Genomic DNA, 144,179 nt, shown 5'->3' with positions numbered 1-144,179 from the left:
CAAACGAGCAATCATCTCTATAACAATAAACCAAAACTCATTCTTGCTTGGCCTTTTATTCGACAAGTTGCATCCTTTTACTATATCTGTCCCTTCAAGCCAAAAAACTTTTATTAATCTAGTTTTTTTCCTTGAACATCAAAAAAACCTTACAGCTCTTACCCATCTTCGTGTTTTCCTTTTTTATACAACTTACAACTTTTTAAGTCTTCAGTTATATGTTTCCTAGTATTTTAACTTATTCTCAATTTTAAAGTAACTCATAACTTGATAGTGGTTGCTTGCAATCTTGTTGGAAATAAATTAGAGTTTAAAAATATATAAATGTATACCAGTATTTAATAAATAGTAAATGTAAGCATAAAATTATAATATATTAAGTATTATAAATTTTTTTTATAGCCCCGGCTATCAACCCCTGCTAAATCTCATAATTTTGCCAATGCCAGGCTTGCAAAATCTCTCATTTTTAGTCGGGGCCAAGGCCCCGGTCATTTACTAGTTGTTATTGGACTTCAGCAAAAAAATTTATCAGTCAATAATTGCAAAAATATTTTCCCAAAAAAAGAAGGTATTTTTCACTGTCACACTTGACAAAGTGGACTTCTTATCGTAACCAGCGTTTATAAATGTGAATGTACATGGATCAAGAGGTCATGTTTGGGATTTGGGGCTGTCTGGTATTAATGGCCGATTTTCAGCTGAGAGTTGTGTAAAGTTGTTGGAAAAGAAGCTCGAAACTTGCCAATTAAAAATTCATAATGGTATTTTGTGCATTGTGACTCACAGCGCCTCAACGATGCAAAAAGTGAGTAGATTGCTATCAACTTGTGAACAAATTTTATGTTTTTCCCATGCAATTCAAATTGCTATAGTGAATATATTATATAAAAAATTTTATGTTTTGCCCATGCAATTCAAATTGCTATAGTGAATATATTATATAAAAAATTTTATGTTTTGCCCATGCAATTCAAATTGCTATAGTGAATTTATTATATAAAGAATTTTATGTTTTGCCCATGCAATTCAAATTGCTATAGTGAATATATTATATAGTGAATATATTATATAAAAAGCAAACTGAAGTAGAGGAAGAGGAATATAATAGTTGACCTGTGATAATAAGTGACCTAAATCTTGAATCCAATGAAGAAAATCTTACTGATGAAGAAGATGATAAAAATGGAATGCGGGTAAACATGGGAAATGAAACTGTTGTTATAAAAACCAACAAAAATTTCCATTGATCAAAGTGTGAAAAGTTGTCAAAGTATTTTTTCATTTGTCTTTGAAAAATGAAGTGCTTCAAAAGATTGTAAAAAAAAAAACAAACCTTGTGTTAGATTCACAAAGTAGATAGAGCAGCATGTTGTTCATGATAGCTCTTTTAAATATTTAAAAATCTTCATTAAAGAAAGCATTAATTGATATCAATGCAGACATTCATCGAAAAATTTGTGCAGACACTACATTTATGTTTATGTTACAAAATTTAGGTGAGGATAACAAAATTGCTTTAAAAAAAGCGCTAGAAATCCAAACTAACCAAAGAACTATTTTATCTTTAGAACTATATTATGTTTTACAATATCATAATGCATAATGGAGATAAAGGAAAAAAAAAATTTTAAGAGTATTTCTGCTCATCCTAAAATGGAAATAAATAACTTTATTCTAACCCTAGCCCTAAGTTTTAATAATGAAACTTCTCTGGAAGTCAATTCAACAAATTTTTAAGCCTGATCCTGATATAGAATCTGAACTTGAATCTAATGAAAGTAAAACTGAACCCTCCTTGTTAAAATTGCTTCAATTGTTGAAACAGCAAAAACAGCAGTCACTTTTACACCAGAGAACAACAACTTTAAAAAAACCATCAATTCAATCAGCAATACAAGAATAAATTTTGTATTGCTGATTTTATAAATTAAAATTTATAATCTTTTCTACTGAAACATTATTTTAAAAAACATTGCAAACAAAATGTCATAAAAAATGACCTTTTCAATTTTTAGTTAAAAATTGTTGTTTTTTGTATATAAAATTTAAGCAATTAATTTTTACCATTATTATTTCTGAAATCTCTATTAAATTCTGGTTCTTTTGAGACCCAGGTTGATATACTTTTGAAGAAAAAGAAATTCACTGATATATGGGAGCCAGTGTGTAAACAAGGGTCATGGTGGGTATAAAACCAATGACTTTTCACTTACTTTCAAACCAAAGCTCATCTGTTTTTTATATTGGAAACTGAAGGTACCAAAAAGTCACATCCCTATTCAAGATTGTTCTCTTGCAGTCAGACACATTTTAGTTTCAACAATTGCTTATGAAGTGGTGGATGAATTTATGGTAGTTTTACTCAAAGTTGTACATTACTCTTGGGAATAGTCACCATGATCACCATTGAAAAAGAATTCCATAAGAAAAACTTCTAGTGACATACTCTTTGACTTCTTTCTCAAAAAGAAAATGATGAAGCTCTTTGATTTTTCTACAGTTTTCTACATTGCTGTTGAAACAGTTCAAAATTTTGTTTTGCACCTTTAAATGAGGAACTTCTTAACTTTAACAATGATTGACTAGAAAGTTGTGTTTGTTGGATAGAAGCAGACAAAATGTATTTTTTTTATTCTATTTAAATCAATCATCTAAAAGAAACAGTTTCAAATTTAGAATTCAATGAAAAAAAAAAGATTAAAATATCAAACTGTTAAATTCTGAAGGTCATGAAAATGCAGATAAAAATTCTTTTCAAATAAGATATGTACATGACGCAGATTTCAATCTCTCCAATTGCACAAAGTTTAATGTTCACAAAGGAAGTAATATTACTTTAAAACATTATCTATGACCCTCAGACAGTAAAACATTATCTATGACCCTCCGGCCAGGCTCCACTATTCTGGTTACATGTTTTTAATGGTAAAAATTCAGAATAATGTAGTTTTATCTTGGTTTGTCTTCAACCACTACACCACTACCAGATATTTTACTTCATGGAATAAAATTACTATGAAATATTAGATGCATTTGTGGTTTTCTTTATTCTGCTTGCAGACATCGTTTTCAAGAGATTATCATAAGGGAATTATGCAAGTTGTTGCTTGTAAAAAATTAATCTCATCAAGCGTCTACAAACTAATGTGGTCAAAATTGACAAGACAAGAAAAGCTTATGCGCCACTACTTGGTTGATATAGAACAAGAATGAGGTCTGAAAATTTTTATTTCTTTTGATGAAAAGTACAGCTTTAAATGAGTTTTGTTCCATTAATAAGAAGCATGGAATACATGAAACTTCAGAGGTAAGTGAGATGTTAGGGTTGTGATAAAAGTATTTTACACATGTTATCATAGAAATCAAATTTACCAGACAAGTTGCATGTCCTATATGTTGCAACAGTATAAAATAAATATAAATATTAAAGAGTATATATACGCTTTAACTTTTTTTGAGTAACTCTAATATGCTGTGTAGTCTATATATAGGGTTAAATGAGGGTTAACTTGTTTTTATAAATTATGTGTTAATTCATTGTCAAAGTTTTTTTTGTTTTTTTTGTTTAAAGGTGCTGTGTTAGTGCAAAAACTTGGTTTTCCTATTCTTATTGTGGCAGCGTCCAATGACAAAAATCCTAATCTTCATAATTTTTTGTCTGGTCAAAGTATGTCAAAAACTAGTTCAGTCAAACAATCTTTTACTGTAGCAATGGACATTCAAGTAAAAATTTAAATTTCATATGTAATCTAATTTTTATTGCGAATGTTTTTAAATATTTATTGCTTTTTTTAGTTTCCTTGTAACTTGGATAGGCTTTTATATTTTTGGAGTGATGGCTGCACAGATACTGTCAAAAAAATAATGGATAGCTTTTATAGTGGTATACCAACAAAGGCTGATCAAAAACTACTTGAGAAGGTAATTTTTAATGTTTTAAACTTATAGTATCATGTTTTTTTCAGCCCCAAGTGTTTTCTTTATTTATCGATCATTTTTTTTCTTCTATACATTTTTAAAGTTTATTTAATGTTATGTTTGTTACATACAAGCTTTTGGAGCCGTTATTTTTTTCTTGGCTTGGTTTGGCTTGGCTTGGCTTGGCTTTAGCTTCTAAAAAATGTTTGGCTCTAGTATGGCTCAGCTCTTAGTTGCTGTGTCATATGGTTCCTTTTGGTGTGGCGTAAGAAGTTTAAATACAGTAGTTAGCATTAAACGAGCTCAAATGCTAAATTGATAAACCAAGTTCAATGCTGTCAAGCCTTGAGCTTCCTGATTAAATGCTCTTTTGTGGTGCTCAGTGATAAGACTGTTAAGTATTCTAGGAGCACCTTAATAACCAAAAAAATACAAAAAAAATCATTGGAAATGTTGCCTTGATTTTGCATGCTGCTTGGATGATAAAGGACAGAAAGTTTTGTTTCCTCTAAAGCATTTTTTAACAATGATGCTTTCCGCAGACTTCAAACTGTATTTTTGAAATCTTTTTGTTCTTTTCCTTTATTTAGGATAAACTCTTGAATATATTGCTAGGTTTTTTTTGCTCGTTCCATTCTTTTAAGAATTTTCATTTTTGAGGCTTTGACTTCTTTATACGTACTGTCGGAGAGAAAATTCCTACTTTAGTCTACTGTACGCTTTTGCACCAACCAGAGAGTATCTTCATCAACTTACTGAAATTGAAATAAAGAATAAAACATTTTTCGCCAAATTTGAAAATTTTCAAAATTATCTTCCTAATCCTAGTTCCTTTTAATTTTTAAATAAGTAAGGCAAAATTATTAATTTAATAGTTTTCATATTTTTTTAAAAGTTGAAAAATGTTTATCTAAATAATTAATAAAAAATAATATCTGTTGTTCTTCGTAAAGAAAGTATTCAAATGCTTGAATGTCATTATGTTAGTATAAGTCTGCTCAAATGTCATTATGTCAGTACAAGTCTGCTCAAATGTCAGTATGTCAGTACAAGACCATTGCACATAAAAATATATTACTCATCAAGGTGTCTCCTGTTTCCATATATTCTTTAATAGCTTTAGCAAAGGTAGATTTCTAAAAATCACCTTTGCCTAATTGTTTCTTCAACAACAGACAGACGTAGACAGAGTGGTGTGAGATCTTTAAAACTGAAAGTCTTGAGTTGATTATTATTAAAATTTTAAATTCAAATTAATAATAAAAAATTTAACGCTTTTTTTAAGTTTATAAACAGATATGATGATGTTATTTCTTAAATGTTACATAAGTTGTGTTGCAGTTTGTAATGTTTTAAAAGTAAAATTAAAAAAAATAATAGTGATTAAAATATTTTTGAGCCTGAGATTTGGAAGAGAGAGCGACAAGATTTGGTAGTATGTTGTTATATTAAAAACTTTTAATAAAAAATAAAGTATTCAAAATATTATTTTGAGAAATAAAAAAGCAAACTAAAGTTTAATAAATTTCAATATAAAGTAATTAGTTAAATTTGAAATTGTTTATAATTATAATAATAGAAATAATTAATAATTTAATTTTGATATAAACTGACTAAAACATAGATACAAGAAAGTGTGACCCCTATGTCTGTTAATGATGATGACGTTATTGCAACAATAAAGAGATGCTATGAAGAGACACAGTATATTCTGGACCCACATACTGCTCTTGGATTTTCACTCCACTATCAGTAAGTAAATAAAATATTTTTTGCTTTTATCAAGACTAATGGTAATGAATTAAGAATTATTATGCTGCGGCTTGGTAAGGGGTTGGGGTGAATTACAAGAAAAAAGGCCTCAAGATGTATTTTTAGGGACAGCAAGAAACAAGTTCAACGTCACTGCTAATTTAAAATTTGGGTTGGGAATCGATTTCAAAATCCCAGGATTAAGCACTTAATCCCATGATTTGACTATTGAAGTCAAAACTAAAAGTAGCTTACAGCTCCCTTATATATTTTTTATAAAATCGTATATGCTTGAACATTTTTTAATTTAAATTTCTTTTGTTGATTTGGCTATTTTCATATTTTAAATTTCTAAATTATTTTTTTTCATTCAATTGTAATCAACTTCAAACTTTACAAATTTGAAATTCTAGCAATTGTTTTTGTGAAAGTTGTAATTTGCATTTACATTGTTAAAATTTGTTGGTGCATAGTCCCATTTATTCAAGTTTCTTACAATTTTTGTCTAAAATAGATGTTATTTGTTTGTGACTATTTTAAATTAATAATTTTAATTAAATTGGAAGTAATTTAAACAGTAATTTTTCTTAAATTAAAATTGGTTCTTATATGGAATATGGCAAAAAAAGCAATTCTGCTGTTTGAAAAAAGGTAGACAGCAATGTATAAGTATACTGACTGCAAAAGATTTTAAGGTGATATTTTTGTTTTTTCTGCGGCTGGTTTTTTTGCAACAAAAATAATATGCAGAGGTTATAAGTTGTAAATCAAAGGTGTACAAATATAATTGGGATCCTTCAGTATTTGCACAATGGTAGAATTGACGTTCAAATCTCAAATAGAGCTAGTAAAAGTTCCATCTTCAATGCCACATATTAATAGTCAAGGCCGTAGACAACTTTTTTGATGTTTGAGCTAAGCAACTTTGAAAATGAGGAAAACTCCATAAATAAGTATGTTCATATATATGAGGAATGAGGATGCTATACAAAAAATTTCGGTGATTGGAGATTTGGAACAACAAAAAACCCAAAACATTAGCGCCCCCCCCCCCCCCCGGCCCCAAATAGGAGGGCAATGAGTCAAATTTGTTACTTTTTTTCCATCTTAAACTTAATTTATATTCATCAATGAATTTTAAATTTGATTCAATTATCTCTTGTTGTTTGGTTTTTGTGGCCTTAACACCCCCCTCAAATTGAGGAGGCTTTAAAACTTTTCAAAATCAACAAAAAAAAGGTTTTAAAAAAAAAATGTCTTTACTGCTAAAGAAATTAAACATAGGAGTAGATAAATAAAGAATGTATATAACTATGTAAGTTTTAATTACTATTAAAAAAAACATAAATCATGCAAAAATTTTTATTTTAAATTTGTCAACTAACTGTTAAAGGTTTTGGACTTGTGTCTTTTTCGAGATGACAGGTTTAATTATAATTTCAAAATTTTTAATTATAATTTTAATTATGATTTTAAAACTTTAAATTTTTCAAATGAAAGAATAGCAAAATGTGCAACTTTTGATATGAGAAAATCAATTACAGAAAAGTTTGGAATTGTTAGGAAAAACATAGTCGTCATAGGAAACATCAACCTAAGGGGCCATCCATAAAGTATGCACGCAGGTGGGAGGGTGTAGAAGACAGCAAGTACATACATGGTTCAACTATCTCTCCTAAACTTGGTTTTTTTTATTTATTAATAAAAACATTGAATTTCATGCGTGTAAAAAATCAATATTATGTTTTTTTTTTTCTGACTTCGATCACAACTGTTTTTTATATTTTTTTATAATTAAATAATGTTTTTTATATTTTGCAATGTAATTTGATTGTAGGGAGATGAGAAGGAAAAAAAAAAAACGGTAATAAAAGCAAACTTTTTCAGAAATTTTTTTAAAGTTACACAACCTGGTTTTTACCATTTCTCTTAAATTGTTACAACAAGTTAATATTTTATTTTTAAATAATAATAAAATAAAAAAAAGGTAATACTATTATTTTTTATCATTAATTTAAGTTAAAATTAATATACTTTAAGATGGTTAGGGACAGGCGAAGCGAAATGAACATACACATGACAATACATATGACAATCATTGTAATAATTGTAAAAAATAGTTACTTTATTGCTGATGGAAACCAATACTTTTTATTATGCAATGTAACAGCAATCAATTTGAGTTAACAAATTGTAACTGAATAAACCAAAAAAACTTTTATCATTCTATTCAAAAACTCAATACACCACATTGTGAAAAAACTTATCATTTATTATTACCAAGATGCAGCCTGTGTTTGTAGAGAACAAGAAAAAATATCTTCAATTCCTTGAGTTGTATAAAAAAGTGTAAAAACAAAAAAGCAAAAGAAAAACAAAAACAGTATCAGCACGCACAAGAGTTGCAGAAAATAGTAAAAAATGATCAATCCATGTATTAAAAAAAATAATAAGTGAGTTAAAAGTGAAAGCATCTAAGTCAAAAGGATCACTTATGTCATTCTGGGGAAATACCTTTTCACCACCTAGCAAAAACAAAAAAGATATCCATCCAGCGCCATCTTCGTCAAATGAAACACAAAGTTCTCTAAATGCAACTACGACAGAACCTGCAAGGATTGAACTTGATAAGCTAATTTCTGTAATATTTTACAAACTTTTTCTCTCTTGTGATTTTCTATACATTGAGTTCAACCGAGTTGTAAGTCAAACTACATCATACAACCTTAGAGCAGTCACTGAAATTTATTTATCATTAACCACTAGACCTATTTTACTATATCTAAAATATTAGTATCAACTGTCAAAAATTTATGAAAGCTCATTTTTAGGTATTTCCTAATTTAGATTTAACATACAACAAGAAGGAAAGTGAAAATCCGGCACAATTTAGGAGTTGAAAGAAAATCTCAGATCTTGAATCACAACGTTTATCCTTGATAATCATACGCAATTCTGGTCTGTCTACCGTAACAAAGGAACAAATTAACACTGTGAAAGAAACCATAAAAGAAAAAACAAATTTGGACAGGTAAGATAATTTAATTATATAATTTCTTTATTAGATATTTCGTTTAAGAATGTCTAACTGTCAGGTTTCTAGTAAATATCGAGAGATATATTAAACAGAGTTTATTTGTGCGTATAGAAAAACATCTTGGCCATAAAAATCAAATATTTTCAAAAGCAGAAATTTTTATTATGTTAATGTCAAGAATAATTTCTAACTTGAAATGAGAGTTTGCTTACTTTTTCTTTTGTAACATTATCTAAAAGTCGCGAATCCTTAAGTATAGAAGTTTTTATAACGAAATCAAAGATTTTCTGTTTCCTTTTCAGATTGATTCGTGAATCAATTTGTCAAAGAAAACAAAGACAAACGCTTTAAGAGAGCATCAAAACTGTATCAGAACATCCCTGAAGCATCAAGTGCTTTGAAACAGTTTAGTAGAAACCATCCTGAACAACTCTCAAAGCTGATCAACTAGAGTTTTTATCAACAATTATAAAAATTGTGCAAAATTCACCAGCAGCTGATGAATGTTGAAGAACAGAATGTCTCCGTAGCATCTCCACTTTGGGTGACTTTCAGGAAGAGTCGACAAAAATAGGCTTTACCTTGAGTAGGAGTGGTTTGTATCTTCGTCTTTTACGGTGACCTGGAAACATTTTTGAAGGAAAAAAACATGTCAACACAGTTCCAGTAAAGCTATTATGTCCAGAAAACTCAATGTAAAAAAAAAAAGACGATAGAATGTTTGCCAAATCATTCATTGATGACATGTTTGAAGTTTGCAAATTGTTTGGACCAAAAGCTGTGCTTTTTATTTCCAACAATGATAAAGCCAGGGTCCCATTGGATCTTGCTGCACAAGCCTTCAAGCGCCGTTGCTGATGCATATGGAATACAAGGTCAAACTCATGGATCACGATTTTGTTGTTGGCCCATTGCACTAATTGATCCCATCAGTTTATGAAATATCTAAAGTTAACAAAACTGGATATGTATCTTAAAGTGGGATACTTTCATACGTATAAGAAGTGCAAAACAGGATACATCAAATGCTTTTACACGTGTTTTTGATGTTAGAGAGCTTTTTAAAAAAGGTTGGTTAAACGTAGACCAATATTTTGATGGAACTTTAGAAACTGCTGTTGACCTCTTCCGCCTGCTTAATTTAGATGCCTTTCTTCATGGTGTGAATGCAGCTGGCGTTTCAGCCTTTAACCCCGTTGAAAGAAGAATAGCACCTCTTTCTTGTGATTTGTGCTTCATTTATGGAGGTAGATAAGATCCAAGTATACCGCAAATATGGAGCAAAAACAAAATGGGTGACCTACCCATGCAGTTAACGGTTTAATATGTTAAGTGATTATTCTATATTTCTAGACAACTGGAATCCACTTTGATGCTGTGATTATCATTTGAAAATCTAGTGGATTTACTTTTGTATTTATTTCACAAATTTTAAATATTGTTGTTTAATTTAAATTATTGTGCTTTTTTTGCTCCATATTTATTATGTATAAGGGAGAGAGGTGTACCTCGGAGGTATTTTCAAACTTTTACAAATATTAAAAAAATACAATATGTTCTGTAATAATATATTTTCATTAATTTTATGATATTAGTTACTCTAGGTTTTTTTCCAGCTGTCGTGTTGAACCTCCTGTAAAAGAGGGATGTGGCAACTAAAAGACCATGTCTGATTTGTCCAACTCATACACAGTTTTATAATCTCTTTGATAATTCAAGAAAATTATCAAAGAGAAAGTAACAATTTGAAAAAAATAATTACAATTTAACAAAGAAATACACACATCGTATTATACTAAAGAAATTCTTAATAAACAAGAAAAATATCATAATAAACTATAACAATATATTACATTAAAAAAATACTTTCATAACAAATATTACTTATAATAGTAATATTTACAAAATCATGCAAGTTTGTACCTTGATGGTACCACCAAGATACACAACATTAGCTATCTCCAAGGTACACCGCTACCACAGATTTTACAAAACAGCTACCATATTTTTATAGGTTAGGAATTAAGCAGTTTCGTGCATAAATGCAGCTGAAAATATGTTTTACAATTTTTGATAATAAGTTTTAAAACAAAGTTTATACCTACAGTTGTAGAAAAAAAAGAATGCGCTCTAAAAAAATTACTTTATGGTACTGGAAACATACTTTTATTTTTATTGCAACAACAAATGTGTTAAGCCGTGGTAAAACAACTTATTATGAGCCTTTATACATGCAACTAAAATTTCAGTTTGATATCATCACTCACGATGGCAGCACAATTGACGTGCCTCCAAGGTACACTCGCCTTCAAGGTACACCACTCTCCCCTATATATATATATATATATATATATATATATATATATATATATATATATATATATATATATATATATATACATATATATATATATATATATATATATATATATATATATATATATATATATATATAAATATATATATATATATGTATCGAACAATGCTAAAAAGTGTTCCTAATTTTACATGTCTTAAAAACGAAACGAACTATACTACCACAGCAAACAGTTCAGGAGTCTGGAGTCATAGCATGTCATGACACGAGCAATCAGCTGACAGGTGACAGCACACAGGCAGAATTTCGTTGACAAGTGCCATTTTGCAGCGGACAAAACAAGTGCAACTTTTTTGGTTTGTTTCATTTTCTTAAGTCTGATCCGTGTCAACGTCACGGAAGTATTTTAATAATTAAAGGAAGTATCCAGAAGTTTCCAGAAGCATGCAGAAGCTTCCAGAAGTTTCCAGAAGAAGCATCCAGTTGCATCCAGAAATATCCAGAAACATTCAGAAGCATCCAGAAGCATCGAAAAGAAGCATCTAGAATCTTCCAGAACAGGTTCACACAGGTTCATTTTACTATATAAAAGACATGTAAATCGAATTACTATATAAAAGACATGTAATTCAGTCAGTATATGAAAGTCAATCAGTCAGTATTATCAAGACAGTTTATCGAAGTGAGTTTTATCAAAGTGTTTTATCGAAGAACATCAATACAAGAAGTGAAATACAACAAGTGTTTCATTACATCAATACAGTCCACATCCAACCAAGACGTTGTGTTCCACAGAGCATTATTGTATCATCACAAGTTAAATGTAACACGGTAAGCCTTGAGAAGCGTGATTATTTATTTTTATTATTTTTATGACTTCAAGTGCAAAAATGGCTCCCGACAGTCTTGGATTGGAACTAAGAAAGAAAATTATTGGCGATTATGTAAGTGGAATGTCACAAAAAAGTATTTGCGATAAATATCGCGTGAAAAAATGGACCGTATCAAGACTATGTTCCAAATATCGTTCTACGGGGCAGTTGGCAGCAGATAACAAAGGTGGAAGACCGCGTTCCACCACTTCTAGAGAGGATTCTATGATCGTCAGATCCGTCAAGAAGGATCCCTGGATATAATCAGTCGAGATACAAAAGCAATTAGAGCTGCCAATATTGGACCGAACAATCAGACGACGTGCTGTTGAAGCCGAATTGTTTTCTCGACGCCCTGCAAAGAAACCGCTGATTTCACTAAAAAACCAGCAGAAAAGACTCCTGTTTGCTACATCTCATATTGACTGGAATGTGCAGAAATGGCGAACTGTCCTGTTCAGTGATGAATCAAAGTTCAACATCATAGGGAGCGATGACATTTGCTGTGTACGTCGACCGGCCGGAAATCGCCTCGATTTACGTTACTGTCATAAGACCGTGAAGCATGGTGGAGGCAATGTAATGGTCTGGGGGTGTTTTTCTGCTAACGGTCTAGGTCCAATACATCGAAACGATGGAATAATGGATCGTTTTATGTATAAAAATATCCTGAAAGATGTTATGTTACCTCATGCTGAATGGAATATGCCAATAAAATGGGTTTTTCAGCAAGACAATGATCCGAAACACACTGCAAGTAGTCAAGCAGTAGTTTCAAGACAACCACCTATCGGTGATGGATTGGCCGCCTCAATCTCTGGATCTCAACCCTATCGAGAACCTGTGGGAGATCGTCCACCGCAGAATTAATCGTGAAGGTGTTCGTAATAAGGATCAACTGTTTGAACAAATTCAAAAGGCCTGGGCAGCGATTCCACAAAGTTTCATTGATCACCTGATCGAATCTATGCCTCGAAGATGCAAGGCTGTGATCGACAACAAAGGATTCGCCACGAAATATTGATAGCGAAATACAGCTTGGTCAACATTTTGTCAAGTTGCACTTGTTTTGTCCAGAAGGAAATCAACTTTTTTTAATACTTTTGATTAATTTATTAACTTTCGTGTACAAATAATGAACTTTGTGATGAATAAAACTTGAAGAACTTTGTCTCTAAACAGCTACATAGTTATTTCTCTAAATTGAAAAAATGCAGCTCTTTTATATAAAGAAACTTACCTAGCATTATTTGGTTATACTTGTTTTGTTCGATACTGTATATATATATATATATATATATATATATATATATATATATATATATATATATATATATATACATATATATATATATACATATATATATATATATATATATATATATATATATATATATATATATATATATATATATATATATATATATATATATATATATATATACATATATATATATATATATACATATATATATATATATATATATATATATATATATATATATATATATATATATATATATATATATATATATATATATATATATATATATATATATATTGATATCTGCCCCCCATAAATGAAGCACATCCTGTTATATCCTCGTCAGGTCCCTATGTCGCATCTTCAAGCAATTTATTATCACAATCTATCATGCATCCTAATAAATAAATCTATGCAATTTTTAAATACCTAATAATTTTCTCGTGTATCTCGTTGCGCATACGGTTACAAAATTTTAGCAAAACTGACTTGTGTTCATCTACATTGTCAGTTTGATAAAATAGGTTGGTCTGAAGAAGCAGTTTATATAGTTTTTATATGTTTATATATATTCGTTCAATGGAGTTTCAAACAAAGAGTTAGGTTAAAGCGTCTAACGACGACATTTTGTTTATTAATAATGCTTAAGATTTTGTCAATAGATTTAATCACTACAAAAATTTTAAATAATGTTTATATTAAACGGAATCTCTTCTTTACTGCTTTTCAAAAAGCCACAATCTTTAAAACCTTAAAAAATATTGTTAAAACACAACAAAGTCGTAAAATACATTTTGCCGCAAAATATTTTATGGGAGTAAAAATCTCATAATCGAAGTAAAAATTTAATATGAAATTTTTACTGGGGAGTAAAAACTTAGTTTGCAATTTTTACTGGGAAGTAAAAATTTAATATGAAATTTTTACTCGGGAGTTCAAAAAACGCATACAACACCTGGATTAGGTAAATGTAATACCGAAATCCCGGGATTATAAACCCTACTTTCTAAAACATCTAAAATTTCTAGTTTAATTGCAACTTGATATGCCTCCTTAAAAACATAAATTCAACATGCGTTTTTAAAAAAAACTTTAGTTAAAAACATGGAACACTGGAAAATACATTTTTTGTCTTGACGTTAATCTTGGTGGTAAGTCTCGGCTCACGCATAACAAGACCAAAAACTTTACAAAAAACGTAAAACGTTCAAAATTTCTTGGAAAATTTAATTTCCAAACATCTTTCTATTATAAATTTTAAATTTATATATATAAATTTTTGATTTGTTCTAAAATTTTAAAATTACGAATATTTTTAAACGTTAGAAGATGCCATTATAAATATTTTTTAAAAAACAATAAAGAAACCTTTTTTTTTATTTAAATGGGTTGTGTTGTTTTTTTTCTCTCCAAAACAACTATAGACTTTTGGCGATTGATACCAAAGTTCTTAGTGCTTGCAAAACCTCACAAATATTGTCATCGCTTTTTGTTTCACTTATTAAAGTTTTATCATTTTACATTTCTACTTGACAAAACTTTGTGTTTTATTTTCTATTTTTTTAATCTCTGTGCTCTGAATTTTTCTTGTTTTTCAAATACGTAATGTATAGAATTTTCAAGTTTTTTGTTTTGTGTTGTTTTTGTCTTTTCCTTTAATCAACTTAATCAGCTGTTGTTTTCAGCTTTGTTAAAAATGTTTAATAAGTGCTTATAAATGCTTTTTAAATACATGATCGATAATCACATGTATTTTCAAAATATTTTCATACAATTTTTTAAACGTTATAAATTTGTTGTTCTTTGAGTGAAAATGTGTCGATGAAAATAAAAGTAATTTTATAAAAAAAAAACATGCAACTTTTTATTAAATATTTTAATTATATTTATAATCAAATAAATTATATTTATATATTGCACAATTTTTTTTAGAAACAAAGTAGATAATTATCCAACGGTTTACTGTGGTTGCGCCTCTCCAATTAAGTTTGTTGACACGCTTTACAAAGCTGAAATTCCTGTTCCAAAGTATTTCACTGAATATGTTTATAATAAAGAGTTAAATGTTGAATACTGCCATGCTTGTCCACCTAAAAAAGAAGATTGGTGTAACTACCTTTTAGATTACATTTCAGACAAAATATCAGAAAGTTTTAAATAGCTGGTGTGTGTTTGGCGATTATGGTTAGTTTGTACTTGATTTGTACTGGTGTTACATATATGGTGTTTTATGAACATCCTATTTGCGGTTTATATTTGTAAACATTTATAACAATGACTTTGATAATAATTATAAATATTTATTTCAATGAATTGCTTTTCTCTCCGGACGAGAGATTTAATTCTTAAAATGTTGTTTTGTTCACACCCTGTAAAAGTGACAACCATTCTCATCTGAAAGGATCAAAAGTCTTTTAGAGTTGCATCATAGAGATCTTGTGAGTCAGAGATTTGTGTTCAAATTTTTTTTGCAATTTATACCCCCAACTGATAAAAGTGTTTTATGTTTCTAAATCAAGGGGATCTAAAATTTACGTGGTTGCTACTTCAAAAAAGTTTGAATTCCATCGGTAAATTTTAGCATAAAAGATGCAGAAAGATTTTCTTCACATAGCGTTTACAAGGATTGTAAAAAATTTTAGGGTCCCAAGTCCTAATTACAAGTGTTTTTCACAACATCTTTGGACACTATTTTAAAAAAACTTAAGAACGAAGCTTGCCACATTCCTAAAAAAATTTTTCTTGAACACGCGCGCAAAAAGAAAAAAAGAATAGCTTCCTCTACTTTAGTAGTTTAAAAAAATTTCTACCTTTTGATAGAATAAATGATATAGCCTTAGTAAGGCAAAGTTAATTGAAAATCATATCTTTAAGGAAGAAAGTTGTATGAAAAATGATTATTTGTAATATAATTTTCTACCTTATCAAAAACCGATTAAGTTAAAAATAGCATTACCTTAAGTAGACATTACAATTAATGATTACTAGTTTCGTCGAATTAATTTAAACGGTAGAAAAAGCATTTTTTTTTAAACCTAGACATGTCAAATTTTATATGTTCATTTATCGAATCTCGGACCTCGTGATTCTGAAGCTAGCACTCTAACCTCACTCAATATACATCCGTATACATCCCCGAAGTTCAAGGGGATGTATGTTGTATATAAAGGGATTGTGTGATTAAATAAGGTTTCGCTTAGTCAAAATTAAAATATCTAAGTAGACATACATTGCCCAGGCCTTTTTAGAAATTTATATATAAATATTATATATACAGTATCGGACAAAACGAGTGCAACCAAATAATGCTAATTTAGTTTCTTTATATAAAAGTGCTGCATTTTTTCAATTTAGAGAAATAACTATGTAACTGTTTAGAGACAAAGTTCTTCAAGTTTTATTCATCACAAAGTTCATTATTTGTACACGAAAGTTAATAAATTAATCAAAAGTATTAAAAAAAGTTGATTTCCTTCTGGACAAAACAAGTGCAACTTGACAAAATGTTGACCAAGCTGTATTTCGCTATCAATATTTCGTGGCGAATCCTTTGTTGTCGATCACAGCCTTGCATCTTCGAGGCATAGATTCGATCAGGTGATCAATGAAACTTTGTGGAATCGCTGCCCAGGCCTTTTGAATTTGTTCAAACAGTTGATCCTTATTACGAACACCTTCACGATTAATTCTGCGGTTGACGATCTCCCACAGGTTCTCGATAGGGTTGAAATCCGGAGATTGAGGCGGCCAATCCATCACCGATAGGTGGTTGTCTTGAAACTACTGCTTGACTACTTTTGCAGTGTGTTTCGGGTCATTGTCTTGCTGAAAAACCCATTTTATTGGCATATTCCATTCAGCATGAGGTAACATAACATCTTTCAGGATATTTTTATACATAAAACGGTCCATTATTCCATCGTTTCGATGTATTGGACCTAGACCGTTAGCAGAAAAACACCCCCAGACCATTACATTGCCTCCACCATGCTTCACGGTCTTATGACAGTAACGTAAATCGAGGCGATTTCCGGCCGGTCGACGTACACAGCAAATGTCATCGCTCCCTATGATGTTGAACTTTGATTCATCACTGAACAGGACAGTTCGCCATTTCTGCACATTCCAGTCAATATGAGATGTAGCAAACAGGAGTCTTTTCTGCTGGTTTTTTAGTGAAATCAGCGGTTTCTTTGCAGGGCGTCGAGAAAACAATTCGGCTTCAACAGCACGTCGTCTGATTGTTCGGTCCAATATTGGCAGCTCTAATTGCTTTTGTATCTCGACTGATTATATCCAGGGATCCTTCTTGACGGATCTGACGATCATAGAATCCTCTCTAGAAGTGGTGGAACGCGGTCTTCCACCTTTGTTATCTGCTGCCAACTGCCCCGTAGAACGATATTTGGAACATAGTCTTGATACGGTCCATTTTTTCACGCGATATTTATCGCAAATACTTTTTTGTGACATTCCACTTACGTAATCGCCAATAATTTTCTTTCTTAGTTCCAATCCAAGACTGTCGGGAGCCATTTTTGCACTTGAAGTCATAAAAATAATAAAAATAAATAATCACGCTTCTCAAGGCTTACCGTGTTACATTTAACTTGTGATGATACAATAATGCTCTGTGGAACACAACGTCTTGGTTGGATGTGGACTGTATTGATGTAATGAAACACTTGTTGTATTTCACTTCTTGTATTGATGTTCTTCGATAAAACACTTTGATAAAACTCACTTCGATAAACTGTTTTGATAATACTGACTGATTGACTTCCATATACTGACTAAATTACATGTCGATTTACATGTCTCTTATATCGTAAAATGAACCTGTGTGAACCTGTTCTGGAAGATTCTAGATGCTTCTTTTCGATGCTTCTGGAAGCTTCTGGATGCGTCTGGATGCTTCTGAATGTTTCTGGATACTTCTGGATGCTTCCAGATGCTTCTTCTGGAAACTTCTGGAAGCTTCTGCATGCTTCTGGAATCTTCTGGAAACTTCTGGATACTTCCTTTAATTATTAAAAAACTCCCGTGACGTTGACACGGACCAGACTTAAGAAAATGAAACAAACCAAAAAAGTTGCACTTGTTTTGTCCGCTGCAAAATGGCACTTGTCAACGAAATTCTGCCTGTGTGCTGTCACCTGTCAGCTGATTGCTCATGTCATGGCATGCTATGACTCCAGACTCCTGAACTGTTTGCTGTGGTAGTATAGTTCGTTTCGTTTTAAAGACATGTAAAATTAGGAACACTTTTTAGGATTGTTCGATGTTGGTTGCAAATGTTTTGTCCAATACTGTATATATATATATATATATATATATATATATATATATATATATATATATATATATATATATATATATATATATATTTATATATATATATATATATATATATATATATATATATATATATATATATATATATATATATTTATATAAATATATATATATATATATATATATACATATATATATATATTTATATATATATAAATTTATATATAAATATTATAATAAAAATCGATTTTTTTTTAATTTTTAAAGTATTTTTTTTCAATTTATATTTATTTATATAATGTAAAAAATTATCTATGAAACAAAAAAAAAAATTTATCTTTAAAAAAATAATTAGAAAGCGTTAAGACCAGATTAGCCAATAACGTTTCTTATTTCATAAGAAAATTAGCTAAATCTTATTGGAAAATGGAAAAGATCAATTATAACAATTGGTCCTGACCCATTATAAAACGAAGATAGTCCTTAATTATAGCCAGCTTTATAGATTCAAACAGGCAATGTTAGAAAAACTCTAACTTTGGAAAAATACTAAACGCAGTCCTTTTGCATAAGCTTTAATAAGAAGCTCAAAAGGCTTTTCGCTGGCTAGAAAAGTTCTTCTTACGAAAAAAAAACCAAAACATCAGAAAGTTTTCTTAAATTTCGTCTGCTGGGTAGAGATTTGCAAGATTTTTAGCTTTTATTAAACATAGTTCTGTTAGAGATTTACCTTTATTAGGTCTTAAAAGACTAGAGGAAGAAAGACTTGTTGCATTCTCCTTTGATTGGTTTAAAAAAAAATTTTGTATTTATTTAAAAAAACCGAGACAAGGCAAAGATATCAAGAGGTGCAAAAAGTGTAGCCGAGTTTGGAAAGAAGCATTGCCAACTCAAAACAAAATGTGGTACCAATGTGAAGCCTGTTGCAAGTCTTGGGTTTGTGGATCGTGTGTACTCAAAAAATACGGAATTGGTGAAAAATTTTTTAATATGAAAAAATGCCGCGAACCAGCTTCTGACGATGAAACAACTCAAATTTATTTAATTGATAAATATTTTCTTTCGTATATTTGACTAAAATATTTTTTTTGTAAACTTAACTTCTAATAAGATTAGTTTTTATTTTGTTTTTAATTAATTTTGCTTGATTTTCCTAATATTATAATTTAGTTTTGATTTTCTTAATCAAAGTTTTTTTTCTTCATAAAAATCGATTTTTTTTTAATTTTCAAAATATTTTTTTTCAATTTTTATTTATTTACATAATGTAAAAAATTATCTATAAAACAAAAAAAATATTTTTCTTTAAAAAAATAATTGAAGCTAAAACATTTACTCATACCCCAGTTTACTCTGCTTATCGTTAAAATTAACTTAGTTAATTATGAGATTTTTTAGTTTTTTCTTCAGGTCACTAAGATTATCCAATTTAGTAAGTTCTATATTTTGTGGTATTATTTTGTTGTATAAATAGGGGCCACGGTAAGCAATTGAAAATCTCGAGAACTTTTTTTTTTAATTTTTATGGGCAATGTGAAGTTTCCTGTTCCTCGTGTAATATATCTATTAGCGTTGGTTTGAAAAAAGTTATTAACAAAAAGAGTTGGGACAAGTCCGAGCTTATATTTGAGCATAAATTTGGAATTAAACAAGATGTATTTTGTTTTTTCTGTATTTAAAGATAATTTATTTACTTTAAACTAAATGTTTAGATTCTCAAGGTCATTGTTTGCAGATTCAAAAAGATTTTTAATTGATGCTGATGAATAAAACAAATTTGTGTCATCATCAAACATTATTGCATCGAGTTTTTTTAGGAATTGTGGAAGATTGTTAATATAAATTAAAAACAAAAAAGGGCCAAAAATAGAAGCTTGGGGAACTGCGCATTTATTTTTAGTAAATTTGAATATTTATTTTCATTCCAAATAAAACATTGTTGTCTGTTGCACAGATAATATTTAAACCAATCTAGGGTAGTATTTTTATTCCGTATTTTTCCATTTTTTTAAGTAAGGTATCACGATTAATAGTGTCAAATGCTTTGGATAGGTCTATAAAAATTCCTAATACAAAGTGCTTTTTATTTGAAGAATCATTTATGCTATCAACTAAATCTAAAATCGTATGTTCTGTTGAGTGCTGTGATTGAAAGCCGAATTGTTTTATATTTAAGAACTTGTTTTGAAATAGGTATTCTTATAATCTATTGTAGATTATTCGTTCAAGTATTTTAGAAAAGTTTGCAAGTATTGAGATTGGTCTGTAATCGTTTATTAGAAAATCTTTCTATTTCTAATCACCTGGTTTAAAAATAGGTACTATTTTAGCTACTTTTAATTTATCTGGTACAGTTCCAGTTTTAATTGATGATTTGAATATTTCGAAAATAGGTTTCGGTATTTCTGAAAAGGCATTAACAACAATATTACTTCAAATACCATCTATACCTGGAGACTTAATTCTTTTAAAAGAGTTTATTGCGTTTTCGAGTTTATCAATTTTTTGCTCTTTAAATATTAATTCGTTGTTGACACAAGTTAGATAAGTTTCAAATGATTTAATAGAAGAATGAACTTTTGAAGCCAGATTTGGGCCTATGTAAAAAAAAACTTTAAAATTTTTCTGAAATTGCATTATTATTGTCATACTCTTTATTATCAATATGAGTAGGTAAACTATTTATTTTGCAGTTTTTAATCCCAATTGTTTCTTTCATGATATCCCAAGTTTTCTTAATTTCACCATTTGAGTTTTTTATTTTATTTGAGTAATTGTTTTTCTGGGTATTTTTTTTGATTTTTTCAAACAAGTTTTTATACTGTTTGTAAACATTTAGATCTGCCTTATTTCTATTTTTTAAGTATTTGATATAATTTTTTTTTTTGAGAACTTTTTAATACCTTTGGTGATCCAAAGACATTTTATATATTTTTCTTTAATTGGGAAATGCATATTATTGTTTTTTTAGGAAAATATTTTTAAAGTTATTATAAACAGAGTTGATGTGCCCAAGGTTGCATTCGTGGTGTACCTTTTTACACTTTTTTGCCGACAGTGAGTCTTTAAATTTTTGAAAAGCAAGTTTGTTGATTTTCTTTTTATAAATTTTAATTTTAGAACTATTAATAGAATTTATATCTTGTGTCAAGGAGAAGAAAATAGTAAAATGACCAGATATATCTTTATTGTTCCTGCCTTCAGAGAAATATCAAAGATTGAATTAGTTAATATATTGTCTATTGCAGTGACTGAAGTTAGAGTTACTCAGGTTGATTTGTCAATAATTGGGAAGATGTAATGTTGAAACATGTCGTCAAAAAAAAAGTTTAGTATTGACATGTTTATTATATTGTAAGCAATCTATATATAATCCAATACACAATATTTTTTTTGCTCATTGTTTTTTTTTTATAAAAATTTGTTTCAAATGATTGGAAAATTTTAATAAATAACCTTCATTAAATTCACCATGTGGTCGGTAACATGTGAAAACCAGTATGTTTTTTGATTTGTTGCTAGTTATTTCAATGGTAAAAACTTCACTATCGGCATCTGAGATTGAAAGGTCATCTCTTAATATTGGTAACTTGATCATTCCTAATATAAGTTATAATTCCACTTTTTGTTATAATTTCACCTTTTTAGTTTTTCTTTCAGATGATAACAATTTGTAATTAGGAATTTCTAAACTTGAATTTATTCTGCATGATACCTTTAAGTTTATTTACTGAGCTTAATATTTTATTTTTACCTTGATAATTCAAAAGCTTTAACGCGATTAATCTTGGTGTTTTATTATTTTTAACTGCACCGACTCGGTACGCTCGTTCCACAACTACTTCACTTAATATATTTATTTTATACTTGTTATTGTATATTTCACCAACCATTTTGTCTATTCTTGCTGTTATTATTTTGTCTTTTCTTGCTGTTATTATTTTATCTTTTCTTGCTGTTATTATTTTGAAGTTCGAACTTATTATTTAATTAAATTTTTTTTCATAATCACCATTTCTTCCATCCATTTCCATCCAGGCAATATGAGCTATAAAACCTAAAATAATAAACATTATGTTCTAAAAATTTTGCAATCTTTATGAAAAAAGTTTAACAACTCATAAAAAAAGTATATCAAAGTGCGAGATTTCGTCGCATCCCAGTGGGCACGCATCGTCTGGGGAACGCCCGTCAGACGTCTCACAGACGTCCGATGCTACCCACTGGGGTGGGGACCTCTGGACCACCTAACATGGAATGATCCTATAATTTTTATTGAAGTAGCCGAATAATAAGTACAGAACCTAAAACTATTCAATACTTAACTGTTTTTTTTTATAAGATCAAAGTAAATTTATGAATTATAAGATCAAAGTAAAGAAGATATATTAGTAAAAAATAATTTTTTTTTATCTAACTTCTTAAACTACGCAAATTAGACAAAATATCATCTAATATATATAAAAAACTATTACGCTAAATTCAAGTTTAGAAATTCCTAATTACAAATTGTTATCATCTGAAAGAAAAACTAAAAAGGTGAAATTATAACAAAAGGTGGAATTATAACTTATATTAGGAGTGTTGTAACTTTAACTTAAGAACTTACTAGCACAAATTCCCGTAGCACTAATCAACATTGATTATGAAAAATATTTTCAAATAATGAATAAAATTAAAAAAAATATATATTTAAGGTAAAAGTTTATCCCACTAAATATGAAGTGTCTGAATTGACTGCATGTCTCTTATATTTATTAAAGCAAATAAATTTTCAAAGGTTGGACTGAAACAATTAACTTAAACATATATATATATATATATATATATATATATATATATATATATATATATATATATATATATATATATATATGCTGACAAATGTGGACACTTTCTGAGATTTTAAATCCTTGGCAAATCCTATGCTCAAGTGACAGGTGATTTGACCCTAATAACAAGCATTTTTTATGCAATTTGTAAAACTTGTTATGTAGGACTTCTCCTCAATGTAATTGGAGAAAAAGAAAAAAATAACCATAGCAAACAAACTAAACCATAACACATTAACTATAACGTTTTATCTTTAATTAATTCTCTTTTCTTTCACCCCTATTTGCTTACTAATTTTAGACAAATAACGTAACATTTCAATTAAATATTTTTAATAGCGCCTTTGTATTTATAAAACGGTTTTTTGTCAGTAATATTATTACTTAAAAACGATTTTGGATTTCAAAGGTTGAAAAAATTGCAAATTATTTAAAAATTCAAATTCATCCGCCCCTCATGTTGTTCATGAAAACTCTCCAGATTCGATTTTAGTTATTTTGAATTTTGCTTAAATAAATTTTAGTTTTGAACTATTATGCGCTGATATAAATGATTTAGAGGAGACTAAGGGATCTTCCCTTCCGTTGAAGCTATCCTCAGGGCTAAGCAATTAGACTATGACTAAGTTTGTCTTCTTCTAGCCAAGCTCATGTAAAATTTTCTTTATGAACTACAATTTTAAAATTTTTTTTATTGACGAATAAATACATATATTTGATAATTTTCAATATTATTTACATATAACTTCTATTTAATAATACTTATATATATATAAAACTTATTTTTAATACCGTGTTGATGTAATTTTATTGTATAAAAAATTCACTAATTAACTAATTTGGTTGCTTGCTAATAATGAAGTAATTTGTAAAATTTAAAAACGAGTTTAAAACTGACTTAATAACTTTGATAACTTTAAAAAAATACAGAAATATTTTATAAATTATAAAAACAAAACAAAAAATAAGAATTCAAGTTACAACACTCCTTTCCATGATAAAACGTAAAAACTAATTAAAATATTTATACATTTAGATGACACTTTTTAAATTTTAAGACACTAGTTATTGACCTCATTTATAACTGTAAGGTAACATTTGATGAATAATTCTTGTTAGAAGGTATTAAACCTCGTTTTTAGAGAGCTTTAAGGTTAATAATTTTTAACTTTTATCGGATAATACGTTTGTATTTACATATGATGGAGTAAGCGCATTAAGTATTTGACGGTATAGGCATATTAGGTACGTGTGTAATACTTTGCATGGCTGTAGTTGGAATTCCATTAGTAATCTCTTTTGGCTTATATATTTGTTCTTGGTATCTTTTTAGTTTAAGATGTTTATATCTAAATATAAATTACAGGAATAAGACAGACTTTTTTCCCCAGACTTTCTTAAAAAGAAAAACTAACAAACACAAAAAAAAAAAAAAAAAAAAAAAGAAAAATTAACAACGAACAACAAAAAAGTAGTATAAAGTCTAACCGACCCTTTTTTATTGAATTTAGGAATGAATCTTTTGAGCAATCTAAAACCGCCACAATTGCAACACAAACATATTACAACCAGTGCTATTGCTGCAAAAATTGCATACTGAACCAGATTTCCGAATAAAGAGCCAAATATTCCACTAAAAAAGTTACCTATAATAGAGGGAAAGGACTTTATACTACTCCACAGCTTGTCAAAAAAACCTGTGGATTGTGGTACAAAGAGGTTTGGATTATCTATAAACTTTCCTTCAGCTTGCACACATTTTACGCCACCACCTTCGGAGCACTAAATAATTAAATAAACACTCTAAGTAATAAAGTAAAAACACTAAACAAAGTGAAAAAACGTTGCACGACATATAAATAAATAAAGATTTATTAGAAGTTTAAAAAAAAAAAAAAATACATGTTCTAAAGGACATACAGGTCCAATAAATAGACACTGACAATATGCCCTTAAATAAGAAAACAAAGTACATAGGAACAAATATAGTTTGTAATAGAAACATTCAAGATTTCATTCATTTACTTTATAGACACAATGTTTATCGAAACTGCACGATTTTATTTTTAAAAATACAAATGTTATCAGCATTTACAGCTTCTGAAGTCAGATTATTCCAGATATTTACGACTCGTTGAGAAAAACAATATTTGCGAATGTCGAGTTGACATCGTTGCTTTCGAATCCTAAAAGTATGACCGCGGGTATAATTATTATTGTTAATTTCAAAAAACAAGTTTTTATCTATGCAAACCAAATTATGCATAATTTTGAAACATATGACTAAATCATGTTTTAAACGTCTGAGTTCCAGAGAATCCAAACCAAGCAACTGTAAACGGCTAGAATAGCTTAAACAACTAATATTAGCAATTTTTTTGTGAATCGTTTTTGAATATTTTCAATAGATTTAATTAACATAGTTTGGTGTGGCGACCAAACTGGAGAGCAATATTCAAGAATTGGTCTTATATAAGTGGTAAATGCACGTACTAATATAATAGGATTGCGAGTTTTAAAGCATTTTATGATTAGGTACGCTCTAGTATTTGCTACATGAATGACTCTGGCAATGTGTTTTTTGTAGTTTTGGCGGGAGTCCATAATTACTCCAAGATCTTTTGGGTTAGATGACCAATCTAGAATACAATCACCTAACTTATAATTAAAACTAATACTATGCAATGGAGAAAGTGCTATTCTGTGTGCAAAACATTTCATATATATGTACTGAGGTGTCCCAAAAAAAAAACAACCTATAAAGCTTATCCCATTCCAAAAAAAAAACAACAACCTTTTAAAATGCAAAACAAATATTTTTTTTGTTTCTGTTGATGAAATATCTGTAAAACTTCATTAAAAAAAATTGTATTTTATTAGAACTGTATTGAAAATATATACTTTTAGTTTGAAAAATTAAACATTGTTTTAAACATCGAAATGTCATTAAACATCGAAATGTCAGGTTGAATTTATCTGGTCCATTTTTAGCTTCTTTCTGTTGTCTCTGGCAACCACCATCCTTTTTCATATCGTTCAACTTGTAGCCTCTATAAAAGTTCTGAATTAGCCTGATATTTTTTTCAGTGCAGTCATTGACAGATTCATAAAATTTAAAAAAGCTTTTAAATGTATCAAATGCTAGACTGGTATCTCCTTTGATCTCCACTTCTCAAACAAGATCCAGCTCTGGAATTCTACCAGCTCAAAAAGTTTCCTTGATCTGCTAAAATTTGATAGCTTCCCCATACGAAACTACTCAGGATTATCACACTTGACCAGCTTTTCCAACATCTTCTAATCCTTATTGTTAACATCAGCTAAGGCCAGCATAGCTAACTGGTCTTGTTAAATACAAAGCATGTCACTGCATGCTGATAAGAAGAGCATATCAGATTTTTGACTAGTGGTCCTTTATTTCAAATGATGACTTAAATGCAATAACTTGAAGTTAACTTGTCTACCATGTAGAATCTTAAAAACAAGGGCCCATTTTAGACAAATTTTTCAAATTCTTTGTCTACCTCTAAAGAAATACATTTTCCTAGTCTCTTTCTAGTCTAGAAAAATCTCAGAGGTCTAAAAATGTCCTCTGCTTTGACCTCCTGGGAACAAAACCAATCTTCTCCTTAAACTTCCCCATAAAAGTTTAAAAGAATTTGCTGCTCTCCTGAATGAAATCTTTCTGTATCTTAATACCAATGCTGGAATACCAGAATTGATCTCTTAGATGGATCAGTTTACAAACCTTAGTTTAGAGCTACAATCATATTTCTTAATATTATTAATAATAATAAAAATAAATTATTTGAAATTTATTTATTACCAAACTATTGTTTATTTTGTATTTATGTTGGCATTTAGATATTTGTTTGTTTGTTGATTTAATTATTTATTTACATAAAAAATTAACTTTATTTGTTACCTGACAGCAACTCCAGAAAATAGAGTTCTTCAAATCAGGCTTGTTCTACATATCCATTACAAAAGAAGTAACACAACTATGGTTAGGGTCTTTACATGATCCATTCTTGAAGATTTTTTTTCTGGAAATAATCAAGGACAAGCAACAACAGGCTTAGTAAATTTTAACTTCAAAGACCTCTGAGACTTGATAAATTGTATATATCTGGGTGGTGTGTGTAAATAGGCATTTACAACTTGTGCAATCTACAGTATTTTCATCTTGATGCAATTGAAAAAATTATTTAACATTTAATAATATTCAGCAATTTTAGAGGACCAAATATCTTCAAGATATTGCTAACACATGAACTAAATACTAAGGTCATTCATTTTGGGATAAGGACTTATCTTAATGTGTTCTAAGAAGAGATTCGGGCAAGTGTAAAGGCAACAGTTTAGAGATTGATAAAATAAACATGATTTGTGATTCCACAAAATGTAGTTATTTCGCATATACCTTCCTTTATATGAAATAAAAAGGCAATTTCAAGCAGTTTTTAAAGTTTTGAAATTGATAAACATCAGCAAATTTATTTTTGATGAGATAGGTAAGCAAGATATTTAAAAAAATTAACTACATTTTTTAATATCTTGCTTTCTTTGTCACATTAAAAAGTATAGAAAAAATTTGTGATTACACAAGGCACTATCACTTTTAGTAGTAATTACTTTAAGATAGTAGAAAAGTTCTAAAATACTGACAGCCTTTAAAAAAAGGGAATAACTAAATTACTTGAATGTTTGTTTTGACAAAAGTTTGTAAGACTATATTTAAAAGGATTTATAATACCTCTTACAAAAAAAACAAGAACAACAACCTTACTCAAAGTTGCATAGTTAATATTAGTGTCACCTATATCAACAAATTGGATAAGATCACCATAATACTTATTCTAAACCAAATTTTTATGAACTTTCATTTAATCAAATAAAATTGTAACAAACTGTTCATGATCAGAAAAATTTTTAACCTTTATATTTAATTCATTGACAATTTTATGGTTAAAAACCTCTTTGTGGTCAGATTTTGTAGTTTCATAAACACCTTTGACATAATAAAATGACAAATTCAGAACTGTTTTTTTTTAATTGAAACAAATTTCCTCTTAGACCTTGAGTAAAACTACCAATTCCTGAACACTTAATTTTAAACTGCGTCATATATTACTGCGAATGGCTTAAGTTCATGAAAAAATATTTCTAAACTCTTAAAAACTTCTTTAGATATAATTTTGACAAGTTTAACAATTTTTGACAACTTTTAGCGCAAATACAGCAAGGTCTAAAAAACACCAAATCATGGTCGGAGAACCAAAACATGGCCATTGCAAACTTATTCCTGGCCATTACCTTTTACAAAAGAAATTAAAAAGTTCTGATTGACTTTTTAACAAAGCGACAATACTTTAATATTTAAACAAAAAACAGAACAAATTTATTGTTGCGAGTTTAAAAAATATGTTCTGCATAAATTTTTACTTTTGTAAATTTAATTCTTTTTTTAACAGCTAAACAAACAATAGATTTTGAAATGCTTCACAACGCTTTAATGTTTTCAAGTTAGCAAATATCTTAAACAAATAAAAACATAAATTTGCTATATTTAACATTCAATTGCTATGATATAATAGCATATATATAATATTTTAGCATGAAAATAAAAAAATTGAATAAACAATATAGATAATAAAAATTTGATTCAACTTTATAATTAAAACTTAAATTTTTATTCTAATCAAATTTATATTATAACTAGACCTTATTCATGGCCAAGAATATGTTGACATGTGACCATGATTAGGCCATTATTTATGGGTAACAAAAACAACAACAGTGACAACATAAACACTACCAAACAAAGTAATTTTTATTTCAAATCAAAGTAAAATATTTTTATTACTAAAATAAACTATTGCAATTGACTTTTATAATTGCATTTTATAATTGACTTTTATAATTGCTATTAAAAAATTAAATCAGCAAAACGTTTTTTTACAATTTTTGTTTTCGAGGTCAGAATATTTGCCATAGTATATACAAATTTAGTATATATTTCAAACTTAGATAAAATAACGTTGCATTAATCTCATGCAACAAACTGAGGTTCCAAAGATAAAAGTTGGGTTATATTTTCATTTTTAAAAATTTGGAAAGCCACAAACTAAATATTAAAGGCAATAAACTTCTTTGAAAAGTGACCAGGATTTGGTGGTGGTCATATATAGGTGGTTTTACCCTAACTTTTAAATTTAGCTGGATTAAGTAATTTATCACTATTTTTAGAAAATATATATTTTAACTTCAAATGAAAAAGCTTGGACACGTTCAGTTTGTTTTAATGGTAAAGAAAAACTAATAATATATTCAAATTGTTTAAGTAAGATAAAGAAAATATCCATAAGAACTAATTAATTTATCTTTAATACCTGCATATATTATATATGATAAAAAGTTGAAATAAAGTTTGAAACAGTTGTATTAAAAATCTTTTTAAATGAAAATTCATTTCATGTTGTAAGAAAGGACTTGGAAAGGTTTGTTGAATTTATTCTTTTTGAATTTACTCTTTTTGTACAAGAATATATATATATATATATATATATATATATATATATATATATATATATATATATATATATATATATATATATATATAATCTTCACACATATATACATAAATATAAACATACATACATGCATACATATACAGTCAGCTCTCATATAACGCAATTAATTTTAACATCATGATTATCTGGCAGAACCTATTAAAGTATATAAATAGTAAATGAGAGGCTATCTTCAATATAAATTTCATACTTAGGAACAATGTTGATATCATCCATCTTAATTTCAAAAAGGCGTTTCAAGCATTTCATCCTATTCAAGTTTTTGTTAGCTTTTTCAACCTTTTTTCATTAGCTTTTTTAAGATTTTATAAGCAATTCCTTATGTAATTCCGTAAGTAATTAATTGCATTATTTGTTATAAAAAGAAAAATTTGATTTCTTTAGATATATAGAAGAAGCATATGCTTATGTTTTAAGAATAAATATATATTAAGTCATGACAATGAAAACTTTAACTGGAAGATTTAAAGTAGATAGTGAACCTGGGTTAAGAGTAGTTTTATTTGGATTAACAACTTTTTTTTATTTGAAAAATGAATCACCTTCATTTCTTTGAGAAGACAAAAATGGAAAAATTAGTGCCAGGCATTTGCAAAAAACAGCAATAAATCAACAATCTTCTTGTTAATATTCTTCTTAATGCATCTTTATTTACAAAAATGTTCATTCATTGGTAGGCTGAGTTCTAAAAAACGCTAACAATAAGATAAATAAATAAGTAGTCACTATGAATGTACCTATGCCTGCTTAATTTTAAAATGGTGTAACTTAGTTTTTTTATATGCTATTTTATTTTTTATAGTTGTGTGCAACAAAACAAAAACAAAAACATAATGAGCACCAAAGCTTAAACTATTCCTTATTGAAACTGTACCAGTCAGTTACAATAAGGATAATTTTTGTTATAAAATATTGTATAAGATACTGATGGTTTTTGATGTAAACATTGTTCCAAACCAAACTTGTCAATATTTTAATGTTTAAACAATACTTAAAAAAAGATTTGAAATAAATTTTTATATGTGCCAGTAAAACAAAAATAATAAACAAAAGAATTAAAATTTTAGATATAAATACTTATCAAGCCATTTTTAGGTTCACACTGGTATTTATAAATTTTCTTTATTCTGAAAATAAACATTCTATTAGATTCATACCGATATTTATAAGTTTTCTTTATTCTAAAAATAAATATTCCACTAGATTCACACTGGTATTTATAAGTTTTCTTTATTCTGAAAATATATATTCTACTTGCAGGGTAACTAGGCAATAGCTAATTCAAAATTTTTTGCATTATAGAAAATACATAATTACAAGTTCAATATAAATCTCTGCAAAATAATAATAACTCTGTAAAAAATAAAAACATGATAACAAAATATTGAACTATTTCAGAAAAAACTTTCAGGAATTCCAGGAATTATTGCTAAAAGGGGTGTTTTTCTAGGACATCATATTCCAGGACTTTTCCAAATTTTCAAGGTTTTTTTTTGACCATTGGCCACACTAACTGGGTTCACACTTGTATTTATAAGTTTTGTTTTATTCTGAAAATAAACATTCTACTAGGTTCACACTGACATTATTAAGTTTTATTTATTCTGAAAATAGAAAAAGCTTTAAAAAAAACTTCTTAAAATTTTGAAACTTCAATTGAAATATGCTATATAATTGAAATATTTGCTATTTAACAACCTCATCTCCAGAAAAAAGACAAGCTAAATTAGAGAACATAAGGGTAATTACAACAGTTACTATACATACATAAATAATTGCATAAAAATATCAAACTTTCTAATTCTTAACCATTTAGACATAGTTCTCTACAATTGTCAAATATTTTGAAGAACCTACAGTTTCATCTTGTTGTAAATGATGTAAACCAGCATGATTGTTGAAACCAAACTGTATTTGCAAGAAATTGCGAAACAGAAGGTGTAACAAATAGGAGAACTTGCAAGTTTGGTGGGTAGGGAAGATTGACTTTGGGTGCTGCAAACTTCTTGGTCTACCTGTGTTTTCAATTTTTAAAAAATCTAAAAAACACTCTGACACCTCTAACTATCATCCAATTAGTCTTGAATCTTTACAAAACAAAAATCTTTGGATTTTTACAAAACTTCTAGAGTCTTATCTTAAGTTTATTAACTTAGCCTCTCTGACATTCAATAAAATTTCGAAATTCTCATTCTACAGCTGAGTGATTAACTGTTACGACAAAAAAGTTGCAGATATCAGCAGCAAAGCAAGGGCTATTGTTTTTGACAAAGACTTTTAACAAAGTCTAGAATGCTCATATGGTTTATCTGAGAAAGTTTTTTAAATTATTGAACCATTTTTATAAATGGTTTTTATTAAACATAGTTTTTAAGTTATTTTCTTAGTCCAACACTCTTCTTTGATTCCAGTAACTTCTATGGTACCCCAAGGTTTCGCAGCAATTAAAAAATAAAGACTTGTTGATTGCTTCGAACAGCCTGCCAATCTTGAATCAGCGCTTATTTCTGTTACAGCTTGGGGCTTGCAGTAGCTTTTGAATTTTAACTCCAACAAAACTCCAAAAGTTGTTTGCAGTAAATAAAAAATGCAAACAACTATTGCAACATTGTTGACATTCCTATATTCATAAATACAAAACTCTTATCATGTCCTCTACTTTTTTCTAGGATCATCATTTACTACCGATACCCATTGCAAATTTAACATCTGTTAAGGATGCCTCTCTTTATAGAGTTTATTTTTTTTTATTCCCATTCATATAATTTCATTATCCTCAACAAATCTCTTCTTTGTCCATGTATGGAATAATGTTTTCATATTTGAGCTGGTTCTTCTAATGATACCTTTTCACTGCTAGCAAAGTTACAAAAATGTATTGTAAATGTTGTTGGATCTGCTTTATCATTAAAGGTTGTAGCTACTTATCTATCTACAAATACTATCATGGTTGTTGCTCAAATGAGCTGTCATCTTTTGTTCCATCAAACAAAACATAATTTTGCTTGACTTCTCATTCAACAAAGTTGCATCTTTATACTGTATCTGTCTCTTTATGCTCTAAAAAAATTTATTTACCTATCTGTTTTTTTCTCTCACATTAATACTTTAGAATTCTCTACTATCTTCATGTTTCTCAACTAATAAAATTTACAGTTTTTTTAAGTCTTTTGTCAAACATCTTTTTTGTACTTTAACAAGGTTCTTTGTTTTCTAATAATTCTCAACTTAAATAGTGGTTGCTTACAGCTTTGTTGGCAGTAAACTAGTTAAAAAATAAAAAATACAAGCAAATAATAGAACACCTCAAGGCAAGGTACCTCATATAACTTGTGGTGCCTCAATTAAAATCTCAATAATCCCAAACAATTTTCAACTTGCTATTTAATTTTGCACCAATTAAATGCTTTTTGTTAGATTTAACCTACTTCAAAAAAATTATTTAGGATATATATTATTGACATTTCAATTGATGCACTAAAAGAATAAGATTACTTGTCACTATGTAATATTAATATTAATTATGAAAAATATTGTATTTGTCTTTTCTTTTGAATTTTTAGATCAACATATTCTAGCATAAACATTTGAATTTAAATAACTAAATTATGAATAGAATTTAAAAATCATAAAAAAAGACAAAAATTTTTAAAACTAAACATTTACTGAAGTAAAGAAACTATTTAAAAGTAAAGAAACATCAAGTTGGATCATTGGTTCAGCATGAAAGAAAAAAACACTCATATAATATATAACTTTTGATAAACTTAAGATCATAGAAATTAGGATTAGGTCATAGAAAACAATACATTAAAGCAACGTATTTGTACAAAACTTTTTGAAACTTACATCACATTTGCAAGATTGTACTTCACAAACACATGGTGCTTTTGTAGAAAATGTAAAATTGCGACTTTGAAGCAACATGTTTTTTGAATCATATAAATTAACTAAAAACATTTAAGAAAAATAAATAATAAAACAAGGAATTTGATCATAATAAAATATAAATTTACAAATAATGAAAGTGTATTTAAAAATATTTTGTTTTAAAAATAAATAAACAAAAAACTATACTTTTTATTTAAAATTTTTACTATAATTATTATATTATTCTTAACAGATTTAAGGAAAATAATTTTTTGTAAACTATTAAAAAAAAGTACCAATAATGTTTATTAAAAGCAAAACATAATGAAAGAAACAAAAAAAACAACTAAATAAAGTAATAATTTTAAAACTACATTTATAAAATTAAATGCCACAACAGATGACGACACATTGCATAAATTATAAAACTATATGCAGCAATAGATATTTTATGGAATATGCATCAATACACATTGTATTAAATATAAAAAAATCCCCATGTTCATACTTGTGCAATCATGTGCTGCTTTTTTATCTGTGGAAGTCATCATTTTGAATGTAATAGTCTCTGTCATCTGAGGATCAATAGTGATACGCTTTTCTTCTATTGGCTGAACGCCAGACGTGCATGATGGGATTGAAACCTAAAATTAATAAGTGAAAATTTAATTTCACAGCAACAATTTTTATTTTAAAAAATATAAATTTTAAAGTATCAATTAGGCACAGGACTTTTTTATTTAACAAAATTTTTTAGAAAAAGATTGGCAAATCATAAAAAATCATTTAAAAATAAAAATCTTACAAATGCAACCATACACTTAAAATATTTATGGAAAACAAAGAAAAAATAAAAAAAAACACTAATTTTACTTTACAAAAATTTAAAGAGCTGTTAAATAAAAAAAACCAAGCAAAATTCTAAATACTGTCACAAAAATAAGTTCATATTAAGCCATTACAAACCCAATAATTAAATTAAGACTTATTACCTCCCTTGCTCTGGTTTTCACAAGTTATTAAAAACTTATACTCTTATACAACTTGTTGACAACATTACTAACACAATCTTTCAAAAGTCCAGAACTTCAAAACTCTCTTTACAATTTTACAAATGTTTACTGAATTTTGTTTTCCTGCTTGCTAAAAAATGGCATCTGTAGAACAGTTTTTAAACCAGTGATTTAGTGACTACTATGACCCCTCTCTATTTTTTACCTATTAAGTTTTCTTACTATTATTAGCAAAGTCTTTAATTAATTAACTTTTAGTGTGACTCAAGTCTAACAACTAACTCTATGAAAATCAATACAAATTTCAACCCACTCACTTTGATGATAACTTTTAAACTGTAATAAATATTATTCATGAGATGGGAGGGGTGAGAAAAAAGCTTTTATTAGAGTTTTGCATACTGGCCTATAATTGGTGATGAGAAAACTAAATACTTTATTGTTGATCTAAAGGCATCACTTTTTGATTGCTTAAAACAAGCAGGCAATCATGTGGAAGTAAATTGTAAATGTTGTTGTACCTGCTTTAGCTGCCAAGATTAAGCCTCATCTTAACATAATAAGCATCTCTTTCTTTTTTCTACAAATACTACCACGATCACTGTTAATGTGAGCTATTGTCTCAAGCTCATCAGAACACAATCTTGTTTGATTAATTCATTAATGGTGTATCCTTTTACTGTAACTGCTTCTTTATTTAAAAAAAAAAATTCTGTCTTCGTATTTTCATGACTATAATTTACAGTTTTTGATGTTTTCTGATTTACTTAATCTCTACTTTTTAGAGATTCTTAACGTAAAAAAAAAAAGAAGCTGTTTTCTTAAGCTTTGTTGGAAGTAAATTTAAGTAAATGAAAAGTAGAAAGTTTTAAAAAAATTATTTAAACAGTTTTATGGTTGTAAATGAGTCAAAACTCATTTACAACCATGAAACTGATTAACAAACTACAACTTTTGTTTAAACTTATTTCCCTAACTGTTTCACTATTACACTGTAATAATAAAATGGAATGGGTAAAATTAAGTTCAATGTATTATTAAAATAAAAAGTAAATTTTAATATAATGATAAAATGAGATAAAGTACAAAACTATATTATAAAATTATATCATAAAGTTATATTATAATGGTAGAACATTAATAGTAAAGTAATATTAATAAAAAAAGTCTAAAAAATGGAGAAAGGTTAACATACTCTAAAATCAGATGAAACATAACCAGTATTCAAAATATCAACACTAAGTTGACCTTCCATTGAGAGAGCTTCAAAATCTTTAATAGCAGTGCGTGTTATTATACCGGTAGCTCTTTAATTTAACATTATAATGAAAAGAAATTATAATTTTATCTAAAAAATAATTTTTTTCCAAACAAACAAAAAAATGTATTAATGTTATTCCAACCTGTTATAGACTAATACAACATCATCAGCACTAATTTGTAATGTAACCAGGCTAATTTGTTCATCATCAAGCTCATATGTTAAAAGGTATTTATCATTGTCATCAATATTTTGTTTAACACCTGCTAATTTTCCATACCTTGCTGGAAAATACCATGGCATTTTACCCTTTTCTAATCGATTCTTTTGTCAGCAAGAAAAAACAAAGAAACAAACAGAAAAAAAAATACAAAAAAAAAACAACAAACAAATAAGCAAAACAAAAACAAAAGACATTAAAAAGGATGTTTTGAATTAAATCAAAAAATATGTAAAATGAATGAAATTAAAAAAATACCTCATCATCCATAAATTTGTTATAAGGTTGATTAGCTAAACATCTAAATGAAATAACATTTTTTGCTGCATTTTTTTGTAATTACAAATTAAAATCAATTTTAATTAAAATTAGTTATTTGTATGGTAAAATTGACACATACTTTTATTACTTTAAACAAATATTATTAATTATTTACTTATGTAAAAATACTTGTAAACTAATTATATATTGTATATAAAAATAAAGAAAAACTCATATAATCTTCAGATTGCAGCATGATTACCAATGTAGATCACAAGCCACCTATTGGGAACAGTCATCATCAGTCAGTTATTATCTTTTTCTATCAACATTAACCCAAATCCAATTAAAAAAAATATACCATTCATTAATACTCTTGCAGGAATTATGATCAATTAAATTTCAATATGAAATCAGTTGATTGGTTTAATAGGCTATACAATAAGCCAACTACTGACTCATGGAATTTATTTTATGACACACTAATCAACCAAATAAACACTCATATTCCAAAACAAATAATAAAAAGTTGTAAAAAAAGTTCTCGATGGTTTAATAACAATGTAAAATCAGTCATACACGCAAAAGAACAAGTATATTGAAAACTTCTCATAACAAAAAACCAGAAGCTCCTTTCTTAAATATGTTAACTCATGCAATAAAGACAAAAATATATGCAAAAACCAAGACCGGATAACATTCATCCCAAAGTTTTTAAAGAATTAAATCATGAAATCTCAGTTCCTCTCTCCATAATCTTTATGAGATATAATGATGGATTAAGTACATCTATGGCACTAAATAACCTAAAGTTTGAGTTTGTTATGTTTACTTTGGTTAACAATTATTGTTGAAAAAAAGAAGGAACAATTAATATTATTGCAATGGTTTGGTTATTTAAAAATATATTTACACTATACATATTACTGAAAACAATCATTAACAAAGAAATTTACTTTTTATTGTTAATGATTGTTTACTTTTTTTTAAGATTTCATTGGGTATAAGATTTCAGTGGGTTCAGAACGTTGGTTGGACATCTTAAGAACGTCATACAGACTTGTGAGTCTATAAGGTGTTGTACAAATGTCTTACAGACGCCTGTGCCTGCCTTCAAAATTAATGCTCTCTTACATTCAATTAAAATTAATGTCGATCCAAAAAGACTTTTTTATTGTTGATCACAGATAATTTTTGATAGTTTTTAGTCCACTGAAACTCCTCTTGTCATAAGGTGTGAAAGGAAGAGTCAATTCAATTTTGTAGAGTATAGACAAGTTAAGAAAACATGGTGTCATCTATTCCTCTATTAAAAATGGATATATCTTTTATTTATAATTCAGTTGTGATTGCTGGAGATATTGAGGCATACACTTTGAAAGAAGGGCCAGCGCAATTAGGTTTCCGGTGGGGAAGGGTTGCCATATGGGTTTTTGTCAAAAATATTTTTAACACATAAAAACAAATCTAAATAGCTCCACAATGTTGAAACCAATTAACTTTTATTTTTTTTTGTTTATCTTCTTTAAAAAAAAAAAGTCATCTACCATTTGCAAAGTCATTGTAGCTTTATGAGCATCTGTCACTGCACAGTCACAGTAGTTTTGATACACTGAACTATGTTAAAAATATATTGACTGTATACGTGAAAATTAGTGATATTTTCTATGGCAGGAAACAAATCTGTTCCGTTTTGTTTTCTGCCATAACTGTGGATAAATTTTTAAAACGGGTATGTAAACAATGGATTGTTATTATCTAGTTTTCCATTTCCATTTAAAATAAACACAGAATTTTTTAATGAGAAACTTAAATTTTAGGGGGCGCCATTTTAACAGCTTATTGGTGACCATGCCCTATTCTGGATCCAAGTCTGGTGATTGGGAGGAGAATACAGTTGTTTTGTAATATTGTAGAACCAAGATTTTACAACATGAGCAGTATGTTTTGGATCTTGATCCTGTTGAAATACCCAATTATTTCCTAACTTTATTATAGCAGCATCTGATTTCAAATTATTTTTCAATATTATATGTCCAAATAAACCCAGAGATCCATTTTAGACTGAATAAATAACAAGCTCCCCACTCTAGCTGCAGTTATTGATCCCCATTCCCATCATTACGCTTCCACCTCCATGTTTCACTATCTGAATTAAGTTTTTTTCTACTAGTTCTGTATTCTTTTTTTATCCATATTTTTCCACAGCTATCAGGTCTAAAAATGTTAAACTTACTCTCTTCAGTAAATAAAACTTTGCACCAAACTAGTTTATCTTTGTTTTAAACTTTTTGGCAAACTCCAATCTTTTTTGTCTATTTTCTACACTTAAAAACGGTTTCTTTCGAGGTACTCTGCCATTTAATCCGGATTTTCTAAGTATTTGTCTAATATTTTTTGGATAACTATCTTTCCAATTTCAAGTTCAACATCTACTGCTAATTTTGGTGCACTAATATGTCCATTTAAATTGACTTTTTTAAATTTTACTCCTTCTGTGTTGTGAATTTAAATTTTTTGGTTAGCCACTTTTTGGTAATGTATTAACAGAACCAATCATTTTAAAATTTTTTAAAAACACTTTAAACGGTGGAATGCTTTTTTCCATTAAATTTGGCAATTTGACAAAAAGATTTTTTTTCTTTATGCAATTTTATTATTAATTCACGCATGTCATTAGACATGTGATGTTTCTTATTTAAACTCATGTTTATAACTAAATTTTTGGATAAAAAATTATTATTAACTTAACCCATTTCTGCATAGAGTATCATATATAATACAAATTATAACAAAGGATAGCATGGCTACACCAACTATGATTTTGGCAATATATTTTATTGGAATTTTTCATTAATAATTTATTTTCATGTTTAACCATAAAAATTTTCAATTATCTTTTTACATTGACAATATTTTATTTCTAAATGTGACCAGAGACAATAAAGGCTGATCTGGTAAGTTATATGTTTGTAGAATCAAGAAAACTATGATTATAAAATTGAAATGGAAATGTCCATGTCTTAATTTGTTAAAAAAAGTTAGTTTGGAGTTTTCTCAAACTTGTAACAATATGTTTATTTGTTATATATAATTGTATCAGATATAATACAGCATGCGTTAAAAGTTCATTTATGTAATTATTATTATGTGTATTTTGGAAGTATTCTTTTAGTTTTGAGTTTTGTGAAACTAAAGGGCAATGCTGAAATAATAAAAAATGACAATGTTGCATTTGCAGAACATATTAGCAATCTGGGATCAGAACTTAGTTTCTTTTTTCAGCTTTTCCCAAAAGAGCTTCTGGCTGATACCGCTTCCTATACTTTATTGTATTCAGTACAAACAAGATCTGAAAAACTATTAAAATGTACTGCTAGTGATATAAAGAAATCTATTGCTTCTATTTTATACATGTTCATTATGAAACTTTAGATTATTGGTCATTTCCCTCACAACAAGAGATTATTGGTCATCTTCCTTCGAAGTATGCCGTGTTGCAGAAATAATGAGTCTTAACTCATTTGAAGAAATAAAATGCTTTTTAAATTTTTCTGACAATAATGAGGCAACTAGTGTGGACAAATTACACAAAGTAAGGCCCTTAATTAGGAAACTTGTTGAGTGTATTAAAAATATTCTGATTGAAGAAAATTTAGTAGTTGATGAAAAAAATATTCCATTTAAAGGGCGCAGATCACTAAAACAATATAACCCAAAGAAGCCGCATATATGGGGATATGAAGTATATGTTCTAAGTGGTGTTTCAGGATTCAGTTATAATTTTGAATTGTTTACTGGAAAGTCTGACAATGTGTGTGCTCCAAATGAACCAGATATTGGTGCTAGTGGAAATGTTGTTAAAAGGCTTGCACACATTATTCCTCATAATTGCAACCATAAATTGTATGTTGACAACTGGTTTAACAGTATACCATTGCAAGTTTATATGTGTGGCCAAGGTATACTTATGTTAGGAACTGTTTGTCAAAACTGATCAAAAAATTGCCCTTTACCAACAAAAAAAGAAATTAAAAAACAAAAATGTAGGTATCATATTGAGCAATTGACTGTTATTGAAGGAGTAAAGCTACCTGCTGTGTGTTGGTTTGATAATAAAATGTTAAGTTTGTTGTCAAACTATGTTGGTAGCCAACCAACAACAGAAGTTCAAAAATTTTCAAAATCAGAAGGCAAAAAAAAACCTGGTTTCATGTCAAAATGTAGTTCAAATTTATAATAAACATATGGGAGGTGTTGATTTACTTGACTCTCTTTTGAATTATTATCAAAACAAAGTTCGCTCCAAAAATGGTAACATCTTATCTTTTTTCACTTCATTGACATGACTATTGTTAATGCAAGGATACTTTGGAATAAAGAAAACTGCAAAGTTCCTTTAGTAATATTTTATTTTTTTGGAGCTGATTTGTTTTATCTGATGAAAAAGATTTGTCATGAAAGTGTGGTTGTCCTTCCGAGCAATATTCTAGTGTTCCAGCAAAAAGAGGACCCAAACATCATATGCCTCATATTTGTGTACAAACTGATGTTGTTGGGAATTGGCCAATTGTAGGTAGCATTCGTTCTTGCTGTAAACTTCATGGCTGCTCAGCGTTAACATATATAATATGTGAAAAATACAATGTTGGACTTTGTCTGAACAAAGAAAGGAATTGTTTTAAAATATTTTGTCTAATTATTCATTGCTCTCATGTATAATGTTTTGTTTATATAGTTATTTTGTTGAAATAAAACTTTCCTGCAAAGTTTTGCTTTATAATAATATGATAATGTTGTACTATTTATGCATGCTGTATCATATATGATACAATTTTAAAAATCATAAAAATCCATATTTAGGAGTAAGAATTTTTTTTCACAATAGCAAGTTTTGTTTTTACTCCATTAAATGCAAATAAAAAAAATTTGCTTTGCTAAAAATATAAAAAATTATGCAGAAAAGGGTTAACAAAAATTTATGAGCAAACAAGTTTTAACCAACTACTAAGGAATTGCATGTTATTTGGTATTAGTTTTATTGGTGTACGAAAACTTTTGTGACGAATATGTATTTATAGTTTTATGAGCATCTGTCACTGCACAGTCACAGTAGTTTTGATACACTGAACTATATATATATATATACATATATATATATATATATATATATATATATATATATATATATATATATATATATATATATATATATATATATATATATATATATATATGTATATATATATATATATATATATGTATATATATATATATATATATATATATATATATATATATATATATATATATATATATATATATATATATATATATAGGTATATACATATATGTATATATATATGTTTATATATATATGTATGTATATATTTAAGTGTGTGTGTACATATACATATATATATATATATATATATATATATATATATATATATATATATATATATATATATATATATATATTTGAGTATGTGTGTATATATATATATATATATATTAGGGGTGTCCAAAAAAATTTTTTTTGAATTAAATGTTGCACAGTTTTAAATATTGTTTCTTTGATTGAAAAAAACTTCTGTGCAAAATCTTAGGTGTTTTAGATAATATTTAAAGGTTACTCAAGGAAAATAAAAATTTACTGTGTTAAAAGCATTTGCCGCAACAACAATATTAAAAAAACTTGAGTTATAGCTATGATATAATGTAAATAATGCAAATAACATTCAAATGTTGCACTATTTACAAGATCAAAAGTTTAGTCTGTAGCAACAGTGGCATATGTCATTATGATGCTTTTGCGGCAATCTGGAATGCTTTTTCTGTTGTCCTCAACAACTTGTATTAGTTTCTGCGTTTCAGATTCAGTTATTGTGATGGATTGATTAAATGTGCTCATAGGAGCAACAGAACGCTCAGCAGTGTCATTGATAACTTCCACAGATTTAACAATTGCTTTAGTATAACAAAATTCAGCAATTTCCTCACAGGTCTTTGGATCGGTTCCAGATAAAATGGTTACATCGAGACCAAGTGACTGCAAAGCAGCAGTTGATGATGATGTAAGAAGCTCATGAAGTTGCTTCGTTTCCAACTTGTTTAATTCTGCTGCTGGACACTTTATACCCCTGACACTCCCATCAGCTCCACTTTGAATCATAGCTTCAATAATCAACTTTTTTTCTGTGTCACAAACCCTGTCAGAAAATAATGAAAGTGGAATCATTTCTGACCCGAGGTACCAAGTGTGATTTTGAAGCTTCTTCATAGCAGCATTTGAAATGACCTTGTTGATCTCAGAATATTGCTTAATTCTTGTGTAGAGCATCAGGTCATTTGCTGGAGCATCACTTGAAATCGGACAGGCAATCCATGCTGGTATATAGATATGAGCAGCAACGATACAAAATTCGCACAAGTTGTTCTGTTCTTTCATAGTCAGCTTGAATTCATTTCTTAAGAGGTATATCTTCATACAACAGATGACTTTAGACATCCATCTAGCCATGTGATAAGCTCTCGGCATGCGAAAGTGATACTTCTTAGTGGCATAGTCTGATAACGGAAAATCCAAAATTAAAAGGTACAAAATTAAAAGGCTCGATCATCTCTTTGTAGTCTTTTATTGGTAAGTACGAAGAGTCATCTGATAAGAAAGGCTGCAGAAAGCAACCAGCCTCTGATCTAAGTTGCTGAAGCTGTGGTTCAACAAGATGGGCGTCATCTAATGGAGCATAATTGGCTAGATTTATGCTTGGCCAACACTTCTGAAATCGTTCAAATAGAGCTATGTTGGGCCCACTGCTGGGTCCAAGTAAAACTGAGTATTTTTCCCCAATAATTACTTTATGCATATGGTGACGGCAAGCAAAGTAGAGAAGGTTTTACTCCACCAACTTCTCTAGCAAGATGAACGCACCATTTTTGGAACCCGTGTTTGATGCTGTTGTGTCAAAACACATACCGACAATATAATTTGCAACAATCCATATGGTCAGTAACTGGAAGGTTGCTTTTGCTTGTGCCAGTCCAGTGCCAGATGATATCTTTACAATACCCAGTATTTTCTCCAGATTACAACCAGCCGCATCAATAGCAATTCTATCAACATTGGACTTTGGATTTTCATAGTTGGTGCTGTCTCTCATCATCTTACCATCCCAGTGGACGACCATATGTTGTTTCTCACTTGACATAAATTTCTGCCGAATATGATTTTCAGTTGATGAACGGTGCATGATGCGTTTGCGGCGGACTGTTGATCTTGATAATGGTGTACTTTGGAGGTCCTCTCCACTTGCTCTAGCAATTGCAGCTGCCAATATTGTGAATTTTCGGTCGGATAAATTGAATCGATCAAGTGTGGATGATACATCTGGAGAAGGCAAAACTTCATTCAGAATACATGGCTTTTTATTTTTAGGACTTTGTTCACAGTCAGTTGATTGGGTTACTAGTTTTTTGTGATAAACCAGAATTTCTATTTTATAATCATCATTGTCATCAGGAATGTCACTGACTTCTGTTGCTTTGCTATCACTATCACAATCAAGACTAAAGTGGCTACAGCTAGAGGTAAGGACAGCATTTGCTTTTTGTCTTCTCTCTTCCTCATTCTGCTCTCTTTTTGTTTCTGCTTGATGATGCTCTGCTGTTCGCTTTTCTTGTTGAGATTATTTTACATCTTCTCCAGCCACCTTCATCATATAAGCATTCTTTTGGTCTTCCAGAAATATTTTATCTTCATTAATTTTAATTAGCTTGTTTGCATCCTTGTGTGCAATATCAAACAGTAAATCTAATTTGATACTAAAATCTTTCTCTCTAGCAATCTGTGACTTACTAGCTCTTCCTTTATTCTTTTTAATTAAATTACATTCATCAACACATGCTTTCACTTTTGATTTAATATGAGGCTGGTAAGTCATTGGAATTCTGGCTTTTTTCCAAATGTGAGCTAAACCATTAGATGTTGCTTTTGCACTGGCTGGAACTGTTCATTTCAATGCTTTGTGATAGTGGAAAAGCGTCCTTAACACATCAACCACCGTTGGAAGGACATTGTTTGGTAGGTTCTTCTCAGGTTGACCAATCAACCATATTGCAGTTTGATTACATGTCACAGGAAAATTTAAAGGACTTATCTTTGCACTCATTTTCAGCAACAAGCTAAAATTAAATGATACCAAATTAAACTCAACTTGAGAAAATAAATATTAATTTGCAAACATAATTTAAAATATGTGATCAATATTTCAATATGAATGTGATGAAATCATAAGTATTACAAAACTACAATCACTAAAGTAAGTTAAGTCACCCAACAATATTTAGCACTAAAAAACAAGATATTGGCATAACAGCTATAATTATTATTTTATAGGATTAAAATAAATAAGAACCTCAAAATCTTTAAACATTTCAGTTGTTCAGCAAAAAATTACAATTAATGAAAATGTTTTTCAATCAAAAACATCAGATGACAAGATGGCTGCTTGTCACATGACCAAAGAAGTTAGCTCATAAAAGACAATAATACATCAAATTTGTTTAATATTTTATCTAAATTGAACATGGGATAAAATTAGGAAATTAAGGCGTAATGCTATTATTGTAAAACTAAAAGGCCATTGAGCAACCTCTAAACATTAATTTATTTCAATTATCTTTTGCACAGTAAATTTTAATGCCAATTGGCACAAAATAAACTAGTGTGCATTCAGATCAGAGAAATTTTTTATTTCCAGTGGTTATGTGAACACCCCTAATATATATATATATATATATATATATATATATATATATATATATATATATATATATATATATATATATATATATATATATATATATATATATATATATATATATATATATATATTATATATATATATATATATATATATATATATATATATATATATTTTGAAGCAATTAAATAAAAAAATAATAAAATTTAAAACAGTTTGATTTTTGAACGATTTCTGGATTTTCAAAATGGAACAGAGTAGTGCTTCAATAAATTAGTCATAAAAATATTTGTTTTGTGAAAAGTGAGTGCAAAAGATCGTTACAAAGCCATTTCCCTATGGACAATCATTTCTTATACTCATTTAGAATAATCATTAAAGGTTGCAACACATGCAGTTGTTTTTAGAGAATTAAATAACAAAATATACAATAATTGCAAAACTGTTTCCTTGAGCAATTAATTCTGCACAGTAAATTCTAAAACAAATGGAAATAAAGTCGTAGCGATAAACTAAAACATATTATAATTACTTGTAATGGTTTAATAAAATATAAAAATAAATGTTTCATAAAACATAATACTGATTCTCTTTCCTATAAATAAGATTACAAATCATACCAGTGAGGTTGAGTTGTTTATATTATTGGCTTAACTAATTAAATTTGGGAATAACTATTTCTATACTTCTGTAAAAAGTAGATTTTATTCTTAACACAAGGAATATATATTATATATGTATATATAATGTACACCTTAATTCAATAGAGATGTCATCTGCTCTGAGTTTGCAACAAAACAAAACAATCCTGTGACTAAGGATAAAAAAGGAGTTTTCAATCGTTGTGATTATATCATTAAGTGCTCTTGAAGATCTGAACTGAAAAAACTCTTAGCAGAAAAGAAACCTAAAACAATGATTAATTTTATTCAACATAAGAGCTTAAATAAAATAGTTTCCAACATGGCCACAAATGGAACATCCATTACAGCTTTCAGCAGAAATCAGCTCATTTGTGATGCGATCAAAGAAGAAGGATATTAACTTTCAAAAAATAAGAGGTAATGAAGCATACCAATGCTGATTTTAACAATTAGAAAAATCAAATGGTTTCAGAAATTGTTTCAAAAATTGCAATGGAAAGAAAATTTGGTTCAAGTGTTGTCGAGTACACTACTTTTTGGAACAAGTCTGCATTGTTGTGAAAAAAATACTATACAAATTAAGATTAGTCTCCATCTTTAGTTTGTGCAATGCTGAAGCAATGGTTGAAAAGTATGAAATCACTCAAAGAGTTTTTTAATTAAATTTGAAAAAGATTGGTGGGATCAACACAAGATGATGCAGCAATCAACAAGAAATATATAAAAATTGTCAAGATTACAGACAGGTATATGTACATACTAAAACCTATTTTAAAAGTTGATATCCCTCTAACAAATCTCTAACCCTATGAGTTTAGAATCTTACATTATGCAAAGTATTAAGCTCATAGTTTTAAAGATATGTTATATATATGCTATTATACAAGTTGATAAGTTTTCATTTACACCAATACTGAAATATACTTGCATACACAAGTTTAAAGACATCTATACTAAAGTATGCTTGAGTTAGCAATAAGTTTATGGACAGATTATGCAGTATTTTTCACAATGAAGTCTCTCCATTTATACACATTGTTCTCTATAATTAAGGGAACTCTAAAAAAAAAATACTTTTCCTACAAAAATTTTTTTTAATAATTATAATAAGAATGAAACTTAAAACCTTTTAAATATGTTAATTACAGGTAAATCGAGAATATATCTATATATTTTTAATGAACATAAAACATTGGTAAATTAGTAGTATTTTAAAACGGTAAAAGATTACTACATCTGTCCAACAAATACTGTCCAACAACATCTGTCTGATTAATATAATGCATTATAATTTAATAATCGATAAAATCTGGAAGAATTTCCTCCAGATATAATTACATCTGTAATCATATGTAACTACATCTGATTAAAATAGTGCATTATAATTTAATCTTTTTTCCAGATGTAATTACATCAAAAAAAAATCCTGTAGTTATTTTTAATATAATTGAAAGATGTTACTACATTTGAAGAACTCACAGATGTAGTTGTACAGATGTAGTTATACTTAGATAATTGAAAAGATGTAACTACATCTGTAATAATCATATACTTTTTCACAGATGTTATTAGACATCAATGAAATTTCAGATGTTGTTGGACAGATGTTATTATACCTCAGTGTATTTACAGATGTTGTTGGACAGCTGTAGTTATACATCTGTTGTTGGACAGGTGTTATTAGACATAGCAAAAACTGACATTGTTACCCTGACCTTTTTAAAACAAAAGGAAGTTTAACTTTAAAGCAGTTTATTAATAAAATTACACTGCTATTTAACTTTATTTTCAAAACATTTTAAAGGTTTTAGTTTACAAAGATATATTTTGTTTAAAATTATTATTTTATATTATATTGACTAACTATGGTCTTGTTTTGCAAAAGAATATTGAAAAATTGTTGCTTAAAAGTGACGAGATCGCTTGTAATAAATATAACAGTGTTTTTAAACAAAAAATTATTGAAGATTATAATAATGAAACTACACAAAGTGGTTTATGTGAAAAATATAAAATTTCAGAGGCAGTTATAAATTGATTAGTTAATAACTACAAAACAAAATAAACTGTTAAAACTGAGCATTTAGGTGGATAACAAAAAAAAAGTACTCTACATACTATTGTAAAATTATTAGGTATGTTAAAAAAAAACCATTAGCTAATGCAAGTTACAGTTTGAGAATTTCATCTAGATATTTCACAAAGTACTGTACAAAGTTTGGATAAAACAGGATTGTATAGCTATTGTGCGGCGTAAAAAATCATTTAATTCGGAGAAAAACCATGTTTAGAGTTTGAAAAAACTCACAATAATTGGACAAAAGAACAATCCTATGAAGAAAAATCCTATGGTCACATGATTTGAAGTTTAACATAAATGGTTCAGGTAGTAAACGAAATGGCAAACAATTAAAACCAATGTATACTATAAGAGCCATAAAACATATATTATAGTCAGGTATAATAAAATATATATTATATATTTATAATCAGTGATAAAATATATATTATAGTCAGTCATATATGAAGTCAGTCAAAAAATATATTATAAAGTCAGGTCATGTTAGGTTGTCCTGCTACTGGTAACATGTAACCTAGTACAACCTGCTTCATGTCCTACTGCCTTGTATAAAACGGTTTTTATTTTTTAAGTAAAGGCTAGGAAAAGCCAACACTGACTTAAAACACCCTCTGCCTTGGGGCTTTTGGTTGAGTAAAGGTTAAAGATAATGTCTCATTAATGCTCATCTTGGGCAAATGTTAAATGCATCCATCTACTGTGTTGTAGAAGGCCTCCTAGACAAAGACTCAAGGGGTAAACAGATTCTATCTGTTGACCAGCCTTGCACCCCTTCTTCATCTATTAGGCTGGCAAAGATATATTTATAATACATTGTTTCCAGTTTAGGATGTTGAATGCTGGATCTTCTTGACTCAATGTATGGGTTTTGCTTATGTCTCTGTTTTTTTGATTAGGTAGCTCATTCTATTATCTCCTAATAAGGGTACAGCTCTAAAACTCAGATTTATGATTCTGAGACCAGCTGGTAGTTAGGTTTCCCGAACGCTGTGGTAGCTCTGAGAGAGGGTGATTCTATTAAAAGATGTAAAATATCAGAGTACTAACAGTGCCATGTTGTGCATGAATAGTGTCCCTGTTCATACTTTTGGTGTGCATTATTGAGGCTACTTTTGGAGCCCTTTGTTACAGCTTAGGATTTATTAATAGTAATGAAGCAATTGCTTGGGCTATTAAATAGTGTCCGGAGTACTTTCTATCCTTTGCGTCAAGTTCTTGAACAAATTTAAAAATGACTAAAGTACCAAAAACTTTAAAAACAAAAAAAACCATCACCATCACCAAATTCTCTAAACCTATCATTCACTAATATTTGTGGTCTTTGAAGTAACTTTTCTTCTGTTGAGTCTTATCTCTTGCAAAGTTCACTAGACCTACTTGCTTTTTGTAAGACTAATTTGAGTTCGGGTGTCTCATCATGTGATCTTAGTGTTGATGGTTATCTTCCTTTAATTTGTAAAGACTCCAATAGTCATATACTTGACCTGGGCATTTATATTTGTAAGAACTCACCCATTTGTCGGGAACTAGGTTTGAATCCACCAACTGCTCTTTTATGTGTTATTGTTTAGCACCACTTCACTTTATCGCTTTTCTCTTTGTTCTATATTGTTCTTGACAATTTCAAGTCAAGCCTCACTTTCTCCTTGGTTTACCTCACATTGTGCTACTGTTATTTCCAATTGAATTCATAACTTCCATACCTATAAGCAAAACAATTCTCCAGAAAACAGACATCTGTTTACTATTGCTAGAAACCATTGTAAAAAGGTTTTGCTTAGCGCCAAAGCCCGGTATTCTCAGGTCATGAAATCTCTTATTTCATCTCAAAAATTAGGCTCTCGTAACTTCTGGAGAGTTTTTAATACTATCAATAATAAGGGCAAATATGTTTTCCACTTCTCTTGTATGGTTCAGATTTTGTCACCTCACCTAAAGACAAAGCTGAACTGTTTGCTAAGAACTTTTCATCAATATCATCTCTTGATTCCACTGCATTCTACCTGATATAGCCAACAAACAGGTTGATCTATTGCTTGACATTCTTATCACTCCAGCTTCTGTATCTAAAGTGATTTCCTGCTTAGACTCTTCTACAGCTTGTTGTCCGGACAACATACCTGTTATAGTCTTGTAGAAGTGTTCTTGGAAGCTATTGTCTATACTTTCAAGACTATTTAACAAGTGCTTGTCCAAGTCTTGTTTACCGGCATGCTGGAAAGTGGCATCTGTTATCCTTATTTTCAAAAATTCTGGAGAGCGATCTGACTTGTCTAACTACCATCCCATTAGCCTTCTTCCTATCATAAGCAAGGTTTTTGAATCTTTAATTAACAAACACTTAATCTCTAATCTTGAATCTAACAACTTACTTTCTGATCATCAATATGGATTTCAATCTTCTCGTTCTACAGCTGATTTGCTAACAGTAATAACCGATAGGTTTTATCGTGTATTAGATAGAGGTGGAGAGGTTAAGGCTATTGCTCTTGACATTTCAAAAGTTTTTCATAAAGTTTGGCATGGTGGTCTTCTCCATAAGCTTTCTTCTTATGGTGTTTCTGGTAACATTTTTAAGATTATTGAATCCTTCCTTACCAATCGTAGTATAAAAGTTGTCCTCGATGAACAGCACTCTTCTTCATATCCTGTAACTTCAGGGGTTCCTCAAGGTTTTATCCTTAGCCCTATACTATTTTTAATTTACATTAACAGATATTCTCACATCTAAGATGGCATTATTCGCTGATGATACTACCATTTATTTTTGTCTTGATTAAAGGTACTTTCTGATTGCTTGGAGGGGGCATTTGAGCTTGAAAAGGATCTCACTTCTGTTACTGCATGGGGCTCACAGTGGCTGGTGAACTTTAATTCAATGATTGGCTGAAAAAATTCTAAATTTTTTTTCAGCCAATCATTATTGCAAAAATTTAGATCTTCCTATATTTATGAACGGTAATGTACTCAACAAGTCATCTACCCTTCATCTTCTAGGATTAACTCTTACTTAGGATCTTTCTTGGAAACCATATATCAAATCCATTTCAAAATTAGCATCTGCTAAGGTAAGGCAATCTGCAACTCTTTATTGTGCTTGACACTTTCTTACTCAGGATTCTTATCTTTATCTCTATAAATCTCAAATCCATCCTTGTATGAAATACTATTGTCATATCTGGTGCGGATCTTCTGATGATGCCCTTCCTTTTTTAGACAAGGTGCAAAAACACATTGTAAACATAGCTGGACCTGCTCTTGCAGCCAATCTCCAATCGTTATCATGTTGTCATAATGCTGCTTTCCATTCTCTTTTTAACAAATACTACAATGGGAACTGCTCTAAAGAGCTAGCGTCTCTTGTGCTATCTATTAAAATTCATTCTTGTGTAACTTACCATTCAATTAAGTTTCATCCTTTTTCTGTGACTTATTTTGTAGTTTTTTTCATCAAACAAACATCACATCAAACATCAGTTTTTTGGAATTCACTTCCTTCATTTTGCTTTCCAGATTCATATAATTTGCAAAATTTTAAGTCATCTGTCAACTGTTATCTTGCTCTATAAATTTCATCTTTTCTCTTCCAGTAACTTCCAAATCTAATAGTGGTGACTTGCAGCCTTGTTGGAAGCAATGATGTTGGAAAAAGAAAAAAGAAAAAAAAGATGGAGGTGGCAAAAGTTTGATGGTTTGGGGGTGCTTTTTAGGACTTTCTGAATTGGAATCAGTTACATCGAAGGAATAATAGGCAAATAAATATATAAAAAAATTCTAGAGCTTCAAATGTTACCTTTTGTAGGAAAAAAAAATGCTTCTAAGGTGGACATTCGAACATAACAATGATCCAAAACATACATCTAAACTAGTTAAAGCATGGCTCAAAACAAATTAGGTCACTGTAATGCAATAGCCTGTGCAACCTCCTAACCTAAATCCTAGCGAAAGTTTAAGAAAACAGCTAGATGACAAAGTGTGTTTGTGTTGCAGATCAATTTTATCAGGAACTTCCAAGTGCCTGGCAACAAATAAAGTTAATTCAAATTGACAAATATATAGATTCTATGTCTCATAGATGTACTGAGGTTATTTAAAATAATGGATATGCCTTTAATTATTGGTCTTATATGCTTTTGATGGTGTATTATTGATTTATTTAATATATTTGTGTTCTTTAAAAGTATTTTTTGATGTTTACATCTTATTAACATGTTGTATTTTCAAAAGTTCCTTTAGTTTTAAAGTTTAAGTTATAGCTTTTTTTGCTTTCTGTTGGGTTTTTTTGGTATTCAGGTGTCTTAATATATTAAACTTAAAACATAAAATAGTTAGACTATACTTTACTTAAACCAACACTTTTCTATAGAGCATAGAGATGTCAAGAATATTCTATAACTATTAGGTATTCGGCTTATTAAGCATTTTTTTTTTACTATTTGGTATTATGCTAAATATTTCAAACTATTCAGCTGAATACCAAGTACCAAATTATAACAAAAAAACATTTAAAAAAAATGATAACATATAACTAATATTTTACTTTTTATTTTAATAAATAATTAGCATATTTGAAACTTAAAATCTATAGTTTTTGGGTGGGTTACATAACTTTTTTATTGTTCCCGTTTTGAGAGGATAAAAAAAAGTAAACAAACTGTTTGCGGTACTAAATTTAATGCCATTTGTAATAAATTTTTATTAGGTTTTAGTATCAATATTAATATATTACTAAAATATTTAATACCAATGTGGTATAATAATCAAGATTTTTATAATTTTTAAAATCAATATCAAGTTTATTTACTATATTTACTATAAAGAAATGTCGTACTACAAAACATTAGATGTACCTTTCAAAGACAGATATGATCACAAACCTTATACAAAAGCACATAGACATTTTCTTAATTCCAGATAACAAATTCAAAAACAATGAAGAAAACTTTCCAACCATAACTTACATTGATTTATTAAATTATCTATTACTTTCATCAAGTTCTTATACAGCTGAGGATATGAATTTCTATAAAGTATGTAAGCATTTAAATAAGAATGAAATATATTTGATAAAAGTTTTAGATGTTTTATTCTAAACATCTAAATGATACCCAAATTAATCCATGTATATATACAAAATTTAATATCCACAATATAAAATTGCAAGGCTGGCCTCGCTGAAGCAATGATAAAACATTACTTTTAATGTTTTCAGTTTTAATTTGGATTAATAAAACTGTTAAAATGTGAATATCTTAAACAGTAACTGATTATAATTCTTAATGGTTACTACCAAACTTGCCAGCAAAGTTAACAACAAAATGTTTTTTTAATTAACTAAATAAATCAAAATTAAAGGCAGCTATTATAGGAACAACCCTTAAATCCCTAAATCAGCTCATAAATACTCTACTGAATCTTATAATTCTAAAGTACCAGATAGTGTTGTTAAGTGTTCTTTTTTAAAAAATATGCTTAGTCTTTTTATAACTGTATAGAAATTAAATTTCTATACAGTTATAGAAAAACCATTACAAGATATGATTGAAAATAAAAAAACTTGTTGTCATTAATTAGAAAAAAACAATCAATTATCACTTAAAAGAAGACCAAGGAAATTACTATCAAGTACAAACTCAACTTCTTGTTACTGATTATTAATGCTGTAATTTTTTTTATGGACAGTAAAGGGCTTTTTAATTCTTTTGTGAAGATATCTTAACATACCAAAGGAATTTAAAAAAAGTATCCTTATCCTTAAAAAATTACTTTCAAAACTAGTAAACCTGAAAACATTAAAAGTAATGTTTTATCATTTCAGGATCTAATTTGTTACTGACACACCAGTTCAAAAGATGGCAATATGATTGTAAGATGTACCAATGTACATTGTAAAATTAAAAATCCCCAAAGGTAAATGGTTTTGGAACAAAAAACCATTTACCTTTAGAGATATTATAAATTTAAACATTGTAAAAGTAAAAAAAAGGCTGAGAAAAAAAAACTTTATTAACTGTTGAACAAAAATATTGAGAGTGGAAAAGTTATTTAATATATATTAAAAAAAAGAATTAGTTTAATTTATCTTGTAATTAAACTTAATTTTTAAATTATTGTTCAAATTGATTGCTAATTAAATTCTACTAAAGATGGACATAAGTTAACCAAAGCACATACTGAATGAACAATTTCATCTAACGTTGTATGAGATTCTCCATATTTTAGAATTTCAGGAAGTTTAAAAAATCTAATTTTATGGTTGTCTTTTTTTTTAGTTAGTTTCGATATATAATTTATAACACCTATCATATATCATAATTAATATTTTATAAAGTTTTATGTGCAATAAAATGCTACCCTAAAAATCTATTTAAAAATCTTAATGGTATATTTTTTATTATATTGACTTTGTTTACTCTTTTATACTCTCATATTGGCAACGTTTCTTGAATCACATGACCAACAAGAACACTCATTGGTGGTAAGTTAAAACGTTTTCATTGTTTGATAACAGCAAATGATTGCAAATTTCTCTTAACTATACATACTTCCAAAAATAACCATTTACTTAGTACCCTGTAACTGGCAAATAATAGGAAAAATTTCAGCAAGTTCTGTTAGGTTTTGCATTTGCTGACCAAAACTTGTAAAGGTTTGCTGTCCAATTTAAGCAAACAGTTTTATGTAAAAACTAATCTCATTTGCATAATGAAATTTTTTTTACTAAAGAGCAATATAAGCAAATCTATCCGACAAGATCACAACCAACACGTATATATGGCCTACCTAAAATGCATTAAAAATTTGAACAATAACCAATAGTACTATTTTTCTAGAGTCGATCACTAATATTTACCATAAGAAGACATATACTGGTTTATTGACAAACATTTTTAGCTTTACCTTAATTAGCTACAAACTTGGGCTAATTAAAACTCTTATTAACCATTGTTTTAAAATTAATAAAACCTGGTTTGGTTACCATTATAATATTAATAACCTAAAAAAGGTCTTATTAAAAAATCAGTACTCAAATAAACTTAATGATAAATGTGTAAACAACTATTTAAATAAAAAATTTGGTACATCTAAATTCAACAATAATGAATCCCTTAATTACAAATATTTTAGTTTGCCATATATAGGTGATAGTTCTAGAAATATCCAAATCAAAATTAATGAATTAACTAAAGAGTTATAAAAAAAAGATTTAATTCTCAAATTATAATTTTCTTCTTTTAAAATTAAGCAATACTTTTCACTAAATGATTTACTTCCAAGAAATAATAAATCAAATATTGTTTACAAATTTAATTGTGCTAGCTGTAATGTTTGCTACATAGTACAAATTGTCCAAAACTTTTCACAACGCATAGATGAACGCATAGATACACTCACATTAGGGATGTAACTTTTTGGTAAATTTTTGGTATCATTAGCTAGTAAACAACCGGGGCTATGGCTGGGGCCAGGTTTGATAACACAAAGCTGAGACATAGATGACCGGGGCCGGGTTTATGACCAGGACTACATTAATATTGATAGATCCTATAAAAATGTTATTTTTAATTAAAATTTATGATATAAGTTATAATTAAAAACAATACTTTTATAGGATCTATCAATATTAATGCAGCCCCGGTCATAAACCCGGCCAGGGCTACATTAAAATTGATAGATCCTATAAAATATTGTTTTTAAATAAATTCATATCATAAATTTAAATTAAAAATAACATTTTTATAAGATCTATTGATATTTAAGCAGCCCTGATCATAAACCCGGCCCTGGTCATGGCTATGTGTTATCAAACCTGGCCCCGGCCATAGCCCCGGTCATTTACTATCATTAGCTTCCAATATAAAAAACAGATGAACTATGGTTGGAAAGTAACTGAAAAGTCATTGGTTTTATTTAATTTTTGAAAAAGGTCACCCACCATGACCCTTGATTACACACTGGCTCCTATATATCAGTGAATTTTTTTTCTTTGAAAGTATATGAACCTGGGTCTCAAAAAAACCAGAATTTTATAGTGATTTTAAAATTTAAAATTTTTTCTTCTGAAACATTTAAAAAAAAAAAAATATTGCAAACAAAAACGACATTTCAATTTTTAGTTTAAAATTTTTGTTTTTTGTATATAAAATTTAAGCAACTTATTTTTATTTTTATTGTTTCTGAAATCTCTATGAAAAATTAAATAAAACCAATGACTTTTCAGTTACTTTCAAACCAAAGGTAATCTGTTTTTTATATTGAAAACAGGAGTTACCAAAAATTCACATCCCTAATACACACACACACACAGATATATATATATATATATATATATATATATATATATATATATATATATATATATATATATATATATATATATATATATATATATATATATATTTATATATATATTAAGGCTGGCCAAAAAATAAAAATTTTAAAAATTGCACGTCTGAAAAAAACATGATCTCTTACACATAAGAATCCAAACTATTAAAAAAACATTAAAATTTTTATTTTGAGTACTGCTGAATTTGATTCAATTATTTTCGTTTTTAGCCTAAAATAAGCCAAAATTAGAATTTTGTAGGAAAGTCAAAAAAGATTAGGATATTTATATCAATAGCAAATATTTGTTGTGAATAATATTTTTTTTCAGTAAATAAACTGTCTTGTTAATCATGCTATTTCACCCTATAAAAGAGGGTTATAAAAAAAGTTGTTATTTGTTTTGTGCTAAATAAGCAAATAGTTGCTACTTATTGCAACTTTTGATTGCTTTAAAAACTTTGTTTTGCATAGCCTTGCCTTGAAGATAAGAAACTTTATTTGAATTTGATCTAAATGTTTATTTTTATGAATTTCAAACTATCTTCTTTACTAATTTTAATGTATTGATAGTTTTATCTGGAAGGTTTGAAAACAGCTTCATTCTAAATAAATTACATTTTTGTCTTATTCCTATGAATGAATTTTAAAACATTTTCCATTGTTTTCTAAATTATAGAAACACATTACTGCCTTTTGGAAAAATTGATAGTTCAGCAGCATATTATAAATCTCCTATGAGTGATACTTTGCAATAAATTTGTGATAAATTCAACTTTTTCAAAGTAAATACAATTTTATTTTCATTTTTTTAACAAAGATTTTTCAATATCAAGGGACCTAATAGAAATTGCAAGAGGAAAGTTTTTCAAGTGAAGCAATTTGATTTTAATATTTGTAAAATGTATAACATCAGTTGTTATCTGTTTCTATCCTTTATCTATCCTGCCCATTTATCTAGTTTCAACTTTTGAGAGCTGCAAACTAGAAAAAGTCTTATCCTGAATCAGTCTGGTTTTAACATATTTCTTATTTGGACAATGAATATGAAAAGTATTATTGATTGCTTGACCAAGTAAAATTTCTTTTTTAAATTGTTTTTTTTATTCATATTTTCACTGTTGTATAAGAGATGCCATTGTTAAAATAGTTTGAACTTATATTACTTATGTATATGAATAATTTAAACCACTACCAATGCGGTAGTGGTATAGTGATAGAAAGCTTGCCTTGTAAACAAGAAATTCCAAGTTCCAACCCATCACACCCCTGGTTATACCACATTCTGGCCATTTCAGACCTCCTCAGCCTTGGGAGGTTAATTCATTAAAAAAAGTTACATAAAAGTAATAGAATGTAAAATGTATTGATCTTTAAAACAAATGCAAAAATTAAATAGTTTTGGAACAATAGGTTTTTAATTTCAATTTTATTTAATTTAATCCATAAAAACTTTGTGTTATATCTTTTACCTTTTAAGCAGTGTTAAAAATGGAAAAAAACATAACGGATTGGTCTTCAGTATTTTCAAAATACCATCTTATAATTGCTATAAATTTTATACTTTATGGTGGTGGGCTGGCATATTACCATGTTCTGTTTTAATTTGAGTATTGCTTTTAAATATTTAGTAACGACTATTGCTTGATGAAAAAACAGCAGGAAAGGAATTTAAAAAATATATTACAGTCAAAGCAAAATACAATAAACACTTTGCAGTAAATTTGTATTCCAGTTTTCTAGTGAGAACTGGATATTAAAATGTGTTTAAAAGTAATGATTGTATAAGAATTAAATCCTAAAAAGTATAAGAAGAAAATTACTACATCCACCACACACTAATCTAAGGACCATTCCCCAAACTTGTGCTAGCTCAAACGTATCTTCACCTATTCCCACAATTACAACAACCCAACCAATGAATTTTTATTATTGAATCTACTCCCCATAGCTGTTCTACCCTCTCCTACAATTAGGTATGTGAGAGTAAATTTTGTTAAAAACAATTTGTTAAAAAAATTAGCATAATATTTAGTCTTAGCATTTTAAACATATCTTTTGAAAAAGTTCATTGCATTGGGAAGTCATTGCAAAACAAATTTCTTTATGTTTGGATGCATTATTCTTTTTATTATCTTATTATAATCTTTTAAGTAGATCTCTTGCTGTAAAATATTGTTTTTAATCTAGGCCGGTGGTATTTATGTAAAACATAAACTATATTAAAAATATCATATGCTTATAAAAAAACACATATTGCGACATGCATGTTATGCGTTTGTTTGTTTACATGAAGAATAATAGAATTACAGAATTATTAGTAAGTATTAAACCAAACAAATTAAAAGACGGAACAGATGCAATGGAAGTTTTATATTTTAGTTTTATTGAATTAATTCAGACTAAAAATGAAATTTGGCAGAACTTAGAGATGAGCTACATAAACACTTTCATAACAAAAAATTATTTTTATAGTAAAAGTAACAATATTTTATGCAGTCATAAGTAAAACTGATTCTTTGAAAAAATTCATGTAGTACTGTGGCCTGCCTTAATATATATATATATATATAATTTTTTTTTTTGAAAAAAGTTGAAGACTTTAATGCTGTAACTTTTACATACTAAATTATATGATAGTAATTCACATTTCTGGAAAGTTTTTTAATAGCTTAAAAAGTGTCAAACTTTACACTCGCCACTCTTGCAGAATTGCCCATATATATAAAAAATATATATGTATATATATATATATATATATATATATGTATATATATATATATATGGGTATATATATATATATATGGGTATATATATATATATATATATATATATATATATATATATATATATATATATATATATATATATATATACCCATATATATATATATATATATATATATATATATATATATATATATATATATGGGCATATATATATGTATATGGGCATATATATATATATATGGGTATATATATATATATATGGATATATATATATATATATATATATATATATATATATATATATATATATATATATATAGAGACACACACACACATACACACACACACACACACACACACACACGCACACACACCTGGGTTTGTGGAGCATCACATTTTTGCAGTATAGAGCAATTTAACATGCGGAATCAAGAAGGTAGCGATTAAGATTTTATTTAAGTATGCTATATTTATGAGGTTAGAAATTGGCATATTATCTACTTACGATCCTTTTTTGGCTCTGCATCCATAACCAGTTCCATAAGCAGCTTGATTTCTGAATGCTGAATAACCTACACCAATCATATCGCATTGCTTTGCATCTGTACTAACTAAATCACGAGGTATTATCATCCACTTTGAAATCCCACTCTGGTAAGTTTAATAAAAAGTTTTAAATAACCTATATAATATAAAAGTAAAAAAAAAAAATTCTAAATAATATCCGAATGAGTCTAAATTTCTTTACTTTACAACTCCTTTGCACTTTATAATTCCATAGCAATAACAAAAATCTTTCCGTTAAAATGATTTATAACAAAAGAAAAATGGATAAAAAACAAAACAGCAGTTTTTCAAAGCAAATTATCACTTTGAAAAAAATGAAATTACAAACTTTTTAAAAAAAATTTCTTTGAAAAAAAATCTTTGAAAAATCACTCAAAAGAACTATAACATCCATATGTAGCCCAAATTAATTTTTCGAAACATTATTAGAATATGTTTTGAATAGTATGCATCCATCAAAAAACTCAATGTGATGATTTTTTTTTTAACCAATTTAAATTTACTCTAAACAAGGTTGTAAGTAACCACTTTTTAAGTTAAAATTACAGGAAAATAAAGAAAATTATTAAGGACCAAGAAAACGGTATGAAAAAGTGTATGAGTTAAAACCTAAGGATGGAAGAGTGTTTCATAGCATTTATATAAGAGCAAAAAAATTAGATGAAAAGTTTTTAAAGAATAAAGGGACCAATGCAATAAAAGCATGTAACTTTTGTCAAATGATAAGTCACAAAAAATGTATTTTGGTTGATGGAACAAGAGATAGAAGGTTATTAAACAGTGACCATGATAATATTTTTAACATTGTGACAATAGCTCATGCTTTGCTGGTAGAGCAGGTCTATCTGCATCTACAAAGTACTTTTGGATTTTTTCTAGAAGAAAAAATCATCCAGATTAGCAGATACTAATTTTTCAATTAGCAGATAATTTTGCAATCAATTGTATATATGGTTTCTATGAGAGGTCAGCAATAAATGATAATCCAAGACTCAGTAAAAGTGTTGCTATTCATCAAAATAGAAATATCAACAAAATTTTGACAATTGTATGCAGAAAATGAGTTTTGTTTGCAATTCACAATCAACTACAAGCCCTAAGTTGTAACAGAAGAGAAACCAGATTCAAGATTCACCCCTTGTAAAATATCATGATTGAAATAAAATGAATATTGCCAAAAAGATATTTTGAGGTATTGTTCTATACCCTCACAGAACTTATCTCACAAAACTTTAAAATACTACTATTACATTTAGGGTTTGGACTGTTTTAATTGTAATGAACACAATAACAGAAACAATAGGTATTTTTATTGTATAACAATAGCTAATTTGTATTGTATATACAAAATTTGTATTTGTATGTGTATACAAAATTTGCAAACACATATATTGAGAAAAATTAATTTTCCTTTAACAAGCCAAAATATTTTGGAACTTTTTAAAATTGTGAGTCTAGAGATGAGTTACAACCTTTGTTTTTCCCAGAAAAAAAACAACAATGAAAATACTCTCTCCCTTTCTATTGAGGTTGCTTATATACAAATTAGGGCATCTATCAGTTTTTTTAAATTACTTGCAATACTTCTTGTATTCTTATGCATTTGAAATTCTTTTTTGAGATCTTTTTTAAAATCTTTAGTTCACTTTTTTTAGGTTTATATGCTACATTTATTATCACCAATCTGTCTTTAATATTTAAAACTGTTAAATAATCATTCTCTTAATAGGATTCACTTTCAATTTCAATTCAAAACCAATTTCATTGAATAATCTATTTAATAAGTCATTCAAATAACAAATAATTGCAGCTTTTGATGAAAAAGGTAGCTATTATGAAACTTCGATTTTTAATGTAAAGACACAAAGCTAGCAACTATGAAACTGCACCATTATTATCATGCATGGAATCAAATAAAAACTTTAAAATTGCATCAGCAGTTAGCAAACTTGCAACATATTACATATTGTCTCTACAGCTATTTTGATTGATTAAAGAGTATTCAAAATATTTTTCAAAACTGAAACTTAAATATTGTTAAACAGGTTTAGGGAGTTCATTTAATACTTTTTTCACTGAGTCCATTACTTTTAAAAATCTCTCAACCATTGTCACAATACTTTTCCATCTGGTCCAGCAATCTAGCAGTAACCTAAATTCAATTCTGTGCTTTACTTTTACATGGTCTTGTAATTGGTCTTTAACATGGTCAAATGATTAGAAAAATAATTAAGTTTAAACTTAACTATTTTTCTAATCATTTGTGAAGCCGCATTTATACATCTCTTCCACATATTTGGGGTTTGAAATCATTTATCACTTTTAGTTTTAGAACTTACTAGAGTTTTCACTGGAATAACTAGAATCACTTTCTAAACAATCGATGTGACGAACATTAGTATTTTTATGTCTTTTAAAAACAACAATCATTGTAGCCATGTCTATGCCACAGTTATAAAATAATTGATGTATAAAAGCAGACAAATTTCATTACTACTGCAGCAGTGTCAGTATTTGATGCAACATCTGAAAAAGTAATTGCTCGAACAACCCTCTATTAGGCAGATGGGGTGCATGGCTGGTCAGCAGAATTTTTTTGCTTACCCCTAAAGGTAATATCAACCATGTAAGTTAGAGATTTTTCAATGAGAGAGCTGCGAATCAATTTTTTTAACAGAAAATTTTAGAATAATAAGAACATATTATTAAGTACAATGAAAATGATTGTAAAGATAGCTAGAGTACATTTATTGATTTCAATGCACATTGCGCAGCGCTTTTTCTTTTAAGTCTCATGTATTAATAACTTAAAAGTACTACTCTGAAAGATGTCACAGCAATCTGTAACCAACAACGATTAAAATTACAGAGTTATTTGGTATTTTTATAAGTAAACATAATAAACTATTAAAATAATTTTATAAATAATGCTTACTTTCGTCTGTTACTTATAACACAGGTCAACAAAAAAATTTTTTTTTCTGGTGCCGAGCAAACAATTTGTTTTTTGTAAAGCATTTCTCATTTTGATTTCAAATATGTAACTCTTTTTTTACCATCAGGTCAAGTTGTAAAGATATTTAGGTTCAAATCTTAAGTATTTAGGGTAAAGTCCCTAATATTGTCGAAAAAAAGTTATTCAAAAGTATGTCAACCTGGGTCTCAAAAGAAGCGTATTTTCATAGAGATTTTAAAAAACATAAATATTTTTCCTTAAAATTTATTGACAAAAAAATTATGTGAAAAAATGCTAAAGACTCTTAAAAAAAAGTCAACAGAATGTTATTTACCAAAAATACACAAAATACTTATTTTTATTACAAATAAATAACATTTTTAAAACCTCTATGAAAATACGCTTCTTTTGAGACCCAGGTTGACATACTTTTGAATAACTATTTTTTCGACAATATTAGGAACTTTACCCTAAATACTTAAGATTTGAACCTAAATATCTTTACAACTTGACCTGATGGTAAAAAAAGAGTTGCATATTTGAAATCAAAATGAGAAATGCTATACAAAAAACAAATTGTTTGCTCGGCACCAGAAAAAAAAAATTTTTTGTTGACCTGTGTAATTAACCATAATCATATATAGTTAGAAACAACATGCACATACACAAGTAATTTTGATGAATTCATATCACTGAATCAACAATCTGAATTCATCAGTCTGTAGATTAAATATACAATTTACTCAATTTAATTCAGTCGAATTATTATATAATATATAATAATTTAAAACATAAGCTGTATATTAAATTATAAGTGAAATTAACTTTGTTTTGTAAATTAAAAGCAGGTTTTAATTGAGTAAAAGTATTAAGCTTAAACCTCATGGTAAAATGATAAAAATATTTTATTTCAATAATTTTTAGTAAGTAGTAGTAAATATTTAGTAATAAATAGTAGTAAATAAAAATATTTAAAATCTTTATTTTGAGTTATGATTTAAAATAAAGATTTTTGGGGGGCGCAGTTATATTCTTAAGAAAATTTCACCGTTAAATAAAGAGTCAAATTTAAAATCAAGTGTCACTAAAAAATAAATAAACTTTTAATATTGGTACACATAAATTTCATTTGTGTACTAATATTAAAAGTAAAAATTTAATATTGGCACACATAAATTTCATTTATGTGTACGAATATTAAAAGTTGAACAATCTTTTTCTTAAAAATATCTTCCAAAATGTTTCACTTTCATTGATGGACATTAATGTTGGGGCTTCACAATTCCTGAAATTAGCATCACAATTTCCTTTTCTAAACCACGTTATTTTAAACTCAACACATTTTTTTTATTAAAGAGTTTTGCAAAGAAGACAAGATTATATTTGTAAAAAAAAGAAAGTTCGCATTCAGTCTGTAGAAACAATCAAGGTATTTGTAGCATTGCTCAGAGGTAAAGATCAATAAGAACTTTATTACAGTCACCAGTGGCAAAGTACTCACGAAATCCTTGGAATGCTGTACTTTCACAAATATTGAAAGTTTTTAGTTATTATCTAAAGTCACTTTCTCCAAAGCAAGTATCAAGATACTTGCTTTGGATTCTGCAAACCATTGTGGTTTATCAAAATTTTTTTTATCAAACTATTGTATTTTTCTTTGTTTGGATCATTTTCTTTGTCTTGTAACAATTTATGAGCAGCTCTAGTTGTAAACATTCTAGAATCAAGATTTTACTAAAAAATTCATTTTGATTAATTTTTGAAAATTTACTTATCTGCAATTTGATGTCTTTAAATTCAAATTTTTCTGCTGCAAGCTGTGTTTGTGAATAATATTACCGGAATTATTTCTCATTGATTGAAATACCTGGTATTTTAAGATAATTAACCGATGTGCCTTGAGTAAACAAGTTTGCCTACCTTGTAACATTTTAAAAAGATGTTCTAGTTCTAATAAAGCATTTAGCATTAGTGTCGCAATTTTTGAAGTATGACGCTAATAACAGCTGAAACATTACTTCATTTAATCAAAGTTGCAACTTCTCTGAGCAATTGCTTTTACATTTTTATTAATAGAAAAAAAATTATTTTAGTGTATTCTACAAATAGAGTGCTCAATATTCTTAAAGAACATTGAACACTCTATTGTTCAAGTTGTTTCACCATCAGTAGGTTCATCAGGCTTTCTGATGATTAAAATTAAATTGTGTTTTTACTAATTTATACATATATATATATATATATATATATATATATATATATATATATATATATATATATATATATATATATATATATATATATATATATATATATATATATATATATATATACAGTAGCGTGCAAAAGTAACCGGACAAGAACATAACTTGAGATAACTTTTGAATGAAAAGTCCAATTTCTTTCAAACTTTCACTTAAATGTCGAAAAATTGATTACAAATCTAAAAACAAATAAGTTTTTACTAAATCTAAGCAATCTAATCTTAAAAGTTCATTTAATTAAAATATGCAATGCAAAAGTACCCGGACAAAAAAAAAACTTAAATAAGATTTTTTTTAAACATTTTTTAAATTATAAATGCTTTATTTTAAAGTATTGCTTTACTACTTTGTCGGGGAGCCCTTAGCATTAATTACTGCTTGACAGTGACAAGGAATTGAATCCACAAGCTTCATAATCACAATAATTATGATTTTTCCCATTCTTTTTTCAGAGTATTCAACAAATCACGTTTACTTGTTAGTTTTCAACCTGAAATTTGTCGATCAATGAGCTTACACAGACATTCAATAGAATTAAAGTCAGGACTTTGCTAAGGCTATTCGATTAATCGAATTTCATTGGTTTTGAAAAAGTTTTTCACAAGGGTTGAAGTGTGCTTTGGGTCATTGTCCTTCTAAAACATCCTTCCTTGAGGCATTTTGTCTTTAGTATGTGGTAGCATAACATTCTTAACTATATATTTGTACATATTTTTGTCCATTATGCCATCAATCACATGGATAGGACCAATACAATCTCTATTCAAGTTAGCCCAGTTCATAACGTTTCGACTTCTGTGCTTTACTGTTGGCAGTTGGTATTTAAAAAAACTTCGTTTTTATGGCCTTTTAGTCGAAGGACATATCTAATATTATCGGATCCAAATAACATAAACTTAAATTTATCACTAAAAAGTACTCTCAATCACTGTTTTCTTGCCCAAATCAAATGATCATTAACAAATCTTAAGCGTGCTTTTCGATTCTTTATATAAATAAAAAGTTTTTTTGTAGGACGTCTTCCAAGTAGATTTGCAAACCTCAAAAGACGTTTGATTGTGTCAACACCACACTTTTCATTATAAAACTCTTTAATTTCAGCATTTATTAACACAGCATTTTGCGTGGAACATTTTTCAGGGCTCAAGGATGGATATTTCACCAGGATAATGACTCAAAAAACACTTCAACCCTTATAAAGGACTTTTTCAAAAACGAAAAAATTCAATTAATGGAATTGACATAGCAAAGTCCTGACCTTAATTCTATTGAACATCTATGGAAACATATAGATTGACAAATTTCAGGTTGAAAATCAGCAAGTAAGTTTGATTTACTAAATATTCTGAAACAAGAATGGCGAAAAATCAAAATTATTGTGAATATGAAACTTGTGGACTCAATTCCTTGTCACTATCATGCAGTAATTAACGCTAAGGGCTTCCCGACAAAGTAGTAAAGCAATACTTTAAAATAAAGTATTTTCAATTTAAAAAATGTTTAAAAATAAAATCTAATTCAAGTTTTTTTTTCTGTCCGGATACTTTTGCAGGCGGAAATTTTAATTAAATGAACTTTTAAGATTAAATTGCTTAGATTTAGCAAAAATTCATTTGTTTTTAGATTTGTAATCAACTTTTTGACATTTCAGTGAAAATTTGAAAGAAATTGGACTTTTCATTCAATAGTTATCTCAAGTTATGCTCTTGTCCGGTTACTTTTGCACGCTACTGTCAGTGCCATCTTAACGCATAGGCTAGGTAGGCTGCAGCCTAGGGCCCTTAATTTTTAGGGGCCCCCAAAATGTGTCTGGATTTTTTTTCAAATTTATATAAATAAAAATATATATTTCTAAATTTTCTGAAGAAATCATAGTTTGGGGGCCCCTCGGGAATAATTTTTTTCTTGATAAGATTTTTTTAAATTATTTTTAGAAAAGTATCAGTTTTTCAGTTTGGGGGATCCCTAGGGAATTTTTTTTTTCTTGATAAGCAAAAATGCATGCATGCGTCCGAAAATGAACATAAATTTTCCGATAAGAAGTGTTAAATACAAGCACTTAAAATATCCCATTAGATTGAATTTGAAATTGCTGTGATCAACTTAAAACATCTGTTTTGAAAAAAAGTCATTTAACATGTCTAATCGGACTTATCAAAGTGGTGCTGCAAAGAGGAAAAAAGCCGCTAAAGCAAAAGAAGACATTTCAAAATATCTTCCTTTGACATCATTTCTTTTGGTACAAAAGTCAAAGCCTGTTGTGTCCGAAGATGTATTTCTTTGTCCAACTTCAAATTTCGTAAGCATTGATAGTGCTTTGTTGCCAAATGAAACTCTAGAAATTCAACAGGAACTGGAACCAGAACAGGAGCCAGAACCAGAGCAGGAGCCAGAACCAGAGCAAGAGTCAGAACCAGCACAGGAGCCAGAACCAGCACAGGAGCCAGAATCAAATCAAATTAAAACTTATCCAAACGCAACAACAAAAACTACTCAAGAAACTGACCCAGCATTGTGGCATCAGTTATCCCAAGAAGCTCAATCATTTTGGATTTCTAATGGCCCGTCCATGTGCCAGAACAATGATGGGAGCTTCAAAAATTCGGAAAGGTTGAGTTGCGGACAAAAAAGGTACTTATCAAAATCTTGCTTTAGACGTGAACTACACAATGGCGAATTTGTCAATCGTGAATGGCTATTATACTCACCTTCAACAGGTTCTGTTTTTTGCTTTGCTTGTACCTTATTCTCCAGCAAACACTCTAATTTTTCCACAACTGGATTTGATGACTGGAAAAATGCCTTAAAATGTATATCTGGACACGAGAATGGTTCTGAACATCACAAAAATATGCTTACTTACTCCAGTCGGCAGAGAGAAAGTGGCCAGCTTGACTCTGTATTATTAAAACAGTTACATAACGAACAATTGTACTGGCAAAATGTGCTGAAAAGAATTGTTGCAGTTGTAAAGTTCTCGTCATCAAGAGGATTGCCATTTCGTGGAAACAATGAAACCATTGGTTCAGAGCAAAATGGTAATTATTTAGGAACTCTTGAGTTACTTAGCCAGTTTGACCCATTCCTACATGAACACATGAAAAAACATGGAAATTCTGGAAAAGGTAATACTTCATACCTCTCCGCCAATATCTGTGAGGAGTTTATATGCCTAATGGGAAATAAAGTTTTGAGCGAAATTATTTCTGAATTAAAAAAAGCAAAATACTACTCAATCAGCGTTGACTCAACTCCAGACTTGTCACATGTAGATCAATTAACTTTTACAGTTCGATATGTTAAAGACTTGGCACCAGTTGAGCGTTTTTTGCAATTTGTTCCCATTCACGGGCATGGAGCTGAACATTTAGAAACAGTGGTTTTGAATTTTTTACAAGAAAATGAAATTTCAATATCTGACTGTCGTGGGCAGTCAGACGATAATGCATCAAATATGGCAGGACAGTACTCAGGCCTACAAAAGAGGATTAAAGACAAAAGTGAATCAGCATTGTTTATTCCTTGTGCTGGACATTCTTTAAATCTGGTTGGCAACAGTGCAGCTGGATGTTGTTTAGAAGCAATTATTGTTTTTGACTTTGTTCAATGCCTCTACAACTTTTTTTCTGCATCAACTCATCGTTGGCAAGTGCTTCTGTCTTTTGTTGGCAAAGGCAAAAAAATTGTCAAACAGCTTTCTGGAACTCGATGGTCAGCACGTGCAGATGCTGTGACTTGTCTGCATGACAGTTATGATGAGATTAAAAAAGCACTTGAATTTTTGATCAAGGACATAAGTCAGTCAAAAGAAACTCAAAATGATGCTCAAAATCTCATCACGAAAATGAACACTTTTGAGATTTTTGTTTTTCTGACAATTTTCTGGAATGATATTCTTTGTCATTTTAATGAAACATCGAAGATTTTACAGAAAGAAAATTTAAACCTGGATGTTGCAGTTCGGATTCTAAAGTCATTGTTGCATTTCATTAAAGATTTGAGGAGTCAATTTGAGAATTACCAGGAAAAAGCCAAAATCTTGCTTCCAAACACTGACTACAGAGATTCTTCAAAAAGAACAAAAAAAAGAAGCCGACGTATGGCCTTCTTTGATGGTGAGGCTGAAGAATTGGAATTTCAGGGAAGTTATAAATTCAAAATTGAAACATACCTTCCTGTTATTGATTCACTAACATCAAATTTAGAAAAAAGAACATCAGCATATGAGAAGATCAATGACAATTTCGGATTTCTAGTAAACATTCAAACAATTGCCAATGTTGAACTAAAAGACCATTGTTCAAACCTAGCACAAATTTATAAGAAGGACATAAATGAAAATGAACTTTTTTTTTGAGTGCCAGCAATTTAAATATTACATTTCAAAAGATGAACATTCATTTACAGAATTTTACTCAACATTAAAAAGAGACCACTTGGAATCAACTTTTCCAAATATTGAAATTTCCCTTAGAATTTTTCTGTCAATGATGGTCTCAAATTGCACTGGCGAACGATCATTTTCAAAACTAAAACTTATAAAAAATGAACTCCGCTCAACCATGCTGCAAGAAAGATTGAACTGTTTGTCGTTAATGTCAATTGAATCAGATGTTCTTTTAACCATTGATTTTGATGATATTATTAAAGAATTTTCAAGAAAAAAATCACGTAAACGTCACATGTAAATTTTATCATTGCTTTAATAAATGTTTCCTATTTTAGTATTTGATTTAATTTTTTTACTAAGGAAAAAGGGGGCCCCCAAATTAAGTCTAGCCTAGGCCTTAAGACGGCCCTGGCTACTGTATATATATATATATATATATATATATATATATATATATATATATATATATATATATATATATATATATATATATATATATATATATATATATATATATTATATATATATATATATATATATATATATATATATATATATATACATATATATATATATATACATACTTTGTATGTATATATATATATATATTTTATATATATATATATATATATATATATATATATATATATATACACATATATATATATATACATACTTTGTATGTATATATATATATATATATATATATATATATATATATATATATATATATATATATATATATATATATATATATATATATATATACATACTTTGTATGTATGTATATATATATATATATATATATATATATATATATATATATATATATATATATATATATATATATATATACATACTTTGTATATTGATTACTCTTAAATCAACTCTTTTTTGATTTAAGAGTAATCAATATGAAGTGAAATAGTCACAAAATAGATCAATAAATAAGTAAATAAAAATGTTAGTTAAAAAAAAAACAAAAAACTTTTTGATGGTACTTAAAGTTTCATGTCATTTTCGGCACTCATAAGCCATATATTTCCAATATATGGCTGATGAGTAAATATAAGTGATTGCAACATACCATGTTTTCTATTTTAACTAGATTTGATATTAATGATTCCCTTTAAACTTAAAAATTGTTTTGTCAATAAAATAACTTTTGCTAAAATTAAAGTGGAAGACTAAATATTTCTGATGTAGAAAATGTGTTGAACTGTATGATTTAAAATCAGTATAAAAACTATTTTAAAAAAATGCATAAACTACAAAATAGTCTCCATAAAAATTTGTTTTCACATATAACAATGATTGTTATATGTGTGTTATCACATGATTATCATTATGTTATATGAGTGTTATCACATGATTATCAATGATTGTTACATGTGTGTTATCATCCTGTTATGACATATAACAATGATGATTAGGGCAACCAAAAAAAGGCTCTAAAAACTTTATCACTATATATTATTGCTGAACTTAACACTGCCGCTACCCATTCAAGTTTTTAACATGCTTGGCCTTTTAATATTTCTTTTTATATTTTTGACCACACAAAGAGGTATTCTTAAATCTTTCTAATTTCCTAATATCTGCTTAATAAGATCAATATTAATATCAATAGTAATAAGATTAAAAACTTTTTAATTTTTAACTTTTGTAGTAATGGATAAACCTTACGTTATTTTTAAATTAGTATAGTAACTTTTAAAGTCAAGTAGTTTATTTAATTCATGCGTGTCAATTGTATTTAAAGTATATTAATCTGTAATTTCTATTTTTTAAAATTAGAAGACGATGATGACTCTAGAAGATGATGCTCTTTTCAAATGGTCAAAAGGTTAAACTCTTGATAAAGTTGGTGTTTATCTCCAAAACCCTTGCATCTCACACAGTCAACTCTTTGTTACATGTTCAAGAACAAGATTGTTTAATACCTTATTTTAAAGAAATTAAAAAAAATCTGTTTGTTTTTATAATATAAAAAACCAGGTTGTTTGATCGTTTGCTTTTTTAAATTTGTTAAACATTTATTATGAGGTATGTCATTAAACAAATATTATAAAAGTAAGATTATATTTGTAAATGCTTCTAATTTATATATTGTTCTTAATATATATATTTAATTATATTTATGTGTCATTTATTATGCGTTTATATGTGTTAAGGTTATATGGGTTTATACTTTTTAAGTGTGTAAATATCTTTTATATATAAAGTGTTTCTATGTTTGTGATGTGTTATGTGTTTAGTTAGTGAGTGGTTATTTGTATGGTTTTAAGTTGTTGTGACTTGGCTTAGTTTACAGCAAGATTGTTGATCTGTCTAACCAAGTTGTGTACTTTGCTATAATGTGACTTGGCTTTGTTGAGAGAAAGAATGTTGTCTGTGCCAGTAAAATGGTGTACTGTCACATTGAAACACATTAATTAAATCTGTTTGTAGTGTAATCATAAAATGTGTTGAAAAATATTGTTGAAAGAATGTGTTTAAAAGAAATGTTGAAAAGATATATTGTTTTTTAATATCTATAATTTTTTTAATATTGATTATTTTAAGTAAATTTTATTAAAAAAAAGATATATACTTCATTAAATATTTATATACTGTTACTTTTTAAGTAAATTTTGTTGAAAAGATATATACCCTGTTCCTTTTTGTTAACAATTTGTATTTTGTTAATTTAAAAAAAACTTTGTTTAAAAGGTATATACTCTGTTCTTTTTTGTTAATAATTTATGCTTTTGATGATAAGTAAATTTTGTTAAAAAACACGCTTCCTTTTTACTAATATCTCCTCTCCATTTAAACATTTAAGAGTTTTTATTTCCTTTATTAAATATGTTTAACTTAAATTTATTGTTTTTTTTATAAAGGTAAGTATACAAAGTGTTATAACATAAGTTTTAGTCACTTTCTTTAAACTTCTAGGATTTTTTGTAAAGAGAATGTTTTCTCCATAATAATATTTTAATGTTATATATATATGAAGACCACAGGGGGAAAAAAGCACATGTCACACATTTCCACTTTTGAGATAAATGAAATTTTGTCTTTGAAAGTTGCTATATTTGTTCTTACAGTATTTCTTTTACTGTGTTTCTGTAGCATTACATAGGCGTTTTTCAGGTTGGATTTTACTATTTTGCTAACCTTCAGGCTTATGTTTATATAGTAGGGGACATAACTTAAATAATTGGAAAATGTGACATGTGCCCTTTTTCCTTTGTAGTCTTCATATATATATATATATATATATATATATATATATATATATATATATATATATATATATATATATATATATATATATATATATATATATATATATATATATATATATATATGTAAATATAAATATAAATATATATATATATATAAACATATATATACATACATATATATATATATATATATATATATATATATATATATATACATATATATAACATACATACATATATATATATACATATATATACATACACACACATATATATATATATATACATATATATACATACATACATATATATATATACATATATATACATACATATATATATATACATACATACATATATATATATATATATATATATATATATATATATATATATATATACATATATATATATACATATATATATATATATATATATATATATATATATATATATACATATATATATATACATATATATATATATATATATATATATATATATATATATATATATATATATATATATATTACTTGAACGTCTTAATAGCATAAAATAACTAATTATTTTTAAAAATAACACAATGTTTTTTATTCTTGACATGTTTCGTAAAATTCATTTACATTTTCAAAAGATTATTTTACAATAATAAAAAGCTCTGAAATAAATATTAAAAAAATAGAAGTCTTTACAGAGAAATATTAACGGACAAAAAATTATTCATAATAAACCAATATATTTATTACAAAATGACTCAGTAAATAACCAACTGTCAAAATATATATATATATATATAAATAAACTGACAGTAAAATTAAATAGATAAGTTTACAACATAATGTAAAGTTTGTTTATTAAGTGAGGGGCTTTCCCATTTAATGTGGTGGGCCTCTTTAATCTTCAATTTGTGTTTGGTTGAGGCATTAGCAAAATAAAAAACATCGTGTTATTTTTAATTATAATTAGTTATTTTATGCTGTTAAGATGTTCAAGAAATATATATATATATATATATATATATATATATATATACATATACATATACATATACATATATATATATATATATATATATATATATATATATATATATACATATATATACACATATATGTATACATATACATACATACATACACACATTTTAATTTTTCTGCATTGTATTATTGACCTTTTTTCTTTAGAATATTAAATATATAAAAAAAAATTAAAATAGTTCAAGAAGTTTTAATATTTCCAAGTTTCATCACTGTTAATGCAACTCTTGCAAACTTCAATTAATCAAGAAAACCCGTTTGCTCTTGCATTTAAAAACATGGCAGAAGTAGAGGATGAATAAATCTGCCAAGCAGCTTTAGAGGATAGACCAACTTCTGTTGTCAAAATGTCTTTACTTGAAGGCTTGATAGATGCTGATACAATCTTCCTTCCCATGAGGAAGTTGCTATTATAGTTGTGGTAGATGATGGTGCTCCACCTGCATCCAGGGAAATTGTTATATACTCTCGAGGTCAGCCATTAAAAACAATTTCAACTATGTCTGCAAATTAAGATCCTATGGTATATCCAATATTTTTCCTAAGAGGTGATGCTGGATGGCACAATCAACTGGAGCACAACCCTGAATTTGCAACTCGTGTTAGAAACCATGTTAATTTGTCTCGGTACTTATAGGCTTGCCGTTAGACAAACTTTTATCCTCTATTCTATGCTAAGAAACTTTTTCAGCATTATGCTGTTGATGCATATGTCAAAATCAAGGGACAGCGCCTTGCTTTTATTAGAAATAATTAAAACAAACTTAAAGTGAACAATACGATGCATTGCATGAACATTTAGTTAACTGTGCTAATGATCTTAATGCAGTCTGTAAATAGTCTCTAAGTAGTTAAACCCACTTATACTTGACTCATTACATTTGTTGCTTTTATTGATAAAAACAATATATTTTGGAGATACCAACCAGTAGGGTTGGTTGGTATAGTTGTACTCACCTATACAAGTCAACAACTACATTGATTGGTTATATTATTTTTGTATGGTGTTGAATCCAGCTTCCTCAGTAACCTGTAAGTTGTTGTACTCACTTACTGTAATGACATACTACATTGATTGATTTTGTGATTTTTTTTATTTATCTCTAGCTGTGGCTTCTTCTTCTGGTACAAGTAAGTTGTTGTATTTACTTATACTTATTACATTGGTTAAATGCTTTTATTGATAAATTATTCTATATTTTGGAGATTCCAACCAGCATGGTTGCTTAGTATAGTTGTACTCATCTATACTAGATAATATTACATCGACTGGTTGTTTTTATTACAATTTTTTTAATATAGTGTCAAATCGAACTTCCACAGTTAACTGTAAGTTGTTGCACTCACTTATACTTGACTTATTACACTGATTGTTTGGTTTTATTGTATTTTTAATTTTTCTATATAGTTCCAGTTGCTGCTTCTTCGAATAACAAAAGTTGTCAATAATTAATTTATATTACATTGATGGATTGCTTTTATTATACTTATGAGTTTTTAATATAGCTACAGATGTCTTCTGGTTTAATCAGTAATGTAATAATTCAAGTATAAGTGAGTATAATAAATAAGTTGTACTCACTTATACTTGATTTATTACATTGATTATTTGATTTTGTTTTTTTTATAGTAGATTTTTGGTTAGTATCATCCCAGTAGATAATTGTGTTTATATATGAACTTTTTTTTTTCAGATTCAACATGGCAAGCATTCAAATTGTCTGAATGTTGATTATTTTCTAAAATCTAAAACGAAATTTCACTAATCTTCATAGCATTTACAAAAATCTGTAAAATAATAAAACAGTGTTATTATTTAAGTGCTTTTATAAGTGCTTTTGATACTTTTTTATGTTAAATATATTTTTTTGGAATTTTTTTTTACCAAAAAATTTTTTTATATTATCTCAAGAAAAATGTTTTTTGTTTCTCACATAAACTTTTATATTTTTTCTCTTTGAAATAATTTTAGTATGGATAATGGCCATTTTTGCTTTGATTTTATATTTTTCCATTAATTTTATATGTGAATGGAATACATTGATACTTTATTCACTTATGTAATTACGGATCTAGATATTTCCACTCCCATTATGTATGTTTTTGTACCAAGAATTGGTACAAATAATAGCTATAATAATTTAATAACTTGCAAAACCCGCTATTAAAAACGGCTTCAAAGAATATGTTATAAGTAGCAAAAAGGTTTCTGTAAGAAATGTAAAACAAATAAAACTAACTTATATGACATAACTAGGATCCATGACCAGTTTCTGTGTCTTCATTTGCTTTCTAAAGAAATCTTAATGAGAGACCTTAAAAATATTAATCAATAAAAAATTTTATTACGGCCTTTAACCTAAAAAAATTTAATCACAGCCTCAGAAGAAATTCTTAGCCACGAAAGGTTACTCAAATGTAATCTCTGTTAAAGATACTTTAGTTAATAAATATTAAAGTAAACTAGTATAGTTAATTGTTAACTAAAAGTCAAGAGCTTTATATTGATTTATTTTCTGTTGTAAACTAAGATTTATTGAAGTAAAGAGAGCAAATTAAGTATATAGTCGGTTGTGGAAGAGTACTTTGTAAAGCATAATAATTTTTTGTAATTTTATTTTTGGAAAAGTGTATCAGTATTTTTTTTTATCTCATGAAAAGTATGTCTTTTTTTTCTAACATCAAATTATATATTTTTTTCTCTTTAAAATTATTACTTTGTATGGATATATTCTTTACAGAAGAGTTTCTATAAAATAAAACCAATAGAGCTAACTTATTTGACATAACTATGACCCGTAACCCATTTTCTGTGTCCTCTTTTGTATTTTAAATAAATTTTAATGAGAGGGTTAAAAAAAATTAATTTATAAATCTTTTTGTTAAAATCTTAAGTTTCCTAAAACACCGAAAGAAATATAACATAACTGTCATCTATGTTAAAATTAAATAAGTATATTTAATTTTAAAGTATAGTAAATTAATTGTAAACCAAAAGCCAAGAGTTTTTAATTGATTGATTTTCTGGTGTTTATTAAAGTTCATTGATGTAAGAAGACCAAATTAAAAACGAGTTTAGATATAGTCGGGTGTGGAATAGATTTACCATGACCCATGTCATGACATGACCCGGGTCATGACAGCTAGTTTATTATTAAACTATGTGCATAGTTTCATTACATAATGGAAAACCAATTTTATGCAGTTAACATATACAAAACATACTCAGTAAAACTTTTATTTTCCCATGCTTTATTGTTTAATTTAGTGAAGAACAGCAGTTTTGTGCCACTATTTTTAATGTCATATTAAAGAGAATAGTTTTGTCATGGTCATGTTATTCTAATGATTAGTTCTTATAAAAGCATATGTATTAGATTTTAACTATTTTTTAACAAAGCTCTTAGAAATATCTAACAATATACTCTAACAAGGGTATTATTATGAGGGAATTGCACTATTTTTATGATAAAAAAATAAACATCCCAGCTAACACAAAACGTTCAAGTATGTTCAACAAATGTTAAGAACATTCAACCACATTCTATGAACATTCAACCAGCGTTCTATAAATGTTCATTGAACACTTTTGGATATTCATGACATTTGTTGAACGTTCTTGAACGTTTTGTGTTAACTGGGGTTGTCTATTTACAAAAAAAACCCTGACTTTCTAATATTTTAAATTTAAATTTTTTGTTTGGAAAAGTGGATTTGTCTAAACATAATAAAACATTTTGTTCTTTTTATTAAAAAAAAAAGTATTTTTAAAACCATTTTTAAAATAAAAAAGTTGGCTTTATTACTAAAATTCCTTTGAAATATTAAAAAAAAACTATACCTTTAGCTGAGGTTCTTTTTTAGGATCAATATTCGTAGAACTGAATGGAATTAAAAAATAGTTATTTGTTAATACAGGATAGCTTTTAATAGGTTGAAGATCACCAACATAATTCCCTGTTATCTGAAAAAAATAAATTAAGTAGACATGACATAAATTTCCATAAAATAAGATGAATTAGCATCCTGAAAATAGATAAAATGATTTTTAAAATTGACATTGCTAAATTTAAATAATTCTTTCTTTTGCAGAAACATTCAAAACTAAAAATAAAGCAAAAGTGTAAAAAGTATGACTTATTCAACTATATGCTTCATGCACTCATTATTTATTCATTTAACTTTAAAAGTATTTTCTTAAATAGTTTAATATTAAGCAATTTTTTTTTTAAATGTGTTCTTTAAAAACACATTCTAAAAGAGGCTTCAATGTGATGACATAAAGGATTAAGTTCTTTTTTAATACAAAGAACATAAAAACCAAAACTAAGGTTCAAAAAATAAAACCAAGAATCAATGGCAAGTTTAACTTACAATATATATTACAGCAGTTACAAAATAATGTAAAATATATGTTCAGGGTATATTAATACATATTTTGAATTATGATTCTATTTTTAAAGTAATAAACAACATGCTTTAACAAGAAACAAAATAAATAAGTAAAACATGACAAAACAATAAAATTTCAACACACATAAGAATGTTATAAAATATTCTTTCCACAGGTGGGAGTGAACATTATATCCTTTTATAGTGTTCACTTTTACCTGTTTAATAAAACTTAATTTAAGGACAAGTAAGAATTTCTGTTAGTGGAATAAAAAACTTTAATAAAATCAAAAGATACAACAATAATATTTGTATAATATAGTAAATGACTGGGGCTCCGACCACAGCCCTGGCTAAAAATGAGACTTTTTGCAAATCCGGCCCCGGCAAAATTGTAAGATTTAGCAGGGGTTGATAGCCCGGGCTAGAAATAAATTTATAATTCTTTATGTATTTTAATTTTATACTTGCATTTACTATTTATAAAATTCTGGCATATATTTATGACAGTATTTAATAAATAGGGACAGATACAGTAAAAGGATGCAACTTGTTGAATAAGAAGCCAAGCAAGAATAAGTTTTGGTTTATTGTAATAGAGATGATAGCTTGTTTGAGCATTGACCATGATTAGAGAAACAGCATAAAAGAGGAAGACTAAAGCCTGCTGCTGCTGCTGCTGCTGCTGATGATGATGATGATGATGATGATGATGATGATGATGATGATGATGATGATGGCAGTGATGATAATGGCAATGATGATGATGAATACAATAATGATGATGATGATAATGATGATGGCGATGATGACATTGATGGTGATGATGATGATGATGATAATAATAATGACAATTATGATGATGATGGTCAAGTTGATCATAATGATGTTTATAAATGCATATATATACAAAATCAAATATATTTTGAAAAAAAAAAAGTACTTTAGGATGTATAAATGTTTATGCAGACTTGGTCACAAATCCAGCACCGGGCCTGGCCCCAGGGTTGATAAAAACCGCCATTTTTTTGAAAAAAAATCAAAAAAATTGATTTTTTTGATTTAAATCAGATTTTTTTGATTTAAATCAGTTTTTTGTTGATTTAAATCAGTTTTTTTTGATTTAAATCAGATTTTTTTGATTTAAATTACGTTTTGGAACAATAAACTTTTAATCACATGGTTTTTGAAAATATAATGAAATCATTAATCAACTAAATTATTTTAAAACATTAAAAAAATTTTTTAATATTGATGATTTACAAATTTTCAAAGATTAAATCAATTAAATTCATTGATTCTAATACTTTTTGATTGAATAGTTTAAATATGAAAGCTAATTTGCCTACTTTCTCAATTCCGAGACCAAATGATGAAAATATTCCTTCAACTCCTACAGATGAAGCAACTACAGTAAGTAACTGTTTAAGAACTTTCAGTAATTCCTGATTCACATGATCATTATGAAATTTCCACCAATCACATGGCTTAATTGTTTGAACAATGTTATCATGGAACATGATAACATTGTTCAAACAAAACTTTTGAAATGGTGCTGCTTCTGCTTTAAAGTTAACCAAAAGTGAAGGAAAATCTGGATTCTTTGAAGCTGCAAAGTCCATTCCAATCTCTATTTCTTTATCAGTTAATTCTTTACCTCTGTATATAGGATTAACAATATTAGTCAAGTAATGAGCTGGGGTCATTGCCTGTTTTATTTTTGTGGATAAATTCTTCTTAGCATCTTGGCTAAGCTTAGGACTTGATTCCCTCTGAAGATTTTTCCATATCATTACACTGTCACCAATAGTACTACTGTCCTGCTGCATCAGGTCTAATGCAACAGCAATTGGCTTAAGCATTTGTAACAGTTCTTCTGCACTTTGCTTTACACCAAGGTTATTTATAATATTTGTAATATTCTTATCAATTATTGTTCTGTTTTCTTCACAAATTGTTAACAGAATCGGCCAGTGTTTTAGATAGGATTCAAGACAATTAGCCAATGTGTTCCATCTGACATCTTGGGGCATTTTAAGTCACAGCCCCTCTTTTGCTTTGTATATAGCAGCAGCAAAATGGTTGTTTCTAAAATATTTAACAACTTGAACAATCTGCTTCTTGATGTTTGGAATTCCCAAATCTTGGGCCAATAGATTAAGAATATGAGCTGAACATCCACATGTAATAACATTAATATCATCTCGAGTTTCCAATTATTGTCTCACTTTTGACACATTTGCTGCAATATCAGTTACTACACTGCGAACTTTACAACCAAATTGTTTTTCGCATTTGTTAATGAATTAATAGCAATGTCAACCAAATAGTCAGAAGTATGTGAATGGCCAAAAGTATCAATTGTATCTGCATGATAGATATCTGAATTTATTGTTGTTACTGTTGCACAAACTATTGGTTCATTATGAACATTGCTCCACCCATCAATACTCATGGTCACAGACTGATCACGTAGCAAACCTGAACAGCTAGTTAAACTGTTCTTTTGAACAGTATCTAGAAGTTTTCTACTAATATTGATTCTATTAGGAAGGTTATACCCTGGGCGTAAAAAATAGATCATCTTGATCAACTTTGGATGGTCAACCATTCTGAAAGTCAAGTTAGTAGCATAAATTATTTTTGCTACCTGTTTATCAATAGCTTCTTTTTCAGATTTAGTGGTTTTAATAAGGTTTGAATTTAGTTGTCACTGTCTTGCCACTGCTTGGTCTTGTCACTGCCTTTTTATTTGAGCACAAAAAACTTGTTTTTTCTCCAGAAAATTGACTAGATTCAGTTTTCTTAACAGAACATTGCCTAGTCTGTGCTTCTTCAGTTGCCGGGTTGATATTTTCTAAGGTGTCTAGACAAATAATGTTTTCATCGTCTTGAAAATCTTTCATGAAATTACATTTACCAGCACTTTTGTGGTTTTTCATTTGAGCAACCAAACTTTGCATTTGTACACCGCAGCTTTTGCATTTAGCTTTATTACCCTTTTTCCCAAACTTTGCAGGTATTTCTTCAAACCATGTCCAAACTGCATCTCTTTTTCTACTGGCACCAGACATTTTTACTTCTAGTTATATTATTTTATTTTCAACTAAAAAATAACAAGCAATTATAAATGAACACTGTAATTTAAAAAAATTTGAATATACTCTTTTATAAAAGGAATATATTTATATTTATTACATAAATAGTAACAAAAACAGAAATTAATGTAATTACTCAAAAAGTGAAAAAAAAAACATGAAAAAAAAAATTTACTTATATGGATAAAAATCTTAAATTAAATTTAAAAGCTTACAATAAATCTTACAATAAATTTTACAATCTTAATAAAATATCAATAAAATCTTACAATAAATTTAAAAGCTTGATGATTAAAATGACTACAATATATTTTATAATGCATCATCTGACTATTATAACTAATAATAGTTTATGCAGTAGTTATATTTAGCTAGTGCAACTAATTTTATGTTGATTAATCAATAAATAATCATTAAAAAAAAAAGTTAAAAATAATTAAAATCAAAAAACTCAATTTAAATCATGATTTTTAGTTGATTTAAATTAATTTAAATAAAAACAAACCTGCCTGGCCCTGGTTATATTTTATCAAACCCGGCCCCGGCCAAATATTAACCCCAGTATTTTACTAGTATAATAAAGGAGGAGAAAAAAAACTACAAGGATATTAAAATTTAATTGCTAAAACAGGTCCAACAATATTTACAATTTATTGTTTTGAATGTAAAATACTTATTACTATGTTTACTTATTTATAGAAAAAAGTAAAGTTTAATGCTTTTAATGTTTATTTATTTATAGAAAAAAAAAATTAATGCTTTTTAACTGATTTTGAATCAGCAGTTATATCTGCAGTATAACTTATCCAAGAGTATTGATTTAGACAAGCAGTACGAGAAAGATTTGCACTGTTTAAACATTTCACAATAGTCAAAAAATAATACATCTTTCATATTTGTTAATCCATAAACTAAATGAAAAAATTTTTTCCATTATTTTTTTATATTTTTAATTTTAAAAATTTTGATTCATAATTTTTTTGTTTTGTTATTTAACCAAAATATAAAAAGACATATTCATTGTCTTGTTGCATTGCAACATATAGTTTTAACGCAAATAGTTTTAAAGAAGTTTTGAAAGAAACTATTCACAATGCACTTGATAATACTCCCATTGCAGATTTATTGCATTACTTTTATAATACTTGGTTCAATCTAGTTGCTTTCTATTTATATAATATATGGAATCATTTTTAAAATGATAATCTCAGAACTACAAATCATGTTGAAAGTGAACATTAACTTACAATATTTAAACAAAAGTGAACATTAACTTACAATATTTAATATTGTGCTCTACATACAAAACTTATCAACACAATACATCCTTAACATTTATGAAAATTCATAAATTCAAATTTACATCAAGCCTATAATGATGATGAACTGGATGGATTAGAATCAAATTGTCCAACTAGAAAATAAATAAAAAAACTCTACTTTAAATAAAGAAATACTAATATTTTTAGGCAGTCAGTCAGAGAAAGAATATTGGTTAAAGATTGTATTGTATTGGTTGTATTGGTTGCAATTTGTTACAACAGCTGGTTATAAACTAAAGTTAAAGAGATAATTTATTGATTTGTTTTGCCTGTTATGACTTATATTTGTTCTTAAGTTATAATAATTTTTAAGTGGAAACAATAATTTTATCAAAAATATTTCACTACACTAATGTTTAATTCTTTTATCAGGTAAGAAAATAAATTAGATATTTTGTATCAAATACCCAGTAATTATTCATGTTCATCCAGTTAGTATTTATGTTCATCCAGTTAGTATTTATATTTAATTAGTTAGCATTTATGTTCATCCAGTTGATATTTATATTTATCCAGTTAGTATTTATGTTTACCTAGTTAGCATTTATGTTTACCTAGTTAGTATTTATGTTTACCTAGTTAGTATTTATGTTTATATAAGTTATTATTTTTAATTATCATTGTAGCAATAAAAACTCAGGTCTATACAAAATCTATACAATAATTAAAAAAAAAAAAGTTAACTGAAATGATTTTGTAAAACAGTTTAATACCTAATAATTCCAATGAAAATTAAATGTATTAAAAATAACTAGTTTATAATACTTTGGTGGAAAATATTTTTAACTTTAATAAAAAGTATTCAAAAATAATTAAACAACTACATTTTAATGTTAATTTTATATAATTAGCTATAAATTTTGTGTATTTTTAATGAAATAATTAATACAGAGCTTTTAAAAATAATTCCAATGAATAATTTTAAAAATCATGACAGATTTAAAATTGAAATGGAAATTCACAATTAGTTATTCTTGGTTACTAACACTTAATATTTGGTAACTAAGTTATATATTAAAAAAAAACAACATAAAAAAAACTTCTACAATTCTCTGGAGAGTAAACTTTTATTAATTACCTTTATGTAAAGGTTTTGTGGATTCAACAAAAAGCTGCAAAACTGTTTTTACTTAAGTAAGTGTAAACTATAAACATTTTCATCAATGTTTACATTATCTATGATTTTATCATGTTTTACAATTATCACTCATTATGATTCACCATATATTTATCAAAATACTAAGATAAAAATTCCAAGATTCATTTCAAATTTCTACTATTCTCAGACATTTTTTGATCATTTTCTAAATTCTTTGATTCCACTGATTCCACTAGCAATCTCGTAATAATAGTAAGGTGGGAAAAGTAGTATATCTTTTAATTAAATTATTCAAAAAAGTTGTAACTGAATAAGTATTTGCAATATATTTGATTGAAAACAATTTTTTTAATTAGTTTTAACTAAATTAACGAAAATAAAAATTTCAAGATTCATTTCAAATTTCTACTATTCTCAGACATTTTTTGATCATTTTTAAAATTCTTTGATTCCACTGATTCCACTAGCAATCTTGTTAATAATAGTAAGTTGGGAAAAGTAGTATACCTTTTAATTAAATTATTCAAAAAAGTTGTAACTGAATAAGTGTTTGCAATATATTTGATTGAAAACAATTTTTTTAATTAGTTTTAACTAAATTAATGAAAATAAAAATTTCAAGATAAACCCCCCACCACTCACCCACCTACCTTCAGAAAATCGTTTTGTGTGAGTATAAAAAAAAATTATTTTTATTAATACTTTTTTATCATAAGTTTAGCAAGAACTATTAATTTTAATTTTACAGTTAAATAATTTTGTCTTAATTGAACTTAAAATGTATAATCACTTTTGTAAATCTCTCATTTTTTAGGAAAAACTAAAAAATGAGAGATTTACAAAGAGTTTAAACAAACTAATACTAACCCTGTTGTAAGATCCGATCGCACTTTTTTGACTTGGAGATAAAACTATCTCACCACCATTAACATAATCTATGTATGATTTATTTTGTACAACTTTTGTAATTTGGTCAAAAGCTTTCACGTATATCGAAAAATCTCTGTAGGACTCAGTAAACTCATTTAAAGTGTACCTTAAAATATAGCTCTTTGTAATTAGTATTGTAATGCTAAATACGCAAAATAAAGATTTATTTTAAGTCATTATCATCATTTATATGTATGTTTATATATAAGAATAAATGTGTGTTTAGATAAACGGTATCATGTTATACTAAAATAGCCTGCTGCAGGGGGATTCAGAACAAACATTGACTTTCTTATAGCCTGCTGTTGCAAAGGAGTGCTGCTTCATTGACTGAGGGTTTGGGCTGGGGCTTGATCTATATACTTTATAGAAGATATATGAATGGAGATTTAGCTTCATTACTATCATATATATATATATATATATATATATATATATATATATATATATATATATATATATATATATATATATATATATATATATATATATATATATATATATATATATATATATATATATATATATATACATATATATATATATATAAACATAAATTTTATACTGTCTTTTTTAACTCTACAAATATTACTATTATCATTAATTTACCTTTTTATTAATCTGTATGGTATGGAATGGAATTAGGAGAGAGAAAATGGTGAGTACGATAAAGAGAAGCAACCTTAGCCAATGTTAATTTAGCAATTGATTGTATATATGGCTTCCATAAAAGGTCAGTGGTAAATGATAATCCAATTTGACGTAAAGACAATTTATCAATATAGGAATGTCAACAGTACTGCAATAGTTGTTTTGCAGTAAATAACTGAGTTTTGTTGGAGTTAAAATTTACAAGCCACTACAAGCTCCAATCAGTTACAGAAGTGAGATCAGATTCAAGATCAGCTGCCTGTTCTAAGCAAAGGAAAAGTGAAGACTTTTTGTCAAGACAGGAGTATAAAGTTGAGTCATCAGCAAAAAGAGCTACTTTAGATATAAGGTTGTTAGGAAGATCATTAATGTAGATAAGATACAAAATAGGACCGAGGATAGAACCTTGAGGTACCCCAGAAGTTGCTGGAAATAAAGAAGAGTGTTGCCCTTTGAGGATGACTTTATTAAAGTGGTTAGAAAGAAACAATTTGATAATCTCAAACTTTTCCCAAATACACCATATGAAACAAGCTTATGGAGAAGACCAACATGCCAAACTTTGTCAAAAGCCTTTGATATGTCAAGAGCAATAGCCCTAGCCTCTCTGCCTCCATCTAATGCACGATAAAATTTTTCAGTCACAGCAGTTAGCAAGTCAGCGGTAGAGCAAGAGGATTGAAAACTGTATTGATTGTCTGACAGCAAGTTATTTGACTCAAGATGGGATGTGAGAAATTTACAAAGACTCAAAGACCTTGCTAATAACAGAAAGAGGACTGATTGGACAATAATTGGAGAGGTCAGAATGTTCACCAGAGTTTTTGAAAATTGGAACAATAGATCTCATTTTCCAGTAGCCAGGAAAACAAGACTCAGTCAAGCATTTATTAAATAGTTTAGAGAAAATTGAAGAGAGTTCTGGAGAACAATTTTGTAAGACTGTGACAGGAATATTTTGTGGACCATAAGCTGTAGAAAATTTTAATCAAGATATGACTTTAGCAATGGATGCTGGAGTGATTTCAATGTCTAACAATGAGTTAACATGTTTAATTAGAATGGAAGGAAGAGAATGGCTATAAGATTCGAGAGTCGAATTAGAAGAGAAGTTTCTTTGCAAATAGTTCAGCCTTATCCTTGGGAGAGGTAACAAGATAAGTCCCATGAATAAGAGATGGAATAGACCTTCCTTTGTTAACAACGCTGTTGAAGATTTTCTAAAAGTCTCTAGAACCTAACTTCTAAGATAAGATACAAAATTTAGTGAACTAAAAATAATGGAGCTTAGCATCTGACATCACCTTTTTACATCGATTTCTTGCAATAATAAATAGCTGTTTGTCCTCAAAAGAGTTAAAAAAGATGAAAGAAATGATTACAATTAGATATAGCAGCTGCACAAGAGGGTGAAAACCATGGAGTAGAATGAGGCTTGACTTGGAACCAACGAGAAGAAATAAAAGCGTCCACTCCTGCCTGAATCAAGGAGGTTACATAAGAGGCACATTAGCATCCTGCCGACCTAAAAGTGTTTGAAGTCAACTGCCAACCTAAAAGTTTAAAAGTGCAACTGCCGACCTAAAAGTGTTTGAGGTCAGCAAAAATTTTGCGGACTACCTTTCTATGTTTTATGATAACCCCTGTGTCAAATTTTTTTTGCCAAACTTTTACAGTTTGAGGTCGGTAATTTGTTGCCAACCTTATTTTTTTCTAATTCTAAGGGTTGTATATGTATGTATATATATATATATATATATATATATATATATATATATATATATAAATATATATATATATATAAATATATATATATATATATATATATATATATATATATATATATATATATATATATATATATATATATATATATATATATATATATATATATATATATATATATATAACTTTTTCATTTTACACTGTGTTTCATCAATTAAGACTCAACAGAAATGAATGTATAAATTAATAAAACTTCAATTTATACCAAAAATTAAATTACAGGAAGTCATAAATGTCTTAGCTGCTGTAAAATGCTGTGGAATATTCTGACATTATTAGAAAAAAAATTCTTTAGTATTGCTTACTTTTGCTTTTTTTTAAAACACATTTTTAAATATATTAAATACCTAATATTTAGTATAACTATTGTAAATGTAGTCCATACAAAAAACTTACAAATTTAAAATCAAATTTATACTTTAAATAAGAACTGGAGTTGTTTGTTATCAATAACAAACATGTTTACAATTTTATTTATAAAGTGTTCTTTTATTGCATTTTTTTGTCTTTGTGTATGCTTAATGCGCACGATCACTCCACTGCACATGTTGTTGCTGGTAAAGTTAACAAAACTAATGGGGCATACCTGACACTTGGATAAGATTGAGTAAGAGGTAATAAGTTGGTGAAATCTTTGCTACTTTTGATTTTCACGCCTTCCAAATAGCAAACCAACTCATGGTTTCAGTTTCAAAATTATGTATGTTGTATATGTTATCAATCGTTAAAGATTTGTTTTTAAACTGTTGATAATTCAGTTTACACAATCTAGACAGATGGAGAAAAACTTGAATTGCGCACTGTTGGCTTCACAAAATCAACTCTCCAATGAGTCAATTAAAGAATCTAAGTATGGAATTGTTTGTCTGAAATTGTGTTAGATTGTTTGTCTGAAAACTTCAAAAACACTTATGTTTTGGGGATTACTTTAATGCTTTTGTCTTCTACACTGTCTTGGAAATATCTTTTGTGTGAGTAGTAATGTTTTCTTAAAAATATCTCCAAAATAGTTATTGGATAAACCTCTGTGAAGTTACTACACTGAGAAGTTTTTGAACTTGCAGTTGGTCTTCTGGAAGAGCCTGAGTAACTGATTCATAAAATAGCTGAGTACTTCAAAATAATGTGGAGCCAAAATATAAGTGCATTGGACTTTGATGAACAATAAAGCTGATGTGCAATTTATCATGTATTTCCATTTACATGGAATAAAAACCCTTCCAGTTGAAAATAAATATCTTTGAATTTATTACAAAATATTTATTCTTGTCTCACACAGAAAGGAAACATTTGGGACAGAAGATCTCCTTTTTTGGCTTAGGGGTAAATCTTTCAAATTTTAGTCTAAACACCAATTTTTTCCCCAGCCATTGTGGGGCACCTCTCATAACCTTGACCCATCAGATTATTAAGAAAAAGACTGAATGCTTTGCAATTTTGAATGATGTAATCAGATATCACACGTTCTTCCTTGTTTGTATCCTGTTGTAAATACTCCTCATGTTCTTCATCCAGTACAGCTTCATCTAGAAATTTTTCATCACCTGAATTTTTATTTAAAAGTGTAATTGCCCCTATTGTTTTAAAGTAACTTATCACATGCAGCAACATAAACCACATGACATATTTCAAAAAAAGCAATTTTATCAAAATTAATTTCTCAAAAAAGGCTTTATATACATCAGTTTAAAAGTAATAATTTTACTTAAAGTAGGAAAGGACTTTTTGTCTTCATAATAAAACTGAAGACAAAAAAGTATTTCAAATAATTGATGTTCAAAGAAAAAAGTTAGATTTTAAAAGTTTTTTTGAAAATTAAGAAACAGTTACAGTAAAAAAATGTAATTTTTCTGAATAACAAGAGATTGAGTTAAGGTAGGTGGAACAACAAATTACAGCTTTCTTGAGAAGTTGTTATTCTACTATTTGGCAGTTAGAGCAAGTAAAACTTTAATTACAATGCAACAAAAACTTTAATTAAAGGAGTATGTCCAACTTACATACATTTTTGCCCTTTTTTTTTTCTTTCTTTTTTTTTTTCAAAACACAAATTTACGCTCAAGGATGTTAGAAAACGATGTAAAACTACACTTTACAGCTTAAAAATAATTAACTCAAAAAAATAACTTTTTATGTATATATATTTATATAAATATATATGTATATATAAATCACCAGATAACTATGACACCAAGCTGATTGGGTTTAAATTTTTTGATAGATAATCCTTAAGACACTAACAATTCATTGGTGTAAAAATCTGAACACGATCTGCTTCGCGTGGATATAGGCAAAAGATATCAAAGTAGGACATACTCCTTTTTCGAATCTAATCTCAAAAAAAAAAAAAGAAAAAAAGAAAAGAAAAAGACATCATTAGAAAAACCAGCCCAAATATCAGAACTCAGAATTCATCAGAATGTTAAAAAAAAACAACTTAAACAGATGCTGATTTTGAAATGAATTGAATATGTGTTTATATGATTAGTCAATAGTGAAAGATGATCCAAGAAATAGTAAAATAAAAACTCAGCTTGGGGCCATTTATCAAGATAAAAATATCAACAATATTTTCATAAATGTTAACAGTAAACAAGTGAGTTTTGTTTGAATTAAAATTCACCAACCATTGCTAACCCAAATATACACAGTAAAAGAAGAGTTTATAGGGATGATAAACTTGCTAACCTGTATTAAAAGCATTTGATATGTCAAGATCAATAATCTAGGCCTCCAAACTTTCATCTAGCACATGATAGAATCACTCAGTTTTAAGGGTTAAAAAGTTGAATAAAAGGGTTAAAACCCGTTGTCCAATATTGATTGTCAGAGAATAAGTTGTTGGACACAAAATAAGATATATAAGTTTGTTAATAAAGACTGAAAGACCATGCTAATATTAGACTGATTGGGTAATAAATAGAGAGTTTTTAAAACTCAGAACTATAGATAGAGATTATACATCAAAACAAGTACTCAAAAAAAAATCGCTATTATCCTTAAAATAAATATGCAAATTGATACACAGGTCTATGCCCAGGATAAGAATGTGATTGTTAGAGTCTTTGCAAATTAAACAATAACAGATATTGAGATCTAAAGGTAAAACAGTAATATTCAATATTACTGTTTTACATTCACATTATTACATAGAGCATTGCCCTATATAATACTATTTCAAATATAACTGTTTCATTAAAAAAATTAAAGGGTAAGTCCCTGTTAGCCAATCCAAAGTTGACACCACCTGTGAGCAATAGGGTGTCCCAAATTTACACTTTTTTTTTATTTCTATGTGCGCGCAATTTTTTTCCATCCTAATAAATATATATAAAAAAACATTTTCAGATCACAATTTCAGCAGTATGCAAAATTTTTTGCTAAAAACCTAATTTTTACACATTTTCCTAATAAAAATACAAAAATATTTTTAAAAATATATGTATTTCAGGAATAATAAATTATATATTTTTAAACTGAGACTTAAAAAGATCTTTTTAAAGGTTCTTTCTATTGTCCCTTGCCACCAGCATTAAATTTTGCTGCATATTGTCAGATTTGTATCCACCTACAAAGTCCTAAATAAGATGTATGTTTCTCTCTGCACAATCCTTGATGCCAGTAAAATTTTTAATAAATTTTATAAATAAAAAAAATGACTTTGGGGCTTTTTCCTTACTCCACAACTCTACTTCACCATCAGGGACTTCTGCAATTTTCAACACAAGCCAACTTTCTGGGCCTACCAGTTCCCAAAGCTAAGTGAACTCCAATATGATTGGTAGCTCAGGTTTTCAAATCTTGAACTTGTCAGGAACATTATACTGAACTAATCTATCCAACATCTCTTTCTTCACTTCCTGCTCAACATCTTTATTAGCCAGAGATAGCAGCATCAACTGATCAGTCAAGTACTAGTTATTTCTTTGCATACCAGCAACCAATGCCAAATCAAGATGGGATATTTACCTTTGATGTAAAAAGCATTCTTGAAAGCGGCAAGATCATTTGAGGGTAATTTTGTAAGCAAAAACGACTTTAAAAACCAAGGTGCATACCATACTGATGTGAAGAAGGCTACTATCTCTATCATCTTTTTTTTCACTTTGCTCATAATTATGGTGATCTTATCTGTTATTCTCAGAGTAAGAATGTATAAGGCATCAACCATAAACTTAAAAAGTAAGATTTGGTTACCATTAATATTAATTTATTATACTTTTTTATTTATATGTTGTTTATTATACTTACACATTTTTTTTTCAAATATATTGTACCTAGCTTTAAGGCAGGCTCCAGGTTGATGAAAACAAAATTCAGGACTTCTCCCCCTAAATAGAAAACAAAAAGCTCGCATAGTTTCCTGTAATCACTCCTCAAAAAAGGTTTTGAGGCAAGGACCTCTTTTCCAAACTCTGGAGCTTTCTTAGCAATTACATAAAGGAGTGACTCAACCTGAAGCTGACCAATAAAATATAACTAGGTCTATCATCTAGTCAATCTCTTTCTTAAATAAACACGAACTTTTCAGGAGTTTGACATACCCTTTTCTTTGGCCCTTCATCATCTCTCCAGTCAAATCCTCCATAAAGTGTGAATTGTGTATTTCTAGCATATGTCTTCTACAAAGAAACCATATAAGTGGAATATTATTAATGGAACTATGGATAATAACAGCTCCAGAATGTATTTCGGTATTGAATGTGGTAGTATCACAGCAAACAGCAAATATTTGATCTACAATGTCAAAGTATTCTTGCAGATTCAAAATTGCTTCAGCCTGGTCACTACCTTTGGAACTTAGTGTCTGAACAACACCTAGCAGTATGTCATCTATGTCATCCATATCAGGGGATGTAACACTGACCACTATTCTTTCTACAGAATCAGTTATTTTTAGATCTTCTTCAATCTGTTTTATCCTTTTTCCATCAAAATTAGCTTTTTTCGCTTCAGAGTAGTTATAATTTATTGCCTGAGCTTATCTCCTAATATCTCAATTTTCTTGAATCTTTTTCTATAGACTGTACTTCTTAATAAATTAATATCTTCTGTATTTACACCAGCTTTATTGCAAATAACAGCTACTAATGAAGTTTTTGGCTGTATACCTTTTATGTATCAGGCAGAAACTGCGGCAGTACAGTCAACCTGATCTTCAGCACTTATAATTATCATTGTCTTAGATTTAGTAGAATAACTGAATCTATTAGGTAAATTTTTGTCATCTGAAGAATCTAAACCAAGAGCTGATTCAGAATCAATTCCAGGTGAACAAAAAGAAACCTCAAGATTATTGGATTTTACTGCATTAATTGTGATTCTACCTCTAAATTGTGATCCTACCTCTTGCCTCCTCCATCCTCTTAAACCGAATATTTTTATTTTTAACTGAATTTTGTAATACTTCATCCAAATTCCAGTTAAAACAAAACAGTATACAAAAAACACAAAGGTTATTCAACTAGTCATCATTATTGACCCCCTCTGTAAATCAGGCTTCAATGAACCTTCTGTACCAAATAGGCCAGATGGACTGATTCTCGCATAGTCTAAAAACATTGGCTTTCCAAATCCTTTAGGGAAAGGAACATTAAATGTAAAATTGTATGGTTCATATCTAAAAAAATGTAAAAAATGTCAAATTTTATTAAAAATGAAGAAATTGAGATTTTACAAAAAGCTGAAATTGACCTCAGAAAAAGTTTTTAGTCATACAGATGAACTCAGTAGACATAAGGGAATGGAAAAAAAATGCGTGCAAAAAAAATTTTTTTTTGGGACACCCTAGTGAGCAACATGCCATAATAAAACTGAGTTTTAGAGCTGTAAATTTTTTAAGAGATAACATAAAGAGTTGTGTAGCCACTATTAAAGAGGAACAAACTATAAGTAGAGTTTTAAATCTACGTCAGCATATCAAATGATAAAGGGGTGCAAATCTGCTCAACAGTAAGTTTTTAACTGTGTATACATACATACATACATACATACATACATACATACATACATACATACATACATACATACATACATACATACATACATACATACATACATGCATCCATACATACATACATACATACATTCATACACACATACATACAGTGACTTATAGTTCATTTTTTAAATCTCAAATGATAGTAAAGTTAGTCATAAACATCACAATGATCTATAATTTTTAGATTGATAATATTGATAAGGCAATTTACTGTCAATCAAAACATTATTATCTTTATAATAAAATTAAAAGTCACAAACCATAAATTGCTCATTCTCATGCAATGAGCAGATGCTTGTGGGGAATTTGTCAGAGGTTTGCAAATAATATTAGCTCTGTTTAAGTCTTGAATATCTTTTTTGATATAATAGTTTTTTAGATCTTGCGTACAATAGCAACAAAATCCCTAAATGAAAAAACAAATGCTTCAAAAAAAAAATACTGGAATCAAAACCTGAAAATAATAAATTGATGGTAATATCTTTTAACAAAAGAAATCTATTATCAAAATCTATTATATCAAAAAAATGTTAATATATCAAAACTAATAAGGAACTAAATTAAAGTACCTATAAAATATAAATATATACCACAAGGCTTATTATAAAGCAATTTAAGCAGTATTTTTTTGCATTAGTAAATCTGAAATACAATATCAATAAATGGGATTATGCACACTCATTATTACTTCTTAAATTGTTTTATCTGTTGTACATCAAATAATGTTGTACATCAAAAAATGTTGCTAGATACTACTTGATAACATTTTTTGATAAAAGAATGATTTCTTTTATCAAAAAATGTTATCAAGTAGTATCTAGCAACATTTTTTGAGAATACAAAATCATTTCTTTCTAACCAGTATTAATGTTGTCCCCAAAGGCTAACACTCTACTTTATTTCCAGTAACTTCTGGGGTACCAAAAGGTTTCATCTTTAGTCCTGTGTTTCTCGCCTATATAATGTGATGGCTCAACCAATATTCTGTGATGGCTCAACCAAAACTCATTCTTGAATAGTCATTCAATAAATTGCTTCCTTTTACTGTATCTGTCCCTTTATGCTTTAAAAACATTTATTTGCTTAGTTTTTTTCTCTCTCACATTTCAAAGCTTTAGAAATCTCTCCTGTTTTTATGTTTTCTTGACTCATACAATTTACAGTTTTTTAAGTCTTCTGTTTTTTAAGCCTCTTGCTTTTTAAAAATATTGCTTATTTTCTGGTAACTCCTAACTTAAATAGTAGTAGCTTGCACTCTTGTAGGGAGCAAATTAGTTTTAAAAAAAAGCAGCAAAAAAAACAAAACAACATTACTAGACACTACATTCCATCAAATATTAACATTAAACACCACTAAAACATATTAAAAATAATTACTTATTAAAAACTGTAACAAAAAATTATTCAAATGTCACTTTCTATGATCATTTCAATGCAAAACATCTTCACAACCTTCTTGATCCATTAGGATCACTCTCAAGAATAACATCTTTTAAAGAGTTTAAGAGATATTCATCATTCTTGATTGCTTTAATATAGGAATCTTGTTATCAGCCGCTGAATGATCTAAACCTTCACTTGTTGCTGTATTTGCCCTCCATACTTACACTATTATCACTCTGTTCATTCTAATTCTAAATCTGCCATCTCACATATTCAGTCATACTGCATTCCACTTCTTGGTTTGATGTGATTCACATAGCATCTTGTCCATCTCAACTACCTGCTCTGATACAAGTAATAGTAGCAATACTCCATTTTATCACACTATGTGACTTGGGCAGTAAACGCATTTGTTGAGAAGTTGATCATTTGTTTGTTTTTTTCTCCAACTTTCCTCACCATCAATCCGAGCACTTGCATTCTATCAACAACAATCTTTTCGCCATCTTTACATTTTAAGCGGTAATTCAAAAAATGCTTTTTAATGCTACTCTATACTCATTCTCATCAATAAAAATATCAATCATGTATGCTATTGTCCCTTTTCACTTTAATCTGGGCACTGACTAGGATCAGAAAAAAGATATAAGTCAAGTAGGGAAGGTAAATGATTCGGATTGTCTGGGAAGCAAGTTGGAAAGTTTACTATTTGTGTTAGAGATTGAAAAAGACAAAAGTTGTGGGTCTTAATACCTGCAGAGCCACTGACACTTGAGCCAAGCTGTTCAGTGTGATTAGCATTAAATTCACCAACAATGACAATATTGGCTGAAGGATGAAGAGAGAGGGTTTGGTCAATTTGATCAGAAATAATATCAAAAAGAGCGCAGTCTTGAGAGCAAGGAGAGCAATATAGAATAAAGAGAAAAGCGATAGAGTGAAGTGGTGCTAAACAAAAGCACATAAAAGAATAGTCTGTAGATTCAAACTGAGTTTGCCTACAAATGGGTGAGTTCTTACAATGTAAATGCCAAGGCCAAGCATGTGACTATTTGAGTCTTTACAAAGGAAGTTAACCATCAACACTAAGATCACAAGATAAGAAAGCTGAACTCAAAATAGTCTCATGAATAGCAAGTGTACTCAGTACACTATCTACCCCTATAACATTTTAAAGTTATGTTACTTCTCAATCGGTTACAATTGGTAACAAGGTTACACTCTAATTTTTAATTAAATTTAAGTAAATAAACTTGAAAATGCAGTAAATGTTTGTCTATAATTGTTGTATTGCTAAATATTAGACTTACACTATGTCTCAATTGGTCACACTTAAAAAGTGTAACCAATTGAGACATAGTGTAAGTCTAATATTTAGTAGTTTATAGTTTCCAAGTATTAATTAATTATTGTAGGATTTTTAAAAAAATTTTTAGCGGATAAAGCGGATAAAACTTGACAATTCGGCTCAAAAACATGAACTAGTACCTAATATAATTATCCTAAAATATTTTTACAGCTTGATTTTTATAGTGTCCTTTTTGGTGTCCTAAAGTTATTAAATCATTTTTTTAATTTATGAAGAGCAAAAAAATGTATCAAAAACATATTGTGACCATGTAATTATTTTATAAAAGTTAACAGCTTTCCTTTTTAGTGTCTCTTTTTTGTGTTTTTTAGTGTTGTTTTTTTGTGTCCTTAATATTTATTATGGTCTTAGGAATATTTTTAACGAATAAGGCTTATCTAACTGATGTAAAAACATGTATGATAACTTAATAAAAAAATCTTGAAATATTTTTTAGTTGCATGCTTTAAAATGTCCTAGAGTTATAGTTCAATCATGGTGATGAACATTGGAGTATTTTTATAATAAAGCTTAAAAGGTTACCCTAAAAACATGAGTTTTGATCATGTATACCTATCTAAAAAAAAGTTATTACTGACTTTTTTTTTAGGATGTTTTACAGTGTGTTATTTTGGTGTCCTAGAGATATGGTACTCCCTAAGGAGTATTTTTTAATGATTGAGCTTCAAAAATTAAGCTAAAAACATATGACCATGTTTTATTTTCCCATGCTGCATAAATAGATTTTTGCTATGTATAGTCAAATATCCACAAAAAGTGCAAAATAAACCACTGTGGGTTGGTTGGTAGTCAGGTTTCCGAACTTTGTGGTAGCTCTCAGAGATGCTTATTCCATCAACAGCTGTAAAATATCAGAGTACTAACATTGTCAAGGCCACATTTTGAGCCCTTTGTTACGTCCAAAAAGTGCATTATTTTTATGTAACCGAGACGTAACATTTTACATAACAATTCATAACACTGTAATGTAACATTACGTCCAAATTGTCTGTTATTTTTACGTAACCAAGATGTAGCATTTTACATAACAATACGTAACATTGTAACATAACGTTACATGCAAAATATTGATTATTTTTAAGTAACCGAAACGTAACATGTTATGTCACGATTTATAACATTTTGACCTATTGCAACATAACACTGTAACCTTTGGTATTTTTCTAATTTATCATTATTTTTTCTTTATTACATATATACATATGATATATCCATTTGTATATGGGTATAATGCTATGACCTTCTGAAAGATAGCTTAAAGAAAGTGGACAGATAATTCACTGAATGTTAGAATGTGCAAAATATAATAATAGTTGGTTAAAACTAATTATTGTACTTAACTAATATTTTAAAACATAAGAAGTGTTGACATTTTATATACATTTTTGCTTTTTTATATAAGCTCATGAAATATTACGCTTGTGTTATTGACCAAAAAAATCTAACATAATCTAATGTAACAAAATTTAAATATGAGGCATAGCTAAAATACATCTCTACAGATTTTTTTAATGTTATGTTGTGTCTCAGTTTACACATTTTAAAAGTTGCACTTTTATCAGTTTGAAACAAAACAATTGAGGCGTAACTTTGTGAATTGAAACTTTTTTTTTTGTTTGTGAAAAATTAGTAACAAAAAAAATAAATAAAGTAACTAGTTAATACAAATAATACAAAACTAATTATTAAAAAAAATCTTACAGTTAAAATAAACGATGATAAAAATGCATTGTTAAATACCATAAAATTGTTGTTAAATACTGTAAGTCATTATTGAGTTACAGTATTTAACAAAAATTTTATATTACCAGTATTATTTTATATTACCAGTTAAAGATATTGTAAACCCATTAATACGTTTATCAAAACTATTGTAATTAAAAAAAGTTTTATTTAGAAACTAACCTGCGAGCTTGTGGGTTAGTTTAAAAATATATTTTCTAAAGCTAAATAAAACATTTAACACTTTAAAAGTAGCATAAGGTAAAACATAAAAATAAGAAACTTTAGAAGTTAATGTAACTTTCGATACTTAAGCAATCTAATTATTTTTTTTTACCTTAAAAAGTGTAACTAATTGAAACATAATGTAACGTAACATTATGTCTCAATTGGTATATAAATAATATATATGTATAAATTATAATATGTCTATAAATTGATCAAAGCAATTTAAACTAAATCAAAGTTTAAACTAAGATGTTAGCCAATTTTAGATTATGTAAGTTTATAATAAATTTTTATTGTAAAACTATAATTTATTTGCGTGACATTCCGCAAAAAAAACTTGCTTTGATTTTCTATACGCTTTTTTTTTAATTTTGTTGTTGTTGTTGATGATTATTATGGTGCTCCAAAAAGACCAAAGAGACTATAAATTATATATATGTCCTAGCATTTATTAGTTATTGTATGATTTCATAAAAGATACAATTTTAAAATTCTTACTAACTTTTATGTAAAGTTTTTACATAAAATGAAATTTTATGTCAAACTAATAATTTTTATATTTATATTTCAGAACCACATCATACAACCCTCATTTTTGCTCTACCTGCAAACTATAATAATAACAAAATGTGTTTAATTTGGTAATGATTTCGGCTGGCTTCGAAAATAAAATAAAAATAAAACAAGAAAAAAAACAAATTAAATAATAAGACAGATATATTGTTCCCACTTTCTTCTCTTAATTACCTGCTTTAACACTGAACATCTGTTCGAAATAGTATAATTATTACACTGACACTTTTTCTAATATAATCAATCACTTCTTTTCTATGACATTTACGGCTAAATATGCTTCACTTCACTTGGTGACAAGACTTACTTGTTCAAGTTGTGAACCTTATATAAATGATTCAAATTAGGAAAGAGTCAAATGAAAATATCCAATCTCTTTCTTTATTTAACAAAGAAAAACACGGTATGAAGGAAGATGGAATTATTGTTGACCGTAATGAAAATCAATACCATGTTAAAGTAAACATTTTTGCTCATAGTTTGGACAGAAAAGCCTTCAAATATTTATCAAGGTCTTGGAGGTTCATATTGTGATCTTTGTGACCTTTTAAAAGAGCAATGTGAAAATGTACAAACAGTTCAAGATGGTTTCATCATATACAGGGATGTTAAGTTTATGCAACAAATATTTCTTGACTTAGTAAAAGAGGTCAGAACCATTTTGAAAAAAAAAGGATTTCGACATTTGACACGGTCAAACTACAAGTCCGATTGCATGTTCGAATAATAGGTCCATTTAAGTTTTACATGGTTTACTCAGGAGCTTTGATAATTTTATGAAGGTAGTTGTCCTATGGGGGCAGGTGTCTTGACTTGGAAAGAATTTAAGAAAAACAAAAACACAACATTGCTGAAAGAAGAAAAATCACAACTACAAAAAATTATTCAAGTTAAAACATGAATAACATGGAATTTTGCAGAATCTACTGGACAAGAGGAATACAACAACTGGAAATACTGCCAGAAAACCTTTACATAATACTGTACTGTGAAAGGTAATTACAGATCACATATCAAGTCAAATAGACCACAAATTAGTTGAAAAGTATGGCTTGCTTCTTTACACGATTCTGAGAGCAATGTCATCCGGCAAAAAAATTAATACTGAGCTATACAAACTAATGTGTCAGGAGCTAAACATCTTACTTCTACTAGGATTTTATTGGGTAAGTATAGCTCCAATGCCACACAAAATTCTTACTCATTGTTGGGAGTTGATAGAAATAAATGATTTCACCGGTTTGAAATTTTGGAGTAAAGAAGGAATGGAAGCTGATAATAAGTGACTCAGATGAACTTCAGGAAAAACTATTAAAAAAAATTAATCAATTTGTCAATATAGAAGATTGCTTCAAAAGACTTTGGGAATGACCTATTAGTTGCAGATAAACGGAACAAAAGGGTGTCTATTTTGCAAAAACTGTTTAGATAGAGGGCATTCTAAACACTCCTGTGTATGCACAAGTGCATCAGCTGATGATATTTTAAACAATCTTTTTGTTTGTAAATAAATAATTATTGTAACTCATGTGATTTGTTAATTTTTCAAAGCCAAATTCTTAGACTTAAACCTCAAGATGGTAAATTTAAAACTCTTTTTTCCCAAAAACTGCTAATGGGGCCAACTTAAGCATTGCTGAAAATGAAAGCTTTTTATTTGTTTTTTTATTTGGAAATCATATAAGATTTAGTGTTGCGCCATTAGCGGTTTTTGAGATAATGACTGAAATATTCAAAAACTGCAGCAAAATCATGTTCAAAAAATTACAGTTTTTATATCACTTTTATAAAAATTATCCAATTTTCTTCCTGAAATACTATTATTTCATATATTATTATTATAGACAAAAATTTTAACTTTTTTTTTAACTTAAATCTGCATGCCATTTAAGTATACAAAAATTAAGTTTTACAAAAATTTTAGTTTCAAAACATTAAATATTTTACACATGTCCACCACTTAAACCACTTTGCGGCCTCAGAACCATAAAACTGAGTTTTAGAGCTGTACCCTCATTAGGAGATAATAGAATGAGTTGCTTAGTCATAAAAACGGAGACACAATAAAAACCCATGCAATGAGTCAAGAACATTCCAGCATTCTAAACTGAAAACAATATATTATAAATTTGTAGTGGACAGGAAAGGCGTGCGATAGCACTCAATATTTGACCATGCATACATATATATATTTTTGAAAGCTTGATTGTAGCTTTTTAACTTTTCAAAAACGTGCTGAAAAAACCTGACAAAATAAAGAAAATTATAAACAAGCTTAACTATAAAAACAGATAAGAAATCTTAACAAAGGAGATATTAAAAAAAAAAATTAAAAACTATAGCTCTGAAAAAAAAAGTTAACTAATATAAAAATGAAAAAGTAAAACTCGTGCAGAAAACTAGAGTTTTAATTTTTCAAATTACAATACAATAAAATTGCACTTAAACATAATCATAAAATGCAAAAAGATTTTAAACTAAATTAAATTTTTTAGAATATTTTTTAGGCCTTTCCGGGAAGCGCATGTGGTTGCATGTCTTGTTCGTCTACGCTTAAAGTAATTTTTTTAGACAACTTGACCACATTTTTATGTAGCATTTTATATAGCATTTTATATAGCATTTTATAAAAGCATTTTAAGAATTTGCAGTAAAATAAAGCTATAAGAAACTAAAGATAATGAAACAGCAATACTTGAAGAAAAGAAAAAAAAGACTTCTACTAAGAATAGAAAATCTAAATATAATAAGCTAAGAAAATTAAATGTTAAAAAAAAAATGTTGTCAAAAAATATATACCTTAAAATAGAAATAAGAAAATGCATTATTATTTGTGCTGGAAACATCAACAGTTTTTAAATTTGTTTTTCAAATGTTTTTGCTAAACTTTACTGTTTTAATCAATGCACAGGAAAACAAGAAAATTAATTGCTATTTAGGGCAAAGTGACCAATTAATGGCCACAAATTTCTTAAAGATAGCAGTGAAGGATGCCTTAATGTAACAGTGAACTTTTTTTTTTACTGTTTTATTAATAACCAACACCTATACGTTATAAGAAACTTTTTTTAGTTTTAAAATATGCTTAATTCAGAGAAAAATCTATTTAAACAGATTTTAATTGTATACCAATTAATGGCCGGGTAGACCAAATAGTAGCAAGTAAATTAGGAAATGACATCTATTATGAGCCACTTATATTACTTAAAATTGACATATCTTAAAATGCTTATATATCGAAAAGTATTATTCAGACATACAATTAAAGCCTAATAATGAACATAGATTTACTTCATAGTACTATAAACCAAGATTATTTTTTTAAAAGTAAAATATTCTATACTTTGCTTAAAAATATTATTTTAGTTGATAATAAACAAAAAAACTTAAACAGTACTTATTCGTTATTCAAATTAAGACAGTCTAACAAAAAGAAACTTTTTAATTACTTCTATATAAAATCAAGCATAAAACAAATTTTAAATAAAAAAATGCTTTAGCACATAGCTGTTAGCAATTTTCAATACATGGACAATAAACTTTACAATAATATATTGAGAAGTTTTGATAATGAACTATTGATAATCTATTTAAATGAGCTCACTAATATTATTATCAATGAATAGAGTTGTATTTTCTGGTACTTCAGTACAAATGTTTTGATTATCTGAACAGATATTGACTTTCAATACTTTTGGAATTGAACAGACTTTTCTCATTTTAACTGAGTTAGCTTTTTTAGATAACTTTTGAAGTTGTTTCACTTGTTTTTGTTGTACTTTATTTTCTTTATTTTTTTGCTTTTTTCTCTTCAGCTGTTGCGACTTTCTCTTTTTTTTTTTTTTTTTTTTTACCTCATCTTTCAATTTAGATTGCATTGCTTCTGGAGTTAATACAAAATATTTTTAAACTTTTTTTTGATTTTCTTTTGTCTTGGTAGCATATATCTTTGGATAAAATATCATTGTACTATCATTAGTTGAATGCTTTGTACACAGAATAATTGGTGTTAGACTAGGCTGAACAATGGCTTCAATTGGCATCTAATTGTAATGATCAGTAGTTTCATTGGAAAAAAAACTAGACTGTCTAGTCGTTTCATTTGGAACAGGAATTGACTGAACATTGATTTCATTTAAAATTGGAATAGGAACTATGGATTCATTTGGCATTGGAACAGAGTCATCTGTTTCTAAAATGGCATTTGTGCATGAAATCTGTTTCAGTTTGAATTCTTTATATAATTTATACTAAGTATCTGGGATGTCGTAGCCATTTTGAATACAGAAGTTGAAAAGTTGTAAACTCTCATGAGTTAAATGGGTATCCCATATCAAAGAAGCAGTATTATTATCAAGGTTTACCAAAATTCTATCTATTTTACATTCAGACATGCTTTCAGGTTTATTTGTGCCTAATTCTACTTCAAAATCAACTTCTTCTTCAATTGCATTTTTGAATCTTGTTATTCTAGTGTCAGTTTTGATTGGCTGCAGACTTGATTCAAACAGATCATTTTATCAAGTAGCTGCTGTATGGAGTAGACAGAATTAGGTAAGTAAGCTATGCTTGAAACAGCAGGCGGATTATATGGATAAATGCCATATGATCAAAACCCTGAAATAATATTGTCAGCTGTGAGGGCTTGATCCCAGGCTTTCTTAAAAAGCCCACAAAAATTTGACTTCTCAACACTAACTCCAGGATATTCATTCATTGATTCCTGACATGTTTGATTATAATATGTTTTCAGAGGACCAAATACTGTGTGATCTAGAGACTGGAACCAATCGGAACAATGTGCTGGCATTTCCACAATGTGAATGTTATTTTTGATTGTAACAGAAAATAACTCAACAGAGTTATGAGAATTGTGACCATTGACTATGAGAATTTGTGGTCTATTTCTACCTATATTAGGCAAGAAACTATTGGTGAACCAAAGTAATGGAATTCCTTGCTTTGTCCATCCTGTCTCACTAAAACTTCAATTTGAGCCTGATGGTGCATGTGCAGTATTAAAAGAATGAAGAGACCTTGTCATTTTACCTTATGCTATCAAATGTGGAGGTACTAAACCACTTGTAGCAATAATGGTTATGGTTTCACATTTTCCAGATGTACAAGATTGAAGGTATTTTGTACCTCTTTTTACAAATATTTTTGGAGGTTTAAAATCCATCTGTAGCTCAGACTCATCCATATTACAAATCCATTAAGGCTTTAAAAGGGCATGTGTGTCCCTCAAAACTTCATGTAGTGAATAGAAATATTTAGCTGCTTTTGGTACAGACATGCATTGATGGTGAACTGATGAAGTACCTTCAGGCTTTTGCAAAACTAAATTTGTATGTCCCTGATTAAATGAGCGCCACCATTTTTCTGAAGGAGTTTAAACTTTAAATGGTGTTTTATGGCTAAATCTGAAGCATATTTTTTAAAATGTTTTTTTCCGAATCCAAATCTTGCTGCTGCATATTCAGCGAATTTTAAACTCTTAATTTGTAGATAATATTGGACTAGGTCCAGGTTTGACACCAAGAACTGAATCTCCATTAAGATATATGCCAAAGACTGACCGAGAAATACTAAATTGTACTGCAGCTCCTTGTTGCAATATTAAGTTATCTTGAACAGCTGCAATGGAATTTTCCATGTTGATGTCGGACCTCTGAAATCTCTTTACTTTTGTCACTTTCTGGTTCAACTTCAAATTAAAACTAGAGGCAGGTTTCTTTTAAATTTTCTTATTTTTGTTTGTTTGTGATTTTTGTCATTTTTCTGATAATTACTCAAATTAACTAAAAGATAGAATATACTAACTACAATAGTTGACATTACATACACCTATATATTAAATATATTAATACATACACCTATCATCTAAATATATTATCATAACATACACAGATGTCACAAACAAATAGATATACAAGCATAAAATATGCTTATCATACATATCTATGCATCAATGTAACAGACATAGCATACAATTGTTGAATACAGCGTAACTAGATATGATTTAGGTAGAACTTTATTGGTATGCTTAGTGAGCATTAAATTAAAGATACAAAAACATATAATATAAAATTACATATTTACAAACATTACATAATACATATATGCTATGTTATATTTTATATTACATATTCACATAGTATGTATATATTTGTTATGTAATGTTTGTAAGTATGTAATTACATTTTTGTTTTAAAAATAATATGTAGCTATTAAGTATTAAAATATTAATTTGTTTTTTTGGATATAAATTATATAATAAATATCCAAACCATTATTTTAAATATTTACAAACATTATACAATATAAAATTACATAATTACAAACATTACAAACATATTGGCTATTATTAGAACCTATTCAAAATCTGAGAGTTTAGGTTATATTTATGCTTCTGTCTGTTGTATATTGACCAACAAAACAGTTTACATTATAATAATAAAGTAACAGAAAAGATTAAAATATACCAAAAATCCATAACTGAAAGAATATTGCTTTAAATGCGTTTCAAAGTTGCTTGAAAAAACCAAGCATTACTACTGAGGGTATAAAATATTTACTTAAATTAACTTTGGCACAAATAAGTTTCACCAAATAAGTAAATGCAATAAAACTTATTAACTGAGGAAAAAAAATCTTAAAAAAAGGAAACAAAGTTTTAACGAAATATCAAGTTTTAATTAAACAAACTAGAAAATTTAATAATTAAAAAAAGAAATTTTAAAGAAGTATAACGTTCTTATACAACTTTTGTATTCTTTTTTTAGAGTGGTTGTTATTTTTAGCTACCGAATTTGATACAAGTTTATGAAAAAAAACATTATCTTTTATAAATATTCAACAACAATTGAAAGTTTGGTATGCAGTTTATTCACGATATTTATCAGTTCGTTTAGAACCATGTAAGCTAGAACCATGAGAAATTTTGTTAGTTTTTTTTTCTTACGTTTGTTAGTTTTGATGCCTTTTTGCTTTTAAAAATGTTTTTGCTATATTTGACATTTTTTCTTGATACTTATATTATAGGAAAATAAGAAAATAAATTGCTATTTATTTGTAAAACATATTATTTGATTAATAAATTTCGTAATGACGGAATAAATTAAATAAAAGAATAATATGGTTTCTTTTATAAATGTATTTTATTTGTATGTATTTTATTTAATAGCGTAATAAAACTTTTTTTAAAAATATTTAGCATAAAAATATTTCATTAGAAAGTTCACAAAGCATTATAAAAAATAGCTGTTTTATTTTTGGCTACTAAATTTATGTTTAAATCTAAAAGTTACTGTTTATAAAGTTAATTGTTTTAAACATTGTTGTTTATAAAACTAATTGTACAAATTGTTTTAACAGCATTTTCACTCGTCGTAAAATATATACTTTTTAACTTTATAATACCTTTCTAAAAGTAAAATTTAAACAAAAAACTTTTTATATAACCAATAAAAGCAATTTTTCACTTTATTACTTTATTTCAGTGCATTTTTAAAATGTATTCAAAAATCTAGCCATAGTCAAGTTGTAGCAAAAACAAATTAAATGATAGTCAGGAAAAGCGTGGAACCTCACACCTTTCCTGTCCATGACCGTTATAAATACATCTACGCCAGTCTAATAAAGGCAACTGTTCAATCATCTTTCCCATTAAAGTTAAACCATGCTTAAGTTCAGGTTGTTGTGAAAATATCATTTTAAATAAGTTTAGAGTTTTTTATGCTATATCAAACTATAGCATATTCTGAAATTACATCAGAAGTGCAAGATAAAATTCAAAAAAAATTGGCCTGAGCCGATTATTTTTGAATTTTTTTGAATGGTTTGAAGAGCATGAAACTTTTATGCATAACTGTAGTTAAAATATTTGGTGTATCAGTTAACAAATAATGCATGCTGTGATACAACCTATTCATAAATGCCCACAGTGTAGTTGACTTATGTACTACAACAAAGCAGGTCAGAATCCTCAAAATAGTTAAGTGTTGCAGAATATTTGGCCAAACATTCACGGCATCCCTACTCCAAGAAATATGGGACATGTAGGACATCACAGCTGATGAAATTAATACCATCTAAAATAAAGTACCAAGGACAAAACCTAAGACATTAAGTATAAAATTGAACATATAACACATGCTGCATACTTATTTTATAGCATATAAAAGTATATAGGAATATATAATATCTTTTTTTTTAATTAATTTTTCCTCCTCGAGGCATCAAATGGAGTCATAATAGTCGAGTAGGCCTTGTTTAACAAAAGCCTTGTTTAACAAGGCCATTGCTAAGCAAGGCCATTGTTAAACAAGGCCATCGTTAAACAAGGCCATTGTTAAACAAGACCATTGCTAAACAAGTCTATTGTTTAACAAGTCTATTGTTTAACAAGACTATTGTTAAACAAGGCTGCTGGGCAGAGAAACAGGTTGAGCACAGCACTTCTAGAGGCATAGAGTAAACTTAAACCTCTTGATTGTGAGCCAAGTTTTGTACTACTACTTCATTGCATGTACCTGTATGAACCTTAATATTTTCACTAAAGTGAAGAAGAATTACCACGCGGTGTAGTTAAGGCAATTTTAAAATATTATAGCGTATGTATGATATTTTGTTGACTATGACATATTTCCGTTAAATGATCAGGTCTGTGAATTATGAAAAGACGAAAAAAATTAAGATGATAAATTTTACGGTATCATAAAATATAAATGTTTGTAGCAAAAAAACCTAGACCAAAGATTCTTTTTTTTTAAAAAAAAATCTAAATTGTCCAAATTTGAATAAGATTCTAAATAAATACGCTTTTTAGGTGAAATGAACATTATAATTAAATAATATGATCTGTTCTGATTGTATGCTCTTTCTTAGTCAGAGTTCTAGCATTTTTTTGTAAAAATTGATAGAAATATTGTATTTTGACAAGTATATATATTTAATATAAGTCAGAACCGATTAGAACTAGGATCTATAGTGGGTTAAGGCACTTTTTCAAAAGATTTTAACTAAATTCATGTTAGCGCCGATGAGTGAAAGTGATCTAAAGTCTCCAAAATGGTGTTTTTTAAATTCACTATTAGAGATAGTGAAACGATTTAAAAAAAATTATAAAAAAAAAAAAAAAGTTTTTTAGATATTAAAAGAACCTGAAGCAAAAAAAAATTATAACATCTAAAGCTCTTGTTTGGACATAATGCGCTGATAAAATCATGCTAATTTTAAATAAAAGAATTCAAATAACTTGTAAATCACCTTAACTGCACTGAGCAGTAAGAAATTGCCATTGACAAAACCTCAAAATTGTGTATAATCATCAACACAAGCATTAATAACAATTAAAATAAGATTACACCAACATTCAATGATATGATCAATATAAACTTAATAGTAGTACAATCAGAATTTAACAGGAAGTTAAGAAAGAAGGCAACTAGAAGCCTACTTTAAAAACATCTTCAAAAAAGATAACCTGAGAAAATTGACTAAAAAAGAAAAAGAACCAAGAGAACATTGGCGGAATGCCCTTATTTTCTTGGTTCTTAAATTGGTTTCAATATTTATTTAAAAAGCTTTCTCTATTTTGCTATCAAAATTTCTATGATAATGTTACCCCAAATAATGCAACTTTAACATTTACAGCATAAAATATACAGCTGTCAATGTTACCCCATATATAGGGAAACATCAGTAGTTGCACTCTAATAACAAAAACTTTTATCATAAAGAAATATAGCAAACCATTTTTTTTGTCACAGCAAAAAAAAAGCCAAATATTTTACAAAGAGGTGTCAATTTATCTTACTGATGTCAGAACTTTTTTCTTTTTTTTGTGCATCTAAATGCATTTAGGTTGAAGATTTTGTTTTAGCTAAACATTCTATAATTTTAAAATGTCTATAAATATGGATATTGAACATTAAATTTAATGGAACATGGACATTTGACAAAGCTAATAAATAATAAATGAAATTGTAAATCACAATTGATTGCTGTTTTCTTGAATGTATAACTGTAAACATAACATGCAAACACATTTTCCCACAAAGTTAACCATTGAACTATTCTTTAAATTATCAGTAGGAATGATAATGTATATATATTTTAAAGAAAACATATTTCTAAATTTAATTAAAAATTAACCTGGCTGTCCCAAATTCTTGTTTTGACAGTCTTCCATGTTCCATCAGTTTGTGTTTGATTGCTGTTTATATATTGGTAGCCACAAGTTGGATGTTCATCATCATCTTCATCCACTTGCCATTGGTCTAAGCATTGACGAGAACTATCTGAAACATACCAATGATTTTTGCTCAAAATTATTTCTTCATAAGGTTGATTATTTACTGTTATCTAAATAAAATAAATTATGATGAAATTATTATTTTTTTCAATTCTTTGACTTTTTAAATAGATTTTAATTTGAAAAAAGTTGATTATAATTAAACTATTATATTATATTGATTATAATTAAACTATTCTCTGTATTAAAGAAAATTGTATTTAAAGCAATTTATTTAATTTTATTTAAGTCATTTGATTAAAAAAATGCAGACAATGGTACTTAAATTGCTATAGATCCTGTTCATGATTTTTACTAATCATTTTACCTTATTCATGTTTAACTGAAAAAACGTTTAAAAATTTTTATTATCGGGTTCCATAATTTCGATCTGCTTCCTAAGATTTTTATAAACTTTATAAAATTTATTTAAAAAATATGTCAGTAGTATCTAGGTAGTTGTAAAGTTTTTTTTAATTTTTTGTGGCAATAACTGCTTGTTTAAAACCAGTTAAAGCTCAAACTTGAAAAATGTTAAATTAGAGTCCTTGAGTGAACTGGATTGAAAATTTACTTGTGTGCTGAGAAATGCCAGAATTATTACCATCAAGTTCTTCCGTCTTTTAACACTTAAATTTTAAGATTTTTAACAACTTTTATTTCATTTTCTGGAATGTAAAACTACATCAAGTTATTATAAAAGTTTTAATTCATTATTAAAAAATATTTCTAAATATCAAATGTATTCAACAAGCTTACTAGTTTATTGAAACATCTTATGACAATTAATTTTTAATGAACCCAATTTGACTTCAACTTTTCAAGCAAAATCATACATGAAACTTGTGACTTAAAAACTTTGCTTCATGTGAACTTAGTACATGAAAACCTTTATTTTTGATATATCAAATGATTTACTTTGATATGTCAATGTGCAATGTCTTTTGCCTCACTGAATCCATTTAAGACACAATAGATGCAATAAACACATAATTTTCTATTGGTATGTTTGAACAATCAGCAGTTGAGGATTGAATTGATTGTTTAATTTTTTTTTTTTTATAGATACAAGCTAAAGGGAGCAATAGTCTTAAACCATAAATGCATGAACCATGACAAAGGTAGCTGTGCAGAGAAATAAGTTGGGTGTGGTGCTACCAGAAACATAATTCAAACTGCATACCTTTTAATAATACCACTATTAAATTGTTACAAGTTGCTAAATAAAATATGAGATTTTAAGTTTGTTAATTAAAGAGTCAAAAATGTTGTTGACAATAGAAAAGTTTGAGAAGGGTAAAAGAGATTTATTGAATAAGAGAGTTGTTTTGGGGAAAAGAGTAAAAGAAATGACTAAGCTAAATTTAATTACTTCAAAACCGCTAATTTTTACAAAAGAAATGTGGAGATAATTTGATAATGGTATTTAATATTTTTTTAGTACAATAATTGTATACAAATTATTTGATAGAACTTGACGCAAACAAAAGTAGTACTTAGCACTGCAAATAGTGAGCTTCAAAAATGCCTTATCACTCTTATGAAACTGAATGTTATAATAAAACTTAAAACTACTTTTTCATGCCAGCAACCTCTGAAAAAAGTTCAAAATTTTTAAATAGCTACGTATGTAAAATAACATTTTATGTATTTTATTATCTTTGCCCAACATTTCATAAAAGATTTTCTGTCAATTATATTTCTTTGAACCGCATTTTAGTTTAATATAAATGTTATTATTATTAATGTACACTGCTGTATCATTTTTGCACATAAATTTAAATAATGGCAAATAAGGTCAAGTCAGGTTATCCGGCAACATGTAACCCAGAACAACCTGCTTCATATTCTGCTGCCATGTAGGATATGCTTTTTTAGTCAAAGGCTAGGAGAAGCCAACTAAGACTTAAAACACCCCCTGCCTTGGGGTTCTTGGTTGAGTAAAGGTTACCCTCACAGAAACTTTCCATGGAATTTCATGGAAGTCTCATGGAATTCCATGGGTGAACCATGATTTTCCCATGAAAATTGAAATCCATGGGATTTACATGGGTAAACCATGGTTTTTTTTATTGCTCATATTGCACCATGGGTTTTAGAATTGCACGATTAAAGACGCCGTCGTAACTTGTTACAATCAGTTGTAACTTGACTAAATAATATTTTTTGCATTCATTTTAATTTAGTTGATTTGTGTATAAATCCTTATATTTTTACTTTATTATTTTATTTAAATTACTACATTATAAGCAGACATGTTTGATTGGTGATATAAATGATGTTGTTTATTCATATCATTTGTAATATTGTCAGTTTTTATATGCATTTAATATTTTTATAGATAATTCAAAAGCTGTCTAATTAAAATGGCAAACTTTGTACAAATTAACCAAAAAAGATATAAGTGTTATGTTTGGGATGCAACTTATAATGATATTCCAAGAACAACAAAGTGGAGAAGGAAAACAAAGGCAATGTTTTAAAAATATTTTTAAAAAAAAGATTAATTAATATGCAAGATTTTACTTTATGGTTAGATGTAAATATATAAAAGCAATGCTTATAAACAATACAGTATTATTCATTATAATTATTTTTAAGCCCTCGTCTAAAGTACAAATAAATTTTGTTATGCACACACTTTTTTTTAATTTTTTTTTAAACATAATAAATATAATAAATTATGTATTTATTATATTTATTATGTTTTAAATAGTAAAGTAAAAATTTAATAATTTTTTGAATGTAACAGTGCATGCAAGTTTTTTTATTTTAACTTTATCATTTTATTTAAATTACTGCATTATATGCAGGCAGATTTTACTGGCAGCAGAAATAATGTTTTACATCTTTTAGATAGTTTGGATAAAGAAGTAAGTTTTTCTTAAATAATGATTTATAAGTAATATATTTTTTGCTGCCTTGTTCAATATTAATGCAACTAAAATGCAATTAACATTTATATATGTGCATGAATCTTTTCATTTTAACATTATTATTTTATTCAAACTACTACATTATCAGTAGGCAGGTTTGACTGAAAATGTAAATGATGATGTACACCATGCAGAGAGCTCAGATGAAGGAGTAAGTTTTTTTTTAAATTACAATTTAAAGTAATACTATATTAGTTCTTTGCAAATGTTATTAACATGCAGGTGACATTTATATATGTAATAATTTGTGCATAAATCTACTTATTTTAACTTTATCATATTATTTAAATTTCTACATTATTAGCAGGAAATTTTGACTGGCAATATGAATGATGTTTTGCAATATGCAGAAAGAAAATGATATAATTATTGCTATTTTTTCTATATAAATGTTACCCGCGTGCTGGCAACATTTATATAGAACTTTCAAAAAGTTGTGTTGATGCCAAATTTTAAAGTAAGTTATAATAGATAATAATTTTAAGTATAAATAAATTAATGTATAAAGAAAATCAATTAGTATGTATATATTAATTTTATCTAGATTGGTGAACAGACAATGATGTTAAATGTTAACAATCTTTTTTAAGAAGAAAATTTTTTACCTGATTCTGCAATTACAGTTGGCGGTGCAATCGCACTTATAATAGCCTTTGTTTTGCAACATAGCTTGACAAAACTTGCTTTGGACGATTTGCTTAGCCTATTGCATACTTTTATATCTCAGTTATTGTTACCAAAAACTAGATATTTGTTTAATAAAATATTTGGTGTTTGCCAAGGCAAATTGGAACAACGTTTCTATTGCAATAAATGCTCTACATGTACATATTTGGGTACCACTATAAGTGATTTTGATGTTTGTCCAGTTTGTGAAGTTGATGTACAAAGTTTAAACAGAGGGTTTTTTCTTGTGCTGCCTCTTGAACATCAGTTACGTAAAATGTGGGAAAATAGTAATTTATTTGATCTTATTCAGTACTGTTTTGATCGTGTTAAAAATAATGCCGACAACATTGAGTACATTTATGATGAGTCTTCATATTAATCTATTGCAGTGTTGCAACAGACAGTTAGTACGTCAATGAAAAGGAATTGTGATGGAGCAAGTGCTTTAAGGTCATCTATAAAAAGTATTTGGCCTCTGCAATGTGTAATTAATGAGTTGCCTTTTAACATTTGAAGGAAGCATGTGCTGTTAACAGGTTTATGGTTTGGTGTTAAGCCTAAAATAAATACTTTTTTTAAGGTGTTTGTAGAGGAATGTTCAAAATTAGCAAATACAGGCTTTTTGTGGTTTAGTAAGGCTCAGAATAAAAATATAGTAAGTAAGGTTTATTGTTTAGTATGTTCTTGTGATTCTGCTGCAAGGTGTGTTTTGCAAAATATTAAACAATTTAATGGAAAACATGAATGTTCATGGTGTTTAAATCCAGGTATTGCAATTAGTAACAGTAATGGTGGACCTCTAAAATGTGTTTTTGATAATCCATTATATCCAAGCAGAACTTGAGATGGATTTGTTGATAATGTGAGGTATTTTGTAGAAAATGGAGAAATAAGAAATGGTGTAAAGGGTGCCAATCTATTGTTACTGATTCCTTATTTTAATATAACTGATGGATTTGTTGCGGATTACATGCACTACATTTTGCTAGGAGTTGCAAGACACATGAGCATCTTGTGGCTTGAAAAGACCAATGACCCATGGTATATAGGCAATAAAATTAGCAATATAAATGAAATGATGCTAAAAATAAAACCACCTAGTAATTTATAAGAGCACCAAGATCTTTTTATAAAAGAGCAAAGTGGAAAGCCTCAGAATGGTGTAACTGGTTATTCTTTTATTCTGTATTTGTTTTACATGTATTTTGCTACTAGTGGAAAGTATTTACATATTGTCAAGCAAAAATATTAGTCATGCAGACCTATATCAAGCTGAGAATCAATTGCATGTGTTTGTGTCTGATTTTAGTGCAATATATGCTATTGATTATATGACTTACAACATTCATTTGTTACAGCATATTTTTTCTACTGTTCGTGAGTGGGGTCCATTATGTGGCATTTCTAACTTTATGTTTGAAAACAGCAATAGCTTTTTTTTGGACCTTTTTAAAGGTACACAAAGTGTAACACTTTAGATATGTTGTACTTTTACTCTATACAGAAATTTGCCAATTATAGGTGCTAAATATTTTAATAGTGTTCCAGAATCCGTTTTGAAGTTTTTTGATCAATGTTTATCTAGAACAAATACATCAGGAAAAGTTGTTTGCATTACAGAAAATGTAAAACTCACACCAAAGTATAAGTTTCTAACCAAAGCGGAAAAACAAGCTTTAGAGACAAATTTGCCTAATGTAGTTCCAGGTCAGTTAGCTTTTTTGAAAGAGCAGTTGTTAATGGCCAAATGTTGCAAAGTCAGCAGTATGTTAGGAGTTGTAATAGAATTAATTACTGCGTAGTTGTAAGAAATAATATACTGTGTCTTGTTAGCTTATTTGTTATTGTTAACAATGAATGTTACGTATTCTTAATTAAACTCACTACAGGGAGTTTAATTAAGAATAGTTCAGCAAAAGTGTTTATTTTTACCTCTAAATGTATTTTCTCTTGTAACATCATGTGTGCTTTCTGCCCAATCAATTGGAAATTGACTAATTAGTTTATTGCATTTGGTTTAATCTGGTTGTATAAATCTGTTGTTTTATTTATTTGAATGTTAATTTTATTTGTTTTTATTATGCATCGTGTATTTTATTTTAGCTTTTGTTAGCATTATTTAAAAGTTTAAGGTTTGTTGAATTTATAACTACGTTTGTTATAACTATTTTAATTTTTTGTTTTCATCATTATTGTATTTTTTTTTCTACCAATTTCGCTATAATCATTTTCTTTAATTATTAAATGTTTTATAGTTTTAATAAAATAAATAATATTGATATCATTTATTTGCATTCAATAATATATATCATTTTGCACAGTGAAATACCAGACAGTTGTTGCTCTAACAACCCCCAACCACACCCCCTGGTTAGTTTTGGGCCCTACACTATGTGTTGAAAAGTTGAGAAACGAACGAAAACACCTATTTCATTATTTTAGTTTTCTCAAAAATCTTTTTCTCAAATATCTCAAAAATTTCAGGGGCGGCTCTAAGCATGGCACTCATTTCGCTCTAAATATCTGAGACAATATATCTTCAGATTCAGATGTAAAGTATGGAAATGTCCGGAAAAAAAAGGTATTGAGAAAATTATTTTTGTTATCAATATATCTATTAGTCTTTTTATTTTTCTAATAAAAAAATTAATATTTAATTTGTTTGTAATTTTTATGGATTTTGTGTTATTGATAATATTTTAAAAGCAAAAAGATTACATAAATATAAGATTAAATTAAAAATAACTTGTTTTCTTAACTTGTTTTTTGTGACTTAAGTACTTATAGCACACTTAATATTTATATTTAAATAGTTGTAAAGTTGCTGTATGTGTACCCATGCGTCGCATGCCTTGATTATGAACAAAGTATATTATGAACAAATGAAATATCAAAATTAAATCAATAATATAAAATGTCAATTAATTTTCTAATTAATAATCTTAGAGGGAAGATTATGCAACAAAATCATTTGACAAAAGGATTTTATCAGCTATTTCAAACAATAGCTATAATAATGAAGATGAAATAGATAATAAATCTAGATAAAATGCCCTGGCTGTCACAATCACTAACTGTCACAACTGCTTAAAATCTGCAAATACTTCAAGATTAACAATAACGTCTTCAAGTTGTTGGCAGAACCATCTATTGGCTTCCATTGCACAAAAATATTTTGATGGTAATCTTTGACGTTATAAATATTATTTGACAAACTTTTGTTAACTGTTTTATTTTTTCCTTTTGTTTTATGATTTATTAGCCTATTCTTAATTTGATTAATAACAATAACAACAAGAACTATTGGGTAGTGTAAAAGATTGTTTTAAGTTATTTAACATATATAAAATTCCTACAGAATACATCTCATTTTGATAAAACTGATAATCAACGTTATTCGAACCATTAAAATTTGTGCAACAAATAATTTGTTAGATATATCTAAATATCAGAATGTTTATACTATATAGAAATTGCTGCTATGACTATGCAAGCAGAGGAACATGCTCATATTAAAATAGAGTATAAACAATTGAAACAAATATAATGTAAACTGAATAATGGTAAGTTTAGCTTCTTTGCACTTTTGACTAAAATATTTTTAAAATGTGTTTATGTATATTTGCTACGCTCAGTTTTGAGAATGTTTATACTTTTATTATATAAACTTTACTATGGAAACTGCTATTGATTAGTGTACGGTTTAGATATTTAGTGATGAAATTTTACTTGTAGAATATGCTACATGTATATACTTTTTATTTGTTGTTGTTATAGATTTACCAAAATGTTTGGATTCATGCAACAAAGCTTCACATTGGCCATGAGCCAATCTATTTCAGAGTGTTGGAACAATTTGAGTTATTTAATTATTATTTACTACTATTATTATTGTTCATTATTGCAGGCTGTATTTTCAAAATTTAAAAATTTTAAAAACTCATTTATATATTCAGGTCAGCACATTAGAGTGCTGTACTGAACATATAATAGTAGTTTGCCAACATCAAGTTGGCAAAATTTTGCTTTTGAGTTTTTGGACCCTGTTACAAAAGGGGTAATGATTAATTGACAAAGCAAAGATAGATCAGCTTTTGCATTTGTATTGCCGATCTATTAAGTTTGTCACTTTTTCCAAGTAGATACATAAGAAAGAGAAAACACTTTTCTTTGTCAAATGCTAGTATGATTAACATTAGATAAACATGCTTAATTATATCTAGTTGCTTTATGTGTAAATGTGGATGACTTGGTATACTTTTACCAATTAAAATAGGTTTTACATGATTGTCACAAGTTTTACTTTTGGTTTGGTGTCACAGTATCAAACAAGAAGCTTTAATGATTAAGTTGACAAGCAACTTATCTTGGTAGGCTACTCATGGATTTGATTTTCATCTAAGAGGAGATGGTACAGAGTTCAGTAACAGGTCGTATTTGTAACTCTTCAAAGGTAGCAAAGCAAGCATTGAATCTATCAAAAGTTGCTGCCCTGTTGGGTAAGATTGTTATGTATTTCAAATTAGGCCATTTGTAAAAATTATTTGTGCATCATTTTTTTAATTGGCATTACTAAACATTATATTTTTATGCCATTGTTTAATACATGATTTTATGCCATTGTTCAATACATGTTGTAATACATGAAGCAACACATTGTTCAATGCGTTACTTTGTGTATTACAAGTTTTGTATTTCCTGCTTTGTTTTGTAGTATATGTTCAGAAACAATTTCCTGGGGCCGATAACAGGATGATAAAGCAGTCAATTAATGAAAAGCTGCAAGATGTAGAGAACTCAAAAAGTGGCAAATGAAAGGCAATATTGTGGACATAAATGAACCAGAGGATATTTTTTTGCAATAAACTTTTTCATTAATGTTTTTCAACAAGATTTAAATTTGACTTCATTTATTGATTTTATTCTGCAAAAGCGATCCCATTGATTAAGAGAACTCAATAATATTAGTGAGTTGCGTGATAAAATTTGCGTTTTATGGTATTATGGCAATTAAAATAACATAAGATTTCAAATAATTCAAAAACAAAACATACTGTTTTACCATGGAAAAACCATGGAATTTTAAATTATTATATGTAATGCGTTTCCATGGAAAAACCATGAGTTTTCCATGAAAAATCTATGAAAAAAATCCATGGAATACTCATGGTTTTTCTATGGAAAACTCATAGCTTTTCCATGGAAAACTCATAGCTCTTCCATGGAAAACTCATAGCTCTTCCATGGAAAACTCATAGCTCTTCCATGGAAAACTCATAGCTCTTCCATGGAAAACTCATAGCTCTTCCATGGAAAACTCATAGCTCTTCCATGGAAAACTCATAGCTTTTCCATGGAAAACTCATAGCTTTTCCATGGAAAACTCATAGCTTTTCCATGGAAAACTCATAGCTTTTCCATAGAAAATTCATAGCTTTTCCATGAAAAATTCATAGCTTTTCCATAGAAAACTCATAGGTTTTCCATGGAAAACTCATAGATTTTTTATGGAAACATGTTCCAATGTTTTTACCCATGGATTTTTTTCATAAATTTCCATGGAAAATTTCCACACCAGTAGAGGTGTCTCGATAAAAATGCTCATCTTGGGCAGATGTTAAATGCATCTGGCTACTTTTTTATAGAAGGCCTCCTAGGCCTAGGATGATAAATCAGAAAATTCAATCACAAGATCAGAAGCTAATAGACTATATTTAAAATTAGACAGTCTTGAATCAGCTATAATGGCCACAATATGGGGTGATATACAAGGAAGATTCAACAAAACTAGTAAACTATTGTAGTTGAGATTGATTTAGAAACATTTGTAAGTTTATACAAATCGTTAAACGTATTAGATCTAAAGAGTATGTTTAATATCTATGAATAGAGAGCATTTAATAAATCGGGACACAAAAATATCCAAAAATAGGCAAAAGAAAAAGAAAATTAACTGTAGATAAAAAATAGAAAGAGAAATAAATTTTGAAATTCAAGACACTTTTAAGAATAACAAACATTATGCTATTATTGATAAACTACATTCTGAATTAGAAAGAAGAAAATTGTGCTATGATGAAGCCAATAAAAAATTTACTTTTTTATTTCAAATAATAAAACTATCACCATTAGAAGTTTACAAAAAAACAAAAATACTTCAAAGTATATACAAAAATGATCTTTTGCCTTTGTTTGCTAATGAGTGTATACAACTCAGAAGTTATTTAATTAGTTTAACTGAAAACATGAGACCTAAAACTATAATAGATATTTGTAAAATAATTAGAACAGATAAACTTCAAGAACTCTTTCTTACATAGATAAAGCATTAAGAATATATCTATGCTGCACAACGTCTGATTGTTCAACATAGAGATTATTTTCAGCATTAAAGAGGATTAAATCTTATTTGAGGTCAGAAATGACTAGTGATCGCCTTAATAAGTTAGCAACTCTGTCTGTGTTATTAGGGTGATAAACATACATTATCAATTTAAGTGTATCATATACATCTCGAGTACTCTATCTATTGAATCTTATCATAGATATCAACTTTAATGACATTATAAAGACATTTGCTAAATAAAAGTCAAGTAGCAAATTATAATTTTATAAGTAATTAATTTAATTTAATAAATATGTATTGAAAATACATATTGTATTGAAAATGCTTTTTAAAAGCCACTCCATATCAAAGTTGACAGGTATTCTTAAAAGAAGGTGTTTAAAGGAATAGTGCCCCAGGGCGCTGAAAATATAAATATGTCTCTGCATACATATAAATACATACATACATACATACATAAATACATACATACATACATACATACATACATACATACATACATACATACATACATACATACATACATACATACATACATACATACATACATACATACATACATACATACATACATTCATACATACAACATGTATACTATTGATTTATATGAACTTCATACACACATTAACAATATTGGTTGTAGTTTCTTGTTTATAGATCTCCTATTTAGTAACCTTATTTTTTTAATAAACCTACTTCACTAGAGGGTCACAATAATTTTTTTTCACAGAGTTTTGTAAAAAGTTTACAGGAAGTAGTATTAGACATTATTGAATTTTTTACTTTTGTAAAAACGCTGACAATAAAAAAATCAGGGATGCAGTTTGTGTCCCTGATTTTTTCTTAAAAGACAGCAATGTTTAAATATCCGGTCAGTATTTTTTTATTGGAAAAAAGTTACATAAAAAATGGGTTTTAATTATATAAATGAACCCATCATTGATTATGTACCATTGTTGTTGCACTAACTGAAATTTGTTGTTACAAATATCTTTTTTTTTCCTATTTAACTTGTTTTTTCTCAAAATAAGCATTCAAAGTTTTGAAAACGCCTTCATTTTTTGTTGTAGTGTATAAGGCTTTGCAAAAAAAAAAAAACTTAAATGAAACTCACATTTTCAATGAAAGCATGAAAAATAATTTCATTCTTTTATTATAAAAGTATTTTATTATAAAATCTCACACATCAGATCTGTTGAACCAGATAGCCAACATCTGTAAGTTCATTAATTTGGATAGCAAACATAGGAATTTTTCTAATTCTAGCAATGACTTGCTGCTCAATATTCTCACTCATCAACAATTCTGCTTTTAATTGTAGATTTGGACAGAGATACTTTGTTTTGTCTTCTTAGCAATTTTATCCAAAACCTTAAGCATTACAATGAAATCAACACAAGGAGAATTAGGCTTATATTCAGAAATAAAAAATAAAATTACGTGCTATTTTTTGATTATATAGAATGATAATGACAAGTAGAATAAAAATAAATTATTGAAAATTAACACAAAAGTTAACTAAATAAGTAACACATAAATCCATTAAATGAAAACATAAAATAAAAGTAATAAAAAATTGAGAAGTTTATGCTTATAAAATCTTTGATAAGAACCAAGACTTAAAAAAAAACTATGTTTGCAATATATTTAAATAAAGATCATAAATTATTTTTTATAAATTTTTTTTTTTTTAATTTACAATAATTTTACCAATTTTCATTCCCTATATAATAAGCTGAAATAAATAATAAATATTATTTGCTTTCATTCTATATACAAAAAATACAAATAATATTTAATATATTAAAAAAAAAAACTAATTTTAAAAAATCAGCTTAAGCTGTTCAAGCTTATTATATAGTGTATAGAGTAAATGAGACATTTTAATTTTATTATGGGTGGTAATATTTTGAAAATTTTAGTCTTTCATTATTTCTCATGATACCTTGTAATAACATCAAAAAAATATTTTTATAAACTATGTATATTTTTATTGATCTTTCTCACATGTTTAAATTTTTTCTCAAACAATTTTAGGTTTTTAGAACTTTTTTGCTTTAGTTCCAGCTCAAGTTTTGCAACAAAAAAAGTTTTGTAACAAACATGCTTTTGTAATAAACATGGTTTTGTAACAAACAAGGTTTTGTAACAAACATGGTTTTGCAATAAACATGGCTTTGTAATAAACATGGTTTTGTAGCAAACATGATTTTTTAACAAATATGATTTTGTAAAAAACATGGTTTTGTAACAAATAAGGTTTTGTAACAAACATGGTTTTATAACAAACATAGTTTTGTAACAAACATGATTAATTTCATGTTTTTTTTTTCTAAATAATTTCTAACAAATTACCTAAAATTTTTTGCACACATTTCTAAACAAATTGACTCAAACAAAATACATTAAAAATTGCTTTTATCTGTTAACTATTATATTAATTTAATTTAAAGCATGATATTATTAATATCATACTTAAAATTAAAAAGATAAGCAGCCCCTGTTCAAACCACATTAGTGTGGAATCGTGGATGTTAATCTTTAGAAAAGTGGTACTTATGATATGCATTCATAATAAACAAAAACACAAAACAAATTTGTGTAAAGCTTTTACATTAATATTTAACAAGTCAAGTTACTTACTCCATTAAAAAAGAATGGGAAGTTAAGATAAACAGGTGATTTTGAAACAGTTATCATAAATGGATTATATAGTCTTGCAAATTCATTTGTGGCTGAGTTTTGAACAACAGAAACAACAGCCTGAAGCTTTTCAGTTTCTCCCTAAATTAAAAAAATTTTTCCATATTAAAAACATTTATTATAACCTTAAACTCTTGGTAAGTATTTTTTTTTTTTTTTGATGATTACTTCATTTACCAAACAACTTTAAATGCAATTAAACCTGCTTATTTCCAACAGACAACAAAACAACCATCTTTTTTTCACATGCTGATTGGGTTACTACATTTGTGGGATCCTTTAGATCATTGCTTAATCCTGTATTTTCACAGAACTCAATTGAACTTTTTGATAAAATTAGGCAGCCAACAAATGTTATGTTAATAGCGATATTGAAAAAAGATAACAAAAGCTGAATCTTCATTTTAAAAATCATTTTCTATAAAATAATAATAACAGTATATATAAATATCTGCAAATAAAAATGTATTGAATGCCCAATACATAATAGACATAACCCACATTAATTTTGGAAATGCACAGTTTAATCATGAAGATTTTTTTTGAAAAAGAGTTAGAGTGCTAAAAAGTTTTGATAAAAAATTTAGAACCGGAAAAAGAAAAACTTTTATTTTGGATTTCAAAATTAGATTTATTTTCTAAAATGTATTAATTGATTTAAAAAAAAGAATTTTATAATACTTTTTGGATCCAGGAAATAATAATACTTTTTTGGTTTTCCATGTTTCTTTTACATTGTAAAAAAGTTTTTGCTTAGACATTGTTATTTGAAAATTGAATATTTTTGCATTATATTATGCGATGTATTTCATTATGTGATAAACAGTGCCTGATTATGTGTGTAAAATAATTTTTGTTATTATACTTAAATATTTTATATATTTAATATATCATCTGTTTGTTATTCCAGGTAAACAATATTTTCTTTTCATTAAAAGAATTTTTGTTTTATGTTATATTCCAAACATTTTACTGTACATTTAATGTATTTCATATAAGTCTTTTCTGTTTAAATTTTCAGTTTGATACTAGATAAATGATATTAAAAAAACTGAACTTTTTATAATGATTGTGTTAAATTTATCTTTTTCTATTTTAAAATTTTCATCTTCTTTTATTTTTTTATTTTCATTTTATCTTAACTTTATTGACAGGTAAATAAAGGTTTTTACTGGAAAAACCTACTAGTATGCATGTTATTCTTAAAATTATTAAACCTTTTTTTATAACCATTTTCAATTAGCTTTTAATTCACTTGTACTAAATATTCTTTTGAAATAAAAACAGATAAATTTTTAGTCTTGTAAAAATTTTCAATTTAAATGAAATGCCAACTCACAAAAGTCAAGAAAAAACATTAAAACTATATTATTTATAAGGTATAATAAAATGAACTCAAACTAAAGTCTTTCATATGAAAGTCCATCATATGGGTAGAGTTAAGTCTTTCATATGGGTAGAATTACTTGAATTTTTGACACTTCAAAAAAAGTTGCTTTTGTATTAAATTTCTTAACAACTTTAATGTTAAATCTTATACTGTATATAAAATTTTTTTGTGTTATGTAGGTGTACCTCGGTAATAGACACACACAACACAAAATTTATTTTTGTTATTTCATTGTAACAACTTTTTTTTATGAACTTTTATTTTTTATTTATTTTTATTTTTTTTTTATAAACTTTGCCATAAAAAATTGGAATTTTCTAAAAAAGTAATTAACAGCAAATCCATTCTATGAGCAAAGTAATTATATTCTAAAAATAAAAAAGTATTTTTTTTTAGAGTATGGTCTAATATCCACTTCAATTAGCTATAAAATTACCTTTATTCTTGTTATTGCTCAATAATAAACTGCTTTTATTCCTTATTGCATAATAAGCATTAGTCTTTTTATTAAAATATATTTTTACAGTTATTAGTAATAAATTTAAATAATTAAAAAAAAAGGTAGAAAACTTGAAAATAAATTTATTACTATTTTTTATCGTGTGTTTTTGTTGTTGTTGTTGTTTTTATTGCTCTTTCTTCCTCAATTTTTTTTCTTAAACTTGAATTTATTTTTTTTGACAGCATTACAACTAACTTTATTCTTTTTATTAATGAGCCATTATGTCAATTAATAAACATTAGTGTACAACTAAACTAGTTTTGTAAAGTTTAAATACGCTGCAATCCTGACAAGAAAATTTCATAAGGGCCACATATTTTTTTAAATAGTGCGACTTATTTGGGTTTAGATTGACAGTTAGCATAAAAAAGTTACAGATATTTTTGTTTTTAAATTAAAAAAAAATGGCGTCTTTAAAAGCGGTTTATATATGTTGATTTTTAAACTTACTTTTCAAATAAGATAGCTACTAGTTAATGATTATTTTTTTTTACTCTTATTTTAGTATAAACTATCTACTGGAATAGAAAGATGCTTGAAGCAACATAATACCAAAAACTGCTGGTAACTAGCATACATCCCAAATGTAGTTAAATACTATAACTAAACATAGCCCACATCTATGCCTTACAATAAAATGAGTGTGGCTATCACAGGAGGCACATATTAATTTTTATTGTTAAGATATTTTATTTATCACAACAGTATTATGACAATTTAGAAAATCATGTAAAGGAAAATAGAAAACGCAGCAAAGAAAAATAGGAAATGAATAATATATGAGAATTTCAGTTTCTGGCAATTTTTGCACCAAATTCAAATAATTAGTCAAGTGGTAAACTTTCATACAAACTAAAGCAATATACTAAGATAAGATATACAAAGGTACTATTTATATACTAAGGTGTTATTTAAGTAGCAAGTTACTGAAAAAGATTATAATTTTTTTTGAGAAATTTATAAACAAATGTTTTTGAGTTATAAACAAGTTTCTTTCATTTGCAAGTAACTTTTATTTGAAACTGGGTAACAAAACTTTGGTACAAGTTAAATAATAACTTGAATGGTAATCATTAAAGTTGTAAAAATAAAGAAAATATAAACTACTTAAAAATACAAATGTCAATGAGATACTAATATAAGAAATTACAAAAGCAATATAGAACTGTATGAAAGAATTTCAATATTTAAAACTATATCAAACAAATATTGTTAATTGTAGTACTGTTTAAAAATACTTTAGGAACTAATAAAAAAATTGTTAGGCTTATAAAGCCTTAACGTTTTTGGAGAAAAAATTTGGATAAAAAGAGCTACATAACAAAAAAAAACTGTTATGCAGCTTGATCCACCAAAGTTTATTTGCAATTACTTAACTATTAGCTTATGAACTTAAATATTACAGGTGTTGTAAACTTATTTGCATGCCTACTTAAATGGTTCAAAAAGCAATTTATATTTATCCTCTTCTTCCCTCCAACAGTATTACTGTTGTAATTTAGTGTTCTTTTGTTCTAATTAATGATTCAGTGCTTTTTTGTTCTTTTTTTAATATCATTATTGTTATTATTATCATCATTACTATTTTTATAACTATTACTAATTATATATATAAAGTTCTGTATTTTTGGTGTTTACTTAAGATTAGTAGAATTACTATTTGTAAATATCCATGAAATGTTTTTTCAGAACATATATGATTGATTGATTACAAAACTATTGAGCTTTTCTTGATTTTTATTATAATTCTAATTAAGTAACATGTGCTGTTATGACATAAGTCATAACAGCACATGTTACTTAATTAGATAAGAATATGCATTGAGAATACGCATCACAACCCATTTAAATACTAGTAAGACTTTTAAGCTTTAAAATTACTTAATTTTTAAATAAGAAATGGTTATACTTTATCATTTTTTAAGTTTGTATTAAATAAACAAATGTTTAACTATTAAAGTAAAGCTTATTTATCTAAAAACTACAAATAAAACTACTCACAAAAAAATATGGCTATTTAAACTAAAATTAGAAATGTTTTCATACATAATAATACTTTGAATATGTTTAATACTAGACTAATACTAGAAATGTTTTCATAATGGTAATAATACTTAACTAAAATCCAGTATCCAAAACGCTTAAACCTATCAGGTTTTATCATTTTGTGATAAAAATAAATAAATTACCATTTATTTGTAACGTTACTATGGATATAATATTTATCGGTGAAGTGGCGGTAAAACATTTTTAACGTTACAGATGACTCAATATCCGAATACTAGATATCGGATAGTTCTAGATATCGGATAGTTCTATCTAGATATCAGATAGTTCTAGATATCGGATAATCTAGATATCTAGATAATCTTGATAAATCAAGATAATCTAGATAATTCTAGATAATCTAGATAACGGATAGTTCTAGATATCGGATATTGAGAGTCAACTGTAAAGTTAAACGCATTAACGCATGTTATGGAATTGCTATTCCATAACCTACGTTAATGCGTTTTTAATAAAGAAAACATAAGTTTGCGGCATTTACATTTTAAATATAAAATATAAACTTAATTATAGAATTGCAATAACCTAACTGCATTATTAAAACAAAATTTTTCATAATTTTTTATTTATATTTTTACAGATATAGCTCAAAAAACGCGCATCATAACTTGACATCGATTTGTCACGCCGTGACGCTCTTATTTTTGCAATAGCTCATAAAATAGAAATTGAAAAATAAAAAGAAATTTATCCTAAAAAGCTTATATTTTTTTACCAAAATAATATAAGTTTTAAAAAAATGTTATACACATAGATATTATAAAACGATTAAAGCAAACCATCGAGGCTGTGGAATCGGTGTTTAGGGTTATCTCAAACTTTTCCAGTCCCTTGCGCACTCGTTTGGCAAAAATGCTCTAAATATCTCGAACTCTCGATGTCTCGAACTTTTTCGCGGTTCTCTGAGAATTTGAGATATCAAGAGTCAACTGTACTTATGCTTCATCTAAGTAGCTCTCCATTAATTTTGTCAACAAAAAAAGGGAAAGGATTTGACAATTGTTGACAAGGGGGAGAAGGGGAGGTCAAGAAAAGCTGACGCTACCAGTGTTACTTTTTTTAATAAATCTAATTACTTAACAAAGGAAAATTAGGCAGCGTTTGTAGTCCTGTGTTACATTGGAGATTTAGATTTGCTAATAAAAAAAAATATATTTTTTTGATTTATTAACATATCTTATTAATCATAAATTTTTTATTATTATTAAGATTTTATTAAGAATTTATTATTAAGATTTATTAACATATCTTATTAATCATAAATCAAAAGTGTATTTATAGTATAACTTTTTAATTTCGTTTCTGTTTGAAGTTAGAGCAAGTCTTGGTAAATATTTAAATAGGCTTTAAAGTGTTATAATAATTGAAAATATGTTCATGATTTAAAGGTATAGTGTGTAGGGGAAGTGGGAGCATAACCGCATATGGAGGCACAACTGTTTTTTAACATTTCCTTATGAAAAATATTATCTAATATGATACAACAAACATACCTTGCGCTGGGAAAACAGTTACATTTTGTTTATGTCAAAAAGAGTGCCTGTTGCCTTTCTGAGAAGTTGTACTTAATAATATATATATTTTTTTGATAAAAATATTATAATTACATCATATTTTTCCAGACCTTTTTATAAGGATTAGACAATTTTTGATTTTGGTGTTGAATATATGTGTTATCAGCGTTATTTCATTAAGTAAAAACCATTTTTGATACCAACATAACCTAATAAGCAAGCTATGAAACTGTGATCTTTCTAAAAACTGTCCTCTGGGGCAAAAGCACATTGACGCACAGGAGGCACAACCGCATACTTTTGATATTTATAATAGTTAGATAATTACAAATGACAATAATTACAATCATCACACTGCGTATATGTAAAAACTTAAATAGAAACAGTTTTATTTTGAGAAGTTGGAAATTTGATTTCGTATTTTTTTATTTAGTTTTTATAAATGAGTTTTTGATTAAAATATAAAGCAAAGAGTATATTACATTTGTGTTTGTTATATTTATAACATAAATATTTATGCATATCTGTCGATTATTATGGTGATTATTATTTCACTACAAGATGTATCCCTGACATCTTGCACTGAACCAGAAACTTTTTCCTCAACATCTATGGCTTCTTTCACTATTGCTTCACCCGAGGAAATTGTAAGTATTCTGAATGAGAAAACTCAGCAACCTTGAAACGATGCCAAAGGGCAAAATATCTATACTCACCAGTTTATACTGAGCTTCAGTTAGTAACATACAATGAATATCTTCCTGCTATATTGAATGGTAAATTACCTAAGTACAATAGTAAAGCGAAACTGGAAAAGTACATGGGTCTGAAAACTTTTTGTTTTAAATTCTCAAACAGTTGCTAAGACTGCAGAAGCAAAAATTGCTACACCTACGGAAATTGTATGTTCGAATGAGAAAACTCAGTCTGTAAATACAAAGAATGTCTATCAGTATGCAAATGTGTAACAAAATTAGCAAACAATCTGAGCTGTAACAATTGTAAAGAAAATGTACCACAAAAAGTGTACCCCCAACAGTTTTTGTGAGGGTGCGGTTATGCCTCACAATGGGGGCAAAACCGTTTTTTTTTTACAAAGTGTAATTTTTGTGTATTAACATTTTTAAAAACCGTTTTGTTTTTTTCTTAATTGCAGCAACTTAAAGCTTAATAATGTGGTTATTGAAATAAACTTTTAAAAAAACATTTCGTTTTTATTTTCATATAACATTAATCAAAACGTTACGGGGGCGGTGATTTTTGTAAACCCTATAATATCTTTTACGTTTAGATTAAGCCTTTGTAGTTACAAATTGAAAATATGTTAATAAGCTAAAAGTTAGTTAAATTTTTTTTTCTATGCATTTTACTTTTATTTATTTTTTTGGTGTAGTTGTAAACAAGTCTATTTAACATATTTTCCATTTTTATTTTAATTCTTAGATTTCGGGTAACCAAATATTGACGTAATTTTAATAGAAGGGTCAATGGAAGTTTGTGAAGTTGTTGACAAGGGGAGGGGAAAAAATTGGCAAATAATTATTGACACAATTAATGGACAGCCCCTAACATCGATGTAGCTTAATTTTACATTAAATTTTATGGTCTTAACTACAAATGAAGAACACATTTAGTATGTAGCTGTGTTTTGTGTTTTTATACCCAATTTACGTCTTATTCTACAAGAGATGTTAATTAAACAACTAACATTATACGGCCTGATTATGTATGAATTTTATACCTTACATTAATTCATTCAACTTTGCGTAAATTTAATTTTTTGCGCAGAGCCAAATTTAAATTTGTTTATACTTTATTAATTACTTCATATTATTATTTGAGAGTTTTTTTTAAATTGACCATGAATTTTTTATAATTGATTTTTCCCTCATATATATACATACGCAATTTTTAGTGCGCATATAGAACTTCTGAGCATCTAGAAGGCAGACTATCTATAAGTCTTTTTAATAATTCATTTGGCAAAGCATTCCAACCAGCAAGAAGAATAAGGAACGATTCATTATCATTTGTTGCCCTACGATCTTGCAAATATCTATCCAATATAGATCAAAAGTTTTCTATTAGATTTAAATCAGGAGACTGTGCTGGCCATGTCATAATTGATATCAATTTAGATTCTAGATATTTTTTATTCAACCGTGCCGTATGTTTGGGATTGTTATCTTGTTGAAAGATGTAGTCACCATTAGTGAAAAGTTCTTCTATACTTGGTCCAGGTTGATTAATTAAGATTTTGTGATACAAATTCTGGTCCAAAGTACCCTCAAAATTTGTGTGCACTAAAATAGCCCAAACAATATTCTTTTTGTCTTGTTTAATGGTTGGCTTGCACGCTTGGGGTTTGAACTTTTTTCCAATTAATTTCCAGCAGCGAGATCGACCATTATAAAACAATACAAAAGGAGACTCATCGCTCCAAACAACTTAAGCTCATTGTTCACATGTCCAATCTTTGAGCTCAATGCACCAACTTAAACTTTTTTTGCAATTGGTTTTTTTACATAGGACTTTTCCAGCAAAACACTCACCAGATGCTTTTATTCGTAGATCCAACAAACCTTTCAACTGTACCAGTGTGTTTATATTTCTTCACCAATCTATTACTAATTGATTTTTGTCATTCAAAACGTTTTCAAATGCTTCTGTGAAACACAGGTCAGTAGTCAGTTCTGTGGTCCTTGGTCAGCAGCTTTAATAATTCGTCCAATATCTATATTGGTTAATAATTTTCTAAAATGTTAAATGTGTTTGTATTAATCCGTTTTTTTAAATATTTTATTTATATAAATATTAGTTTATATATGTATATAATAATATGTATAAAACTCAGATATACAGATAAAAATCATCCATAGTTGCAGAGTAACAAACTCGTTACTCCGCAATATATATATATATATATATATATATTTATATAAATATATATATATATATATATATTTTTTTTTGTTTTTATTTTATAAAACTTTATGTAATGAATTGTAAAATTCTATCTTTCCTTTAATATTAATATTTTGCCAAGAATACAGGGGAGGAACATATTATTTATGCATTGAAAAGGCAGTAGAGCTTCCAATATTGCTTGGGAGGTAGAGGTCACTGACGCCATCACGAAGGATTCGGAGGTATTTTTGAATAAAAGTTTTTTGGTAAGTAGTTGTTTTTGCGGTGTTAAGAGCATACGGGAATCTATTAGGGTTTCTGCTGTTGGTTTGAGTTAATTTAGTAGTTATAGGATGGCATGGGTCTGCAAGATCTTTCTGAGTGTATTAATATAGATCCTGTTAAGTAACTCTTCAATGTCAAAAATAATATTGAAGCTGCTTGAATTGGTTACATCAATTCCAATAATTTGTAGGGCATTTTTATGAAAATGTTGGATCTCTCTTTTTGCAGCAGCACTGCACAAAGTGAGAATAGGAGCACTATATATCAAGTGGCTAATAGCGTAAGATCGGTAGACCTGTAAAAGGTTTGGCTGAGAGTGTCCAATTTGCTTAAGACGTTTGAGCAGATATGGTACTGATTTTATATTGTTGTAAACTTTTGTCCATTGTTCATCCCAATCAATATTCTCATTGAGCATGATTCCAAGATATTTGTGGCTGCTGACTATTTCAAGTTCAGTATTATTGAGTGCAATGGATGGTAAAGCTTGAATTTCGGAGCATCTGGGAATAATTCTGATAATTTTACATTTCGGGTCATTAAGTTTCATTCCGTTTACCATTCTTTGTTGACGGTTAGATAAGTAAGCTGCGATCCAAGAGTTGAGCCAGCTAGGTAGAATGTTCACTAACTTTAACAGTAACTTTTCATGACTGAAAAGATCAAAAGCTTTTTCGAAATCAAAGAATACTACATAAATTGATTTGTTGTTATCTTTCGCATGACTCCAGTCCTCTATAATTTTAATAATGGCGTCCATCGTACTTCGGCCTGGAAAGAAACCGAGCTGTTTGTTTGAGACCCATAATTGCTTGGTGTGATGGACAATGAATATGGTAATAATACGTTCAAAAACTTTACATAATGCGGATGTAATGACAATTAGTCGATAGTCATTAGACAATTGTGGGTTAGAAATTTTTGGAATCAGTGTTATGTTTGCTGATTTCCATTGGTCAGGTAGGTAACTGTTTTCTATGAGGCGGTTGAATAGGATGCAGAATGATGAGGCAATTTCAAAGTGAGCAGATTTGAGTAAAAACGGAGAGAGATCATCTGGTTTTGAGGAACCTGGTTTGAGTTTGCTAAGTTGGTTGACAATGTTATTAAGGGTAAAAATGGGGGTAGTAGGCGGGTTTGCCTTTCGGTTAATGAAGCATAAGAGGCTGGGTTGTTTCTTGCCAGTCAAAACACTTTGAAAATGATCATTTAGTTGGCTTGCTAGTGTCTCAGAGATAGGGGTTGCGATTTGACCTTTATCAGCAAGACTGATTTCGATGAATGAGTTGGTGAGAATGACAAATAAAGTCAGTAGGGCAGCCATTTAGATCCCCTGCAAGAAATATTAGTGGTTTAGTGCCAATTGTGCAACGAGTTACGGCTGGTTTAATGAGTTGTGCAAGTTGATAAGATGCATTGCGCTGTTTAATTTTAGACCAAACCGGGATATAGGCACATATAGCTAGGCAAGAAGAGTATCCTCGGGGAAGTAATTTTGGGTACACACGAACGATTGTTAGTTCGATTTCTTGTATAGGCATCAAGTTAAACGAGTAGTCTGTAGTTAATTTTATTTTTTCTATTTTACCTGAGTATTTTTTGTTTATGAATATAACAGTACCACCACCCATGCGATCTTGACGTTCAGTGCTTATGCAAGTGTAATTATTATTGATTTGAGAAATAATAATTTGCTTACCGCTGGGGTTAAGCCAGGTTTCAGTTAAACAGGCAATGTCAATGTATCTATAAGAAATTGATTAAAAATATCAATTTTGTTACAGAGTGAGCGCATATTAGTGGTACAGATGGTTGGTAAGCGATTGGTGTTGAGATTAATGCTAGTTAGTTGGGGTGGAGCGAGAAGTAAGGGCACCGCGGATCTTGATGATTGCTCCATTGCAAATGCCCCAGTGAAAGGGTGCACCAGGGTTATCATTACGTAGTTTATCATTACGAACGTTGCGTTCTTTGCGTTGTTGGTACTCAAGTTCTCTTTCAGCAGGAGACAAGTCAGGACTGACTCTGTATGTCTTGAAATTCTCTTGTGTAGCGAGCTTGCGAGAGTTTATCAGAGCTAATTTTTTGTTATTAATGTTCTTGAATTCTACAACAATAGGCCGACAATTTGATGCTTTTTTTGTGTTAAGACGTTTGGAGAAACTAACATCGTCATTGGTAAGGTCTATAATATTTAGGATCTCTGTGATGCAGGGTAACGCTGATGGTGGTGTTTGGGTGACATTTGCTATGGACCCTGGTTCTGGGACACCAAATATTGTTATATTCATTTCTCGTTTAGCAGCTTACTTTAGTTCGGCAAGGACTTGACCGATTTGTGGCGATGAGTTTGGCTTGTTTCTGACAATATTACTCCAGGATGGCTGGTGTGGGCTTGATTGGGTGGGTGGTTGAGAGTTGATTTTGGTTTCAATTACTGCTAATATTTGTTCAAGTATTTTTATTTGGTTGGCTTGCAGGTTGATAGTAGCTTTCTGTTCTGAAATGATGCTACGGAGCTTCATTATCCAGATATCAAGGTGTGTGATAGACGGTGCTAAGTTTTTAATGGCTGAGTAACCATTTGCATCAATTTTATTAACCATAATACCTTGCACAAAATGAAGGAATTTTAAATTATGTGCTTTCTTTATATTGCTGTGATGGTGGGAGGGCTACCACCCTGAATAACAGTGGATTACCTCCCAGTTGAGAAATATTTAATATATATTATACCTTATTACACAGGGACTAAAAAGTTTCAGTATGTGTTTTTTTTCCGTATATATATATATATTTAAATATATATATATATATATATATATATATATATATATATATATATATATATATATATATATATATATATATATATATATATACATATACATATACATATATATATATATATATATATATATACATATACATATACATATATATATACATATACATATACATATACATATATATATATATATATATATATATATATATATATATATATATATATATATATATATATATATATATATATATATATATATATATATATATATATATACATATATATATATACATACATATATATATATATATATATATATATATATATATATATACATCACCAAAAAAATATCTCTCTAAAAGTATATCGAGTTGGATCTCAAATTTCATTGATAGTTTAAAAAAAATAAAATTTTAAAATAACATTCGGTTTTTTAAAATTTATTGTAAAAAAAACTAACATTTAAAAATAAAATAAAAAAATAAGGACTTTTTAAAATGTTTTTTTAACAATACCTTCTTTAAGAAGGTTACATTTGAAAAACGTATTTTTTTTATGAAATCTCTAAAACTTTCACTACTTTTGAGGTCCAACATGATATACTCAGAAAAATATACTCTTGCAATAAAATAAGGCATCTACCATGCCATTGGATGTCTTGGTGCAGGAATTCTTTCTAGAATCAGCTCTAATAGTAATTTTTAAATAATTAAGTTACAAAAGTTTATTAATTTTTCAAAATATTTTTGAGTCATAACATTAACATAATAATGTTCTCGGTTTAAAATAAATTGTTCTAAACTCTATGCGTTTTTCCATTGAATGCGATAAAAAAATATATTACAGTTTTATGTAGCCAATATTCTAAATAAAAATTGGCTTTCATCAAGATGTAGAAATTTAATACTGGTGCAATAATGTAAACAATATTTGACAATTATTGAGATTAATATTGTGTCAATTTTGCACCAAAATTGCTTGCTACTTGGGGTGTCTCAAAATGCCATATAAATGTAGTGTAATCCCAGCCACCATCATGGGCCGGTGTCCTACAAAAGTATTAACTGTTGGTGTGCATAAAAGTATCTTTTAGACAAAGTATCACAATGGGTTATCCCTTATCTAACTACCTAACTATCAGAGAATCTCATTAACTTGACAGCTGCACTAACTTATAGTAAAAACTGTTAGGGTACAGTGCCACTCTGAATTGTAATAAAAACTGTAAGAGTACAGTGCACTCTAACTTATAATAAAAACCTTTAGATTACAGCGCCATATTAAGTTATAATAACAACTTTTAGAGAACAGCACCACTCTAAATTGTTGAGGAGGGTTCAAACTTTATAAGGTCATAATTTTTGAACGTTGAGATTATAGCACGGAACTTAAATTTATCGATAAATATAAGTCTAATTAAGATTAGTAAAAAAAACATTTTATCAACTTGTTGCTCTCATATTTGGGGCAGGGAAGGGGGACCAAAAATATTAGGGCGTTTTTGTTCTTAGGCTCCAATCAACGTAATTTTTTTCAAATCACCCGTATTTGACATAATTATAGACATATAAATGTTTGGATTTTGCTCAATTGCTGGAAGTTAGCTATTTCAAACACCAATAATGCTGAATCCGCCCCTGCTTAGTATTAAAAGTTTCTTACAATTTTGGGCTTTTAGTACTTTTTCTTATACACAAGTTTTTTACACAAAAAAAAAAGGCATAAAATTCACACACACAAGAAAACCTAAATAAACAAAGATACCAATTTTGTATTGAAGTTTATTTAACTTTTTGAACTTTAAAAGCTATTAATAACCAAAATGGAAGTCCGAACGGAAGCCCATTTAATTCAAAGATATATTAAGAAAATTTCTTAGATAATAATTAACTATTAATAATTATTATTATTTTATTTATTAATAATTTATTAATAATTATAATAAATAAGTAAACAAATAATATTATATAACAAATTTTATATGGTATTTCTAATATATCATTGATTCGATTAAATGAAATGCGTAACAACCTTAAGAAAATCTAAAGAAACTTTTAGCGCTAAATTGAGAGAATAAATTGAAAAGTAAATGAAATTTTTAAGCTCATAAATCAAGAGAATGTAATACCAAAATTTGTTAGACGGCTGAGATCTAAAACTTATAAACCAGGTCCAATTCTTGTTGAATTAGCTGAGGATATTCTTCGCAACACAATATTAGCATCAGCTAAAAAGTTGAGAAGTAATGTCGCGCATAAAGATATTTATCTTAGTCCAGATTTGACTGAGGCTCAGAGACTCCAAGATTTTAACCTCAGAACTGAAAGAAATAAAATGAATCAAGCAAGACCGGACAATGACCCCTTTTGGTATGGCATCCGTGACAATAAGATCATCAAATTCAAAAAGAAATCAGATTAATAATTTTATACATAATTCAGTGTCAGATTGCAATGAAATTAAAAAGCTATCATGTTTATACCAAAATGCTATCTCGCTCGATAACAAGTAAATGAGTTTAAAGTGGTAATTGAACAATACAAACCAAATGTAATTTCTGTGACTAAGACATGGTTTAAAAGTGATTCAGTTGTAAACATTGAAGGTTACCATTTGTACAGAAAAGACAGATCAGACAGATGAAAAGGCGGTGGTGTTTGTTTATATATAGACAACTCATAAGACTCCTATGAACTAAATGATGCTGTTGCCTGTAAACTAGAACAAGTGTGGGCAGTTGTTTATTTTGATTATGACAGATATTTACTTGGATGTATCTACAGGCCAAATGATTTTTGGATATAGCTGAATTTGATGCGGTTTTTGGCCTGGCATGCAAATATATAGATAAAAATAAGTTCAAAGACTTACTAATCATGGGCGACTTCAATTTCCCATCAATCAACTGGTCAAATGGCTGTGTTGATGCAATTTCAAATGAGAATGGAATTGATTATAAATTTACAGATATTTTAAATGATAATTTTCTTTATCGGCATATTAACATACCAACTTTCCAGCTGTCAGATGAACAACTTGGGAGTACCTTAGATTTAATCTTTACAACTCAGTCAGCGAGTGTTAACGAAATAGATTCAAAATTTGTTCTGGGAAATATAACCAGAGGCCATCTTATAATATGTTTCAGTTTCATCTTTTCTGATAAAGTCAATCCGTGACAATAAAAGTAAGCAAAGATTTATGTTTGCTAATTCCAATTTTGAACTAATATCTGATCTAATTTCAAATGTTGACTGGATACAATGCTTCAATAACAAAAACGTACAAGAAATATTTGATGAACTGATTTTTTATACTGAGGTGGCATGTAATCATTTTACTCCAATTAAAAAGACATTTAACTCTTTAAAAATTAGACCAGCCTGGGTTAGTAAACGACCGGGGCTATGGCCGGGGCCAAGTTTGATAACACAAAGCCGCGACCGGGGATGAGTTTATGTTCCACGCTGCATTAATATTGATAGATCCTATAAAAATGTTATTTTTGATTGAAATTTATGATATGAGTTATAATTAAAAACAATACTTTTATAGGATCTATCAATATAAATGCAACCCCGGTCATAAACCCGGCCGGGGCTGCATGAAAATTGATAGATCCTATAAAATATTGTTTTTAAATAAAATTCATATCATAAATTTTAATTAAAGATAACATTTTTATAGGATCTATCAATATTAATGCAGCACTGATCATAAACTCATCCCCGGTCGCGGCTATGTGTTATCAAACCTGGCCCCGGCCATAGTTCCGGTCGTTTACTAGCCTGAGTTAATGCTAGGTTAAAGTTTCTTATTAGAAGCAAACAGAATTTAAGATATAAAAACTGCTCTTGTAAATGGAAAGACCCTGTTTTGAAATCTAAATAAAAAATGATTTGGAAAAATGTAACAGACGAGATTAAACAAGTGAGACAAAATTTTGAGTTTAATCTGGAAAAAGAGCCATCAAGAATCCAAAGCTTCTCTACAGCTACATAAACAATCAACAAGCAGTCAAAGATACTATAAAAGCATTAAAGGGAGAAAATGGTATAACCACTCAAAATTCAAAAGATATTGCTGATATCTTAAACAAAAATTTTCAAGCTGCATTTGTGAAAGAAGATGATGGTCCACTTACTTCTTTTGATTTAAAAACTACTGAAACATTCATTATGAAAAATGAAGATTTTACATATGAAGATGTCTATCTAAGATTAAAAAACTTAAAAGATAACAAATCAAGTGGTGTTGTTAATTTACATTCATCTATTTTAAAGAATTGTGCATCAGCCTTTGCCATTCCACTTACGTATATTTTTTAAGAATCGTTTAAAACCAGCAAACCAGTGCAATTTAGATCAGCAAATATCACTCCTCTGTACAAAAAAGGCAAAAAAAACCTTAGCAGGAAACTACCGAACGGTATCACTCACCTCAAGTGCATGTAAAATAATGGAAGGTATAATCAGATGTAAACTTGAAACTTTTCTATATAAGTTCAAACTAATATTCAAGCAACAGCACGGTTTTGTCATCTTTTTTGGATTTTGCCAGGGCATTTGACACAGTGCCACATAAAAGATTGTTGCTTGAACTTACAGCTTATGGAGTATCTGGTCTGACAATACAATGGATTGAAGCATTTTTAAAAGAAAGAAAACAAAGAGTTGTGATTGGCGAAAATGTATCCTCTTGGGCAGAAATTACCAGTGGACCACTCTTGTTTGTACTATTTATAAATGATTTGCCCGAAACTCTAAAAAATCTAACCAAGCTGTATGCAGATGACACCAAAATTTTGAATGAAATGCTTTCCAGTGCATCAACTCTTTCTTTGCAATCAGATCTTGATTTAGCTTTTAAGTGGACTTAAGACTGGCTTGTGAAATTTAATATTTCAAAATGTATGGTCATGCACTTTGGCCGGAATAACAAAAAATCACCCCTTTATATCAATGAACAAAAGTTAAACATAACAGAATCTGAAAGTGATCTTGGAGTATTCTTCTCAAGCAATCTGAAATGGAAAAATCATGTTATAAAATGCGTAGGCAAAGCCAACCAAATGTTGGGTCGGATTAAAAAATGCTTTGTTTGCTTAGATATTAGACTGCTGAGAATACTTTATGTTTCTTTTGTGCAGCCACTGTTGGAGTTTGCAGTACAAGTTTGGTCACCTATTCGAGTTATTAGAAAGAGTCCAACATCGTGCAACTCAATTAATACCATCACTTAAAATAATCAACTATGAATATTGTCTAAAAGCTCTCGACTTGACTACCTTGACAAAAAGGAGGCAACGAGGAGATATGATTCAACTTTTTAAATTCTTCAACGGTTTTAACGATTTGGAAACAATCAAAAAAATTATTATTCAATAAACTCAAACAGGTTTAAATATGTCAAAGAAATCACTAAGCAAGCCTGTCGTGAAAACTTTTTATTTAACAGATCGGCTAATTTGTGGAATAGCTTGCCAAGCGCGTTTGTTAAAGCACAATCAGTTAACAGTTTTAAAGCAGGTCTTGATTGCTAGATGAGCAGCAATCAAGCAAATCGGTTGTCATAGTGTGTTAATACCACACTCACTGGCTCACACCAGTTACAGCAATTCTTAATACTAATACTAATAATAATAACACTAATAGAATAGATATAAACAATAGTTTTTAACATTAGTATTTCCTTTGAATATCGGAATCACTTTTAGCATTTTTTTTTAGCGCGTTAGGATAAATTCCTTGTTTGACAATATCTTTTATAAGTTTATATAATTTAATAGCTATATTTCATTCGGTATCATCTGAACTAGTTAATTTGTTGAGTTTTAAAATTTCAAAATTTTCCTCTAATAACTTAAATCTCATAACTTTTCTTCGGGAATCTCATTAACTTGACAGATGTTCTAACTTATAGTATTTAAAATTTTTCGATGTTTAAACCAATGGAGTCAAAATGGAACATATTATGGGAAAATAGATTATTAAATTAACTGCTTAAAGACACTTTTTGGCTAATAATTTGATCTAACAAAAATAAAAAAAGCTATTTCATTTATTCTGCTTCTTTAATAAGAAAGCAGTAACTTCAAATATTAAAATATCGCAATACAGCTATTTTTCTTAAAAAAAAATGACACGCACGAAATGCAGATTATACAAGAATTTTTTTATATTTATTTTCATAGTTTTTGGCAAAGATGATAGAAATCAATAATGAACTCTAAAGTTTGATATATTATATTATCTGAAACAATAATGTGTTTCCAATAAAGAAAAAACAATTACACTTTGAAAGATTCTGAAATTCTTTCGTTGAAATACACTTAACAAGAACTTGATTTATGCTTTGTGTAAAAAGAGTAGAAAATTAAAAAATGATCAGAAACGCACTTTCAATTTTTGTACAACTATTTTTTTTTACTTTTTTTTCTGTAATTAAGGTGCTTCAAGAAGACTTATCTTTCAAGTCAGGAAGTTTACGCCGCCTTCCTTACCAATGCTGGCATCGAATTTCTTTGATGTCTTATATAACCGTTTTAACAAATCAAATTATTTAAAAGCAACTAGGTATATAGTTGCTTTGTGTGTGTTGGGAAATTTATTCTAAGTCTAGCTGTAGGGAGCTGGATTCAGTGTTAAGGTTGCAAGCAATGGTCTCACACAAAAAATGGTTCACATACTAATAAAAACTAAACTAAAAAGCAGAACATTGAAAACTAATTTTCATTTATCTATAAACATTTTATCTTTTGTTTATCCACGATGTAATATTTTGTTAGTAGTATTAAAGATTTATCTAAACTCCATATCATGCATTTCCATTTATTCATTTGTTATTCAATGTTCCCTGCAGGGGCAAATATAACTTGTTGGTAAACTTTATGCAATAGCTTTTTAACCAAGTTGGAAAAAGATTTTATTTTTCAATAGCAATTTTCAGCATATTTTAAAAATGGACGTTAAAACTGTTTAACTCGCCAGCCACCCCGTAATACTTCTACTAAGTTGTTCAACATATAATGTAACTGTACATTATACTGTCTTTTATTACATCTGTTACATACATTTACATATTTTATATATAAGTGTAGGTAAAGGATAACATCTTTTACATACATTTATTACACTTTTTAAAAGGTTTTAAAGATAAGATCAGTATTAGTTCAGTAACCATATTTGTATTTTTTAAGTATTTAATTTACTACGAAATATGAGTAAAGAAAATAAAAAGAACTCAATTTTTCGTTACTAAGTTTCGTTGCTAAGTTTCGTTGCTAAGTTTCGTTGCTAAGTTTCGTTGCTAAGTTTCGTTGCTAAGTTTCGTTACTAAGTTTCGTTGCTAAAAAATTTTACTTAGCTGGTATAAAATTTTGTTTTAAACAAATTTAATTTGATGAACACAAAGAATCATATTTAAGCAAAAAAGTGATACAAATTTGCGTTCAATTCTGAACTTCTGCACAGATTAATGCTGCAACATATAATTTTTGTTGCTTTTTTCTAAGTTCGCTAAAAATACTAGTGTTTGTAGGATTTTCGTTATAATTACTACTTCACCCAATTTTTGTGACTAGAACCAAGTGTCGAGTTCTAGACCACTTTGCAGTTGTAGTATAAACTTTCAATCGCTAGAGAGCAGATATGTCATTGTGCAACTTTTTCCGACTGTTGTGCAAAGTTACCTATCATTACAGTAATAATTTTATTGGTCATTATTAAGTATAAAGTAAGCTTTTAACTTTTATTTTTTCCTCATATATTGAAATTTATATCATTGAAAATCAAAATAAAGATAACAAAGAGTAAGTAACTAAATTTTATACGAATTCTATATATAAAATATATAATATTATTTTGGATGAAATTGCATAATTAAATTTAAAGCAATAACTTTAAATTTTATTATTATTGAATTAAATTTAAATCAGCAAAACAAAGCTAGTATAAAATCTTGACCAAAAACATTTAAATTTTAAACTTTTAAGTTTTAATAGCGTCTGGAATCTCTATTGGCCGAATTGCGTTAAAAAAGCCGTGTGAAAACTTAATCATAAACTAATTTTTGTTTGATTAGAAATCTTAAGTTCATTAGAAAGCTTTTTGCTCGATTAGAAAGCTTTTTATTTGTTAAAATTTTTTTCTGTGGATTCAAAATTATTAGATAATTAAAATGTAAGAACATGCTTTCGCTACCAAATATAATTAGTGAAAACACGCAAAAAAAAATAAAAAAGCTGTAAATCGATGGACAAAACTTTTATTTCATTTATGCTTACAATTTTTATATAAACTATATACTTTTGTAGAAATTTATGTTTGTTTTTTATACTGTTATACAATTTGTTATGGCAAATTGTTTAAAAATTATCTTAAGAAATCATCAGTTAAGCTTTAAATGACTTTAATTTCTGATTCATTATTTCTCAATGACTACCGACGAAAAATAAAAGTATGGCAATGATTTTTTAAGTATTCAATAAATATTGGGCATCTGAAATCAATTTTACAATATTGACAATTAGCTAAATAAAACAAAATCATGTTTTACTAATAGAAGTTAACTTGATTTCAGAAATATTTGAAGTAACAGAGAAGAAATTTGTAGCGCTAAATGCTTTTCAAAAATTTTTAACGTGTCTACCGGATACAGAAAATTTACTCGAATATATCAAAACCTGCAGTGTTTAATTATCGTCCGGCTACTTGGACAACGTACAAATACTGTTAATTTAATTAACTTTAAAGCGATTACTAGTTTTTGCTTCAATGACTTTTTAATGACAGTTCTTTGCGTTTGACTTGTGACTAATCAACTTTTATTTGTTTTAACGATTAAAGGATAACGTAAATTTCTCTCCCACTGCGCAATCGATTTAAAATTATATCTCAAACAATAATAGCAAATTTATACAAGCAATAAAACTTTTACCGCAAGGTAATACTACAGGTGAAAATTAAGATATGATTATAAATATGAGATAATATATATATATATATATATATATATATATATATATATCAGATTATATATATATATATATATATATATATATATATATATATATACATATATATATATATATGTATGAATATATGTATGTATGTATGTATGTATGTATGTATGTATGTATGTATGTATGTATGTATGTATGTATGTATGTATGTATGTATGTATGTATGTATGTATGTATGTATGTATGTATGTATGTATGTATGTATGTATGTATGTATGTATGTATGTATGTATGTATGTATGTATGTATATAGGAAATGCAACATTTTTGAGTTCCAATGTTTATATTATACAACTAATAAAAAGTGCTGTAATATTTGAATTGGTATATTTAAATTTACGTTGAGGAAATGTGTAACTTTTTTTATTTTAGCACTTTTTCTACTTTAATTTGTTTAAAAAAAAATGATACGAAATCCGCTAATAGAACATCGACAAGTTGACGACAAATATCCACAGAAAATTGATAAATACAGTGAGGTAAATGCTCTAAAGATAATGAAGCCATTTTTAAATATTATGCTGTCAAAAGGAAACGAAAGAAACTTGATTAGATCTAGAAGTCTTTATTTTGAAGTTTACCCAATACCAAATAAAATTCAGCGTAATGAATTTAGCTCTGTTACATCAAATAGAAAAAAGGATAAGAGCTTTCATGAAGTTATTGAAGAAGCAGAAAATGAAACCGATGAAAATAATGAAAACAATGAAAATAATGGTAGTCTTAAAAAGAAAATTAATTACTCTAATGTATTCATACACAACAATTTTGCTAAACCCCAAACACAGCAGTCAATCTATCAATGTAGTCGCCCCGTAAAAACAAAATTTACTCAAGAATCAAGTCCAATATGTTCCAAATCTAAAAACGGGTTACTAAAAGACGCGCCTCTTCCAACTATATCAGAACCTTTATTAGAATTTCAAACAAACGACGTTTCTGATACAAACGATTCGACTGAGCTTCAAAAAAACGTCGAACAAGAAATTACAAAACTATTACGCTTTTATAACAGAAGGCATAGTACATGAAACGATAAACCAAGTTTAATTATAGTTTTAAGCTAGCCTTATAAGATTCGAGTATTCTGACAATATTTATTAAAAACATTTTAAATAACCTTGAAAATTTTATTGATTCGATAGAGTTTTTTGAAGTTATAGTTTATAAATAGTAAATAACATATATATAACATATATATATATATATATATATATATATATATATATATATATATATATATATATATATATATATATATATATATATATATATATATATATATATATATATATATATATATATATATAATGAAACCTAGCTTTTATAAAATAAATTATTTTAACTTTTATATCAATTAAAACTATTAATATATGTAGTTAATTTTGAACAGTTATTTTATAAACATGCTGACCCTTTCGCATAATATTTAGTGAGCGGATTGAAAAACTCTCTTTTTGTGTATGGTATTTATCCTTTGTTTAGTTAATGGATACTTACAACTTTTAACTTAAAACTCTTTAAATAAAGCTAGAACAAAAAGATCCAACAATCAAATGATATTTGATTTTATTGTTTCATTTTTAGCGCACTTGGCAGAAGGATTTCGGAGAAATCCTAATGTCAAGTGTTAATCTCAAGTCAATGTCAAGTGCGCCATCTTTTTTAATGTCATCTTTTTGAACCTTTCGGTAGTTCTAGTTTTTTTCATGGATCTGATTTTCACAAATAAAAAAAATACTTCGCAAAATCCTAAAAAAATATTGCCGTATTTTGAACAACACCCCAAAAAATGTTCCGTTGCTTAATTTTTCTAAATAATACTAAAAAAAATTTGAAGCTTGCTCATAACAAAACCCAAGTTCTCTTGACCTTTTTTTTTTGTGAAGTTGAAGGAAATTATATCTGGGTAATATTCTTTTCAGCCTGATTATCAATACATTCAGGAATGATAGTCTGTTTTGATAACTGCATGAACTTTAAGTGTATTTGAGGTTACGTTTTCTGCATTCAAACTCAAATTTGTCATTTTCAAGCAATTTTTACGAGATGTCTACATTAGTTTCTATTGAATTTTTTTCTATACGTTAATGGTCTGTAAATGATGTTTGTTTGACTAGTTCTCAATTAGATTGTATTGTTAAACCAACCACTTTTTGTGTTAGTCGCCACAACGTCATTGAATGAGCTTTTGAACCAACCACAGTTTGCATTAGTTGGCCCAATTGCGTTTAATAGGCGGTAAAGCCAATGTTTGCGCAATTTAATTAAACTTGCTGTCGGACCAACCGTAATTTGCATTAATGATGGTGCGGTTGATTTTGTGTTTGTATATGAATGGTTCGCTATTTTTAAAATGTTATTGCACTGCAATTAATTTAATAACACTGTTCAGTATTGAAAATAAAAACTTCTCATTATTTGAGTATCAATTAAATTATTCAAACAGAATTATTTTTCTACATCTTTACTTTCAACAAGGCTGCAAGCAACCACTATTAGAGTTGGAAGTTAGTAGAAGAGAAAAGATAAAGTTTATAGAGCAAGATAACGATTGACAGACGACTTAAAATATTTTAAATTTTATGAATCAGGAAAACAAGATGAAGGAAGCGAATTCCAAATAACTGATGTTCGAGAAATAAAAAGGACGAATAAAAATTTTTAGTGCACTTTAGGAACAGTCACAATAAAAGGATTAG

At 27.9% G+C, this 144,179-nt stretch overlaps 2 protein-coding genes and 1 long non-coding RNA gene across 5 annotated transcripts in view; 2 read left to right on the top strand and 1 right to left on the bottom strand.

Annotated features, from left to right (window-relative positions):
* LOC100210899 (threonine synthase-like 2) overlaps positions 1-15,472 on the top strand; it is a 26,873-nt gene extending 11,401 nt beyond the window's left edge. The window contains exons 3-6 of the mRNA XM_065804972.1: positions 3,575-3,726; positions 3,799-3,924; positions 5,546-5,673; positions 15,096-15,472. Of these exons, the coding sequence (XP_065661044.1) occupies positions 3,575-3,726; positions 3,799-3,924; positions 5,546-5,673; positions 15,096-15,324 (635 nt within the window). The 3' untranslated portion in view covers positions 15,325-15,472. The remainder of the gene's footprint in view (positions 1-3,574; positions 3,727-3,798; positions 3,925-5,545; positions 5,674-15,095) is intronic.
* An 8,707-nt stretch (positions 15,473-24,179) lies between these two features.
* On the bottom strand, positions 24,180-125,066 carry LOC101240634 (hapless 2). Of its 3 annotated transcripts, XM_065804970.1 has the most exons (15): positions 124,896-125,066; positions 121,205-121,420; positions 120,943-121,083; positions 108,210-108,419; positions 93,037-93,182; positions 84,277-84,445; positions 77,340-77,462; positions 59,560-59,705; positions 36,506-36,548; positions 36,170-36,351; positions 35,962-36,073; positions 34,262-34,397; positions 33,733-33,833; positions 24,783-25,072; positions 24,180-24,639 (listed from the first exon to the last, which is right to left on the bottom strand). In XM_065804970.1, exons 2-15 carry the CDS (start codon positions 121,415-121,417, stop codon positions 24,507-24,509), a joined length of 2,145 nt encoding a protein of 714 aa, XP_065661042.1. In that variant the 5' UTR covers positions 121,418-121,420; positions 124,896-125,066; the 3' UTR covers positions 24,180-24,506. The 3 variants fall into 3 exon arrangements, with proteins under 3 accessions (XP_065661042.1, XP_065661043.1, XP_065661041.1); XM_065804969.1 differs by lacking the exon at positions 124,896-125,066 and having other exon boundaries at positions 24,369-24,639; positions 121,205-121,435; XM_065804971.1 differs by lacking the exons at positions 35,962-36,073; positions 36,170-36,351; positions 124,896-125,066 and having other exon boundaries at positions 24,264-24,639; positions 121,205-121,436.
* A 15,899-nt stretch (positions 125,067-140,965) lies between these two features.
* LOC105848308 (uncharacterized) lies at positions 140,966-142,440 on the top strand. The gene is made up of 2 exons (XR_010640694.1): positions 140,966-141,410; positions 141,850-142,440. It is a non-coding gene; the product is annotated as an uncharacterized LOC105848308 (long non-coding RNA).
* Positions 142,441-144,179: the final 1,739 nt, after the last annotated feature.

This window comes from Hydra vulgaris, chromosome 09 (assembly GCF_038396675.1).
Source record: "Hydra vulgaris chromosome 09, alternate assembly HydraT2T_AEP".
Classification (NCBI taxonomy): domain Eukaryota; kingdom Metazoa; phylum Cnidaria; class Hydrozoa; order Anthoathecata; family Hydridae; genus Hydra; species Hydra vulgaris.
This window is presented reverse-complemented; position numbering and strand designations above follow the sequence as displayed.

What these genes read in the sequence shown, in the direction of transcription:
- LOC101240634 (XM_065804970.1), bottom strand. Translation starts at nt 121,417, where the DNA reads ATGATTTTTAAAATGAAGATTCAGCTTTTGTTATCTTTTTTCAATATC. An exon ending in TCCCATTCTTTTTTAATGGA is followed by an intron (nt 108,420 to 120,942) that starts GTAAGTAACTTG and finishes TATTTTATTTAG; the next exon opens with ATAACAGTAAATAATCAACC. An exon ending in TACAATCTTGCAAATGTGAT is followed by an intron (nt 25,073 to 33,732) that starts GTAAGTTTCAAA and finishes TTAATTATTTAG; the next exon opens with TGCTCCGAAGGTGGTGGCGT.